At 34.2% G+C, this 101,172-nt stretch overlaps 2 protein-coding genes across 3 annotated transcripts; one reads left to right on the top strand and one right to left on the bottom strand.

Moving 5' to 3' along the window:
• Window positions 1–52,688: 52,688 nt before the first annotated feature.
• LOC106142111 (homeobox protein unc-4) lies at window positions 52,689–99,532 on the bottom strand. Of its 2 annotated transcripts, none has more exons than XM_013343739.2 (4): window positions 99,028–99,532; window positions 66,280–66,452; window positions 55,859–55,998; window positions 52,689–55,405 (listed from the first exon to the last, which is right to left on the bottom strand). In XM_013343739.2, exons 1-4 carry the CDS (start codon window positions 99,239–99,241, stop codon window positions 54,889–54,891), a joined length of 1,044 nt encoding a protein of 347 aa, XP_013199193.1. In that variant the 5' UTR covers window positions 99,242–99,532; the 3' UTR covers window positions 52,689–54,888. The 2 variants fall into 2 exon arrangements, with proteins under 2 accessions (XP_013199193.1, XP_060802840.1); XM_060946857.1 differs by having other exon boundaries at window positions 52,689–55,396.
• Window positions 69,801–75,761, top strand: LOC106137743 (uncharacterized). The gene has a single exon (XM_013338647.2). It carries the CDS (start codon window positions 70,335–70,337, stop codon window positions 75,657–75,659), a length of 5,325 nt encoding a protein of 1,774 aa, XP_013194101.2. The 5' UTR covers window positions 69,801–70,334; the 3' UTR covers window positions 75,660–75,761.
• Window positions 99,533–101,172: the final 1,640 nt, after the last annotated feature.

Below are 101,172 nucleotides of genomic sequence, written 5' to 3'. Positions count from 1 at the left end.
TTTGGTTGCTAGCTAGCGGCGTCGGCGGACTATTATTAGTGTCGCGAGTGAATCGCGCCAGGCGGGGCGTTTAACTTAATTTGAAGTAATACCCCGGACAGATACTTACTCTGATCGATGCTAATAGCTTTTATTGATATAGGGTATGTGTTATTAGTTTACTAGCCGATCTAGCGGCAGTTAGAGATCATAAATTTCGCTAATAACTCCATTTGATGCGGTCGTGATGCCGTCAAATTGCTGGCTGTTCGTTGTTTTGAGTTATTAGACGTATTATACTATGATTGGATTGTCTTTTATATTTTGAGTTGCGTTACCATAGGTGTCTCCTATTTCTCCTTTTTGCACAAAGATTAGCAAAACATTGAAGAGAGAGAGATAAGAGAGCGCGACTAAATGAAAAGGCATTCATTTTGTGCAGCTTTAACCAAGATTCATTTTAACTAGTATGGCTTGGTTCCCGTGTAATAGTTGCAGAGTTTACATGGGACAGGAGAGATGAAAAAATTCTGTCTTAACCAATGCAGGATCATGGTCATTAAGTATATGAGTTGTGATTTGATTAATGGGGATGATGTCTTTTTTTTTCATTTTAGATAAGTAGATCTGGCGGATAAGGAAGGACTATGGACAACTCATTACCTTGATGGAACAAAGTAATAATGACAGTTGTGCTAAATGGACTCCATTACATACTAAATGGACTACACTAGATGATACATGTATCCTGCTTAATCTCTGTGTTGCTGTTGTTTTATTTAGCCATAGCGACGACATGCCACTATGTCAGCTGCCATGAAAAATGGTGCGCTACCGCAATTAACTATAATTTCTTGAAAATTTATGGACTTCCAAGGTGTTGCTGTGACAAAGGTCGTTTAGACACAATAAGTATAAGAATTACGTTCATAAATTTACGAATTGTTTGGTATATAACAATAACGTAATTAAGTACAGATGTTAAAAGTTAACTTACTTAGGTACTTACAAGACAACTCAAGTATATATTGATATAAAATAAGTATCGTTTTGCACGTATTCCTAAGTAGGTATACCTACGTGCAAAACCTATGGCGATCTTAAAATGATTATTTTCCACCTTCCACCAGGGATCTTGTGAATTATAGGCAAGACTCTACAGCTATACCAGATAAGCCATCACATAACAAAAATAAGGTTTCTACTTAGAAAACTTATTGAGTAAAACGGAATATAGGTTACTCGCATTAATCAAGTGACCGGAGAACACATAACGCGGTATGTTCCCGGTATTTAATATGTAATTAAAGCTTTTCAAGCATCACTTCGGGGCTAATTACCAGTCTAATTTCGATTACGCTGAGAAACATAAGTTGGCCCGCGGAGGCGTCAATCCGCCCCTGAGGAGGACCGTTTACACTACTTGCACACATAAGTTGTTAGTTCACGTGCAAGTTCTAGCAATTTTTGAAATTTAGCCCGTGTTAGTTGATAGATGACGTGCAAGTTCTAGCAATTTTTGAGATAACCCGTAGGTTTACAGTTTACCATACATTCTATTTATAACGTTATTTTAAATGCCTACTAGCTACCACGAGCGCTTTTGTCTATGTTGTATAAGATGGGCATTTCTTCTTTACCTGTCGAATTGAACAGTTCGTTTCGCCTAAACAAGGACTGAAGTTAAGCTGCGAAGATCTATGCAATGCAAATTAAACACGTAAGAAGATGGTAAGTAAATTAAATTTTAATCGTGTACTTATTGGTTTTACATTTAAGGTATAAAGTTTAAGTTATTTTACATATAACTTAAGGTTTTCTGATACGAAAATGGGCCGTGTTATAGCCAAACTTTATGAACACATGACGGGTCACTTGCATGATTTAAATTGAATAGTTGAGCATGCTATTGGATTTAGGAATAACATTAGCGATAAAAGTTACTTTCCATGTATCTTACACTTAGCTTAATTCAAACGCAGCATCATTTAAAACTATGTATTCATACATATAATTATTAACAGCATGACACCTATAATTAAAACATAGTTAGACCGCAGACGCCTCCGAAGTTCAAAGTAATAGAAAAGTACCATTACACATGAATAGCATTATACATTAAAGCACGAATGTTATCACGTTTTTACGTTGAAACGTGATTGATGTTACATAGATTAAGACCTCATTTCACTGGAACGAGCGCCAGTAAATTAAGCTATAGGGCTATTAGCAGACATGTTAATTTTTAATTTGTACATCATGGTTACAAGTGGAAATTGGAAAGTTTTCAGTATCACGAGGATTATTATAGTATACTATAAGTGGTTTTCAGATTTACAAAATTAATTATCTGATGTTCAGATTAAGAAAAATGAGAAAATAAAATATTATCCCTTTTTAACGTTCGTGAATAAACTCACATTATCGAGCACCATCCTGGATATAAGGACTCAATATTGGCAAAAAACGCAAACAAAGTTACCTGCCTAGTTTTCTTCTTACACAACTTAGAAACTACAGTCAATTTGAAGTAGATAATAGAGTAGGACTGTCCATTCCGCCCCTATAAAAATTTTATACCTATAATTGTATTTTCCTAATTAAACTCACACTGCGCAAGTTACACTTCAGTTCCAATACGTGTCAAAATACAGTATCGATTTAATAAACACCTTGAGAACGCGCACTTTTGTCCGGTGAAGAATGCAAGTCACACAATAAGTAGTATACAGAAACGTGTTAACACAAACGCCTATAAACACACCACAGACAGAGGCGGGGCGTTATTAAGATGTCATGTCGCTTCGAAAGAGATAGCAAATACGTTTTTTGTTAGGACTGTACTGACTTTCACATTGGACAAGCGAACAGGAAGCCAGTGCTGTAGCCAGTGTGCAAGCTTACTACTTTGAGTTTGGGTTAGCGGGTTACTTGTCTATTTGTTCAATGTGTGCTTTAGCAGTTGGAATCCTCTGCTTTAGGGGTCCGCTCATGACCTATGTTCCTTAAGGGCATTCCCTTAAGGATATTTCAAGTTATTATACGAAGTGACTTCAGTGTGATGAGGAAAAATGGGGAAAATAGTGAGAAAAGCCCGGAGAATTAAATAACTTTCAAAGATATAGTAAAATCAAATACAGTAGTATTATCTCTTTTACTGTAATATGGATAATCAACTGCGAAGATTATGAATAAAAATAATTGATTGAGTGTTCTTCTATATTAGGCTAAGCTTTGCCGAATCAAAAAACTCTGTTAATTTTATTTATCGCGGGTATTTTAGGAAAGCCTCCGTGCTTTCTTAAACTATATATGGAAACTATTTGACAAAATTCAAATCTCTCGATCCAGTGGTTAGGGCAGTGGACTGTCTGGCCAGCGATACTTTCTCAATGTAAACAGTATGGCAATAAGATGGAAAAAAAGGAGAGATGCCTCTCTATGCGCGTGAGCACACTATTGTTTTGCTAAATGTTAACACGTCTACGGTATGGGTGGAGAACACAACGATTTGTTTATGGATTGTCCAAAACTACTGTAGCTACTGGAGGGTGTTTTGTGGTTGTAAATATTGTATAGTATAATGTATGAATGTATGATGTGTTGTTGTATCCTTAAGCCTTATTAGATTTTCCACTTTAGAAATCTTCAACAGTCTTGGTTACATCGTTACTACTCTGGAGAAGATACTGGATGGGTGAGTCAGGTTTCTACATGAAGTGACTTCCATCTGACCTCCACAACTACTTACATACATTTTATTCCACAAAAAAATGGTACCTAGTATGAAAGTGTACCTCATATACCTAGCTAGCAACTGGGAATGTCATTGGGATCATGATAAAAGAGGCAGAAAATAGATAATATAAATGTTATGGACTCTTCTTGTTCCTTCTGGCGTTAGTTCCGGTTACATCCTCACCTCTCTGGTAAAGAATACTTAACGGGGCAACCGTTACAAACCAACTAGTTACAAAAAAAAGAAACGTTTCTATTTTGTCATACAACATAAAAGTAAATCATTACAAGTCGTTCAACGTCTCAATTTCAGTCATTATTGTTCTGTGTAATGTAAGTACAGTCGGACCGACAAATCGTTGCACATTACGGTCTGTCAGAGGCGACAGAACTCACAAATTAATATGGGAACGACCCGGCGATTGACATTCGAGGAATATAATGTAGGGACACCAAGTGTAGTGTGTCACTGAGGATATTATTTAAAAAAAAAAAACAATCTTTTTGAGTCCGTTGAAAAAGTTAATAATAAAAAAACGGTGTCTTAGACAAGCGTACTGCCGTTGCGCCACAGAGGCCGTTAATTTGATTAAAGAATTAAAAAAAAGACATTCTCGGTAAAAAAATTGCTAATCCTGATTAGTACATACCACGATTAATACTTTATGTTTGATCAAGTCTATTGCCACAAATGTTAGCTTCTCTGTGTACAAATCAACGCAAAAATTCTCCTACAATAGAGTCAAATTTCGCTAAACATGATTTGGAATATTTTGCAAAGTTTTAACTCTGAAAATCGAGGATACAGAGATTATGAACGTCGACTATAGATAGGTTGGTATTTTGCGCCATTTAAGAAAAACTTCGGGTAGGTACGAGTATTATAAACGGACTAGGTATGACATTTTCCGCATATTTCAAGCAACTTGGCAACCCTAGCGTTCATCGTGAGTGAACGAATGAGTGAACCAATGAGAGTTCTCACGAAGACCATACAAATAGCTTTAATTCAACTTTAATGAGCTGTTCGCGTGAATGAAATTGATTTGACGGCTGTGTTGTGACTTTCTTAACTTCTACGAGATTATATTGTTACGTTAATAGAGACGAGGCGGCGTCTCAAAGTTCATTTGAATATGAAACGTGCATGTAATTCGCATGTTAACAATACATACTCACATACATATATTTAATCAAGTCTTTATCCCTTACGAGATACACAAAGCCAATATTTATATGGCTTAATAATAGAACAAAAGTGCGGGAAACCAAACGGCATAATAGCTGCCAATAGACTTATTTTATAAGCCGCGGCGTGAACTTTTGGTTAAGTAAGTACTTACCTTCTTAACCAGTAAGTATGTTATTATAGGGACCTAGTGGAATAATCAAGGTTACAATCGAACCAATCCAAAAAGTTAGTAGGTACAGCTGTAAACTAAGGCTGAGAACAAATAAGTTGACATATTTTCTCGAGAATGTCGTTGTCGTTCGTCGTCATCGCCGAACAGACTTGCATTCAAGATGATATAATTAAACTTATGCTCAAAACTTTATCGACTATGCGCTACTACGCGAAAAACTACCTTATGTGACGACACATTGCCCAGTTAAGCTATTCTTAACAACGATAAACATCGTCACCCTCGCTTGGCCAAAAAACCCTATTTGCTAAATAGGGGTCATTTGCTCAAACGGCTCGATTTATTTACCTAAAAACAGTCATTAAGTTCAAAATGACTCAATCTTGGGCAGGTGTTGATCGCTCGTCGGCATTTAAGTGAATAAGGCCTTATGCACACTTACAGGACTAGCTCATTGATGAAGGGCTATGTATGTAACCGGATTTTTGTTGGTAAAACCTAAAGGGTCCCCGAGTTATAGAGAGAGTAGTAATCTAGGCACTTGTTTGAACAAATAATACATACAAATGGTCACGTCTATATCCCTTGCGGGGTAGACAGAGCCAACAGTCTTGAAAAGACTGAATGGCCACGTTCAGCTATTTGGCTTAATGATAGAATTGAGATTCAAATAGTGACAGGTTGCTAGCCCATCGTCTAAAAAAGAATCCCAAGTTTGTAAGCTTATCCCTTAGTCGCCTTTTACGACATCCATGGGAAAGAGATGGAGTGGTTTAGAGACTGTTGACCGTGTATTCCACATAAGGAATAAATATGCAATTATACGTAATGTAAGCTCAAAACTCCTAGACGAAGAAGTGCTAGCCAGGTAGGTTAGACCGGGACTGAGACCAGGAGGACAATGCTGAAGTTATAAGTATAAAAAATAATAAAATGTTCCCTTATGTGTAGCTTGCGCCTAAGGAGGTCAGTGATTAAAAATGCATTACTGCCGTAGGACGGAGTGGTAAGTGTAAGTAAGTGTTACACAATGATATTCTTGTGATATTAAAAGGAAGTCCATTTGGTAACGAATCTGCGCCTGCGCCTGATTTCTTCATTAATTCATTTGACTTGTTCCCAAAGGTATTACTATCAATATTCGGGACATTTTTGTAAATTATACCTTTTTATAATAAATTTATGTGAAAGTTTAGCATTCTTTAAACAAACGGTAAGTACTATACCTACTGTAAGTATGTACCTACAGAACAGATTAGGATGAAACTTTAAAATTACTTAACATATTTTATGCTTACCTACTTACATTGGAATAACACACAGGCTTTATTGTTATGTAAGAAGTTGATGGCCTATTTACGTGGCTATAAATACCACAGCAATAGCGGTAGTAATTCGTGAAAAACGAACGAAACGAAGAGTAAAACAGAGTAAAAATCATAAAAATTGGAATATTAGTCCTATAATATTCTAATTTCTATGGTAAAAACCTGCTTCTTGGTTAACAAACTATGCTATGTTTTTACTATGATGAGGAAATGAGTTAATCCCATGATGCCAATGCAAAGCGTCAAGTGATTAAAAATGCATCAAGTGCAGTGTTGTAGGCGTTGTAGGTTGTAGTCTATTATACTTGAACGTTGTAAAAGCTGTATTGTCTTCTCTCTCTTTTTAACTCTAATTTAGTAAATTATTAAGTTAGAGAGAAAGAAATATAAAATAAGACATTATTATGCCTTATCAATGTTCATGAATACACCCTTGCATTGACTGTGCTCTGTGGTTTGACAGAAATTGTTGAACTTTCTTGCTTGGGATTTTACAAATAAATATGTACAAATATTGTCAAATTAGGTAAAGAAGGTATGTAACTTACTTTAAAATGTTTTATTATTAAATGTCATGTAGGTATTCACTCTTAAATGAAACAACCTGTTAATAAAATTAGGATAGGATCATTGATTCAAACGAACGCGACTACGAACGAGAGATACCAATTTTCAAATTTGGAACGCGGTTGCTATATTCCAAATTGCCGCCATAAACGAGTTAATTGGATTAGCTCATTCTCATTGGCCAGTAGCTAACTGAAACCAATTTTTAATGGCCTTTTATTATGTTGATTTTAAGTGATGAATAGATTCCGCATCGTGGTTTAATTAAAACATTTTTCTTTACATATTAATAGATGAATAGACTTAAATGGTCAATTTAAACTGTTTTTGATTAATGAAGTAATATGCATTGACGCCTTTGCCTTACATAATCTTGTTACGGTTAGTTGTTACCAATTAGCGAACTAGCTCACAATTTAAAAAAATAGTTTGTTAAATTATTGCACGTTTTTTAAAGTGTTTAATGGTTGATTAAGCCATAAAGTAGGTAGGTAGTGGTAGAGCAATTACATACTTTAAAATCCACATAGGCACTACACAGGGCAATCAAAATCGCTATTAGATTTCAATGAGATTTTTCTTTCTATGTGACACAGTCCTGATTTACTATCACTGCTTTTCATTTAAACTACTAAATACGCAGTGATTTGGTTCATATAAGTTTACTAATTGTTTAAAAGGCGCTATGAATGCATCATAATTAATATGTAAAAAATTCTACAGAATATTATTATGAGTCTAAAATCTATTTTTATTTATAGCGACAATAAATTATAATACTTGCTGCGAGCGAGCTCATTCTACACGATGTGAAGGCAAAAGGTTCTAAAAAATGAAGCGTTCGAAATTTAATTTATTCAAAATTGAAACGTCACGAGGCACAAAGGAGCGCGGAGCACAATGGAGTCCGCGCGCGGCGAGTGTTAACACGAAAATTAAATGCTGATATCATAATTAATCAAGGGCCATATTAATAATTGGCTATTCACTACGCTGTGAGGTGTCAAATTATATTGCTCAATTAACCGTTCATAGAATAGGGCATGTTTGGCCCTGTTTATAAATACACGGGTTGTTTTTCATTGTATTGTAAGTTAATAGGAAAACTGTTTTTGTTGGATGTGCAAAGGAGATTTTTTTTATTTATACAGTCAGAAATTTAAGAATATTCGTGGTTGATTGTGGTTTTTGAGTTTCGGTATAGGTTTTTACGAATTTTATCAATCAAAGAGTTTTATTCAAACAGAGGTAAGCTTGATTTTTTTGTTTCATTTGTTTTATTTAGTTTCGTTCCACATGGTACAGGCTAAGGTCAAAGACCATACTGCCTCTTCATGAGTTTTTTTTTTTATTTAAGGGGCTCATCATCGGAAATACTGCACCGATCATGGACATTATTTGACAGTTAAACGCAGGTTCAAGGCTATATATATGTACCATGATAAAAGCGTGCCGAGATTCTAGGTAGTTATTGATAACTTCATTGGTTTACACAAGTAATCTTAACCAAAAATAAGAAATCTTGTTGCGGGAATCTTAGAAGCATACATACATACATATGATCACGTCTATATCCCTTGCGGGGTAGACAGAGCCAACAGTCTTGAAAAGACTGAATGGCCACGTTCAGCTTTTTGGCTTAATGATAGAACCGAGATTCAAATAGTGACAGGTTGCTAGCCCATCGCCTAAAAGAGGAATCCTAAGTTTATAAGCCTATCCCTTAGTCGCCTTTTACGACATCCATGGGAAAGAGATGGAGTGGTCCTATTCTTTTTTGTAATAGTGCCGGGAACCACACGGCATTCTTAGAAGCATACATGCGATAAACATTTGTCACACATCTTTACAAATATTAATAAAGTATAGCTCTTCTCAGCATTCTTTAAAATATTTAAGGATTACAGAAGGTCGTAAGTATCGGATAAAATCAGGAAAACGGTTCAACATAAAAACAGTTTAACAGCTCAGCACTACGAGAATGCGTGTCGCCGACCACAAAAAAAAGAGTATTTTAATAACGACTAATGTGTTATTAACCGATATATATTTTAATCTACACAAATGTCTTCATATCCAATCAGACGTTACCGTTTATAAGCCGTAGTGATGGGAATCATTCGACATGTATCGAGTTGAGGGTTAAGGAGGCGATCTACGTTCGAAAACCGTTCCGTGCCAAATTATTTGTAATGTGTAAATTTAATAATAAAAAAAATACAACATTAAGTGTAGATGTGGTGGGTTCAAGAGATAGCTGTGCCATCTCGCCTAATTGGTGTATGAGAGGTGGCCCAGGTATCTCGTGAGTCGTGTTAAGGTGTAAGTACCTAAACACGGCTCAGAAGATGCCTACCTAGTCTTAAAAAGAATATTTTACTAATAAGACTAGATTTGTACTCTTAATTACAAATGAGAATTAATAATAATAGATATGAGTAGGTAATCTCTAATGTGAAGTAATATCCGCTTTCCACTATGGGTTTTGAATTTCTGATATTCGACATCTTGATGATATTTTTTTTTTCTGGAGTATGGTCAGTATTAATGCTAGATAATTATTATTATACTTTATTGCGAAAGTATACTTTATGGTTCTATTAATTTAAAAAAAAGACTATATATCGACACTTTAAAATTTCACTTCACTATAATAGGGTTTGGACAGGCGGCAATACTGGTGAATTATTTATGGTCGATATATTTTTTGGATTACTGAGAAAATTATTTCATGTGAAGATGGGTCCGGCTGGCCTTGGTCCGCACTAAGCTGATCATCATAAAGATGACATGGTTTTTATTTTTTTAAGGACGCTACCGTTGTTGTATTACAATCTCTTTTGTCGTTTTGGAATTCAATTTACTAAATACTTACACAAAAACTCAAATGAGTTGAGATTATTTGATTTTGACTTTTTGCAATTTGTTTCATTTTATATTGCAAAAAGTTTTGAGGTATAAGATATTATACCGAAAGCCAAAACCGTTATTTAAGTAAATAGGTACTTATTTATCCGAATCTTAAAACTATTCATGGTAATACAGTTTTTTCGGAGATATAGTTTTTTTCAAGCTTCTCAAATCTCTGAAAAAATGAAGATACACCTCAAAATTTAATTGTTAAATCAGCTGATAAAATACTTTTAGGACCCTCTCTCACTTCACCTGCTCTTAGTTGCCCCTTTAACTGTTATGCTTCGAGTCCGTTTCCCGCCATTTCTTTAACGAAATGGCTGTATGGGCTAGTGCCCTTTGCCTATTCTCGTAGATATACATTACCAAAAAAGGTCTCCGAAATTTAGGCTAGCGGCTAGTTAACTTATCTAACCGGCATAAATCTGGTATTTTTCCAACCATAGATAATTTTTGATCCATCTTATCATACATGTGCGTACAATATTTCTTACCAATATCAAATGAATCGGGTACAAGTCCATTTAGAGACATGTAAAGGGAACATCTTACGCAATTAAGATAAGATATCTAGCTTCACGGAAGCGGCCCGTGTCTCCTCTAAGATTTTTATGGTCTTAACCAGCGCTAGAATTTGCTTTATAGTCTGTTCGCGTGTCTAATTATCGTTAGACATTTAACGCGTTCATTTTCGATGTTCGGTTAAGGCTCGTTTTGGTTAAAACTACTATTTATTATTAGCCGTGTCCGTATTGCTATGTGTTATGCCGTGTGACTCCCGGCACTTTTAAACAGAAACACTTTTCCCATTGATGTCGTAATAGGCGACTAAGGGATAGGCCTATAAATTTGGGATTCCTCTTTTAAACGTTGGCTAGCAACCTTTTACTTTTTGAATCTAAATTTTATCATAAAGCCATACAGCTGAACGTCGCCTTTCGCAGTCTTTTCAAAACTGCTTACTCTATCTATCCCGCAAGGGATATAGACGTGACTATGTGTATGCATGTATCTGAATGGCGTCTAGCAGTATAAAAAAGTGTGAATTGTTATGCGATTTTTTACTTCTTCCATTCGTGTTTTGCCATGTTATGTAGTTTTTATTTTGCCTTTCTATGCCTTGGTAATTTTATAAAAAAAATATAACTAATTATTTCTTAATAAAGACTGTTTGTTAAATTGACACATTGATTTGTTTTGTCGTGTGGTTCCCGGCACTTACAGACTGGTCTAATGTGCTGGAAAAATCACACAAATAGAACTAGTCCCAAAAAGTGAATCTGACTCACAGAGCATATTGCCAACTAATTCTACAGTATTATATATAAAATTAATCAATTTCATAAGCTACACCAGTCGTGATAAATGTATAATTTTAAAATAAATCCTACGTGACGAATGAAAACGTACCTTAAACTGGGAATTACGTTGTTCGAATGTTGCTATTTAAATTTTTCAATTAAATCAACATAAAGTTTTAATTGGTAGAGTAGCCTGATTGTTTATTGGCATCGAACATTTTAATTTTAAATTCATCTCCGATTTATAACGTGTCTCACGGGAAAATAACCAATTCTAACAGTTCTTGATGAGAAAGATGGCTTCTTGAGTTGAGTAATTTTTGTTTGATTGAAATGCGATTTATGTGATGGCGAAATCTTTTAGGACTCTGCAAGTGTTTAGAATTTTATGTTTTTACAAATACCACCTTTTGCCCGCGACTTCGCCCGCAAAGTTTCTTTTTTCGCTTTTGTTCTTCCACAGTGTCAACTCTATCTCTGTACCAAATTTCATCAAAATCAGTTAAGTTGTTTAGGCTTTGAAGCGTAACAGACAGGCAGATAGACATATTTACTTTCGCATTTAGAATATTTTTAGGGAAGTAGTTTCATTTTCATTTGCGAATGAAATATAAGATTCTGATAAAAACTTTAAACATTGTAAATGCCACCTCCTTCTAAATTCAACCAAGGAAAATCTTATAAACTTGGTGTATTTAGGTGATAAGCTAGCTTCTTGACACTATCTGAATCTAAAATCCATCGTTAAGCCATACAACTGAACGTGTCCATCCAAGCTTTTCGAGATTATTGGCTCTGTCTTCACCGTAATTATGTATTATAATGCATGCAAAAAACATACACGCATAATAACAAAATTGTAAAAGTCTAACGTAACCCTTCGCTACATGCTTCAATTTAAAATGGCGTCGTTGTAAGCTATCGATAGCATTAATTAATTGAATATTCGACCTCATTATGAATTTTAACGTGGCCTGTAATGAGCGCCATATCGATTTGTCTTCGTTACGCCGTTTAGATACCGATATTTAATTAAAACTGAATAATTTACGTGTGATTTAATGGTAATTACGCGGGAAAACATTTCGAGAGTATTTTGTATTAAATAGCGGATCCACTTCGTATGAGAAGTTTATCATACTTATACATAAATACATATTTAATTATACATATAGTCACGTCTATATAGGCATAGGCTTATTATCTTGGGATTTTTCTTGTAGACGATGGCAACCTTTTTATATCTCAATTCCATCATTAAGCCACTAACCGTGGCCTTTCAGTCTTTTCAAGACTGTTGGCTCGGTCTACACGGAGAGGGATATAGATGTCATTGTATGTATCTTCGGAAGTACTGAGTTTATCACGAATTTTTTTCTCTGTTATAAAGGTATTCTGACGACGGGCGAATACGTTCATTGTTTTATATTTTTTAAATTGACCTTTGTAAGTATGACCTGTATGTTAACTTCAAAAATCATTTTAAAAATTATACGCTACATCATCATATGAAAACTCAACGGCCATTCTATGATTTCTGACCACTTGACCTCGAATTCAAATAGATACATTTTTTTGAATACACATTTAAAATAACGTAATCCAAAGCACGCCCCTGACTTATATAAATGGTTCTGTATGTCCTCTTAAATTTTCCACTTAGAGCAAAAACATGTTTTCTGTTTTATTTATTGTTGTAAAATACAAATAATATTATGATAACCTCGTTAAATGTTGTATGTGCACTTTGAGTGTGCTACTTCTGTACCCGCGCAGATTGTCAAAGTCAATACGAACGACTTATACATTTGAGATTATTTTTATATACGAGTGAGCAAGCTGTTAGTATCTCTAAATTTGAACTCCATTCTGAGGCCATTCAGCTTCTGGGCTTCGAATCTTGTGACTCTTGGTTTCGCTCTATCCATACATACAGACATATAATCACGTCCATATTCCTTGCGGGGTAGACAGAGCCAACAGTCTTAAAAAGACTGATAGGCCACGTTCAGCTGTTTGGCTTAATGATAGAATTGAGATTCAAATAGTGACAGGTTGCTAGTCTGCCGCCTAAAAGAAGAATCCCAAGTTTATAAGCCTATCCCTTAGTCGCCTTTTACGACATCCATGGGAAAGAGATGGAGTGGTCCTATTCTTTCTTTTCTAATGGTATCGGGAACCACACGGCACAATCACACTCAATCAATATAAGGAATAAAGTCGTTAAATAGTTAGTGTGAAGTTTTATTATTAATGGTTATTGATATTAGTTTTCTGAAAAGGACCTGTATAGTATAATATTAGTCAACATTTATTCATTTATCGCTTGATTTAACAACATATTCGTATCTTACTACAGTTTTGATAAGGACCATTGCTAGTGGATATTCTGTAAACAAAATTTTGTTAGTTATTTCAGTAAGGAACCCCGAAAACGTGGTCTAAATCACCTCAAGGTGTGACCACCTCCTCAATTATAAACACAATCGCGTGTATTCAATAGCATTCATATTGAAAGTGATATATTAATAATCCCGACCGACACAAGTTTTTTTTATTAGGTTTCTATATTAAAGCTAGCGTTTTCAACTGGTGTTGCTTGTCACATTTTTTGGAGATTTGCTTTTGTTTAGATAAATGGAATTAAATTGTTTACATTTAAGATTTTCACTTCATAATACGAAGCTTTATAGGTAGGTACATCAATAATTTAAAATACTAGATTCGATAGTCTGTATATACTCGTATGTGCCTAACACCTTCATAGTTACTTAAATCTTTAGACCGATTTTGATGAAATTTTGTATAAATATCATTTATTATCCGAGATCAATCATTTTCTCTGCGTTCTGGAAGCTCCCATGGAAAGCGAAGCCTAGATCAAGCACCAATTATTTAAAGAAGAACTCTTTCGTTATTGAATGACTGACTGACAGACAACATACAGCTGAAACCCATTGGTGTAGGAAGATAACATTTGCCATGAATGTGTAAACGCACTAAGAGGTCTCTTGAAATTCCTGATATTTCCATAGGAACTACAAATAATGACTATGAATACTATACATTCTGCTTACAGTTAAAATTTGCTAGATTCGAAGTTAAAAAGCAGCTACCCAGATTATTCATTTCTTTAATTTCATAAAACATTTTCTTTAAGTCTTAGCATGATATATTTTCGTGTCTGAATAGGCACTATAAAAATATTAATACGTCCGGCCGATTTAAAAAGGCATTCAGACTATGGACCCATAAATCTTATAGCGCCTTATATTTGAATATGCTTACAATAATTCATGTTTTTTGAAGCTTTTTAGTGATCACTGACATAATTATTACAGTTAATAGATGTGTGATGTTTAAATTAAATTTGAATAAACAAAATTAAGTCCTAAACGCTTAATCCAATTGACTTAGTATAGCTAGATTCCAAGTGATTCAGTTTAAATACTATTTCTCTCATCTGAATTCATACGCGCGTAGGCCTATATATTTTTATACCTACATTAAAAAGCCACGGTTTTCAACTGTAATCAACTGGGAACAGGATAAGATGAGAAAGAGAGAGAGAGAGAGAAATATTAGAATTTCTGTCTGTACAGTGTCGTGCCTCGCTACGGTCTGAAATGACCCTTAAACGCGTAGCAGATGCGCAAGAGACCATCGTAACTCAGGAAAAGGCTGTAAAAAAGCTTCGAAAAGCCGCGTCAGGGCCGCTCGCATTAAATTATTATGATTTATCTGTTTGGTGGCGAGCCTCCTTCATTATAATTATACGTAGGTTTAACAATGCCGATGGCTGCTTTAGGATCGATCCTACCATAGTTACTTCTGTTTTTAAGAAAAATGTTTACTAATAAAATAAACTAAAACTAAATACTTACCTAATCATCCAAAGAACGAAGTATATATAATAGTCCATAGAAGCTAGATGCCACATTTCAGTTAACCTAAGAGGAGTATTCGTTGTTTGAAAATGTGATATAATTTTCACGTTAAGATTTTAAGTCGAAGATTTAAAGTTGTAGGTATTAGAATCATCAGTACTGAATTTATCTTAAAGGATATTTTAATCAGTGCAACAAAAAGCTGCCAAATTAATAGGAGACAAGCGCAGACATCTAATATATAATTACTATTTTTTTAATATAATTTCAGCATTCTATTCGCTTATACCTACCACGAAGGCCACAGGCGAATTCTAATCCATTTGTTATTATAAAACATATCAGCTTTTCCACACCTTACGCAATTTCCGGCTCAGAGTGATCCACACACGGACAAATTACATCACATTATTATATGTAAATGCATGTACTCTAAGTAAAATGTGATAATAATAACCTTCTAAGCTGTCAATCTAATTCGCCACAGCGCAACGTGGAAATACTGAATAGACTACACGATTTATTGACCTTTATTAAGACAATGCAAATTAAGTTTTGAAACATGGTCCATAAAATTGAAATTCGTTTGTAGGTTTTAGCACATTCTGCATAGGGAAAGAAACCTAATAGTTTTCGTTTTAAAGTTTAAAATAGTTTATGGGTTAGAAATGCAGGTAAGATAGAAATCTCTCGGAGTAAGCAAGCGACCGCATGTTATAATGACTATGGCGGGAAAGAAGTCATTATTCATTTTTTTAATACAGTGTTTTGTACAAACGACATTTTCACTGGCGTAATCATGGCGCGAGCAATATATCAGGTGCAAAGACACTGATGGTTTCAATTTGATTCATGGGCACTAAAACATCCCTCATTATCATCTTCGTCTCGGTGTTGGTCCCAGTAACGTCCTCATCTGATTTTCGGTACCTTCAAGTCTGGGGTGCTCCTATGACCACGATTTTGAAGTGGGTAAATAATTTTTTTTTACACGAAGATGTCACTTCGTGTAAAAAAAAAATATTTCGTCGACGCCTGACTATCTACCCTAACTCTGAATTATAGTTACATATCTACCGAATTAGCTATGAAGGGATAGCTATGAAAGGATTAGTTATGGTGAGATTTTAATATAGCTGCACCATGGCTGCCCCCGACCACATATAAAAATTATAAGTGCAAGTAAAAGTATATTAAAAAAATTTGTAACCATTGGTTTAAACTCGTATGTTTGGCGCAAATCAATACTGATCTGGTAAAAATCTGTCTAGGGTAAGGTTAATAAACTTCTTTAAGACGATGGGCTAGCCTACCTATGTTACTATTTGAATATCAATTCCATCATTCCATACAGCTGAACATACCTTTGGTTTTTCAGTCTTTTTGAGAAGTAGGTATGTAGGTATACAGGGTGCGATGGCGCGAACCTTTAAGTACCTACCCAAAAAGTTCGTAAACAAAATAAATCGCATAACAACGTGAATAGAACAAAAACTGAGTCGTAACTCAAAATACAATGTACGTTGCAACCGCAACTAATAACAGCCTTCGACTTTACGCGGGTTACGACGCGTTTCAAAATAGGGATGGGATTTTACAGGTATTTTGTTTAGTCGGTGGATACTATGAATAAGACGGTGCATTTTTAATAGAAGCATTCTATGGAGTGGGTGTCGAACCTTGCACAGTTTGGTGAAATAGTTCTTATTGTTGAAACTGCCTCGTTGTTCGATGAAAACCGCCAAACCTACATATCTAGTTTTTCTCAAAGTATTGAAATGAGCGTTACGAATCGGTGTGCCGATCTTTAGCATTAAATTTAGAACTTAAGTTCAAAGGAACAACCCTACTTCTCCTAAATAAAAATCTCATAGATACTCACATGGATTTTAGTCTTTATCTCTTAAGAATAAAGAGCATTTTCCTTAAATCCAATAAAGTGGTAAAAGTTGAGTTATAACTAAAGTGACCATACGTCCCGCTTTCGGCGGGATTGTCCCGCTTTCGGCGGGATTGTCCCGCTTTCAGGCTGTCTGTACCGCTGTCCCCAGCGAGAGCAAAAATGTCCCGCTTTTGCAAACAAACCAAATTTTTATACTTATTTTATATCAACATTGCACTCAAATCTCGCTGACGAGAACAGTCAGTCAAAAATACTAAATGTACAGACAAAATATTTTTACTGTTATTATATGTATAGATAATTATTTATAATTGACTTATATATTATATTATATATTTTTTTTATTTACTTATATACAAAATTCCGTAAGTGTCCCGCTCTGACGCAAAAAAGAAATGGTCACGTTAGTTATAACCAGCAGAAATGGTGCGAGTGATGAGTCAATCAATGCGAGCGATGTCGGGAGGCAAGGCTAGTCTAAACAATTTGTTATGGTGTCGGGAAGATGCCATATTTAGAATCATGCAAAGTTGAGCGGCTTTTTGTATTAAAAAGTTGAGAATATCATGATTTCTACATTATTTCATTCCAAGTGAGGATGAATGAACTAATTTCATAGCGAAATGACAATCTTTTAAGCGGTGGGCCACTGAGCACCAAACTGTCACTGTATAAATCCCAATTTTTTCATACAACCATACGACAGAATGTGGCCTTTTAGTATTATCAAGATTTAAAAAAAATTGCATTTCAACGCTTATAATTTTCTTTCTCAAATTACATGTGTACATTTATATAATCCAATGTAATGTAGCAGAGCCAACAGTCTTGAAAAGACTGAAAGGCACCGTTCAGCTTTAGATATGGCTTAATGATGGAATAAGAATCAAACAGTGACATGTTGCTAGCCCATCGCATAAAAGAAGAAATCCCAGTTAATAAAACAAGAATCAAATTAGCTTTTCTTAAATAATTAGGTTGGTCATAAAAGTTTTATAGTTGATTGTCGAGCGTTTTTTAAATAAGTGAAAAAATAAGATGCGAAAATAATCTTACACTTCGCTTTAATGTCGGCGATTTAAATCCCTTGCATGTTTTTACTGTAGTTTATACCGAGGTGGAGTGGATAGTCTGTGAAGTGATTATAGTTAATAGAGCGGTCGAGAATAGTTGAGACGTCTTACTTTAGCAGGGTAGGCGGCACTTTTGTTGACCCTGGGACCGGTATTTCATTTTCGCAATTTTCTTTAGTATTTTGGTAAAAATTTAATTACTATCTTAAGAAATTCTTAAAATATGTCTCAATCTCATCACAGAATAATCAGCTCAATGTATCGAAAACATAGCTAACGACTACATCGCTTATGGGGTATACAGAGCCAACAAAAGACTGAAATGACGTTCAATAGAACGACTGAATTGACTGGATGGCAGGTTACTAGCACAACGCTCAAAAAACGAATTCGAAATTTGTTATCCTTTTAAAAACTCACAAAAATGAGTACGTTTCACATTATTATTGTTTTGTTTTAAAAACCAAAAACATATTGGCCAAACGAATTTACGCTGAAGATAACGCGAATTATAAATGTCAACATTTGCACGCAGTGCGTGACGTTAAATCGCAAAATGAAGTTATGCGCTCATTTAAACCTTATTATTCATGACATACAAAATTGTGCAAATTGTTAAGGGGGTTAATCATGTATTTAAGAATTCACTAGCCGGGCATTGAAAAAGATTATTTTAGTGCCAAGATATTTATCATAATGTTTTAGTTTAAGGGCTACCAGTATTACTGTTTTTATAGAGCTTTATGATTCAGTAATAAAAATACAGATTTACTTAGAGAATCTTAGACGTGTAATTCCAAAGTGACAGAATATACTTGATGGTTTTTGAGCGAGCTATGATTGGTAATACCTTACTACTAACATTGCATAGAAATCAGATTTCTTTATTTCTCCTTCAATCAGTATCATTAAAAAACTAAAAATACAAATTACAAAAAATGATTCGAATAAAACATCCACCTCGAGGCACTCAACAATAGTTCATTTTTTAGCTTTAAAAACATAGATCACAGGTGTATCACTGGATCGTTTACCCTGCTCGCAGCAGGACAGCGCCTCTCCGCGGGGCGCCTCGTTATTAGCACCTCGGAGCTCAAAGCACACCGCCGTATGCGAGGTTTCTAAACGCACATATTGCACATTGGCAAAGCTACTGGCCGAGGCGACGGGACAGCGTGTTAAGCCAGCGTATACGTACTCACAAGCTTTTGCGTGGGGCTTCGCACCCGTGGGAAATTCCAGTGAAAATATAGTCTATGTAACTTTCTATACTATTTTATGTCTGTCCCACATTTTATTAAAATTATACAAATATTTTCTCTTTATTGATAGTGTGGAAACGACTATCGTCCTCAAGCTGAAAAGCAACTAAGTTTTGTCAATTTCTAGTATGAAATTTGATCTAAGGTAATCACAGGAGTGAATGCAGATGAGCCTTAATATACATATAGGCAGGGACGACAGTACAGTCCACCGTCATTTTGGTTGAACTTATATGGAGCTTGCACACGAAAGCGACGTACAGGAGCGGACATATAAAATAGGGTCTTAAGTTTTCTAATAAAATCACCTGCCTCTATGGCGTATTGACGTCGCTGTGTCTCTGAAACACAATCATATTTTAAATTCTCAGTTATCAGATACATGTTTTATATGAAGAATAACTGTATTAGACAGATCTGAGTCTTAGATATTAAAATGTATCTTTCTCTCTCTCTCATCAAATTTACTAAGGTTAAGTGTAACATAAGGAAATTGATCATAGGATCGGTTTTTGATTTGCCTAATGTATGAGGTATTTTTTTATTTTATAATATCCCATCTTCCTGGCCCAATGTATACAGCGCCCTTATCAAACGAAGGACTGTCGGGCTGTCTGTCCACTAGAATTAACTAAGTGTTTTTAAAATATAAAATTGAAAGTTCTTTAAGTTGATGCCAGTATTTCTCTTCATGTTTCCTTACATGTCAGATGTCATAATTTTCGGCCTATAAATACATTTTATTTTTATGTATGAGTTATGTTAAAAGTTATTAAAACAAACGACAAATAAAATGAAAACCCAATTGGGTTTGAATTAGAAAATTCTTTGGCACGATGCTCACTAAACCATTCAAGTCAGAAAAATTAAATAATTTATGCTATGAATAATAATAGTTTTAAGATTGTCTTACTATACATGTATAACATGTTCATGTACATATACATGTATGTATATACATATAATCAATTCTATCTTCCTTGCTGGGTAGACAGAGCCAACAGTTTTGGAAAGACTAAAAGGCTACGTTCAGTGGTTTGGCTTAGTGATAGAATTGAGATTCAAATAGTGACAGGTTGCTAGCTCGTCGCCTTAAAGAAAAATCCCAAGTTAATAAGCCTAACCCTTAGTCGCCTTTTACGACATTCACGGGAAAGAGATGTCCTATTCTTTCTTAATTCTTTATTTCATACTTAAACGTATGAGATGTTAATAAAAAAATAAAGTACTTACCTTAGTAGGTACTACCTACTTATAATGATTGCACTAAGACAGCTGCAGTAATAAAATTAAATTCTCATCTGTATTGCGAGTGAGCTATATTTTCTACTTACAAGTGACAATCATTGAACATGCATAATTAATTTTACGAGTTACATTATGGGGTTTCCGAGAACTTTGGAATTTAATAAAAAATAACTTTGCTAATTGAATAAAGACTGAGTATAAAATAAGAAAAGAGAAATGATATTAAGTAATATATTTTTTAAGTTTATTGTTGAGTTTATAGTATATAGTAATAGTTTTCTTTTTTTTCCTTTAGTTTTTATGTAGTGTGCCCGTGTGTCTTAGTATGTGTGCGAAAGAATAAATTTACATATTGTGCGTTGATTTTTCGCACAGATTTTTGTTAGGTAGGACAATTTCTTTAACTGTATTTCAGTTTCTTTTATTGAATAAATCTCAAAATAATCCCTAAAACGACTGTTTTTTTAACGACTTGCGCTAACGAAGAAATAACGAGACATACAATAATAGCAGACACAATATTGCTCTTAATACAGTTAACAAATACAGATTCAATAATTTTTATGTTGATTTATGATGTAAGTAAGTATATTTAATTTACTTCAGTTTTACTAAGACAAATGCAATCTATCATTTGCAAACCTACTCATAAATCTGCAAACGTTTCATATTTATTGCATAATGCATCTCATCAAACCCACTACGCCACGCATTATAAACTATTTCCTCATTACCGGTAGAATACGGCCCTGGAGAATGCGCGCGCGCCGATTGGCTGCGCTCGTCCGCCCAACGGGCCGGGCGTAAACAATGACTGTTCAATGCTTCTAATATTATTATAAAATATTTTAATTAAGATTGGATCGGTAACCCGATATCCAAAAAGTGATTCTAACTTTCTGATAGAGCTGCCTGATTCAACGTTATATAATTTGATATATTTTTTATATTATAATCCATAACAGATGTTTTGACTTAAGTTAAATTCAATACAAAATTTATTTGATTGATAAATGAAAAAATACTGTTTATTCTTTCTGAACGAGGAGTAGAAACATAAGAAATTTTTTTATGAAGTAGTATAAAATCGACAGAAAAAGTACGTACTATTTTAAAAAATGTTCATGAATAATATTTTTACTTAGCATGTTAAAACAGGGAATAAGGAAAGGCCTTTGGCGTTGTTTTGATAATTATATGAAATACTTATTACATAAATAAATTCGATACTATGTAAAGTAAAACCAGCATCAATGGATCTCTGTTATTAAATTTTTAATAACTTTAAATTATCAATTGAAATCTTAATTAAACAAGTTTTCTCGTTATAATTTTAAACTCATGGTTTATGTTTTTTTCCTGAGCATTTAACATTAAACATTAAAATACAAATTATAAATGTACAATTACATAACAAAGGAAACGAGCTATTTAAATGTCATCCATAATAGCTAATAGCTGCACAATAAATGTTTGACATCGGGGCAACCCTAATCCCCACACACACAACTAAACAAGTTATTAACACAAGAGTACAGTCAACAACAGAAGTGTTCGGTCAAATTAGTTTTTAAGTTAGAGTATTGGGGTTGAATATTGTGAAATGTAGCGTGCCTTATGCTGTCGACTGTACCAACGGGACTCTGGAAATGATTATTTAGTTGGTTAATAATGGAGTCATCATTTCGCCGTGACAGCTTCACACCTTGAGTCTCGACGGGCGGAATTGACTCTCTTTATTATGCTCGCGGCTGTTTCGTGTTTTTATTTTCACGTTCGAGTTTACGAGCGGCTTTGGAGCGGCCGCCTGGTTAATCGTGAGGTGTTAAACAGACCACGATGTACGAAGATAATTTTTGCTATTCTCTCCTTCGATTATTTCGAAATAATTAGCAAAAAATTTCAACTGTGCGAGTGATAATGACGTGTTGGTATTTCTTTACGAAACTAAATTTACTTAATCCAACTTGCAAACGATGTATGAGTTGCGTAACGACTTGTTCCATTCAAGTTATGTGTTATGTCACAGATTATACAAATTTTGTTTAGTCAATTTTATTCACAACACAGAAATAGTTTTATTCAATCTTTCCATATTATTCACTACAGTTAAAATTGATTTGGGCAAGCATTTTTAGTTAGTATTTTTTTTAAGTAATAACATTTGGTGCTAAATCTTGACACCACAAAAGGTTGCAGTCAAAAAAGAGAAATTATATATTTATCATATTCATTTTAAATCTTTAAAAAAAATTACACATCACATCCAAACATCACGGAGCATCAACTGAAAGCCGGCTAATCGGCCGATTGTCCGAATCAATAAGGCACTGTAAGTATCTCTCCAATCATTACATCTCATTGTTGGGCCGCCGACCCGACCAGCGTTTCTTTATCAATATTTTATTAATCATTCTATTCTGATCAGCTATCAACTTTGTGAAACCGATTTCTTAACGCTGATATAGCTGTTACTAAATTACAATAGACCTGTTAACGGGTAACTTATTTTATATTGGAAGTTTTAAAATAGTTTAAAAATGTAGAGAAAATGCTTTTAATTTACATTTGTTTTATCTATATAATTAAATCAAGATAATTTTTGCTGAAAATTAAAACATATATCTTTAAAATATTACATCTTGTAAAATTTTGATAAGAGTTAAAAAAATGTCTTCAAACAACATTCGTGTTTTTTCGGTTATAATGAAGGTAAAAAGATGATTTGTTGAGGTCTCAACATAAACTTTACCGAAGCTAAAAGGCTTTTTGATAAAACGCGAAACTCAGAAATTAATTTCAATGGCTGCGAAAATAATTTTATTACATTGCGTGAAATTGCATGTTGCACGACTATACAATAATTATATGATTGTAGCTTGTCAAAACGTTTGCTAAGCTCGGCATAGCAGTATTAATTATATAACTGAATAATTTGACATTTCAGAAATGTATATGCCATGAAGCATTAAAATACGGTAAGCCTGTGACAAACACACCAAATAAATAAAAACTTGTCATTTGCATACAACGACTAGCTCACAAGCCGACAAAGGACAAACTAATTAGCAATAAATTTAATATTCAATTACTAGTTAAAGCTAATTAAGTTGTGAGCAAAGGTAATTCAATTATAAATGCCAGTCCCTACGCACGTACTGCACACAATGTTGCTAACATTGTCCGGTGCGCGTTTTTGCGGTGAAGACAATTCTGGACGTAGGAAAAGTCGTAAATAATTCTGCTCTTTTTTATTTCACATACGCAATGGTCAATTTTCCAAGTTGAGTTAACTATTGTGCTAAAAGTTAACGCTCGTGACCAGAAGCGAATGGTCATTGTGACGGTAACTTGTGACTTTTTGTCGCAAAAAGTATTTTGCGCGACGTAGTTGTCAACTGTGAATATGTCTAGATCATTGACGTTAGTTTATATATTAAGAAGTTTTCTTTGGAATCTTTTTTTTGTGGAGTCAATCTTATAAGTGTATAGGTATATTTTTGATATAGTAATACAATTAAATAAATTTTCAATGTTTATTCTGACATTTCAAAGTTTAAAAATGTAAGTAAATATAAACAAAATTTCGGGTTAAATAAATATTACCTTTTATTAATATACTCCTTGAAGTGACAATCTTATATTATATCATATCATATGCTATTATAAAAATGAATTCGAATTTTGTGATTTCGTAGACAATTTCTATGATTATTATTAGTAGTTATTATCAAAGACTGTTCCAAATTTGTATCGACTTAAGTCTACTTAATTCAAATGGAAGATAAATATAAATTATATTTAGCTACAAATTTCTTTTCAGATTAAAAACATTTAACACAAGTATAACATTTCCACAAACATAATTAGTATAATCTGAGCATCTCAAAAGCGTTTGTGAATTAATGCGGGTAATAACTCTGATTATTTTAAAGCCGGGAGAGGTGAGCGTTTAATTAATAACAGAAATACTAATTATTGTAAAAAATGACGTATTGTAATTGTACGGGGCGGCCGACGGCGGCGCGGCACGTTCGATGGCAATCGTAAAAACTCACACCGCTCCCCGCCCCCCGCCCCCCGGCCCCGCAGAAACCATACCAGCATTTGCATGGACGGGATTAGGGTAATATGTAAATAAATAAATATATACGGGACAAATTACACAGATTGAGTAAGCCTCGAAGTAAGATATAGACTAATGTTATGAAATTTTTTTATAGACAGCAAGATGTTTCTCGTCAAATGGCTACAAAAAATTCTTAAGCAATATTATTTTATAAAGGTAAGGTAAAATGCCTCTAATTGTTATTATAAGGATGAAAATTAATATTTTCATCCTTATAATATATAATAAAAAGTATCAGCGAAAGGTCAGGTCAAGTGTACCGAGGAGCTTGTAGGAGGAGAGTTATGAATGTGTATTTTTTCAAAATGTATTTATTCATTTAAAAACTAAATATAAATAATAAATAAATTTAGTGTAGTCCTGCCGCCGGCCCTGGCGAGCGGCTTTGGCCAATTACACAAAGCGTTACGTTCGCCGCTTCAAGTGTTATATTACCAGAGGTGACCTGCAACCCGTGGTTTAAAAATATGTATGACAAAGGATTGGTGCTCACGAATGTAATTTTATCCATATTTATTTACAAACTCAAAGTACTTAAACAGAAAACTTAAAGAAAATTGAGCTATGAAAGCGTGAAAAATAGATAGACTTTCGAATTTATAACGTTAACTAGAGTACACCCGCGCTCCGTCCACGAGGGAATTTCTAGAAATCCTAGATCACTTGGTGTACGTTATTACGTCAATCATTATATGTCAATATCTTATATATAAAATTCTCGTGTCACAATGTTTGTCTCCGTACTCCTCCGAAACGGCTTTACCGATTTTAACCAAATTTTGCATGCATATTCAGTATGTCTGAGAATCGGCTAACATCTATTTTTCATACCCCTAAATTACTTAAAAATTATTTATATGGCAAAACAACGTTTGCCGAGACAGCTAGTCTTTTATATAAAAAAGGCTGAAACAACCGCAGATAACCTTTATACAAAAAAAAAAAACAAAAAAATCAAAGTTACAAATTTAACCCTTCATAGACATGTATAGGCAACGTACCTTGATCAAATTAAGGACGTCGTGGCAAAAGGTCAGGGCAAGAGTACCCGAAAACGCCCAGATTGTATTAAGAGATTTAGTATGAATGTGGCTGGAGCGAAGAAAGTATGCAGAGATCATGGCAGTGGAAAGATGTTGTAGTCTCTTCCTACCCCTCCGGAAAAATGCGTGATTTTATGTATTTATGTAGGTATATGCATACTATTAAGTCATTAAAGTTCCCAAAATTCAGGTAGCGTTCAAATAAATTATAATTATACTATCGTGAACTGAATATCTCATATATTAATTGTATGTTAGTAGTTCGTATTTGTATAATTGCAGACTTCTTATTCTTATCTTGCCATGATTCCATCTTAAGTCATTGTTTCCAACTTATTGTTAGGTACACAGTATCATTTTGTGTTTTATGATTAAATTTTACGGAATTAAGCAATTAAATATTAGGCAATTTTGTAATTCTTTTGTTGGTTAATCATACATCTTGCTCTCTAGCTGTTATATAAAAAAAATGAAACAAGTATGTACTAGCGAAGATTTTTATGCAAAGTTTGCCCCATGGGATTTTCCATCAATAATTTTATTTCTTAAAGTCTAAACTTATCTCTGTACATACATATATACAAAGATACAATACGTTAATATTTCTTGCGAGGTAAATAGACCCAACAGTATTGAAAAGACTGATATTCAAATAGTGACAGGTTGCTAGATCATCGCGTACAAAAGAAATGCCAAGATTTTTAAACCTATCTCTGTGCCAAATTTATTAAATATTAGAGGCCGCCCGCAACTTCGTCCGCATGGAAACCCTATCAATCCCGCGGGAACTCCGGGATAAAAAGTAGCCTATATGTTATTCTGGGCTTTCAGCTAGCTACATACCAAATTTCATCGTAATCGGTTCAGTAGTTTTTGCGTGAAAGAGTAACAAACATCCATACTGACATACTTATACTAGAAATATTTTTGAGTTTAATATGTGTTTATTCAACAAATAAGTTGCCTCCAACTATATACCAGCATTAACGAAATACAAGATAGTTTAATTATAAAAATGTAAATCTGTGTTAAAAATAGGTTTCTGAATGAAAAATTAATATTGTTTAATTTTTTAATCAAGACGTTACAAATATTCACGCTATAGAGCTCAAAGTCAATCAAATAGATAACTGGACAATCAACCCACAAGATAATGCTCGGATTACATGTTCAGTGTGATAATCCTGCTGGCTACCATAGACAATTATTGTGTAATCCATCATTACAACATTACGTAGTTTCATTATACCAAAGATAACATATAATATAGAGACGAGGAAATTTCGATGTGGGCCACTTAATTTTATATTGTTATGGCATGTGCGCCATACAAATATTGCTGTTGCCCGCAACTTCATCCGCCTAAAATCTTTATATATTTTTACTTTTTTAATTAATATTTCAATGTCAAGGCTATTTTACTGCAAAGTTTCATCAGGACATCAAGACTGTGACTTATGTACCTATGTATGTTCCATGAAAATCCGTTGTATAGTTTTTGGGTGACAGAGTAATAAACATACATACATAAACGTCATGATATGTCGTATTTCTCTTATCTCTCTTTAACTAATCGTAGTTTTCATGAAAAGTAACTTGCACTTGCTAAGGTTGCTAGGAACAGATTACGTGTTGTGATAACAACCTTTATTTTGTTATATTCCAATCACTTAGCCAACTGAAGAAATAAAAATATATTTATTTTATTATATATGACGTTAACAAATATTTTTAAGTAAGTACATATTGTATTTAAATTTGAATGGTAATTATATCGAACACCTTCGTCAGCGCCAACAGACTACAGACCATTCTTTCATCAATTAATCATGGAAAATTTATTGTTTCATTCATTCACAATTATCCATCTGTTGGAATGGATGGAACTGGATGGGCAGTTGTGTTCTCTACTTATTAGGTTGTCTATGGTTTTCTGCTGGCAGCGATAGATTGCAGGCGGGGACTGCATTTTGATCTGTTTAAAGATAATGGGCCCTTGTTCTTAAGTATCACTTAGCTCAACTATGCATGTGCACCTACCTATGCGTAATTTAATACTCACGCAATTTATTTCAGTCCTTTTTATTTTAATCGCCTTGTTAAATGGTTTAACTAGATGTTTTGCATCTCGGCAAAATAATGTGGTGTTATTCGATCTCACATTTGAATTTAGAACTGAAGTTAGATTTTTTTTTCATTCTGCTGTACAACTGACTTTTGAATACAAACTTTTAATAAACTTTTGATTCTTAAATTGAAATGAATGATTCCTAGCAGATAATAAAACCACTCCTTCTTTTCCTATGGACATCGGCGACCAAATGAAAAAATCTTTATCAAGTAGTTTAAAAGATAATCTTCAAAATTTCTATAACGGACTCCTGAATTCTTCACAATATGCACTTTCACAGTAAATCACTAGTATTAGAGATTTTTATCCAATAATTTAATATCAGAATGTAACGAAAAAATGCGAGTGAGATCAGGTAAGTGCAATAAAAATATTGTGAGAGTTTTATAAAACAAAGAAAAATATATCTATTATTTTTCAAAAGATCGCAGTAATACATACGCAAGTACCAAGCGAAAAACCGCTCGAAGAAAGTTTTATCAGTGGAGTTTATCAACACAATAGCTTTAAGTGGAACATTTAATAGTTTGTTAAGCGCTGTAACGTCACAATAATAAGCGCGGCAAACAAAATGGCCGCCATAACAATAACAATGAAAAATAATAAGCCAGATAGCGCCCCGGTCTCTTTATAAAAAGTAGAAATCTTTTGAACTGTAACAGGATAATTGTTCAGTTGAAAGAAACAGGTAAAGTTAGTCTAGGCGGGTTGTAGTAGGCGAATGATCTAAAAAGGCTTGAATTTAAATATGTTATACAAAGATCACTTTATCATGAAGAGAGTTATGAATGAGGATGAAGCGAAAGAAGTTTGCAGATATGTAGATTTAGTCTCTGCGTACCCTTCCGGGAAATGTGATTTATGTATGTATGTTTGCCGAACTTACCCGATCCCTTTTTTGTTTCATCTAGGTTTTTCATTTATTAACGATTCCATGCTGAAAAAACAAGTGTGTGCCAGCTGCTTCTCTTGCCGTGCAGATCGTAAAAGTCGATCAAGGAAAAGGCTTGGGATTCTTCCTTTAGGCGTTAAACTAGCAACCGCGTACTACTCGTACCTGAGTCTTGATTTCATCATTAAGCCGTACAGCTGAACGTGGCTTTTCAGCTTTTTCGAGACTGTTGGCTGACTACTCCGTAAGGGGTTAAAACGTGACATGTGTTTAGATATTTTAACGTTTCTCTTCCTAATATATAGTGTACAATAATTCAATGGAAGAACATCTGAAAGAGAAAGTATATACTTATAGTTGAGCACGACATTCTCAGTGACCCAGACTAAAGTCAAGCCCCAGCTCCTGTTTTTCAAACCGTCAATATTTTACTTTTTTATACTTACCGTTCTTTATTTAAAAATTTAAAAGGAGTATTCAATTCTTCGTTACAGTATGTAAGCCATGCGTGGACCAAAGATGTGTATACCACCAAGATATCGAGCTGTAATATTAATTTTAATTTATCTCACTAAACAATAGTTAAGGCCGGCACGGCGCACAAGGCAGACTAATGTAGGGGCGTAAGAGGAGCCGATCAGAGATAGCTCTGTGCTGGCTCTTGATCGGGGTCATAACACTTATTCTCTTTAGTATTTAATCATACTACCTCATATATTACAGGATAAAAGATTTTTGGTTCTATAGAATAAGCTTAAAGACAATTTTGGTGCCCTTTGCCATAGACATAAGTGGACTTAACCTTTAGAAGGATAACAATTCTTAGACATTTTGCATCTCAAAATATGGAACATGTAATTAACATTGAAGAGCAGTTCATTCATGATAAAGTATTTTAACGATTCAAATTTCAAATTTCTGAATCTTGAGGTTTTGCTTCTATGAAATTCCCAAAAAGCCTGTACCTACTTATTAAAATACTCAGAAGGTATCATTTTTCAAAATTTTGGTATTTACATCAATCACGAGTGAATAGCAGCTTTACAGAAAACTTTACTAGGCAAATTTTAGAAATGACTGTAAGTACCTACAAGCAAAACGAAATAATTTGGGTCTCATACGCTTTCGCATTTCTTAATACTATCTCTCATCTTCAACCGGTTACTATACGTAGCACTGATTGATAATAAAATAATCGAGTTGGTCTATCTCTGGTCGAATAAATCATTCGATTACTGCCGCCCGAGGGGTATTTACCTCTCAATAAAGTTGCATAATTTATAACAACCAATAACAATGTATGCGGTATCTGAGGGGTAATTTCTCAAAGGCACACCTCGCCTTTAGCGGAGGCCATCAAATTAAATGTTGGTACCTTGGTTTAAGGATTATTTACACGAGTCGTGAGTGCCGTGTGGTTCCTGGCAGCATTAAAAAAGAATAGCACCACTCCATCTCTTTCACATAGATGTCTTAAAAACTAAGGGACATAGTATTTTCACTCCGTTTTAGTTCATGAAAGACAACAAGATTAGTGTGAGTTCCAAAGGTATATCTTCGATTATACATTGCCATGTCGGACTAGCAACTCACGACATACATACACACATACATATAATCACGTCTATATGCCTTGCGGGAAGAGCCAACAGTCTTAAAAAGACTGGTTGCTGGCCCATCGCCTAAAAAAAGAATACCAAGTTTATAAGCCTATCCCTAAGTCGCCTTTTACGACATCTATGGGAAAGAGATGGAGTGGTCCTATTCTTTTTTGTACTGGTGCCGGGAACCACACGGCACTGCACAATACTTAGGTATCTTAATTTTTTTTCCGGTCTGCAGGTACATAAACTTATATATTCTTGTGTTTTCATTATGAATTATTTTTATTTGAAACTCATATGTTTATTACACGAATCGTTATAATCCTTCATCATACTACATTAACTGTCCATTACAATAAACGGTAAAAGTAATGTAATAAATTTCCATTAAAGTAGGTACTTACTGACTTTTGCAGTCTCCGTGTAAATAGTCCATTACAAACTTAGCGCAGCACTGGATCTTCTCTTATTAAATGATAAACTCTATAGGAACACACCTTCTTAATATACCTAACTACCGACATATGCAGTTCTTTTACTGTTGTTATATCTAGGTTTCACGTTTCTAAAAAATATTTATACGAAAATTCTGACAGAATCAGGCAAGCTATAGTTTTTGTTATCTTAAAATGTGCCCAGTTTACACCCACATCGTTTTAATTTTGTTATCTGGGGTCCGTTTTTGGTCGATTTTTATTTTATTTAACTACTAGAGGCCGCCCGCGACTTCGTCCGCATGGAAACCCTACCAATCCCGCGGGAACTCCGGAATAAAAAGTAGCCTATATGTTATTCTGGGTATTCAGCTACCTACATACCAAATTCATCATCATCATCATCGTAATCGGTTCAGTAGTTATTGCGTGAAAGAGAGACATACTCACAAACTTTCGCATTTATAACATTAGTAGGATATACGTATTTATGTACATTAATGAAAAACATTAAGAATAGAAATTAAAGAGAAAATAAGTACAAGGGCACTACTTATTTCTAAAGAAATTTCTTCCAGCAGGAAAATTTTCTCTCCACATTTTTCACCACAGTGAGTATTATTGTCTTACCTCATTTTAAATACGCCCCACTCTGTAAGTAATTTTTCATTTTGTCGATTGACGTTGGATTCGAGTCTTTGGATAATAAGTAGGTATATTTTGGATGAGAATTAGTCATCTTGAAAAAGATTCAGCTCTTTTAGATTTGATAGGACATTTTTTTTTTCATTGCAAGAGTTGCTTGTTTTGCCGATTTATAATGACTCTGGAATGAGCTCTGGAAATATGTAGAGGATGGAAGAAGAGTTCTAGATAATGACCATAGCTATTCACGATAGGTGAGTCAGTGTAAAGAAAGTATAGTATGTAAAATTATAAAGGGTAGCAGTGAATAAATCGTAACTAACATATGGTCAATTAACTTTACCTAAACATAAAGTGGAATGTGTACGAAAAAAAACTAAATACTTAGATATTTTCAATGTTTTGAAGATCATTTCAAAACGCAGACTTAATTATATTTAAGCACCTGCGAGAAATTAAGACGCAACGTTTAAATCCGTGCCCGGAGTGATAATTAAAAACAAGATTACAACGACCGAAATCAATTAGTAACGAAACTCTGAGAACAAAACGCTATTAAGATGCTCACACGGCGAACAAATGTCAAAAAGGTATTAAAGAAAAAGGTTAAACATAAAAAGGTAAGGCGAATACCTGGCCCGGACAGCACCTCCTGGCAAATTGAAAAGGACGCGCTTGCTCTCCAAGGTAATAATAAATTCTCAAATAATAATAATTCATAAATAATAATCGTGGAGGAAACAAAATAAAAATATTATACACGTCGAAATAATAAAGGATTCGCCCCCGAGCGCGGTACACACGGGGGGATTTTGAAATGTACTTATACTGATTTTACCTATTTTTGGTGGATGTTCTGTATAATTTAAAAATAAAATAATCACAAAAAAAAAAAACTAAGACAGTATACTAACAGAAGGGACAGCATTTTTAGGTGGGAGATTAAGAAACTGTATATTTGATTAAGGAATAATAGGTAAGTCTTTCACAAATGCTTACTTACAATTGTGTTACTTTTTCACATTAGTCTACACTTTAAGATTTTGCAATTTAATTAAATTAAAAAGGCTTAATGCATTCATTAAGTAAAACAATACATAAAAGATACAAATCAATATTGAAATTGATAATCATTATTATTGTCCTCTTTTATTTATCATCACAATTATTGCATCAAGTTATTCATTAATTTAATCATCGACAATTTTATTATATTTTGATTGATATCATTTATATAAACACGAACAAAGCAAAATTAATTGTATGTGATGCAATAGGATCCGTGTTATAATTATTTTACGAGCGGTCAACAAAAATATGATAATGTAGCAATGAAATTTTTATGAGCATTTTATCTTGCCATGGTCAAGGATGAAGGTCGAATTGAAATTGCCCAATCGTTAAGTGTTAATTAATAAGAAAAATAGTGCGTATTGTAAGTATGTATATAGAACTCTACTCACTTAGAAATCTTACATTGTTTGATAATAATAATCCTTAGGTTTTACAAACATGATGCCAAATGGATCAAGAATATTTTAACATTATACCTACGGTAGCGCTCGTGCACCTTGACGTTTATATCAAAACCCACGGCAATAGTACTTTTTAGCTTTTCCAACTGGTGAAAATCGATCTTCATCGGCGAGGCGAGGGACATCGTGGAAACCGGCACGTTCAGGAAACTGGAAGTGTGTTAGTTTCCCTAAGCTAGGATCATGTCAAAAGGCGCAAGCTGGGTTCCTCTACAGAGAGGTAAGGATGTGACCTGGACTAATACCAGGAGGAAGAAGATATGCTTGAATATATCAGAATCATGACCTCAGCCTTAAAGGATGCTAATAAAAAAGTCACTCTGTATAGAAAGCAAGATGTTCCCAAAATCGCCCCGTGTGCTACACCGGCCGTCGGACATAAAATTGTTTTTTGGAGCAACAGCTATAATTATGCGATACGTTACGTTTTTGTTTGGCCCACATTTCCCGATCCTCTAATTTTTGTGTTTTTTGCCGCTCCTTTTGTAGTCGTTAATATGATTACACCGTTGGGATGATGGCTTCATACGTGTTTTAGGTTATAACTTAATTTGTTCGGGTTACTTATTTGTTTTTTTATTGTGGCCGACTTCCTGAGCGCGTCTGTCGTAAGTTTTTTGCGGGCGGTCGTTAGGCCGAGCTGATTGAATGAGATGGCTGATCGTGGTTTGTGGCGTCAGTGCTCTCGTCACGTACTCGCCTCGATTTCAAATCAATCCTTATGTTGATTTTGGGTTTCCCGTCTTAGGGTCTATTCACGAACGTTGTCAAGACATATGCTATCATCGTCTTTGTTTTTAAATTTTTACAAGTCTCAATGTTAGATAGAGAGAACTTTTGATATCTTGTCAAAGACCGTCAATATTTGTCATTTTTAAACAGTTTTATTAAGCTCACTTCGATGTCCCGTGGTCAAATATTGCATTTGAAATGTGACGAATGAAGTCAATATGACTATAGTCACTGTGTGACTCTCTCCGCCTTCTTTTATAGAATGCTATTTTCAGTAACGTATAAGGAAAAATGGAGACGGTCTATTTATCTGCCTTACCTCAAGGCCAAGAAAAAAACGTTAACGATATCATTTAAGAAAACGGGTAAAAAAAGTCGTAAATTAATTTGCAATTTGGCCGGCGTGTTTGCTACGACGTCTTAATAGCCAGGGCCGGTTGACAGGGAAATTGTGAAGAGCAGACGTGCAAATTACCTGAGCCCGGCCCTGGCGGGAAGTAACACGCGAGGAGTGTAGGATTTAGCGGGTGATATCGTGTTTTTAATTAAACATCGGCTACAAATCGCACGAAATCAATTTTTTTTAACTAGAATTTTGCTTTGTGTTCCGCGCTCGTGAGACTTTTTTAAGCATAAATTGGCTTTGTTATTTTTGGAGTTCTATGTCTGTGCTAGTTTCGACATATAGGACCCGCATACATACATACCCCTTTCATTTTTTTCAAGACTGTTGGCTCTGTCTACCCTGCAAAGGCTATAGACGTGCTTATAGTGCATGTATCTTTGAAGAAAATTCGTCTTCACTGCGGATTGGCTTAGATAATATTGAGATATATATCCAATACACTCTCTTTACCTTTGCATGTTCTCTATTGCATAATTTGAGATTTCCTTTTCCATTGTGTTTGATCTGCAACGCCTTCCGGTTTAAGGATATCTTCTGTGATAAGTACTAACTAATATAAGAACTTACTTTCGTATTCATAAAATTGGGAAAATCAACTAAAGCTTTCGTTAGCTCCGCTTCGAACTATATAAGATTTACAACGAAATATTAAACTCACATCGTAGGTGTAACAATTACATGTATTTTGCTCTCAATATCTAAATCAATTTTATTGGCCGCCGCATCACCAAGGCTTGTTAAATAATTACCATTAAACCATTCTACATTGACCTTCCAATCCTCTCAATAACATACGAAATAAAGGTGATTCGTTCAAAAAAGAGGTCAGGTTACATTGGTCGATACAAGTTCTGTATGATAATTTTTAAATCGGGTCGGGGAATGAAAAATTGATTTCGACTGATACGCTTTTGATTATATAGCGGGGTGTTGTTAGATACAATTATTTGGAAACGGACCCTCGAAATTGTTTCAAACAATCGAGTTATTGACTGACTGACGATAAAGCAATCAAGTTTTTATCTTGGACTTTTTATGAGGGACGGTGTAGAAAATTATTATGTGTACAAATCCTTTATTATGTTATAGGATAGTGTTCTGATTTTAAACAAACATGAACCCGTTTGATAAAGATATTATAAGGCACCAACTTTTTTTTTAATGACTACATTATTTGAAAGGTAGACTTTACATATAGAACATTAAGTACTATAGTAAGTAACTATTACTAAGCACTTTTATTTTTCAGAGGTCAAACGGGAATCGCTTTACGTAATTTCTTAACTTACCCAATATCTAGTGGGATTGGGCGAACTTCCTCCTACATAAGTTTTAAAGGAAGATGATTACTTTTAATATTGAACAATTTATATCTCCAAAAAAAAGGATAAAACACTCAGGATTCTTTTATACAATGAGCTTGACACCTTTAATTTGAATCCTAGTCCAGTTAGCGGATAGCTATGTGGCCTTTCAGTCTTTGGAGACTGTTGATCCTGTCTACCTCGTTAGGGATAAAACATGGTGTTTTTATCCTTAACGGGGTGTTTATACATGTATGTTTGTTCTTATATGTTGAATCCAATAAATATTTCAGCGTAAAATTTGCGCTAACAACTACGTTTTCCAGCAACATCATGCAGTGATCTCGAACAGCAATTGCCTCAATAGTTCCCTCAGCAAACGGCCGGTAATAAATAGTAATAAATAATAATAAATATTAAGGGCCTCGCCACGGAATCAGATCGAGGTGCCTTGCACGCCCACTTAGTTACGTTCCAGACAAGTGTGGGAGAAATTTTGCAAACGGTTTAAATCATAGAAATCGGAATAATATAAGACAATAGAAATGCCATATTGTAGCGCGGTGGTCATCAAACGGTAATCAATAAAAATGCTTAGGAATAAAATAACACAATAGAAATGTCATGTTGTGTGGGACCATCGGTGGTGGAACCGTAAAGGTGCCCGAATTAAACAATTGATAATCTGGTTTCTATTCACCTTCAGCTATGAATCAACAAACATTTTCTGAGTTATGCACATTCTTTTGTGTGATAAAGATAATGCTAATCGATGCAATGCTCTAAGAGTGACGGAAACCATTGTTGATCATTGGTCATGATTCAATATGGGATTGCTTTAAAAGGTCATGAAGGTCAATGTCGAGTCACTTAGTGTGACTTACTCAATGCAAGATCATGGTCAAAGGCGCAACTCGGACTTTTTCTTGAGAATAAGATAAAAGTCATTTTCTTAATGATAATTAATCAGTTGTTAACCATCCAATTAAATCCAGATTTGAGATGCAATATGATATGATGGATATTACCATATAGTCAATAACACATTTATCAGTACTAACGAATTCTACAGTCTTATAATGTTCAAAATTCTATGGTAAAAGGTTATCGTACACAAACATTTTTAAATCTAATAGATTCTCGAAGGAAATACGTACATTGCAGACTTAACAGATACTTATATCATAGACAGAGCAAATTAAAAAGACTTTCAGGTTAGGTTAGTGATAGGTTGCTAGCCCATCGCCTTAAAGAAGGTCCAGGTTTTATAAACTGAAAAGAAGCTGGCAGTATTGGCACAGAATATCTTTTTAGACCAGCATGGAATCTCGCACTAAATAAATGCCTTTATGACATACATGAGCAAGAGTGAGAGCGTAGCTTGGATAGACCCCTAAGTTAGCCTAGTCTAGGGTCAAACTATCGCTGTCCGGTTTCAAGGCCTAATAAAAAACGAAACAGCAATAGTTTCTGCGCGATTAAAATGGCGTCGCGCGTGCCATGCTACGAGTATTCGTCTAGATTCGTCTCAAAAAAAAAATTAAATAAATAAATAACCAGCCAAAACAAGAACTTCATTAATGAACTGGCGGTAGTCGTGATTTCATTATGTTTAACATAATTTCCATTATCGTGCACATTGGTGGCGAGTGAAAAGCACCCGGTGGTGTGAAGTGACGTAATCACTTCATTATAACTACACCGGCACTACTGACCTCGAGATTGGGGTGACCATGGTATAGGTATAAATAATAATATTTATTATCTAACTTTTTTTTAATTTGCATGGCAGTGGTGAGATAAATGTAGGACAGCGAATACCAAGCCAAGAGGTGCAGAAGCAATTGCTTTTAAAATGCTTCTTCTTCCTCTTGGTGTAAATCCTCTAGGAAAGAGTCCGGTGTGTGCCGTTCGACCATAATAACCTAGTCTATATTCAATCATGGTAAAAGGTGCACTAAATCAATATGCCTATTCCTTTAGTCGCCCTAAAATGCGACATCCATGGGAAAGAGCTGAGTGATCACAGCTTCTGCTTATATAGCTCTTGAATTTGTTGAATTGTTTAATTGAATTATATGTAATCCGTCATTTTATAAAATTTTTAGGGAATATATATAATGCTTTGTATGACAATGTGTACTTACAATTCCGAATGAGCAGCCGGCAATGACGGCCTCTGTGGCGCAGCGGTAGTACGCTTGTCTGTGACATCGGAGGTCCCGGGTTCGAATCCCGGCCAGGGCATGATGAGAAAAGAACTTTTTCTGATTGGCCTGGTTCTTGGATGTTTATATATATAAGTATTTATAATAAAATTTAGTATCGTTGAGTTAGAATCTCGTAACACAAGTCTCAAACTTACTTCGAGGCTAACTCAATCAGTGTAATTTGTCCGGTATATAAAAAAAAAAAAAAAAAATGTGTTAATTCGACGAGAGTGGGGAAAAGAAACGCTTTACCTTAATTTTATTTTGACTTATGTTCCTACCTCATATTGCTTAAAGCAGATTGTGTGGTCACAAGGTAACCTATTAAACATAGACGAAGGATAAAAAATATACAATAAATTAACTTAAATGAGAAATAAATAATTCTATAAAATTTTCTTTAATAGGTCATCTGTTACTTAGTCACCCTAATAGAAACAAGTGAGGCAGTAAAAATAAAGGAAAATCGTGAAAAATTGCAGGTCGTTAAGTGTGAGGGTGATCGTAGCGGCGATATACAGGAATTTCAGACGCTAATAATTTTGAATATAGGTTGTTAAGTAAGTTAATACATACTCAAATAAAACTAGATATGTTTAAAAAAGACGCGCTTATTTTAGATAGCTAAGTCATAACATTTAAAAAAAAAGAAAATCGTCATTAAGACTTTACAATCGTGACAAAGGGAAAAAGCAGAATAAATTGATTTTCTTTCAAAATATTACAATTACTTTGAGTCAGTTCCTATTAAAGAAACAAAACTATTAGAATTTTTTAACATTTATTTAAACATAGGAATTATTTAGTTAATAAGGGTTAAGAATTTAATATTGATTTATAAATTCATTAGGTAGGTAGGTATATCAATGAAAAATACAACAAGAACTTAGATTAAAGAAAAACCTAGAAGTTAATACAATTTCACATTTTGCATCGAAAAAGTAAATTCAATTAACACTCTAGCTAGCATCGTATATTTGAAAATAGTTTAGAACTATAATTTGTTAGCTAGCAATATTTCAGATTTTTCAATCGTATGCTAGTCCTAGCGTGCCAGACGCGACTTCAGACGGCGACACGCAAACAAAATGTTTCACGACTTTATTTAATTACACTTATTTGAATAAAAAAAAAGGTTTAAGTACCAACTTGTTGGATAGATCCTATTGGTTGTTACAAATTCCTATCTTCAGCGAGTCTATAGTCTCTCGATTTGATTTTTTAATCAACGTCAATAAGTAGAAAAGGTCTTTAATTCGACTGAGTAATTAATTTTTGTAATTTTTCTTGGTTGAAGAAATACATCTAGGCATGAAATAAATCAAGAATATAATACAATTTTATTAATCGAATAACCCTAAAAATTAAAGTAGGCAAAGTGATTGTTTATTTTATTCTCACACAGACTATGCAGGCATTTACATATATGTGGTATACTTTTTATATATACTTAAATTTAATTAAAAAATAATTTACTTTTTGACCCATATCTGATATCATCTAATATTTAATCTTAAATCTCATAATCATAAATCTGAATTCCGAAAAAAAAGGTCCAAATTATACAGCAAACGGTTTGATTGCTCATCTCTGTTAATATTGTAGATATTGCACGTTTTACAGTGTGATAAATATTCAGTGAGTACTTACTTCATTCTGAAAACCACTTCTTTTGCATATATATTATTTATAAATTGATTGATATTCTATACAAACCTCTATGCAACAGCTTCGTTAACGTAATTGCAACTTTCTATTACAAAGGGCTGGGTTTTATCGAAGAATAATAATGTAGATTTTTCTTTACATAATACATACATAACATCACGGCTATTTCCCGGAGGGCTAGCCAGATACTTAATCTCTTTACTAGATCCCACGATTCTTGCATATTTTCCCACTTCATCCACAATCATCACACTCTTCAAGTAAGTATGTCTTTTTAAGGCACTGTTAATGTAAACTTGTGCCCGACCATCTTTGTTTAATATACGTAAAGTATATTTTTAGTAAAGTAAGTAGTTTTAAAAAGTGAATCTTTCAATTCCATATAGTGAAAACTCAAAGTTATATCGATCAACACTGGCAGGAATTAAAACAAAAAAAGTGCTATTACATAATAGAGTCATCAACTTCGTCATTAAAACATAACGTTTCGTTTCCCCTAATGTGCGCTCCGTGGTTTCAAAATCAGATAAGGCTAGATCACAGTGCGATGGAGAGTCGAAGGGCCGATCCTGCAATTATAAAGGAATTAGCCCAAAAACTGCGCCTTCAATGGGCACAAATTGATATAATAAAATGCGGTTAACGCAACGCCAGAGTTACAGGGTTGCCTTAAAAATATAAATGAGAGGCCATGTTATTTGAACAGGCATAAAACATTTTAAAAACTGCCGTGTATTTGTATGAGTTGGTTGATTTGTTATCCTTTTTGCGTGGTCATAATCAAACTTCTTAGTGTGCTTTTTTCCAGTGTCGAGTTTAAGTCAGTTCTCGTTATGTATAAATACAGTATAAATGATCGAGCAATAGCTGTGGGTGCTTTACTTTTTCCTTTCTCGGGACTTTTTGGATATCAATAATTTCGTTTTTGTAACACTGTCCAGCACTCATGTCACATCATACTTATTGAACTTAATAATTAATAACATCGTACTTAATAATAAATTATCCACCCAATTAGTCAAACAAAAAAAAGAGAACAAAACTTTTTCAATAATCATTACATATAATTTCTTAAAAACTAAACGAGGTAGGTTTAGTGTTATCATAATCGGCAGACATTCACAAATAACCTATAATTAAATTTATACTTACTGCTTTTAAGCCTGTTTTCGCTAACAAATTCAATTAAAAATCTTTTTTGTCGGCTAAAAAGAACGGCGTACTAGTAGCAGCCCTAAGCAAGTAGGGCCTTAAGGTGTCGCCCAATAATTAAGTGATTACGTTAGGAACGCGTGGCGGCGCGATTTGTATCACTGTTCATTGCTGGAAACCGACATATATATGTTGCTGGATGAATTAATATAATACAAACATATAATAATGGAATTGAGATTCATACTGGAGCTCAGGGTACGCCTTTGAATATGATACATACATATAATCACATCTATATCCCTTGTGGGGTAGACAGAACCAATAGTCTTAAAAAGTGTGATAGGCCACGTTCAGCTGTTTGGCTTAATGATTCAAATAGTGACAGGTTGCTAGCCTGTCGCCTAAAAGAAGAATCCCAAGTTTATTAGCCTATCCCTTAGTCGCCTATTACGACATCCATGGAAAAGAGACGGAGTGGTCATATTATTTTTTCTAATGGTGCCGGGAACCACACGGCACTTGAATATGATCCTGGATTGCATTAGTTAGGATTTTATTTAAAGTGACACAGGATAATATTGGATCATAATTAAATGGTATCACAACTATAGGTGATTCTATAGTTATAACTGCTATATCCAGCGAATATAAAATAGAAGTCAATGCAACCGAACATTATCTCACTTGTGAAATTGCTGTCGACTAGTCATTTGAGAAATACTAAGTAAGAAATCATTTAGAATCCATATTCATACAAGAATAATATACAAAAGTTAGTTCGCCTTTTCACTGCTAATTGCTGGACCGATCTTGCAGTTTTACTAGTTTGTATGAAACAGAACATCAATCACATAAAGCTGTAACGTTGTACAAAAATTCGAGAATATAAATATTTATATATAATACTTAGTGACAAATTATTCGAGGCTTGTGTTAAATCTTCATAATACTAATATAAACAAAATAACTAGGTAAATAGAAACATATTATTTATCAATTAACAACCCCTTTTCCCGAAGGATGGCAGGAAACTACATCTAAATTCTTCTTTAAAAAATAAATATAAATATTTATATATATTAACTTAGTGACAAAATATTCGATACTTGTGTTAAGGGATCAAACTCCATAATACTAATATAAACAAAGTAACTAGGTAAATAGAAACATATTATCAATTAACGCCTTTTTCCGAAGGATGACAGGAAATGACATCTTAATTCTTCCTTATCTTATTACAGTATTGTCACTTAAAATTAATCAAATTACAATCTTAATTAAGACGTCAATTTAATATGGACAAAATCAATATTAATTATTCCCAATCTCGATATTACAAAAGACATTAATTTAAGATGACTGAGTCGTTACTTTATATTTAAATAAAGTTGTGTACGGACGTATATTAATGGCATTCCAAGTTGGAAAGGTATAACGATAAAGTGACTAAATGAAAACCGGTGATTTAAGAGTAACAATAAAAAATAGAGTTCACAGAGTTGGTGTAAATTTTATAAAAACACCCATAGTAACTGAAATTTGCCTTATGACCGTATAAAATTTCCGGTATACTACAGTAAAAATAAGTAACAAAATTTTGATAAAAATTATACAACAAGGTTGCAATATGAATATTTGTGACTTTAATATTTTTAATGACTTCCACCTCAGCGCAATAAAAAAATGCGAATAACGCAAATACAATTTATGTAGTTGTTACCAAAAATGTAACATTAGCTTGATATTACATTATTCTACTATTGAATTTCACCTGAAAATGTTTTCATACTTTATGAATAACAGCAACTGCTGCGGAATGTTACTAAAAATAAAATATATTCAATTCAACCGCTCATTATTTTTTGGCTGCTCTACTACACAAATAAATCCTCACTCTATTGAGGCAAGAATTGAATAATTTGGAAATGAATGATCTCATTTGCATACACCATAATTATTAGGTAATTCATGCTTTTGAGGGCATGAATCGTCGAAAAGTGTAGTCTTGCCTTCATTTTATTACCAAACTTCTGGCCGGGGTTAACTCTCATTTGACTCAAACATAAAATTAGGTCAGAATTTGTAATAGGTATAAGAAACTCTCTGAACACGACACATCAAATTGAAATGCAAGCAAACTGCTCAGCTACTGCGCTCCAGTGTAAGTGACGACTTTGAGGAGTTCCATGTTACAAATTGGTGCTGGTCAGCTTTCAAACTGCGCTTCTTCTGACCTACTTTTGTACTTGGGGATATATTTTTGCCTGAAAATTGAATCATTGTTTAAAATTTTACTACACTATACTAAAAAACTGAAAACCAAGGGATATACCTAATTTAAATCATCTTTACTTATTAGTCGGAAATTCAAAAATTAAATCTTCAATCATTAAAAAATTAGATCTTACATTTTTGAAATAATTTAAGCCCCAAACAACAGTTGATTTGGCAACAATAACTTTGGCATCAAATTCATAATCGAAGTATTGTGCATAAATTTCTCTCATAGACTGACCAGGATAATATTTATGAAAATATTGGGTAAAAGAGAATAAGATAGGAAGTACCTGGCCAATGAATTTTATAATAAATAAATAAATATATATGTACGGGACAAATAAAACAGATTGAAATAGCCTCGAAGTAAGTTTGAAACTTGTGTTACGAGTACTCACTCAACGATACTATATTTAATATTGAATACTTATTAGGTAAACATCCAAGACCCAGGTCAACTTGAAAAAGTTCGTTTGTCATTATGTCCTGGTCGGGATTTGAACCCGGAGCCTCCGGAGTCACAGACAAGCGTACTACCGCTGCGCCACAGAGGCCATAATCACTCATAGTCGGGCTGTCACTCATGTCGACAAAAATTCTCTAAATTTTAATCAGAATAATTGAGACGTATACTTTTGTATGAGCTAAAATCATCTAAAAATATCGATTAAAAAACCATGTTTTCAATAATTGCTTAGATGATAAGAAATGTTTCAATATCACATAGGTACTTCTTTTTTTATATACCTACTCAAATCGTCTCTCGTTAGCACTATAAAACATTCATACGAGTACCAACATTTTATTTCTATTTAATTTTTTTTACTGGATTTCAAAACAGACCAGGTTTATCACATGTAGAAAAAAAAAAAGAAAAAATATGCTTACTTATTATCTTTTACTCTACAAAATCGAGTTGTGATTGATTTAACAAGTCTAAATAATTTCGATCATAGAAAAATGGACAAGCACTTGGGGGTAACACGTGGGCCCTGCAGTCCTTTTTGTACTGTCCCCAGTTATCTTTATATTTCCGCATATCTTCAGTCTTAAGCCCTTTATACGGTTTAACAGTTACATCGTAATATTCATAGTAATCAAAAATTGCAATAACTTTATAAAACATCGCGACGAACAACACTAAAAAAAATACAAAATTTCCTGACATCTTGGAAGGTGACAAGTGATTTTAAATAATTACACGAATGAATAAAATGTTAAGTGAAACTGATGATGGATTTGTTGAACTTTGGAGTTGCGATTTTAAAATCATGCTTGAAAGTATGGTTCAATTATAAAATCATGTTTTTAATTTTTCTTTACTAATTAAGTGTAGCAATGAGAATTGGTTTTGTTAATTAATCTGCTTTATTTGTCGTGCGGAAAAGTCGATGTCTTAACTACCCAACATGGAAGCCGGTAAATCTCAGTTAATGAACCAATATTTGGATTTTAGTCTGTGGCATGCCTTGTAGCAGAAGACTGTGTCAAAATTAGGATTGCTTTTGGAAGTCCATATAACTCACCCTTGAGATAATAAAGTAAGCGAATGTTTGAAGTCAATTAATAAAATCGTTTTGGAGTTCACAATTACAAATAAAAAAATGAAAATACCAGAGAAAATTAAATATATTATATGGAGTACATAATGACAAAAATATGGTACATTTATTAACATTTAATTCAAATCATAATAATAGTAGGAAAATAACGGTATCACATGGGTATAATTTCTATCTAAATCAATCAATGGTATCCTTTTGGAGTTGACAATTACAAATAATAGAACGGCAATAGCTGAGAACAAAATCTTGGCAGTCATTGCAGAAGATGGATTTACATTGAGTATCCTTGCAATATTCTTAAAAAAAAATTAAACAAAAATTAATAAGTATTTCCCTTTGTATAGAGAATATGGATAATTCTTTAGGTTCTATATCTAGGTCAGAATCTGTCTTTCCACTTAGTAGCTTATTTTTTAAAATCTACGAACAATTAATCTTACTCACCTTCTGTTCTTATGATACAAGTTACCAAATTTAATTTATTATTTGTAAAATTGTTTTTCATGTAATTTTTTTTAGTAAAAACTACGTATTTTAAGTTGGTTTCTCAATTCTCTGATCTTTCAATAATATAGTGTTTGTCCGATACTGTTTGACTGGCGTGAAATAGGCAATTTCGATTTGGTAAAAATACATCAACTAATTTCAAAACTTTGTTGCCAATATAGAGAAACATGCTGATTATTTCATTTCCATTTTCATATATGGTATTGCATAACGCAAGCGCGTATTTTTTGTTCATTTAGAAAAAAATACACAAAAATCTCATTTACAAAAGTGACCATCCACTTCTTAATGAGTAAAATTAAAAGGAAAAAGATGACATGTGTTAAATTACATTATTTTAAACTATTATACAAAAACTTCATACTTATTATACGAAACAATAGTTCAATAGTAATCATTTAACAAATAACGATACAGAATAAGTGGACAGGCGCTTTTTGGCAATATATTTTTAATGCAGTCCTGATGGTAATTTCCTTCATTTTCCAATTTATATTTTTCTAGTACTGAATGAGGCAGTCCCTTGAAGGATGGATATTTTGCTGGTTCATCGATGGGGGTTACTTTAACAAGTTTAAATAAGTCGAGCCCATTTAAATAATCGTAACCAACCATTGCACTTGACCTAGAGAAATCGTCGTAATCAAATTCAATGCGTGTACTTGCTTCGGTAAACACAAAAGTGAAACAAAAGATGCACGATAAACATTTGGATGTCATCGCAGAAACTGGCAACTCAATTTTACAAATTTTTTTTACAGCAAGAACTATGCAAAACGCGACGTACTTTAAAAAAAAACTATAATGTATTGAATGATATTTGATAAAGCAAACTGAATATTTTGTTTCGATATTTTATCAGTTACGGTTCTGGAACAATGTTTGCTGTACGAAATATTTTTTACCCATCTAATTTATTCATGGTAAAATCTGTCTCTTGATTCTTTGACGCCTCTTGCTTTTCTTGGTGTATTGGTTATACTGGTCAGTCAGAAATTATTATAATAATTCAGCATTGAACAAATAAATTATATGGTTAAAATAACTTGTTTTGATTTGTAACTTTACCGTAAATTGCGTGTTAAATCCATGCATATCATACATTAATTGAAAAATACCAACACTTATTTATTACATCCGAAAAGTGCTTTCGAAAATAAGTTTTTATATTTGTCCTAAAATATCAATAGGCATATGTGAGATATTGTTGACTGAATGATTTAATATTTGTAGTCTAAAGAAAATACATATATGTTAATGAAAATACTGTTTGGTTGTGAATATAAATATTTCTCAGTAGGTAATTTCGCATGTAATCAACTAAATTTTTCATTTATTGTTGGAACTGATTGAAAAACGCTTTGGAATAAATAATTTTATTGCAAATTCCTTTGGAACTATACAACTGTTAACTACACTACCTGTTTTACTTTTTTAAATAGTGGTGTTTTGAATCGAGAACATCTTTTACATTTTTTCTGAATCGTGTCTCCGGAGAATGTTTTCTTCAACGATATAAGGCCAGCCATATGTAAATAATCTAATCCAATCATTGAATTTAACCTATTAGAATCGAAGTAATCAACGACTGGAGACGATTTGGCGAAGTCAAATGTAAATAACATGATGTAAGTAAATAATAAATACTTGGATGTCATCGCAGAAAGTAGTAAGTGAGAATTCTCAATCATTTGCTGATCTTTTGTTTTTGTAGTTAATTTAATGTCTTCTTTAGCACTACCAGCACCACTGTATTGAGAATATACTTTTCGTAGGGTTTAGAACATCAGAGTTAGATCAATAAAATTTTTACTTTCAATTAAAAGCGAGTTCGTAATTAATTATATTGTAAAAGAAAATGCTATCCTTAATGTATTTCACGTTGTGCTATTTGGATTATTTATACATATTAATCGGTATGTTATGTCAGTAGCCGTTGTAATAATATAATTGATTTGAAAGAAACATTTTCAACTTTTTTATTGATAATGTTTAATACTTGTTTCCATTATTTTTTTCATTAATGTACTCGATAAATGTACCTATGCATGAAATGAAAAGTCAGAACGTGTAATGTGTTTATAATATGTAATAAATAGCTTGTTATTCTTTTATAACTGACTGGACTCTAATAATGAAAGTATTTATTGAAATGTATGTTTTAAAAAAGGGCATACCTACTTATACGAGTATTTATCAAAGATTGACAGATAAGTGTCATTCACTTATTTATCAATCTTTTCTAGGACAAAATAAATATATATATCTTTACAAAATTAACATATTTATTAATACCTAATGCTAATAATCAGGGTTATAAAAAAACAAAATCGACTCTTCTTAAAATAAAATAAGAAGATCGTGTTTAAATAATAATAATAATAGAAAGCATAGGAGATGAATATACAAATACAATATACAATACAATACAACTTAACTGAGCCATTTCTTCTTATAGGTAAAGCGAGGCTTATTTCAACTAATTTACTGTGTAGTGAATAAGCCCTTTACGACAATTCACTTTATTCACAATACAATCACGGTAGTATTTCATATGTGTATTATATTTATACTTCGATTTTAATTATTTATTAGATTTATTAGAAGGTATTTTAAATCCGGGATTCATCTTTGTTAATGATATTAATCCACTCATATAATCAAAACTGACGTCATCCGCCCGTAACAGAGATTCTTCGGTGAAAACACACATAATCATTGACCAGATATAGGTTACCAATAAATACTTTGATGACATGACCAAAGGTTCCTATAAAAAAAAAGGTTTGTTAAGGTATAGTTACCTAACTATTCGAATATATATTTATATAGTACCCGCCACGACTTCGCTATGTTAAAATATTTATTTATTTATTATTTAATAAGAATATAAATAATATCTTATTTACAATGTCCATGAGGATGTCTTATAAGACGATTAAAGAAGAAGTGAATTGATTATACATTGTATAGTGAAATTTCAAATTTTCTTAAGGTTGGCTACAAATAATGTGTCATTGCAGCCAGCAACTAAGATTACATTCAAGAGAATCAAGCAACAGTAAGATATACGTATAGAGAAAAACAATAATTACCTTGAAAAAAAATTACGCAATAAATAGCAAATATTTTTTTGGTAGTTGAAGTGCTGTTTGAACTACATTATTATTTTGTGCTAAATAACGTGTTCTTATATTTTTATTTATTTCTGTTGGACAATGTAAACTTTCTAGCCGTTCGTAATCAGAGAAACGGGTAAAAGCTATAACCGGTTTATCAGACCAATTGTAGTTTTATAATTAAACATATACCGATAGTTAGTTATTAGAAAAAAATTACATGATTTGAAAATTTTCTTTTGTTTTGCATATCTACAACGCAAAACCGCATTAAGGCAGTGTAAGTATGAGGACTCACGTGATTTTTGTTTTCAAAAGAAGAAAATAAATATTTTTTTGTCAATTATGTAGGTAGTACAAATTCTTAATAAAAAATAATATAGTCCAGTACTATGATAACCGACAAACTTAATTAAACAAAAAAAAAACATAAATAATAAAATATTTAATCTTTCACAATTTCTTTAAACCAAATTTGTGGACATGCACTTTTCGGCAATGTACTCGTAAGACAATCGATATAATATTGTTCAACGGATTCTTCTTTGTGTTTTTTTAATATTATGTGCGGCATCCCTTTTATTTCAGAATTCTTAACACCAGTGTCCAAAATTGGTTTTGTCATTGAGAGTGTCTTAATGTCCAAATAGTCTAATCCAATTCGACTAGATGTCATTCCTATAGGATCGTAATTATCGTACTCAAAAAACTGAGTGGCTGTGGTGAAAACCAAAGCAAATAATGTTATAAAAACGAAGAAAAAAAAATTCGATACCATTGTAGAAAGTAGTAACTAATTATTCTGGCAATCAGTTCTGTTGTTCTTATGTTATTTTGTCTTCTGAAAGTCGTTGCCGATTTTTTTGCGGTTTCTTCCAACTTGATAAATAATTTGTTTAGTTTCACACGCATTAGAAGACTTTATTTTTGGACAATTTCTATTCTCACTTCAGTTTTAGTTATTATCAGTTCAGTTTTCGGTAACCGTGTACAGAGTATATTTGCTGCGTTCTCATGGAAGCCGTGTAATGTAATATCAATTTATTTTTGTACGAATTTACAAAAAATAATTTCAAAATCTTGTGTTCAATTATGATTTATGCTTAGAAAATGAATGTATATTTTTTATGTACATATTACACAAATTACATTTCCTGCGAGTTATTTATAATTGTCAAGGTAGATATCAAAATCAGATGCAAACCAACTTATAGGCTCTCCGGACTGATGTATGTGAGTAAAATATTCGTAGGTAATTTCTTCAGGATCATTAGGTTTACTTGATGGTTCGAATATTTCAATACTATCCTCATAATCATAATCCCGCATGTCATACGAGGGAAGTGATTTTAAAAAAACTACTCTAAAGGACAAAGCGATGGCGGTATATTTTAAAAACTTACAAGACATTGTTGATTCTAAAAAAATATTATTGTTGTACAAAAGTTGGTATTGTTTCACTTTTAAAAATACCTTTAACTAATTTATTTATTCGTTGTATCGTGGTCGCTGGTGTTAGTATACTTTATTTAAGGTATTAAATAAATAAAAGTATTCGCTTATATTGAGTGTTTCGTGTAAATACTTTCATGGTAGTAATTTTCTTATTTTATAGTTATATTGTAACAAATAATTTTTAGTCAATGACATCATTCTTGGCGAAGTACCTAGTAGTAAATGGTTATTTGCTTTCATTTGAAAAATTTAAACAAAATAATAATAGTTTCATCAGATAATTAGAGATAAGATGTGGTGGATAAGACCACTAAGTAAAGTGAACTTTGTTTCCTCAGACATAAGTCTCATATTAAATGTTATTTTATTTAATTCTTATACCGTAACTCAATTATATATTAGAACTCATGAAGATTTAGGTACTTCCAATACAACTTTAATACAAAAACTAACAAGTTTTGCCATGTAAATAATAATTACATTGTGTTTTTTTTTACAGCCTGCCAGTAACTAAGCTTATTATCGGCGAAGCAGTTAGTGTGTAATCGATAGAAATAGAAAGACGTTTATCAAAGTCCTGCCCTGAAATATATAAAGAAAATTCAGTTGCCACTTTCTGCGATGACACCGAAATTTTTACTGTACACTGCCGCTCTTCTACTAGCAATTCACCATACGAAAGCATTTCCTATTATTGATTTAGAATCTTACAACTGTAGTGAATTAATGGAAATTGTCGATTATATATTTGAACTGTTAGATAAAAAAAAGCTCGAAGAAGTGATGGTAGTAACAATCGAGTCTTGAAGAACAGAATTACGCCCTGCGGTGAAATGCATGGTTTATTTGACGGAGAAAAAGAAGACACAGAAAGAAAATAAAATAGGCCTACTAATAAATACGAGGACGATCATTTTGTAAAGTGACATGCGATTAGTATTAGTAAAAATATTTAAACTTCTTGGTCAACAGTTTACAAGCAACCCCTCTTAAACACAAAAGAAAGAGCTTATGTTTAAACTTCATTTGTATCCCCTAAATTTGTCCTGATATATCTGCTTCGCCTGATAATATGTGTGTTATTACATTATCATGCCTATACCTTACGAGATAGGCAGATCCAACAGTCTCGCAAAAATTGAAAGGCCACGTTCAGCTGTATTTTAAAATGACTCGCTAGCAACCTGTCCTTATTGGATGGCGAGTTGCTAGCCCATCGTTTAAAAGTAGAATCCAAGTTTATAAGTCTATCCTTTAGTCGCCTTTTACGACATTCATGGAAGAAAAAGTGTGAGAGTGGTCTTATTCTTAAAGTGCCGTGGAAATACACGGCAAATTGTGTTTATTATTTTAAGTACAAGTTTATGACGACTCACATGAGCATTTTGAGCATTCATTACGGATTCGTGGCGAATGTCACGCACTAACCGGATCCGAAGCAAAGGCGTGTCAAAACGCCACTCATTATTCGGATATCGGATATCAAAGTCGGCGTATTGTGCCGTAACATTGCCGGAAAATTTTTCGAGTAATCAAAATTTATTTACGTATTTTATGACTCAATTTTGCAACAGTCCCAATGCAATGTTACTTGAAAACACAGAGCGGAAGACGCGTGGCTTTATTTTTTTTATTTTAATATTTATTATTATGTAGTACTTACATCAAGGGAAAAAGCAACTTGATCTTAGACTAAAGACAAATTTAGTTAAAGGGCACTAATTATTTCTAAAGAAGTTTATTTGCTTTGTGGTTTAATATTACCTATGAGTATCATAATCATGTTTCAACAGAGTCAGTGAGGTCGGCAAAGTGGTCGATTCAAATGTGTGATGCGCATGGAGGCATAGGTTCAAATCCCACCTCGGCCATGTAACAATGACTCCTTTCATAGTTATGAACATTAGTTTGAGTGCTAATCGAAAATGAGTGCTGTGTGGTTCCCGGCACCATTGAAAAAAAAGAATAGGACCACTCCATCTCTTTCCCATGGATGTCGTAAAAGGCGACTAAGGGGTAGGCTTACAAACTTGGGATTCTTCTTTAGGCGATGGGCTAGCAACCTGTCACTATTTGAATATCAATTCTTTCATTAAGCCAAATAGCTGAACGTGGCCATTCAGTCTTTTCAAGATTGTTGGCTCTGTCTACCCCGCAAGGGATATAAACGTGACCATATGTATGTATGTATGTAAGTATGTTATAATGAGGGATAAATAACGTGAAACCTGCTCATTCCGGCAACTGAACAGGTCATCACAGTGAATCAACAGCCGTCTCAATATCACAGGAATCCATCAAAAATTAGTTTGATACGTGGAGCATAGTCTGTCTGTTGAATAAGTTAGTTAAAATAGATCTGTAATTAAGAAATTCTTCTTTTAGTACTAGTACTAATAATCTATCCATTATCCATCAACCTCAACTATCCCTAAACCTAAGTTTTATCATTACGCCAAACATCTGTAGGTATTTATTTTTATAATCTATATTTTTTTAGTATATTATTATATTGTTGCTAAAAACACAGTGACTTGCCGCTTTTTACTGAATTATCTAGTTCCTTTATTGTTTGCCGGTTGACTGGAAGAGATCCCTTCATGGGATAAGTCCGATATTGCAAGTGATTTGTTTTTTTATAACTATGTACTTACTATTTTCTTGTTACTGTGTAAATATCTATGCAATAAAGATATTACAAACAAACAAACAAACAGACATAAATATATACAATACGTCTTTATATCCCTTACGGGTGCGAGACCGAGAAGATTGAAAGGCCACTTGATATGCGTTCGTTCAAATAGTGAGAGATTGTGCTAGCACATCGCCTAAAAGAAGAATCCTAAGTTTAGTAATCTTTCCCTTGATTGACTTTTACATTCTGAGTAGGAAGAAGCAGCTGACACACGTTTTGTTTTTTCTTTCCTATCAGACCAGCTAGCATTTGCATATCCAGTTGCCAGAATGTGCAGGTTTTCTCACGTAAGTCTATCGAGATTTAGGTATATTTTTTTATGAATTACCTGCGTAATGTGCATTTCCAAAACATATTTTCAAAAATCTAAAACATGGAGCCATCATATTTCCAACGGGATTCATCACAGTTTTTGACAAGATATATATCTTATCTTCCTTCTCACTCTCTCCAATTTTGACCTCAGAGTTGCAGAGAGTGATAAAATAAGACGTATGTGTTGTCTCAGTTTATAAAAGACGGGCATTACGGGTTTATTAGACACGGGAAAATAATGGTCAGTGTTGTGTTTAATTGTGTTATATTTTGATTCAATAAATTACTCACATAACATACCTTTTTACAACTTACACAATGTGATTATCAATTTACAAAAAAAAAACTCTCCTCCGTTCATATAAATTAACTTAATTAACTTTGTACCTATATAACTTCAGCCTATATTATTTTACAAATAAGTAGTTTTGATGCGAACATAAAAGAAGGAAATTTATCATAGTTCATAATTGATTATTAAAAAGAAGGTTGTAATGAAGGCGTCTGCCCGCAGGCTCCGCTATTCTGTGAATTGAAGCTTATGTGTTAAAAAGTATACAGAGATCGTGGCAAGTGGCAAGATGTAGTCTCTGCCTACCCCTCTGGGAAAAGGCGTGACTTTATGCATGTATGTAGGTATGTGTTATTGTGATTATTATTTTGTTGAAACGTTTCATTCAAATTTGATTGCATTAAATTTTTTTACTAAGAATTTTTTGTAGTAAAACAAATATAATGAATTAATTGATTAAATTTTCTCCCATCCAAAACTACACAATATAAAATTTTCCACGTAAAGTAATTTAATACAAAGTACATGTAACTTTGACCTCTCAAAACTATAGTTTATATCGAGTTACTGTCTGGTTGAAAATAAAATATATTTTTATTACAAGTTGAATCAACGATTAACTATATAACAACAGTGATTATTTTAGTCATGAAATTGGTCGAATTTTGCTAAATGCACCTACAATAGAAATATCATATTTCTAAGTTTAATTTTTTATGAATACGTCTACATACTCCGTATACAATGTTCAATTCAAATAAGAAGGAGAAAAATTGCTTTTTGAAGACTAGATACGTATTTTAGATAATTGATATTTTGATAGACGGTGAAAAAACAACGGTTAACAGGCAAAGGAAAAAGAAATATCTGCAAAGATATTCTTGGTCTTTGTTTTCAAAGAGTTTAATAAAACTATTAAAAAATGAATGCATGTCATGGTGCTCTGTTACCACAATATTAATTTTATTTATAAAAACAAGTAAAATGGCTGCGTAATACGATTATTGCTATTGGCAAAAGAAACACAATCTCTGCTCGTAAAATAACAACAATTAATGGATGTATAACGCGAAGCGATAAGTCAGCCAATTAGTACTAACTATATGGTGGGTTATTGCTTTTTTATTTACTCCGGTTACGTCCCGAACGCAAATGCGATTGGACATGGAATTGTGGGTATGATAATGGAAATATTTTTTTAATTTACAATTTTTTTTTAGGTAAACTATGACGAAGAATATAATACGCATATCTTATGAAAACAATAAAAAAGAATGTTATGAAATAACCCGCTACGAAGAACGTTGAATTTTTTGGTAATTTGTCTGAATTATTTATTATCATTGATATTATGAGTACATAATGATTATTCTTATCAGTTTGCTATTTTCTGAAGGGTGACTATGATTGAAAAATTAAGCAAGCAAATATTGCATAGTGTCATGTTAAGCTGCTGAAAATAGGCATTTAGACGAAGTTAAAAATCCGAGTAAATAAACAATTTCAGGCCACGTCGTAATTCACGTTTTATACATCAAATCTAATTGAGAAGTGAATGTATGAACTTCGCCCAATTTCAATCTCGACAAAGATTCCACGAGTTATATAAATAAAATAAAAAAAAAGAAAAATAATACTTTTCAATAAAGATATCTCAGTCCACAAAAACATATTTAATAGGTGTCATCAAAATTGTTTTTTTTTCTTTGATTATTTTTATAGCCATATAGTAATTGAACGTTGTAAAAACACTGATTATGATATCTTTATGGATGTACGTACATATTTCAATATGGAGGTTGCACAAAACAAGATAAATAGCTAAAAATAATTCGATCAATGAATCCATGAACGTAAAAATCGCAAGTGACCCTGCGATATTTGTGTTCGTCTCGTAATTTGGTAAATCTCAATTGAAATAAGTAACAATAAAATTTGAAAGTCACAAAAATAAAATACCACATCATCAACAATAAAACTATACATTATTGCCCCAATTAAAAATAACATTAAAAATAAATATGACGGCTATATACACTACTATCTATATAATACAATCTAATTTACTATACACACTGGATATGTTACGGTATAAGTCTTTTACTGAAGCCAATTACCTAATGATAAGGTTAGACGTAAAACAAAGGAACATTTCAGGGAATATTCACGTCACTGGTATAGTTTACTCTAAGCCTCTAGGCGGTCACTTTCACGTGTTAAGCAAGGACTCTATACTGAATGGATTATGTTTCCTTGCCCCTCCATTCTTTGACAGGTCCTGTTCAGTAGCCGTGCCTCCTCCACTGAGATCTAAAGATACAGCTCTGCTGGGATCAAATTCGAATTTTTCAAAATGGCTGCCGGCACCGAAATGTTTGAAAAAAGAATGTTGCGGGTCGGGAATTGGACTGAAATTCCGACCGGAGTGTGCGTCTGAGGTCGAGCTGTCAGAATTATTGATGCCGTCTGCGCCTGAAGGAGCTCGGAGGCGGCCTGATAGGGAGAAGTCTTCTGGGCCGGAGTCATGACAGGAATCCCCACCTACGACGTCGATCATGCACTCTTCTCCCTCCGCGTCTCCATCAGAGTCTGAGTAAAGCCCACTGTTCCTGTGTTGGGCCAGGTATTCGGCCTTTAAAGCCTCCAGGTCCACAGCGATCCCTTTCGCCCGCAGCTTCCTCGCCTGCCGGTCTAACGCTTTTGCCAGCTTCTTTCTTCTTCTCGCCCTGTTGATAAATCAATAGGGCACAATTAGTATAGAACCTTATAGCATGCTATTTGAAAGAGATGGCAAACTAATAATATTTTTTTGAACTGCATTCAGTGTCATCAACCCGAACAAAGGCGAGTATATGAGCAACTCTACTCATAGTGTCTAAAGTATTTAAAGTATAACTTATAAAGTTTTATTCTTTTGCGGGCCTGACTTTTGGGACCAACAGCTGAAAATTTAAGTGGCCCATAAGTACATGTTTTATTATCTTCAGCGTATATTAAAATGGTGTTTATGGGACGTGTGTTGGTTGGAGGTCAGATAAGAATCAGTTCATTCAAAAAACCTGAACTGCAATCCAGGAAATGGTCACACAGAGACTCGTAACGGGACTAACGCCAGAAGGAAGACGGGTGTTGGATAGAGGTTCCCACTATTCCAAAGGTTTGGTTTGTAAGTTCCTCACCTCTCGCGCGCCCTGAGCTCGTGAGGCGGTATGGGCTCCCCGGAGCAGGACTGCGGGTGGGCGTTGTGTGCCGGCCGGCCAGGGCCTTTCTTCGTGTGCTCCTTCTTGCGCCATTTAGCTCGTCGGTTTTGGAACCATACCTGTTGACACGAGATATAGATTAATGATGCAATTTTTACAGTTCATTAGTGGGTTATACTGCCATAATCTGACGGACACGGAGAGAAAACTATGGTATGTATGACAAAAGATATAATGTAATTTTTGTGTGGAGATGGAGAAGCCCAGGAATGAATTCGCCTTTATAATGGTCCATTCATATAGTTCTTCATTCATCATGGCAAAGTAGCCAACAGTTTTAAAGAAACTGATAGGCCACTTTCAGCTGTTTGGCTTTATGATAGAACTGAGATTCAATTAGTGACAGGTTGCTAGCCCATCGCCTAAAATAAGAATCCCAACAATCCCAAGTTTATAAGCCTATAATGTAATATAATGATCCAAGAGTGAGACTTTTTTATGATTTCCGTGACTCTGTTGAAAGGGGAATTTATCCTAACTACGATCATGGCTCTTGGGCAAAGTAAAGTTCGTGTGTTTGATTGGTGTTTTTATGTGAAAATTTTTTCTAGAATTTAACTCAAAAAATACATACAAAATATTTCGCAAACTTCAGACACCTCTCAATCGCACTTTTCAATTGTAAATCTTTAACGATTTTTCTCAGAACGATCGATTAAACACTTACTGTCGATAAAACGCGGGGTGCAAAAAGACGTGTAAAGCGCCCACTGACATGGAAATAGTTAGACCCCGCAAGTGAATGTGAGACTAGCCGTTCCTAATTTTGTAACAAAGGAATGTCAAATGGACCTCTTTTAAAAATTGTTTGATTTGGTATTGAAATTAATTATCGTGTTTTATGGAGCTACATCAGTAAGTAAATCTACAAAATAACTAATCTTGGTACGATTACGAAGAGATGGGTTAGTTGGCGGGTTATTCTCAAACATAGACAAGCATTTTATTAATTTTCCCCTCTCTCTTTTACTCTAAGCAAATATAAAAGTACGATATAATTTATGCCTGGTCAACAATCAGGTGGTCATATATAAAATGATGCCTTTATCCCAGAGGGGTAAGCAACGACAACACTTGCCACGATCTCTGCATACTCGTACTTCTTTCGCTTCATCCACATTCATAACTTTCTTCATGCAAGCTGCGGTTTCAGGTACTCCGCCTGTCTACATTTGCGAATAACTCCGCTGGCAGTATCTAGCTAAAGTTATGTCTGTGGAAGTGCCAGACAGACAGCCATGTTGGATTGAGACATTAAATTTCAATGCTTTCGTATGCATGTATGCAAATGTAGAGGGCGTGCGGACGCATTCGTCGCGCGGGCATCTTGCGTTTGCGCATGCATGAAAAAAGACTAAGAAATATTGTTGAGCTTCATCAAGAAAACAGGTATTATTTTGACTGGACACGCTCTTACAAAAATAAAACAATAATCAATAAAAGTCGAACTTTGAGAAGTGACTTATGAATGTGGATGATGGATAAGAAGTATTCAGAGATCTGTCCCTTCCCCTCCGGGTGTGAAAAAAGAAGCATGATTAATATGTAATGAGTGACTGAAGGATATAAAACCAGCCGAAACTAATAAAGGGAAACTGAATGTTTTAATGTTGGTATCTTCTTTTAATGTTGAGAAGTATAGAGATCACTATAAAATAATTTCCCTAAATTCTGTCGAGATCTCGATATATACATACTTACATATAATGTCTTTATCCCTTGCGGGGTAGACAGGGCAAACAGTTTTGTTTACAAATTCTAATGGAAGAATGACGTCAAGGGTGGCCTAATATGTTAGTAATAAAAAAATCATAGAAATTAGCACCATAAGGTTTAATTTTAGATTCACAAAAACTGTAGCCGTCTCTCTCACTCAGCATTAGGTTAAAAAGGGACAGATATCTTGACATTTGGCTAACAAATAAATTGAACGCAGGTATCCAGGGTCACTTTAACGATCCCCATCATCTTTTACGGCCAAAAATATATTTAGCCCGGATTAATTTGGATTAATTTAATAAATGAATTTTATACCTTCACTCCATCAGTGTTATGCCCATCTGTTTTATCACTAACAATTTTATATATAATATTATGTTTTTTTTTGTTCTCAAAACTTGCGCTGTCTTTATTTCAACATGAGTCCAGTTAGCTATTTAAAACAAATATTACACACATACATAGGTACATTATATCACGTCTATATCCCTTGAGGGGTAGACAGAGCCAATAGTCTTGAAAAGACTGAAAGGCAACGTTCAGATGTTTAGCTAAAGATAGAATTGACATTCAAATAGTGACTGGCCGCTAGCCCATCGCCTAAAAGATAAATCTCAAGTTTTAAAGACTATCCCTTAACAAAAATCTAATGTTTTAATGTTCTCGTATTATTTTATAAGAAAGGTACATACATTTTCTATCCATGATTATTTTGCCCTTAAACTCAACTAAAGCATCTCCATCTTATGTGAAAATGTGATTTGTAAATTAAAGACATAATGCAAAAAATCTAAATAATACCTAACTTAAGGACCTTATCATGTCTAAAAAAGTTACCAATTAATTTAATTTCTTCATTTTGAAATGCACTCGCAAGCGAAGCGAGCGAGCAAGCGAGCGAAGCCGCAGGTAAAAATAGTATATTTAGTAACTAGCTGTGCCCGCGACTTCGTCCGCGTGGAGTAGTTATTTGGGCATCATTGAAGACCTCAAGGATAAATAATTTACCGCGTTTTTTTTTTCACATTTTCCATTATTTCTTCGTTCCTGCAGCGTAATGTTATATAGCCTAAAGCCTTCCTCGATAAATGGTCTATTCAACACAAAAAGAAAGATTAGCGCGTTCAAACAAACAAACAAACTCTTCAGCTTTATGATAGAATAGAATAGAATAGAATAGATTTATTTTCAAAATTGGATACAAGGTATCACTTATTGACGTCACATTACTTAAATCTAATCATAACTACTACCGCTTCCAAAGCGCATGTGTAGAAGAAGCGGCGGAACAAACTACACTGCAGCATTTTCATAGGACGTCAATTTACAAATATAGATCTCTTAAATCTAAATCGTGGACGAATGCACATTGTCTACATTAAAAAAACATGTATGAATGTAGAACTGATTATGTCAATACGAATATTTCGTCAAATAAAATAAATATAAAATAAAATATGTACATACTGTACAAATTATGTCCAGATCATGTCAAAAATACACAAGCATTTAAGAGGCCATTATGTCCAGCTCGGGCCACACATGTTTATCATTAATATAATCATCCGTGCTGTAATAGGCTTTCCTACAAAGCTCAACTTTAATATACTGTTTGAATTTTCTATCATTCATTTCAAGAACACTTTTTGGTAATTTATTATAAAATCTTATACAATTAATAAGAAATGATTTCCCTACCTTAGCCAGCCGATGTGCTGGGATCGACAACTTGTAATTGTTCCGCAGTGATCTACTAGTACATTCACCTACTTTTTTGAAAGAGTCTAAGTTTTTCCTAACATGCATGATGTTATCGAATATGTATTGGGAGGGCAAAGTTAAAATATTTAGGTTTTTGAAAAAATCTCTAAGGGAATCTCTTTGTTTAAGACCGTAGATATATCGAATTGCCCTTTTTTGTAAAATGAAAATAGTTTGTATGTCTGCTGCTGATCCCCAAAGCAGTAGACCATATGACATTAAACTATGAAAATAACTAAAATATACTAGCTTAGCAGTTGCCACATCCGTCAAATGCCTAATACGACGAATAGCGTATGCTTAGTAGATATAGATGTGTGCACGTTCCAATATAGGTGCGCAGTAAATATTAAATTTCTTAAGTTCTGAAAACAATGGCAGCGTAACTAATCGACAATAAGCTTTAATTATTATATGGTTATAGCTAATTTTATTTCATGAATGAAATGGAATAAAACCGATTTGTGTGACCGTTCATTTAATTACGAAATTTCATATTTATTGTTTTGAACCAACGAAGAAATAAATGCGGGTTAGGCAAAGAGTCGAGCAAAGAGACGAACAGTCTTGAAAACACTAAAAGGCCTTCAAATATAATTTTTATGATTGATTACTCAAACATACGTCATATGGTCACGTCTATATCCCTTGTGGGGTAGACAGAGCCAACAGTCTTAGAAAAAGACTGATCGGCCACGTTCAGCTATTTGGCCTAATGATACAATTGAGATTCAAATAGTGACAGGTTGCTAGCCCATCGCTTCAAAGAAGAAGTTTTGTAAGCCTTTCCTTTAGTCGCCTTTAACAACATCCATGGCAAAGAGATGGAGTGGTCCTATTCTTTTTTGTATTGGTGCCGAACCATACGGCACTCTAATTAATTAATTGAATACGCTTTAAATATTATTTTTCTTTTAGGTGATGGATTTGCAGCCTGTCTGTTCTATATCTATAGGTATATAGTATCTAATTCCATCACTATCTCATCCTAACTGAACGTAGTCTTCATGTCCTTTTAGAATATTTGCTCTGTCCACTCCGTAAGGGATAAAGAGGTGATATAATCAAGCCGTTAAAGCTACATATCGCTCGAAACAAACACACAACGTTCCTCTTCAGCCCTAACCAAGAAAAACAATCCCACAAACACACATAAAAGTTTAACAGTACAATAAATAGAACAATTTTAATTAGACCCCGGCTGTAATCGAAATACATTGATAACGGAATAGAATCGGAATGGCCCCGAAAAACGACCGTCTGTGGGATGTTCCCGGGGCCCCGTTAATGAGGCACGTAGATCCTCCCCTCCCTGCGGTCATTAATACAACTCCTGAGGGAATGAGACCGCCATGTTTGATTGTGTTCGGGATTTTCCGTGTGCGTTTATTTGGATGGTGTAAATAGATTCTACATGAGGGATTACTGCATTCGATACTGTTGGCCCTGTCTAAGTCTATCCTGTAAAGCAGGGTTTCTCAAACTTTCGGCTCTACGAACCCCTTACTAACTAATGATCCCGCCCCCCAGAAAAAACGGAAATTTTGTCGCGATCCTTCTGCTGCCCTGCAGAGCTAACCAAAAATATCCAGGATAATTTTATTTATCGAAACAAACATTGGAAAATCCCTCCCCTGGCCTAAACGAACTGTCAAACTGCATTCATACGAATTAATTCATTATGTACTACATCAAAACATCGACCAAACCGAAAAACGTAACCCAAAAATGTTCGGGATAATGTTATTATCGAAACAAACATTGGAAAATCCCTCCCCTGGCCTAAACAAGCCGACAAACGGCATTCATACGAAAGCCATTTGTGGAAATCGGAGCCCTCAATTGACGCCTACACACCCTGAGCGTAAATAAGGGGCGATACATTTACTTCAGTTTCTTTGAAAAGCCATTTCGTTGGTAGTCGGAATTTTCTTGTCGATTTAAGGTTCTAAATGGGGAGGTAAGATTGGTAATAGTAAACAAAGTTAGATATTATGTGTCAATTTGGAGTATATCGCTTTTATGTCATCTGTAACTTTGCCTATGGTTTATAAAACTAACTAATGGATCCGTTGATGTTTTAAACTAAATATTTTTAAGTTTTATATGCCGAATATCGTCGAAATTAGCTCAGATTTTTAATATGATTAATATTAGAAACTTAGGCTTAGATAATATAAGTGAGACGTAGGTATAGATTAGGTAGATACTATTATTTTATTTTACCGTATTAACCTATCTACTAGGTATTACTTACCTATATATATGTCAACAATTATTATACTATGAAATTTTGTTATGAACTGAATAAAAATGGTCATACACAACTGTGTTTAACGTAGTAAAGTAAATGCCATTTTTTTTCTGCGCAAAAAAGTGCAATCCAATTTAAAAAGAAGGCTGACAAGATATATATTATTTTTAAATCGTTTGTCAGTTTTATAGCTGCCACAAATTGCGTAGCTTGGAGCGCTATTTTACAACGGGGGCGATTACGCTGTCTCTTTTGTTTTAGCGGACAAATTGATATCAGAAAGCTGTGCGATAGAGACAGATATAAATTTCACGCATTCACCTTATCTACCAAATCGCTAAGTTAGCATAGTTATGTAGGGTTGTCAGTTATGATAACTTTAAGGATAGTTTTTAAAAATGTCATATAATTTAGGTCTTTACTGTCCCAATATCGGGCAAAGATTCTCCAACAAGGCGCGCCATCAGATAAAAATACATACATACATACATAAAATCATGCCTCTTTCCCAGAGGGGTAGGCAGCTACCTCTTTCCACTTGCCACGATCTCTGCATACTTCCTTCGCTTCTTCCACATTTATAACTCTCTTCATGCAAGCTCGGCGGTTTCGAGTACTTTTGACCTAACCCCTTACCAGGACGCCCTTAATTTGATCAAGATACGTTCGTCTAGGTCTTCCCACTCCGACCTTATACCTCCGAGATAAAAATGCTTTAGTTCTTTTACTTAATAAATTGTATTTCCTAACAAAATAATCATGATCTTATTTATCAAGGCAGTGGAAAGTTGAAAATAGGCGTATTTCATTAAAGATCGTAATAGGCGGCTACATGATTTTCAGAACCCCTATGTCATGGGAGAATCGATTTAAGTTTTAAATAATTAGGCAAAACTAAGAAACCTATTATCGTAAAGCAGTAAAAATAAGTTAGTAATGTTTATTTTCTAAAATTATTGCCACAATGATACAGCCATTAATGTCTCATGAGTCACGGCTCCCTGACGAATATAACCGAGATCATAACTGCATTTCTCATTTTAATATGCTTGTTTCAGAGCGAGAAAATTATCCGTGCGCGAATAATTCGCCGCCCGAGGTTCAGCCCTACGAACAGGCCCATGTCTATCTTTTACCGCTAAGCCTAGGGCAGTAAAGTCGGCTCGTGTTTGATAGCACGCGCGAAACGAGACGGCGAGAGGGGGAACGCAGCAGAGGAGTAGGGATGCCAGACATTCTTAAATTTTATATTCTATCCGCATTTTGTCGCCTAAGCGTTCCATTTAGTGTTCCATATTTAAAACATCGCGTCTTTCTTTTTCTTCTCAGCCGAGCGGGGAATGTAAGGCGATTTTATATTTTTTTTTTTTACTTTTCGGGGGTGTATCCAGCCAGCGCCGGATGTGTGCAGAATACTGATGTGTGCGCCCGACCGCCGACGCCCTGTTAGGGAATGAAATTGGCATATAAATGTAAATTTTATGCTATGAATTTTAAAGTAAAGTCGATACTTCCGCGCTTACGGAGGAGCGGGTGAGCCGTGTTCGCAAGTTTTACGCCGACCGGGGATGAAATTAGATTAGAATTACACCACTTTCGGTAAAGAATGGACTTTTAACGGCTTTCGCAGTAACGTTGCTTCATAGCTACAAGAATAGGTTCCTGCGATTAAATATTAGGTATTTTCAATACCTATATGCACTTCATATGACTGAAACAGCTGAGAACGTATTAACTTTTGATTAAGCTTTCAATAATTTCAAAAGGAACCGAGGAATAGTAATAAATTTTCTTTAGTAACGGTTTTCAATGAGATTTCCAACATATCAATCAAATATTTTATATTGATACGTCATTAAAAGACACAAAAGAGCGGTGAAGCCCATTCGCCGCAATATTGTGTTCGGCCAAAGATTGAGATCTACGGCGAACGAAAATAGAGAAATCAAAGAACAGGAAAAAATCCACTTTACAGACGCAAACAAGTCACTTTAACTTTATTGAGCTGTAATCGAATTGTGACGTCCCTGTGAGCCGCGGCACGTCGAGGTCGGAGCGGCGGGATCTGTAGCCATCCTTATCTGACCCGCCCATTTAAATCTATGCTATTCAATCGTGCCGTCTCGCTCGCGTCCCAGGGGTGCCGCCGAGATTGCAATCTTTTGATTTATACCAACTATTAGGAGTGGTGCGGGATAGTCTGTCTCTCAGAACGAGATGCGGCGATAAACGTCTGATAGCATCGACGTTAGTACTCATTACATAAATGAAATTACCTATATCTTTCTTCTATTTTACCATTATTGATGGTTAATGTTTATTACTTCTGGCACGATTAGCGATGCTCAAATTAATCCAGAATTAATGGAAAAACAGAACAACATGCTCCCGCATTTTTAGTTGTGACATGAGAGTGTCGCATTGAAAGTTCTAACAGCAATATTAATATGATACCTAACCTACCTTGGTAGCCAAGAATACATTGACCAATGTTTATTCAAAATAAATATATCTATTTCCAAACAATCCAAAAATCAAAACAGCATCAATTCTTACACACTGGCGACGCGACGCGACACGAACAAGTTGCTGAAATGACAATATATTTTTTTTACGTAAGTAGGTACTTTTCTTTTGTTTATTATTTAACTTAATTAAAAAAAAAGAAGATGGTTATATTAGACCTGAGTTTATATCTTCCAGTCAGATATGCAGGTAATGTAGAAGTTCGTGGTGATGAATACTCGATTCTTTATTTCCAATCAAATCCATCATTAAGTCCGCATCACTTTTCCCCTGATTCATACAACTTGAGGATTTTCAAGGCAAAAGTAAAAAGACATTATTCTTACGAGCTTGAGAGCTTGCGTGCACCATCTTAGGTCCACCAGGCATAAAAAGTTTTAACCCACTCAAATCTATTATGAAAAAGAAACCAACTAAACGTGTCCTTTGATCAATACTGCCGTCCTCAAACTCAAGTCCAAGGTGGCGCAGTTTAAGGATAGGTAGGTCAAACTATAAACCGACTAGGCTTATAATTTGAGGACGAGAGAGTAACTCTATCAACGCCATAAGAGACACATATAACCATGATAAAGCCATGTTGGTATTTTGGTCACAGCTAATTGCTCGCAAATTTTTAGTTCTATTCTGTATTAGACATATTTGTCGCGAGTGTGCTCACAGCTTTATCGAGCTGTTTTCTTTTGCGGCTAGAAAAAGTTGCGGGCACCGGCCGGTCCCCGAAGGCCGCTTAGCCCCGGAGGCCGGGGAATGGGGAAAATCGGTCCTCATTTATATTGAAAGGGAAACCTTCGCCTGTAACGCGTATGCCCTGGTCAGTCAAACGGGATTCACATGTAAATGTGCTAAAGAGATCTTTACAGAAAAAAAACCTTTTAGTGAGTGATTGATTTATCTGAGTGATTTTTATATAAAAGCATCATCTAACCTACTAAGTGATTTTTATATAAAAACAGAAATCGTTCTAATACTATTAATCCGAAAGTTTGTTAGAATGTTTGTTAGTCTTTCACAAATTACTGGACGGATTTTGATTAAATTTGGTACACGGTAGAATATGACTTAGAATAACATAATAAGTACTTTTAATCCTGAAATTCTTACTAAAGCGAAGCTCCGATACGCAGGTAAGTAAGTAAGTAGTTATTGATAATGGCGAAAAGATGGAACTATTAATAAATTAATGCCGACGACGACATCCGTGGGAAAGAGATGCAGTGGTTATATTCTTTTTTGTAATGGTGCTGGGAACCACACGGCACCAACATGTAAATAAGGTTTCTATACGAGTGTTTACTGCCATCTGTCATTATTTCAGACCAAATTAAAACTAATTTCATGCACAATTCACAAGTCACCCCTCCTTTAATAAATGTATGCAAAGAAATTAAGACGTTATGCGTGAAAACTGTTGCCCTCGCTCGCTAAATATAATAACAAAGGAATGACTAGGTTTAACTGCCATGGAGAATTCTACCGTAATATTTTACTTATGATATACGTTTCCTGTCTTGTCGATATCTTTAGTTTAGGGTCTACAAAGTGTTACTTTTTATTATGGTTACGGACTTTACATGTCAAGGATTTGACGAGTAAATTGTCGTTGGGCATAGTGTATCTTTAAATTTTCTTTGATTTGACAAATCTATTTTTATTTATATAGATAGATCCTACTAATATTATAAATGCGAAAATTGATTGTGAGTACCTATGTCAGGATATCAGTATGGATGTTTGTTACTCTTTCACGCAAAAACTATTGAACCGATTACGATGAAATTTGGTATGTAGGTAGCTGAAGACCCAGAATAATGTATAGACTACTTTTTATCCCGCAGTCCTCGCGGAAATGATTCCACGCGGGCAAAGTCGCGGGCGGCCTCTAGTTTGTAATATTTGAGACCTATACGCTTAAGAATTTCGTTCTTATTTTCAGTTATTTAATTATAAAGAAGTTAGTCAATGTACCTGAACCCTAGATAAGGGCCCAAGGTTTGTCAATATAACTCCGGGCCTTGAAAAAAATTACATCGAAGTTAGGCTTACATATTCTTATGAAACATATAATACAATTTCTCACCGCGACTCTGCTCTCTTTGAGGTCCAGCCTCATCGCCAGGGCTTCCCTCATGAACACGTCAGGGTAGTGGGACGCCAGGAACGCCCGCTCCAGCTCCTCCAGCTGCCAGGAGTTGAAGTTGGTCCGGGAGCGCCTCCGCTTGCCGCTGTCTCCGTCGTCGTCTCCAACACCACCTGGAAATACCAAGTATTTAGAACCTTGATGTATTTATGACTCTTTTTAGGGCTATTAGCTCTGCCCCGTTAGAGATAAAGACATGATATTTTTTACGTAAATAAATTTAATTATAGTTTTACAACTATGACTGAAGGCGACTAAGGGATGGGCTTATTAACTTGGGATTCCTCTTGTAGGCGATGGGCTAGCAACCTGTCACTATTGATCAATATGACATAACAATGAATATGAATCCAAATTCCATCATTAAGCCATTGGTACAGATAATTGTGGCCTTTCAGTCTTTTCAAGAATGTTGACTCTGTTTACCTCGCAAGGGATAAAGACGTGACAACATGTAGGTATATATGACTGAATAATCACTAAAGAAAACTATAAATAGCTAGCTTACTACTTTGTTTTTGAAAATACAGAATTTCTTCAACTTTCCAGTAAACAGAAAGTGAACAATCAAACATTACCAAAGCGAAACCCGCTAAACCAAAAACAATATCTCCAAAGTATCTAATAAATCACATCCATCTAGAGAAATGTCTTCATTTTCACATGCGCGCGCGTAAACCACAGCAGTGTAAACGAAAATGGCGGGCTTAACATTTTCCAATCACTAGAACCGCGGGATTGAAATGAATAAGACATAACCATAAAAGACAGAGCGAGAGCGAAGTCAATTTAGACAATTCCTGGGCCGTTAAAACAAACCCGCAACTCGGGGCTCATAAAAAAGAGATAATCTCCAACAAAGCGTCAGAACAAGTTTTTGGAAATAGAATATAATTTCTAATTTTCTCCCTGTGATTTTAATTAAAAATGGTCCCGATCGAGACGGTCGGATGAAGCCGGGCCGGGATGGAAAGGGACGGCGATAAATTACGCGGATCCCTCAGAGGGCTAAATAAATTAGAAGTGATTAAGAGCAACGCGCTCCCGGTAACAAAACGTATTTCGGTGTAGAGCTAAAGCTGGATATTTAAACTCCACGCTAAATATGTTATTTAAAGAAAATGCTATAGCCTCCATTTTTTAAGGTCATAATTTATTTTATAGCTTTTAATGGCGACAGATTCCGCGATAAAATTTTAATACAAACTAAAATGTTAATTATACAACGGATCTAGAAAGACCTCTTTGAGTACATATCTATTTCACTAATTTCATGAATCCTTAAGCTTTTTTTTCATAAATGCACATAATTCATATTGTGTGTTTTTATTTGCGTCGTCTCATTACAGATGAGTTAGATATTATTTACATAACAAAGAAATTTGAAAATAATTTCATGTTTTAATATTATTTTGGTTGAGTGTATTACATGAAACTTTATTTCTGCACTTTTCGGTGGTTTGAGGTCCCATTGTAGCGAACATGTCGTTATTCCGGCTGTTATAATTTGGTAAAAGCGAGGTTTACTTAATTGTGACGTCAAAACATTGAGTGGGATACTTATCCCGCCTAAATTTGTGGATGCCATGAGTTTTAATCTTTAGAGATGAATTTATTTTTTACGTAACTTTAGCAGGATTTTTAGAATTTCTAAGAGAAATGTGGCAAATAGAAAACTTCAAATGCGCGCAATGTAGGTATCTAATAATATTGTAACACTAGCTGTTGCCCGCGACTTCATCCGCTATAAATTTAACTTTTTGTTATTCCAATGTCAATGCTTCTCTTGCAGAAAAATAAAACTCTACATAAAATAACCGTCCCCTTGCAGTCATCCCTGCTCTGTGTAAAAGAACTAACGAGCGACATTAGTCATCTTAGTTAATAAGAATAGATTTTAACAAGTTTATTCTGAAACTCGATGCTGTCGCCTTAAGGGAAAATGCCAAATTAGTTTTGCGCGGTTCATATTGGACGAGTTCAATCGCGAGTGAGTGAGATAGAAGACAGGAACAATCTACTAATTATGTCAAAAAAATATCACATTATATGACGATAGGTTTAAGTGAAATATGAAACGTCACCTTGAGTTAAGGCAAAGAAAGGAACAAGAAAAGTCTTTTCATAAAATCTATATCAACAGCGTGATATCAACAGCTGGACGCTGGGCTGAAAATGTAGCTTGATAGGTAACCATCGGGTAGATGTGTATGGAAAAAAGATGAAAGAGAAATGTGTGGAGACCAGAGAAAAGGGAAGTTTACTTACTAATGTCTGTGCTACTATCCCTTAACTTGATATGTTTCTTTAAGTTACCTGGTTGATTGGAAGAAATCCCTTATAAAGGATAAGTTCGCCCTTGTGCATTGTCATTTTTAATGTCTTTTTTATGTACTACTAAAAATTTGTTATATACAATAAACTATTTACAAATGAGGCAGAAAACCTCAAAAGCGCAAATATGTAGGTATCGGTAATACCTATACTTTTGGACCTTTTGGGGTGTAAACTCTGGGACCGTGGGGCCCATCTGCCGACAATTGTCGAAAAAGCTGATTGAGGTATCTCGTGACCGGAGGGCTGGAAATTATCTGGCTCAGAGAATCAGCATGGCCATTCAAATTGGCAATGCTGCCAGCCTTCTAGGCACACTCCCGCATGTTGATGTTATGCAGGGACTGTACAATTTATAAATTAAATATTAGTTTGTAGTCATGTTTTTTCTTTATTTTTATAAGTAGTTTTAGTTTTAAATTAATTAGTTTGTAAGTATCTTTTTTCTTTCTTTTTATAAGTAGTTTTAGCTTTAGTTTTAATTTGATTTAATTATAATATTTATAATATATATCATAGATATACTTTCATAAAAAAAAAATTACAAACAAACAAACCAACTGTGTCTGGGGTAGAAGGCAGAGGATGGATCACTTATCGCCCCAACAGCCTTACTCATCTTCAAAAAATTATTCAGCCTATGACCATGGATTTTATGAACTGCCGTGTGACCTCCGCAACCATTCCAAGGGAACCTAACACATTATTGGGCCATAGTTACACATCCAGTTGCCTAGATTCCTCACGACTTCCCTCTCCGTAAAAACATCCACAGCAATCTGTTGATTACTATTCGTATTGACTGTTTCATACTATTAGTTCCGAACCATTAATACAATATAGGAAGATCACTCGATCAATGCGAACTTATCATACGCCAAAGTGACAGAGACAGCCGTATGTGTCTAATGAGAGGAGTGAGGGAGACGAGTGAGGTTATTGTATTAAAACAAACGACCGCCTTGGGCCGCCAGACAACAGTTTTGGCGCGGTTTAATTTAGTCTCCTCAATGTTTTAATGTCACCGGGGATCGAGGTGGGGGGAGTATTTGCTAAGTATCTATTTGAGGGTTGTATAATGTCGTTAATAAATTCGTTCGTCTGAGATTTCTATTTGAACAATGTTGGAGCATATATACATAAATAAAGAATATTAATTTAATATTTTTACACCATTTCATAGACAATGTTTAACTTTGTAAAATTAGTTTCTGAACGACAACGCGGCGGTTGTCTATTGCATTTATATCCGTTTCCTTAATTCAAAAAAAATCACGCTAGATCTTGTGCTCGCCATAACCTCATTTCGCAAAAATATTGTCATCAAAAGAAATAAACGGAATTACACAGGCATTTGAACCAAAGGAATCATTCATTTCAAGACCCAAGCGCCAACATACGTTGTGGACCTTCGTCGCCGCATGAAGACATAGAACCAGCGAGGTTAAGACGTCGGAGGAACTGCTGCATACATTCGGTACGGCCAGCCATCCTTCCTAACCTCGTCCCTGTGAGTTCAATCTGTGCTAATACCGTGCTTTGTTCATATTTCAGTTCTTGTGCATCGCTATAGTCAGCTTTGTGCCGTTGCTAGCATCGGCTGACGCCACAGTACGAACAGGAATATTCACAAACCGTAAGTCCTTTCACAAACAACCAAAATGAGCCTAGTTAATGATGAAGCTAAGCCTAAATCTCGCGATAGGTCTCCGTACAGTAGGCCCCCTACCGCCTTCTGTGACAAAGATAGTGAGAAGTTGACTGATTTAGTAAAAGGCAGAGGCATAATCAAAGGTCGCCTCACAAGACTAACAACCTTTATTAATAGCATAACTCGAGATCAATTAAATAGTCAAAAATGCATTGATTTAAAACTGCGTATGCAAGGCGCAGCCAGCTTACTTACTGAATTTAATAATATTCAAACAATGATTGAGAAGATAGTGATAGACTCTGATTTAGATTGCCAATTAAATCAACGAGATTTATTTGAGGATAGCTATTATAGTGCCTTGTCACGAGCTGAATACTTACTTAACCGAGCCGAAGTCTCTGATGGCTCCAGTGTGTGTCATAGTAAAATAAAATCAATTAAATTACCTGTCATATCTATGCCTACATTCGATGGTTCATATGAGCATTGGCTCGAGTTTCGAGATACATTTATGTCTTTAGTTCATAATTCTAATGAAATTAGCGATATTCAAAAATTTCATTACCTAAAATCCTCATTAAAGGGCAGTGCGGAGTTGGTTATAGATTCTGTGGAGTTCTCAGCCAGCAATTATACTATAGCATGGGAATTACTTCTCAATAGATACAATAATAGCAGTATGTTAATACACAACCATGTTAAGGCCTTATTTACCATTCAGAAATTAACTAAGGAGTCGTACCACATGCTCAGGCGCCTAATTGATACAATACTTAAGAATTTAAGAGCTTTAAAAATGCTTGGTGGACCCACTGAGCACTGGGATACACTGGTCATATTCATAGTCACTTCTAAATTAGATGAAACTACTGAACGCGAGTGGGAGCAATATAAGTGTACTATTCGTAAACACAATGAAACTAAATCATCACTAAAGGTGGATGATCTACTCACCTTTCTCAGGGACCGTGCTGAGATGTTGGAAACATTGCAAGCCTCTCATAGTAAGATTAATCTTGATTCCAAAAAACAAACTACACATAAGGCTCAATGCAATGTCTCCACCAAGTCACAACAAAGTCGCACTACCTATAAGAAGCCATGTTTAATGTGTTACAATGATCATGCACTGTATTCCTGTCCAAAGTTTTTGGATGCTAATATAGACACTAAACTACACTTTATAGCTACCAACAAGTTGTGTGAGAACTGTTTACGCTCTGGACATACGTTAGAAACATGTAAGTTTGGTCCGTGTCGAAAATGTAATAGAAAACATAATACGCTAATTCATAGTGACACGTCTAATGACGCTCAAGTAATGACGCTTCATTCAAATTGCAATAATCGTGAGCCGAGAGATGTACCGACCGCGCCCGCGACCCCCGCGGTCCCCGCGGTCGACGTCCCCATGCATCGGTCTAGCACGGCACAGGTAAACAAGCCGCACATAGATAACACTCGCTATACGTTCAATAATCAATCGGTTAAAAGTATAAATTCTGTTTTATTATCGACTGCTATGATTGAAATAGCGGATAATCACAATAATTATCATATTGCACGCTGTCTTCTCGATTCAGGAAGTCAACTTTGTTTTTTGTCTAAGGATTTATGTACAAAACTTAATGTTACTTTAATACAGTCCACTTGTGAAATACGAGGAATAGGTAACTCGGTTACAAACTCAACACAGATCTGTGATGTTAAAATAAGATCGCGCACCGGTGCCTATTCTACGAGTTTAAAATGTTTTGTGTTGCCTTACATTTCATGTACATTGCCGGCGGTTGCATATGATCAAAACGAACTATTCATCCCTGAACATATACAGCTAGCCGATCCATTATTTTACGAGTCCCACAATATTGACATTTTGATTGGCGCAGAAATATTTTGGGATTTATTATGCGAAGGTAAAATAAGGTTACCAAATGGCCCAGTTTTACAAAACACAAAATTAGGTTGGATAATTTCAGGGCCTATACACAGTAATACGCACAATATTGATAGGTCTTTCCAATGTAATTTTTCGCACGCTATTGAAACACAATTACGGCAGTTTTGGGAACTAGAGGAACTGCCTAAGGCTAGTCTCACACACACGGACGACGAGCGTGCTTGCGAAGAACATTTTATTAACACTACAACGCGCACAAGTGATGGAAGGTTCTGCGTACATCTGCCGCTTCAGAAGTCACCAGCTAGCCTTGGCGAGTCGTACACTCAGGCTAAAATTCGTTTTTTAGTTTTAGAAAGACGCCTCGAACGTAATATTACTTATAAAAAATTATACACTGATTTCATACATGAATACCTTGATTTGGGTCATATGAAAAAGGTAAGTTCATATGGAACACCACATTATTTTTTACCACACCATGGTGTATATCGGGAGCATAGCTCTTCAACCCGATTGAGAGTAGTCTTTGACGGAAGTGCTGCTACTAGTAATGGAGTATCCTTAAATGACATTCAGCTTGTCGGGCCGCCACTACAAAGTGAACTATTTGATATTTTATTGCGGTTTAGACGATATAGGTTTACTGCGTGTGCAGACATACAAAAAATGTACAGGCAGTGCCTATTACATGAGTCACAACGCGACATGCAACTGATTGTCTGGCGGGATAATCCTTCTGAGCCTTTAAGTATGTACCAGCTCAACACCGTGACCTACGGCATGGCAGCGTCACCCTATCTTGCTGTTAGATGCCTCAAACAGCTGGCACTTGAGTGTACTGACCCTGATGTAAAGAGAATCATCTCTGAGGACTTTTACGTTGATGATATGATCACAGGTTGGGATGATAAACATGAATTATTATCATTTTGTAACAAGACTTCAAAGTGTTTACAGTCCGGTTGTTTTCCATTGAGAAAATGGACATTTAACTTTCAATGTGATCAGTCATCAGGTCCGTTCAGCGCAGGTAAGGAGTTAACATTAGGTGATACTGTTCAGTGCAAGACTTTGGGTTTAGGATGGTACAACACTAGTGATGAATTTTATTTTAATACGCAATTTAAGAGTGACACTAACAAGATAACAAAACGTAGTATTTTATCACACATATCTCAAATTTTTGACCCCCTTGGTTTAGTTAGTCCAATTATAATAATAGTGAAAATATTATTACAGCGACTTTGGTTATTGCAATTAGGTTGGGACGATGTGGTGCCAAGCGATGTTCTACTTACATGGACTAAGTTTGCGAACGCCCTATCGGAACTTAACACCATTCGTGTGCCTCGTCATGTTATTAACACTACTGCTACACATTCGGAGTTACACATTTTTACCGATGCATCGCAAGTAGCGTACGGCGCTTGTATTTACGTACGCTCAGTCAGCAGTGACAATAATTCATTGGTGAGACTGTTGTGCTCAAAAAGCAAGGTTGCTCCTTTGAAGCCCGTTAGTATTCCGCGGCTAGAATTATGCGGAGCTTTATTAGGTGCAAGGCTATACGACAAAGTGAATAAGGCACTTCATTTACAATTTAAAAATATTATATTTTGGACTGACTCAACAATTGTACTAGGCTGGTTACACATGCCACCTAACTTACAAAAAACTTTTGTACAAAATAGGACATCAGAAATACATGAGTTGACGAGGGAACTTCCTTGGCGTCATGTAAGTGGAAAAAATAATCCAGCTGATTTAGTGTCCCGCGGTATGTCGCTAGAAGATCTCTCAACTTCTACGTTATGGTGGGAAGGCCCGGCCTATCTTCGCCAGCCCGATTTTAGATGCGATCTGGTGCCTTCATTTATAAATGGTTTGCCTGATGAGTTACCAGAGTTAAAATCGGGCGTGACGCTTTCTGCTGTGCCTGATAAAGTTTCCGAGTCTTCCTTGTTTCCCTTCTATAGATTTTCTCAATTTAATCGCATGAGACGCGCTGTCGCATACGTAAATCGGTTTATTTATAATTCACGCAATACTAATAACCCGCGATCAGGCGTCCTATGTGTCGATGAATTGAGAGAGTCTGATATAACTTTAGCTAGGCTGTCTCAATTGGAATCTTTTCCAGTTGAATACATGTCGCTTACTAAAAATAATTGTTTAGGACATAAACACAATTTAGCAAAGCTAAGTTTATTTATTGATCACAATAAATTAATACGTGTAGGTGGTCGTATTTCCAATTCACAAATTTTCTCGTTGGATAAAAAACATCCAATACTCATATCTGGTAGCCATCCTTTTGCTACTTTGCTATTTCGGTATGAGCACACCCGTTTGTTACATGCAGCTCCACAAGCGCTTTTATACAATTTGCGAGAGACCTGGTGGCCTATTAGTGGTAGGAATCTTGCTAGGAAAGTGGTACATAATTGTATTGTTTGCAAGCGGTTAAGGGGAAAAACTCCAACTCCTTTAATGGGGAATTTACCAATGGAACGTTTGGACGCTACTTTTCCTTTTATGCGTTGTGGTGTCGATTACGCCGGGCCAATGCTCATGCTAAATCGTAGGGGTAAAGGTTCGAGGACTACAAAATGTTATATTTGTATTTTTATTTGTTTCGTGACTCGTGCCATTCACTTGGAGCTAGTCAGTGACTTGTCCACTGAAGGGTATTTACTTGCATTAAAAAGATTTATATCCAGACGTGGCAAACCTTTAGAAATATTCTCCGACAACGGTAGAAATTTTGTTGGGCTTATGAATGAATTTAAAAAGTTTATAAATAATTGCTCATCGGAGATAATAGATTACGCAATAAGTCAAAATATCAAGTTTACTTTTCTTCCTCCATATTCTCCTAATTTTGGTGGTTTGTGGGAGGCTGGAGTGAAATCCTGTAAGTATCATTTACGACGTGTCGTAGGAAATGCACACTTAACCTTTGAGGAGTTTAGCACGGTTTTGGTTCAGATTGAAGCCGTTTTGAATTCCCGTCCCCTTAGTCCTATGTCCACAGATCCGCAAGACTTCACTCCTTTGAGCCCAGCTCACTTTTTGCTTGGCCGTCCACTTACTGCGCCTGCTTGTGAAGACGTGACTGAAATTTCGACGAATCGTCTTACTCGCTATCAACGTGTGGAACAGATTCGCCAGCATTTCTGGTCCAGATGGGCTAAAGAATATGTTTCTGAACTACAAGCAAGGACCAAGAGAACAAAGGATGATACTCCGTTGAAGCCCGGAATGCTCGTCGTTATCAAGGATGATAATTTGCCGCCTTTGAAGTGGCATCTTGGACGAATCATCGACATCTTCCCAGGAAAGGATGGCGTTGCAAGAGTGGCAGACATACGGACTTCGACGGGCATTGTCAAACGATCGTACAGCAAGATATGTCCTTTGCTCGAGTAGCAGAGAACACATTGAAAGCACGAGCTTCCAAGGCCGGGGGCATGTTGGAGCATATATACATAAATAAAGAATATTAATTTAATATTTTTACACCATTTCATAGACAATGTTTAACTTTGTAAAATTAGTTTCTGAACGACAACGCGGCGGTTGTCTATTGCATTTATATCCGTTTCCTTAATTCAAAAAAAATCACGCTAGATCTTGTGCTCGCCATAACCTCATTTCGCAAAAATATTGTCATCAAAAGAAATAAACGGAATTACACAGGCATTTGAACCAAAGGAATCATTCATTTCAAGACCCAAGCGCCAACAACAATGTTGTATAGTTTGTAAATTAAAGATTTGGCAACCATATTTTTTCAGTTTTCTTAAACTTTTTGATTTGATAAAGCAACAATTCCAGCTGTCAAAATTATGTAACCACTGTTAATTGAAAATCAATTAATAAATATGACAAATTTTACGTGCAATATCAATAACTTATGTAAATACCGGCATTAAATAAATCAACAATCCATTTCAATGTTTACGTTAAATTCTAACATTCTATTGAGTCCGCCGTTCATAACAAGCATAGACAAGCAGCAATATTTTTATTTTATGCATAGACATCGACACTATCGCATCTCGACATCGCCAGCCAGCATTTAATGCTTGTATTCAATAAAGGAGTTTCTATTTACGATATTTTTATTTTTCTATTATGGCAAGGGGAATCGATGCGGCACTATAGCGGGCTTCCTACAGAATTATAGATAAATTTATTGCTCATATTCGCAAGATACCATCTTTATTATTGTGTACGATTGCAATTTTATTAACAGCGAATGAAATTGGATTCTTATGTCTTATTTACGGCTATATTATTTGGAATTGACTCTGTTCACAAATTCTGCGAAACCTTTACAAATTGACATAAATGATGGATCGATCTATCAATCAGTATTGTATTGTAAAAGGCAAATTAATTATAGGCAAATATTTCTTGGCTAGATCTAAGCAAAGACACTGAACAGCTTTTTTCTTCCATAGCGATAAGCATATAAATATTTTTATGGGTTTTGCTTGTTTTGTATGGACAGTGGAAATATACTTATTTCCATATTGACAGTTTTAAAACATACAAACGTAACATGTCACTTCTTCATCCCTTGGGGGCTAGTATCAAAAAGACAAAAATTTTAAAAATAGTTGAATTATCACATTTATTATGAACGTATTAGAGTTTGTTAATAAAATAGAATTTTATTGTTCAAAAATTATAACAGAAATACTTATCCTATACTTAAGCTAAAAATAAGTTAAAAGGCTGGTATAAACGGTGATCTCTTTTAGCTCACAAATTTAAAGGCACCGTTTATAAAAATGCAGTTACCATGCACTGAAATGTACCTACTTTATAATAAGTGAAATACTGATGCCATTAACCAATTATCGTACGCACTTTCACGTCATAAAAAAGTTACTACGCCTATTTTAATCGATTCCCAAAATCGGCACCGAATCGATAGTGTGAACAAGATGCGAAATTTTACGAAATTACACCACAAAGCGTCATTAGTGACCCGCAACGGGACATTATGTCTGAATTCACCAATTTTTCTTACAGATACGCCCAGATTTTTCAATTGATTCTCAGAATACAGCATGTATTGATTACATGTAATTTTATTACACTCTGATTCAGTCACAAAATAATGTAAGTGCAGAAGTAAACTCTTGTGTGGTTAAATGGATATCAGGATAGGCGAAATATATAAAATTATTGAAGTCTCGAAAAAAAGAAAATGTTTTGAAAGTAAATTATCATTTTACGTAGAGTAGTTTCTTTATTATTAAATAAATCTTTCTACATTTGTGTACGTACCTAATGTAATTGCATAGTTTTATGTTTGATTTTTTTTCACATAGATAATATGATGTGATACTCACTTGCCCTACAAAGATACATGTGAATTAATTTACTTTTTGCCTTGTAAACACATTACAAGCCATTAAATCAATACTTTTATTGTTCTCTCTTAGCACTGATGAAGTTATTCTGATTTTATTTATAGTGGTAACTTCAATCATTTACACTTAAATTTTATAGGTTACCAACATTAGATTGCCCGAAGCGCAAACTAGCAATATTTAATTGTACTGTTAAACAGTTATTAACCCTCATTACAAAAAGTATCATTTTATTACTCAATCCTACAGTTATTTTAAAATTTGTACCGAGGTGCGTGTTTCATTTTCTATATGGCTTTTACTTCCAACTTCTGTAGAGATATGTGTTAAAAAATAACTTCTAAATCGATTGAAAACTAAAAAAGTTAGAAATAATATATTTTAACTGAGTATGTAAGTAAAAAGAAATCAATAAAACCCCGGATGATCAGGAGGTATCTACCCTTTCAGGAACACCATTTTATGATTGATACCTTACTCAAATTTTTATTTGTGTTATCTTTTTATATGGTGTTTTTGAATAAAAACTTTTTACTTTACTTACGGCAAGTGGCGAGTTCTCGCGTAAGAAACGTGTACCAAATCATCCGAACATTTTAAAAGCAAAGAGAACATTTTTCACTGGAAAGTTGGTGTCGCCGCGCCCTCACCCGCCGTCTGTAATTTACACAGAGCAAAGAATACCGAACCGCGGTGCTGAGCTCTGTAACAATTTGCGACGATCCCCAGAAATTAATTTCAGAAATCACTGCCAATAATAAAGTTATAATTTTGAATCGCGCTACGTAGGTACTTGCTCGCGCTTGCAGACATTATATGGACCGGACTAAGGATTTTTAACTGCAAAAAAGATTAGTTTTAAGGGGTTTTCACTTCCATAGAAAATTAAGGTTTATTAGTTAAAATGGATAATATTCTAAATATTACTATTTATAACAAATAAATAATTATATACGGGACAAATTACACAGATTGAGTAATTAGCATCGAAGTTCGGAACGAGATACTCGTACTATGACAAGTTTCTCGTTACAAATTATTAAAATATTAAATTGATGTGAAATGTTATGTTCCCAGACAAACCAAACATAAAAATTTAAATCTTTTTATTGTACTTTTATGCTAAGTATCACGTAATTTGACTTCGAACTAAGAATAGCAGCTGAGAACACAGTCAGGAATTCTTCAATGTGGGAGAGAGATTAAATAATAACAACTTAACGTAATGACAACGATTCACCGAGGCAAATTCATCATAATCAATCTCACTTAAAGAATTGAATCGTAAAAACTGAAAGAAATTATATTTCAATTAACATTTACATTGTGGCTATTAAACATAATCGTTGAACTTCAGTCTAATAGTTAAAAAAAACAGTGTACTTCATTATTACCTACACGTACTAATTCTCAGGGATTCTCTTTGCAACTTTTAATCATTATTATGTCAGCCTCAATGATTTACCGTAGTAATTACTAACGAGACTTAGGTCTGAGTAAATACCGTTAAAATCATATTTATCCAATATGGTCTTCTTTTTGTTGTGAAAAGTCGCTTTGGTTAACCTTTTTAACTGGTTTTTCTCGGGACTTATTAAAATACCAAATAATGTGATAAATAATTAATGCAATTAAGTCTTGTGTAACATTTCTTAATTAGTGTATTTGTTCCTTACTATGTAAGAAGAATAAAAGAAGGTGTCGAAAGGGAAAAAAATATTATAGAAATATTCAGTAAATCCAAAAATTCAGCTTTGCAAAATATTGTAGTGTGTCACTCCACCTGCTGTCTAAAACGTTTCCCGAGTGCTTTTAACTACCTCTAACTACCAAGAGAATATAATTGGAAATACACTGTCTAATTTCTCAATTAACGCTTTCTTTGTTTTCAAAGTTCTCTGCTTAACACAATGGCTAACCGCTAGATAAATATTTTAATCTAATTTAGTCTTTTTTAACATTTTTCTCCCAAAAGTAATAAAAGCCAAAGGAATAAAAACAAAATTAACCTAAATAATTGGTAAAATGAATATTTTTTTTTTAATATGCAATGCTTGAAAACGTAGATACCTAATAGTTATATGAAAAAATATGCAATAATATTTCATGAAGAATTGAAATGTTTAAGTACCTACTTGTGATATTTTAACTGCAATTAATACTTAACAGTTGTTCCCGTTTCCGATACCCGAATGCGTGCCTGTTCATCGCCCGATGAAGACATCGGTTGCGAAAAGTGGCTTCATTAAGAAAACGGTTTACGGGCGATTCCGCGAAACGCTATGTCGGCGCGCACAACAAATTGAATTTGTATGGGTGCCGAAAATGCCACATCAGACACTCCGAGAAACGTCTGCAACGTGCGAGATAGACGGTACGTGAAATCGAAGAATTGTTTGGTATGCGGAATATTGTGGAACGTGTACTTAGTTATACGTAGGTAAGTATAATAGGTCTCACTGGGTAGCAAAGAAAAAAAGATTGTGTGCACGAGTTGCTTCTACCAAGCAAATTGTAAAAATCAATGTAAGGAAATGCTACTAAATTTTGACATTGATCGCGAACTGTCACTTTCTAAAACTAAATTTAATCAATCGTTTCGATACTGTTGGCTCTGTGTTTTCCAAGACAGACCCTATGGACTTATTTCAATGTGTGCAACCTCTTCTTCATCCTGTTCTTTAGTGCCGGTTCAATCCTTATCACTCTGGAGAGGAGCTCGGAGTATGCCTTTGAAGTGATGGGTCAAGTGTTTACACGAAGCGAATCCCATCTGACCTCCGCAATCTTTGCAGGGGAACCTCACCTTTATTGATCGATCATAGTTACCCATCCAGTTGCCCGAATTACCGTAAGAGCATCGGTTAGTATTCAAACTAATGTATGTAACTTCGAAAATAGTCATTGGTACTCGTGCATGGCCGAGGTGGTATTCGAATCACTACCGCTCGACCACATTACCTATCTATCACTATGCCAATACACCACAAATACTTAAATTATGTCTCGATAATGTTATACTTAGTTAAAAAATACTTACATCTATTATGAGTGTTATTGTTTGGGACTGTTGGAACTAGGTGATGCGTGTGAAAAGGTAAATACTATTAATTAATCTGTTCCATTCTGTATCTGTTTCATGGTAACGGTCAGTTTGAAAAGTGTCGAATTTCATTTTATTCCAGCTACAAGTTAATAGACTACTTAGCAGGCTGCTCGCTATAATTATCAGTTACCCACATAATAGCGGATTATTAGAGGAAGTTTCGAAATTATTAGCAATATACATATCATTTGGGTACATTAACGCGCAAAATATATTTTTTTAGTTTTTTGGTGCGTGCAAAGTTTATTTTTTTATTAATAGCTTAGTTAATTAACAAGATACATTACTCGTTCAAGGAATAAAGAAATAAATGTTAAATTTAGATGCAATTTTTTGCTTTATATGCTAGCTAACTAGTTTTTGTCCGCAACATCGTTTCAGTAATATATCCGAACAGTTTTTCTTAACAAACAAAATTTTAATGTTCATTCATAGGTTCATAGTCATTTCTCATAAAAATATATTAATCTGAACAATGTATTCTCTCGTCCACATTCTATTCTAAGTTTGGATATTTGTGAAGTTGACGTTGTTGAAGAAAATGCTGCAGTGCCCTGTTACCGCTTCTTCTGCACTGACGCCTTGGAAGCGGCAGTAGGTAAACTTAGTTTTTAAGCAATTTATTTGACGTCAACCAATATTGTGAAACTAAAAGTTTTGACAATTATTAAGCGATATGAAGTATCCTATAATAATGAATAAAAATTTTGAATAAGATATTTCTTGTAAATTATAACATAAAAATTTAAAAAAGTTTATTATAAGTTTGTAAGTATTTTATTATTTACTTCTTTTCCAAATATGTTACTTGAGTTTTTTAAAGAAAGCACTTATAAATTCTGGAAGATTTTCCTCAATTTTTAAGTTCTAGGATGCCTTTTACTGTTTATCAAAAAACCACGATAAATCAATACAAACATTCATAGTGTATATATTGAGAAACTCATATATTTTGAAGTCAGGCGAAAACCCATTCGAAACGAAATTATAATCACGTTTCCACGGTTAGTGAGTCACTTAATCCAAAGATAGGACCCAAGAAACCACAAATGTGCTCATCTTTACACTTTACACCAATTTACCCGAGTGAAGTACTCGTAAGTATACTACGTGCCTCTGCTTATAACTAAACGGTGTCTTATTATTACGGAGTAGGCGCAGTTATAGTCAACTTCTTTTGGTACTGAAATAAAAAAAAAACAAGTCTTTATAAGTCTTGTTGCTGAAAATAGATTTTTAAAATAATTTATGGCTGTATACCTAATAATTGACTTTTGCTATTAAATTGTGTAAAATACTATTCCGTATTTTTTATGGAAATTCGCTTTGTTAGAATGATTTCAATGAGTGATTTTTGACACACACGTACATACATATAGTCACGTCTATATCTCTTGCGGGGTAGACAGACCCAACATTCTGAAAAGACTGAAAGGCCACGTTCAGCTGTTTGGCTTCATGCTGGAATTGAGGTTTAAATAATGAAAGGTCGCTAGAACTATCTCTTTACCATGAATGTCGTGAAAGGCGACTAAGGGATAGGCATATAAACATGGGATTTTTCTTATAGGCTAGCAACCTGACATTATTTGAAGTTTAATTACATTTTAAAGCCATACAGCTGAACGTGGCTTTTCGATTTTTTCAAGACTGTTGGCTCTGTCAACCCCGTAAGGGAAATAGTAGTGGTAATATGTATTTAAGTAAAAATAAATATAGGGAGAGCTTGTCGTGCTGTCGATTGTACCGTTTTCCGTCGGCCTTTACGCAGATTGAGTCATGATATTACATTACAGCATTTTTGCGGGCATTATGAGGTGTAATAAAATTTTAATATTTTACCAAAACAATATTGATCACCTCGCCCTTGCATGCATAAACACTGGCAATTGCTTTTAATGGAAGTCTTACAAGCACAGCTTTAAAAGGAATACAAAGCGGTCAATAAAATTACTTTTGTCATGTTTTTTACACTTACATCTTTTTAATTGGCATATCATTAATTTACGCCAATAAAAAATATGTGGTCTGTTGCAATATGGATGAATATATATTATCTTTTAAAAGAATTCATCTGTGCCATATCAATTTTTTTTTGCATAAAATTCACTTACCGGCCATGTTTATTTAAACGACGATAATCTTCTATTTTCGTGCCTATTTAAAAGTCAAATTCGCTAAGTCAATTTGATTTTTAAGATTATTTAGGTTCCAATAAAATTTATGTCTCATGAAAAATATTTTTAACGACTTTTTTTAAATATTGAAAATCAAAGTAGGTACTCTTTATTAACAGTTATAATAAATTAAACCGAAGATATTTCATAGTACAACTGTAATCCTCTTAAAACATTATCTACGCCATACACTGCGCAATAATTATATGGGGATTACTCCCAAGTGGGCTTCTATCATCCGACTCTATTGTACAGCTTTAGTGACGTGCTTTATAGGTTTATCGATTTGTCTATAGTAACTACTTCATATCTATCGACCAATAGACGATATTACGAAGAACACCATTAGTATCAAAAATAAGCTTATTTTCGCTTTAGTCATTCATAATCTACCTATATATATATGTATTAAAAATAATCAATATATTAAAAAATACCACTTTATACCTTAACACTTCTTTAGGTTCATAATAATTTTTACCCATTGGTACATATGTATGTTAGATAATCCGTGTTGTTCCTCAACAAAATCGTTTCATATATTTTAAAGTATTTGTTGTTAAGTAAGTATCAGTCCCGTTGTCTTTAGCTCCCAGAGGAAACATAACTCAACTGGAAGACCTATTATGCTTGGGCATTGAAGTAGATCGGGATATGTCACTAGTTTTGATATAGTTTAAATTAAAAATTCTAATATAAATAAATTATGGCTTGCTAATTGAGAAATTTTAATTAATATTTTCTGCTAATTTCCTAGAAATTATTTTATGGTAAATATTAGTTTATGGTAGGTACCACTATAAGCAAATAGCTAAAAGCTTTTACTAATATTGATAGGTGTAATAAATAAGATGGAGTAAATATTTTTAATGAGTTTCTGTTAGCATTTTTAGTTAGACGAATCATGTTGCATGGTGATAGGTTATGTCCATGAAATTTATTTAATTACTTTGTAATACAGTTTGCTATAAATATATTTAATTAGATAAGAGTGTTAAGTTATTAAAAAAGAGATTCAACTAATTTAAGATATACTTACACCGTCGTATTCGTATCTTCACCACAATTAACACACCCCAAACAGAGTCTATCAAAGAATCGCGACCAAATCACAAGAGTTAATGAACACAAATGTTTGTTTCAGACATGTCGAGATAATCTATTGTCGACCTTATAATAAACGGGAGAAGAGTCCCACGGGAGCGATAATTCAACAAGCGCTGCGGTTGCCCGACACTACGCGACAGATGTGCAGAATTGGCTAAGTTAAGTTTTTATCCATCCACAATACTAATATTAGAAACGAAGGAGACATTTTTATTTGTTTGTGACGAATCGAAAAACTTTGGGACCGTTTTTGATGATGTTTGGCACAGAGATGATGAAAGATGAAACCTACAGAAGTATTTATCTGGAAATCCCTACAAAAGCCAAGTCTCGTGCAGATTAATAAACAAATTTTTTTCTTAGTAATTTTTAGTACAAACAACCATTTTTTAGTGGTTATTAAATATTTTCATCAATAAATCATCTAAAAATAGAGTATTTTCGTCAATGAAAGTCTTCATTTAAATAAACACGCGTTTTAAGCAAATAAAAATTTCAATTTTTATTTGCTTAAAACGCGTGTTCAAAATTTCAAAATTTCAATAAAAGCATAAGTTAGAAAGCTGACCGAATAGGTCAGCTTTCTAACTTATGCTTTTATTTTCACTACAGAAACCATTTAAACTGTTAATTAAGATATTGTATAATTTTTTCAGTCTTTTGAAATCACAACTGAATATTACCATGTGCCAGACAGTGAATGAACTATGTTTTATTTTGATTATTGTTAATTTGACTTATCAGTTGTTGTACCCGTACTCAGAGCTGCTCAGAATGAAGTCACAACGATGCCGATATTAATTATATATTTAGAATTAAAACCATCAAAAATTAATTATAGTGAAGCAAAGTAAACTTAGCGAATTATGTATGAATCTGCGATTTTGCATCTTATCGCTTATTGATAAGGTTGCATATGGAACTGTTTAGTTTATCACCGTCAAAAATTCATGGAGTTGCAGAAATATGTTAGAAGTTCAGATCGCATGACGTTTGATTAGAAATGTTTTGATTCACATCGGGTACCTATTGTTTCTATGTTATGTTTAATCGATAAAGACGTCAATGCATTTTGATCTCTTGAAGTAGGTGATGATGACTATATCATAATCTAATGACAATAGTATGAAATTATGTATCTATATGCTTGGATTTTGGGATGTGGTATGTTAATCATTAGTTATTTATACATACATACATATAGTCACGACTATATCCCTTGCAGGCTAGACAGAGCCAAAAGTCTTAAGCAGAATAGACTGATAGGCCACGTTCAGTTTTTTGGCATGACAGTTTGCTAGCCCATCGCCTAAGAAGAATCCCAAGTTAAAATTTTGAATTTGAATTTTGAATCTCCCTTAGTCGCTTTTTGACCCAAGTTTACTTATTCAGTACTATAAGGTTTTTCAATTCTGACCTGAATCATCCGCGAACTTAACCATCACACTGTGGTTCCCACAAATTATGGGACAACCTACTTTTAAAATAGCACAAAATATGAATAACTTTTGTAAAAAACCGTCTCCAATCGATATCCTCCTTTTATTAAGTCGGTAAATTTTCCTAACATTAATTGTACATTTATTTTTTACTTCCAAGAACTGTATTGCATAATGTTTACATAAACAAACAAACCTTCTCCTAAGCGTAAAAAACGCTTTGTTGAAAACCGCATCAATATCGGTTCAAGAAAATTTTAGTTCAACAAAATTACAAACAAACGAACAAACTATAATTTCGATTGTGCTATGGCATTTCTATGCTCTTAATATTTCTTCGGTCTATGCTCGTGATATTTTGAGAACAGTCGCGGCTAGCAAAGGGGACGCTATCTCGACTGCTTTGGATTTATTACCGCTATCAGAGGGCCTTTGAGGAAGTTGATCGATTGACATTGTTTACATCATATACTGAAGATGTATGAATGAAACAATAATTAACAATATACATACATACATATAATCACGTTTATATCACTTGCGGGTTAGACGGAGCCAAGTCTTAAAAAGACTGATAGGCCGCGTTCAGCTGTTTTGCTTAATGATAGAATTGAGACTGAAATAGTGACAGGTTTCTAACCTGTCGCCTAAAAAAATAATCTAAGTTTATAGTATATCTATCCAGTATATCTATATATATATATGGATAGATATATGGATAGATATATGGATAGATATACTTTAAATTTGGATTATTTTTTTAGGTGAAGTGGTCCTATTCTTTTCCTATTGGTGCCGGGAACCACAGGGCAATATAATTGTAAACAATATAATAATTACCTAGTTAGGTATATCGAGAGCAAAATAAAATGAAATAGACTATAGAACCTTAGGTTCATGAAAAGATGAATGTGAAAGAAGTATCAGAGAAACATGTGATCTTACCTACTACCTATGATTAATCTTAAAACTAGTTAAGTTTTACACACTGGATTTTGTATGTGAAGCCGCGACCACTTATGTTGCGTAAATATTAAATCCTTGAAAAAAATTAAAGTCTTTTTATAATATTTTTTTTTTGGGGTCACCCGTTTACAATCACTACGCGTCAACCCTCCGCTGATGTTTCAAGAAAATTGACCAAAACCCTGCCGCCGTCGTTTCGACCCCCGACCTAAACGCGGGGTACTTAAAACATTGGACGCACGCAGCGTGACGCGCGGGTTAATTTTATGCTACATTAATACTGAGAGGGCTGCCACTTTTTAATAGGGTTAGTTATGGGTCTCTCGGTCCCCGCATTCTCAGGATTCGCAATATGTTATGGCTCGGATTGTGTAGGATTATCGGGTGTGTATTAAAGCCAATTAATTCCAACTAAACGCTATCTGTTTGATAGTTATGCTCCTGAATAGAACGGATTAAGGGATTTGTGTGGTCGTGAGAAATGGCGAACTCATGTTTGCGTTATATTTTGACATAACAAATTGTTTATTTTTATAGATATCATTCAAATTAATATATACCTACCTACACAATTCTTCATTATGATCGCACTATTAAAAGTATAATTGACATATTTTTTTTTATTAAGTAAGGTTAGTAAAGCCAACAAAATGGCTGTGGAGTAAAATTATATACCTACTTACTATTTTATTCAGTATTTTAGATCTTATAACATTTGACAGCGAAGCTTTTTGATAACTTTATCCCAAAAACCAAACCAACTTCAAAATGCTTTCTTTATACTCAATAATTTGTAAAAAGTATATTGCGAATACCTTTTTATATTAAACAAAATTGTGTCATTAATATATACATACAATAATCACGTCTGTATGTCTTGCGGGATAGACAGAGGCAACAGCCTTAAAAAAACTGTAAAGCCACGACATTATTTTTAATTGTTTTGTCCCAGCACCATATCTTAATGTATAAAAAATTTAATATATGATATTATGTCTAAAAAATTGCAGAACAATGTCGACATTTTATTTAGCACGAGAAAAAACGGTATTATTTTAATTTATTCGCCCCGAACAAGGCGTAAAATTAGTTGTTTGTTTTTTGTCCCGAAAAAAAAACGTGGGTGGCATTTTTTTCCTTTAATCCCACGCAAAAAACGTTCTAATTTATTTACAACCTAAATCGATTAGTTACAATCTGCCAGAAAACAAAGGATTTGATTAACAAAAATGTGACCCTTCTAATCGCAATTCAAATACATTAACAATTGTATTTCATATGCATTTGTAAAGAGATTTGTCATATTTTTCACTGCTCTTAGTTAAAACCCTGTTTCTATTATGGTATGGTATTTTTTTACAAATCTAAGTAGAATAACCAACTAGGCATTTGATCAAAAATAAACATTAATTAGGCTTATTAACTGTTATTAACGAAAGTTTACATAACTTGACAAATCACAAAGCAAAATAGCTAAATTTAATGTAAGAAGGTACTTACTTCACGGTAGTAAAAGAGAAGTTCCATAACATTTATTTGAAGAGTAAGCCCTCTACTAAGGTTACAAGAAAATAGTCCCAAGGTACCAATAATTGTACCAATACCCAATAAGTAAAACTGAGGGACATATTGGCGGGAAATCTACGTCTCCCGTGGTTAGTCGGAAGGGGTCCAAACGGGACGCATCAAAAAGCAAATAGTGAAAAAAGCGTGACAAAATTGACTAATGCGTGTTTTGGGCACGCGACGGGCGATTTGACACGCGTTGCGCGTGCGCAGCTATACACGCTATTGCAGGGTTAAGATGTTTGTCATATTGAGCATTCTAAGCTACTGTAGCGGATAATATTGGTACTATGGGATTATGTTATTCTACGCATATTATTGTACGCACTACTTAACTTCACCGACAAGAGTTAGCTCTTAAATTTAAGAGGAAAGGGTTATCTCAAAAGGCTATCTCAAAGCTGAATGTAACGGTGAACAGTTTAAAAAAAAAAAACAATTATTCTTAAGATTTTTACAAACATACATACATAAAATCACGCCTCTTTCCCGGAGGGGTAGGCAGAGACTACCTCTTTCCACTTGCCACGACCTCTGCATACTTCCTTCGCTTCATTTTTATACATAGCGAACAATTAATAATAATTAATTGTTCGCTATTATTAATAACTAGCTTCCCCCCGCGACTCCGTCCGCGCAGATGTCGGTCTTCGCGTGGATGGTTTATTTCTCCATTTTGAGTAACTCTGACAATGACATCTTATAAATATCTATTGGACCCAATTACGGCTAGGCCTATAATAATTAAGGAAATCCCTCTATTGAGCTACTGCAGTTGAGTTCGCGATCTGTAGTAAGTAGTCCGGTCAATTTAGACCAAAAAATAAGAATTAAGCTACATTAATTCCCATCAAGCTGAAAATGAGTATAATTGTTTAAAACACAATCAAAAGCATTATTTCCAAATTCCCCATGATTCCGGTGTTAAAAAATTACCCAAGGTCAAAGGTAAAAAAATGGGGCTTTCACGATTTTCTTCAAAACGGCAAGTTTTATCGGAAAATTACTTCAGATATAAATTGTAAATCATAAAGTTATCTGTAAAAGGTATCAATATTTTTTTTTAAATAAAGCTACCGTTTCTGAGATATAACGATGCAAAAAGTTGCAAGCGTCATAATATGCATAAGCACGTCTCGTATATACTCTGTGTAGCAGTAATATAAGTAAAAATATTGTTCTGTCGGTAATTTTAACTTGAATTCAAAATATAAAATATACATAAGTATAATGAAACCTAGTCCCTTCATTTATACTGTAGTGAAACCTTGAGACAACATCTGTCTCTCTGTTTAATTGTGTACGTGGCTAGGGTCGTATACCTGCTTTATCTCAGAATGCTCAACACATGAAATACCGTTAGTCTTTAATAATAGTACTACTTGCGGGGATACCGTTGACGGCTATGGACACCACGGCCTCTCATGCCATAGGAGTGCCGGCCGTTTAGGGCGCCATGCCGCCCTAAATAATATAATCCTCCGTGCTCTTGCCACCATCCATGTTCCAGCCGTTCTAGAACCAAACGGTCTGGCTCGGGATGATGCCAAGAGACCGACTACGTACTGGTACGACTTTGGTACCCTGGAGATTGGGGTGGCCTTTGGTGTGGGATGCTACTTGTGTCGACACACTTGCGCCGTCTCATCTTCAGGTTACTAAATCTAATTCCGGTTCTGCTTCAAATGAGGCAAAAAACCTCAAAAGGCGCAAACATGTAGGTATCGGTAATACCTATCCTTTTGAACTTTTGGGGTAGAAACTCTGGGACCGACAATTGTCGTAAAAGCTGATTGAGGTATCTCTTGACCGGAGGGCTGGAAATTATCTGGCTCAGAGATTGCCATTCAAATTGGCAATGCTGCCAGCCTTCTGGGCACACTCCCGCATGTTGATTCTATGCAGGGACTGTACAATTTATAAATTAAATTTTAGTTTGTAGTCATCTTTTTTCTTGCTTTTTATAAGTAGTTTTAGTTTTCATTTGATTTAATTGGAATCTCTATTAGAGATTAAGATGATTTTCTTCACATAGGGTTATTCTATTTTTTTTTAATAAAAAATGCGAAAGTTAGTTTTCAGTGCCACTGCGTAGTGAAAACATTTATTCCAAAATCATTTATTGTAACCTATTTTAGACTTTAAAGTCTAATAATAAAAATGTTAAAAAAAACGCGCTAATAGTACACTACCTCAGAGGTGGCGTGGAAACGTGTGCATATTATGACGCTGCAACTTTTTGCATCGTTATATCTCAGAAACGGTAGCATTATTGAAAAAAATTATTGATACCTTTTATAGATAACTTTATGATTTACAATTTATATCTGAAGTAATTTTCCGATAAAACTTACCGTTTTAAAGAAAATTGCAAAAAACTCAATATTTTACCTTTGACCTTTTTCCTTAAACCGGAATCATGGGGAATTTTGAAATAATGCTTTTGATTGTGTTTTAAACAATTATACTCATTTTCAGCATGATGGGAATTAATGTAGCTTCGAATGTCTAGATTGACCGGACTAAATTATTTTTTCATAGTAATTAGTAGCGGCCCACGTGTGCCGCAAACGGTTCAAGCTAAATCCGACTTTCGGCGCTACAGTTACGGCGCTGAATCCACTGCCGGTAACCTAACGTGTGTTCGCGGTTCTACAGAACAACATCTATGGATAAACTGAAAAATTAAGATTTTTTTTCTTCGTATTTTTCCAGGATAAAAAGTATCCTATTTTATGCCCAGGATAATAAGGTATAATTATACCAAGTTTCATCAAAATCGAACCGTTAGTTTTCACGTGATGCCTGAACATACAGACAGACAGACAAAAAATTTTTTAATCACATATTTGTGTTTGGTATCGATCCAGTAACACCCCCTGCTATTTATTTTTTCAATATTTTCAATGTACAGAATTGACCCTTCTAGAGATTTATTATATTTATTAATAATAATTAATTGTTCGCTATGTATGTAAAAATGATTTCAGCAAGGTAAATTATAATTTACCTTGCTGAAATTAAAAATCCAATTGTAAGACAAAATAAACAGGGGAGCTTATTACAATAACAAAGTTAAATGGCTAATAAACGAGAATCGCGACTAGTCAAGAGAACATCAGTGTAGGGGCTTTTGTTGAGGGGCTCGGCGGTAACAAACCAACATAAATTGAGCAACCCCTCCCTTGGAGAATGCCGTTAGACGGTCACCTTAAAATGCAATAACTTGAAAAGGCGTCGTTAGATTTGTTTTATTTTTATTTTTAAAGTTACTTTGACGCTACTAAAGATTCTTCTTAGTAGCTGTGAAAAGTCTTTTAATAATCTTATTCGCTTTAGAGCTTCTGTGGGCGAATCGGTAAGATGCCCGGTTAAATTGCATGATGCGCAGAAAGGCACAGGTTCAAATCCCACTTTGGCCATGTACCAATAACTAGGCATACCCTGGGCTCCTCTCCTGTGTGATGAGGATGCAACCGGGACTAAAGCCAGGAGCCATACATATGGTCACGTCTATAACCCTTACGGGGTAGACAGAGCCAACAGTCTTGAAAAAACTAAATGGCCACGTTTAGCTATTTGGCTTAATGATAGAATCTAATTCGATTCTCCTTTTTTAGGCAGTGGACTTAAAGCAGCAAATTTCCTAGCAAGTCGCTATTTGATTTTTATCCCTACATCGTTTCGTGAATATTGGCTAAAGACGTGATTATAATTTATATTTATATTGAAAACAAAAATCTATGTCCGCTCAAAACACCAAGGGTGTAATTGTATGTTGTTTCGGAATTGAAAGAAATAACAAAAAAAAATGAAAAACAAGGTTAGCTAACAAAATGGAATGTCACCTATGATAAAACATATTTACACAAGTGAAGAAAGCCAAAAATGAGGATAATAAGGCCCATTAGTCAAGAGGCAAGGTGCTCCGACCGGCTGCAAGCAATTTCAAGGATCGTTTCCCTACACACCCCAACACAGCCGGTTGAAACCATAAGAGTATGAGAGTGCGCATCGCCATGTAAGAACTATGAAATGTCTATAAAAAAATTGACGTAGCTTGGAGCGTAGATAAAGTAGGAATTTCCAAAAAAAAAAAAGAAAAATTGTCTAAAGAGATAGGTTATTTCCAAATTTAAAAATCTTTTTCCTTAATAGATACCATTATGTTGTTTGCATGGTTATTGTTAAAACAGGTATATATAGTTCCCTTTTTTGTTGTTTTGACTTGTATTACTTTACTACTATGTTTTTGATAAGCAAGTTTCTTTTTTTTTTTAGATATCAATTTGCGAAAACCTTAAAAATGTGTTTGCACACTTTCTAGTTAGATATGATGAACTGTTGGTTTTCCTTTTAAAATAAAAATATGGATAGTAAGTGTCTAAAGTCCAATGCGCACTTTGTGCAAAATATCTACTCTATAGTTAAAACAAGAGATGTCTGTAGTTAGCTTCACAGCTGTTCAAGTGTTATTTTGCACCTCAATAAGGTTGCTTACTTTTTTGGCCTATCAATTTCTGTAATGTTGTTGGAACGTTTTTAATATATAATAAAGAATAGTATAATTTACATTTTGATTTATTAGAACAGGATGATACCAGGTGATTGTTATGCATTTTTAAATTATATTTTTACATCATTTCTATTTCAGTAATACTTATAGAGAATCTTTCTCTGTAAGTACGTGATTCTACTCATATAATTTAAAATTATATAGTTGACATTTAAATATCCTGTCAATACTTATCTAAATCACATTCATGTTTTTTAATGTAGACAATGTGCATTCGTCCTCGTTTAAGATTTAAGAGATCTATATTTGTAAATTGACGTCCGATGAAAGTGCTGCAGTGTAGTTTGCTCCGCCGCTTCTCCTACACATGCGATTTAGAAGCGGTAGTAGTTATAATTAGATTTAAGTTATGTGACGTCAATAAGAGACAGCCTGTATCCAATTTTGAAAATAAATCTATTCTATTCACAAGCCACCTAACTGAACATTTATTTAGTATTTTCGAGTCTGTTACACACCCGTAACAGATAAAAACGTGATTTAAATATGTCTGTAGTATCATTGATTGAAATTGACCTTTTTTGTTGTATGCAATATGCAACAGATATACGCGCTTACCTACTCATTCTACTTTAATAACAATATAACACAACAAATTGCATTGGAGGTTAATTAAATACATATATGATTGTGAAGTTAATTGAACAAGCGCCATTTTAGTGAATACCAGATAACGATTGTTTATATTTTCCAAATAAAATGTTTATTTCACACTTATTATAACTATGCGTAATACCGTATCACCGAAATGCTAATAAAATTGTTATCATTTTCAGTGTGAATGATAAATTAAGGTTAATTTAATAAGTATTATCTTTTTATTCGGAGCCAAAGCGAAACAATATTTTTATATGAATACAACCGACTTAAAAGGGGTGGTTCTCGTTTTTATATTCACCGAAGAACCTCTTTAACTTAGCCATATCTATCTGTCTGACCGGAGCCTTGTTCAGAAACCCTGTTTACTAAAAAACTTTAATAAAAAGATTCCAAAAACATAAATTTATAGAACTACTTAAAAGTTTTTAAAACACCCGGCAAAGTGTGTGAGAAATCTATTTTTATAAGATATAAGACGACCTAACCCTTATTTTATTCCGGTTGCACATGTTTCCTCACGATTTTACCTCCCACCACTCAAACTAATGTTGACAACTCAGGAAAAAGTCATAAAAAAAATCCGAGGTAGAATTTGAACCTGTTCCTCCTTGCGCATCACCCTATTCATTCTCTTCGCTATAATTCTACACTCCACATCCATTTTGTCCGGTTAAATATATTTCCGCATGTAACTTATATTACAATAAGGTCACAGAACGAGGTTTTCATTGATTAATTTGTGTGTTTACACGAGGCGGCACATCAGACCGGCCCTTGGATGCGTTAATGATAACAGTTTATTGTTATCGCCCGTTATAATTGTCGATAGTTACTTATTCGTCTATTGACTGCGTTTGCGGCTGCAAATCATTCATTTGTAATGTTACGAGTTGCTTATATTGTCATAAAATACGTAGATACAGTGCTTAAGTTGTATAAAGTCAACATACATATAGTCACGTCTATATCCCTTGCGGGGTAGACAGAGCCAACAGTCCTGAAAAGATTGATATGTTCAGCTTTGTGGCTTTCATATAGTGACAGGTTCCTTGCCTATCACCTAAAAGAAAAATCCTAAGTTTACAAGCCTATCTCTAAAATAAATTGAAATAGGTAGTAATAAATAAAAAATGATTAAATGAGACAAATCATTGAAACCCATTGGTCAGTTATTGGGCTTACTTGCAATCATCTACGATAAGTAAGAATTATACTAACATACCCGTACAGTGGTCTTTCGGCGCGGACATATTTAATTAAATAAAATTGTGTTTATCTCATAAATCACTTGTCCTACGAACTTAAAAATTGCTATATAAATTTTAAATTTCATCTAAAAAAGACATACTGTTATAAAGTTATCGCGTTACAAATATGCTATATATATATAGATATTCATGAAAAAAAACTTTCTCCCCAAGTTGAATGGAAATGGAATACTATCGAATTCGGTGAATATATATTTTTATCTTGGAAAGCCCAATTTTGTTTACCGAGCCTTCTACCGTATCAAAAACTCTTTCGCCACAACTACACTGCTTTTTTGTTATATTTTTCGAAGTAGAGCCATTTTCCCGTCGGCAGTCAACCAAAACTTCAAATGCTGTAAACAAAACGCAAGCGTAACGATGCTTAGACGTTTATTTACATTCATTATGTAAATAAAAACAATGGATCCAGCCCGAACTGTCGCTAACGGACACAAATCAATTGGTTTCTTGGTGAAAGAAGCGTTAAACTGAAAAATGCTCTGCTTGGATTCATTTCACTTACTAAATTGGACTTTAAAACAATGATCTTATAATACAGAATCACTGATTGTGATTAATTTACAATAGAAATGAATTTAAAAGTAGGTTTCAGTATCTAGTTACAATGATAAAGTTATTTTGCCAGTCGTAGAAACGCAGGAAACTGATTGTCTATGCTCGCTAACTTTAATTGTTTTTTTTTTAGATTTGATTTGGGCAATGTAAATTTATTTAGTGAAAACCTTCATATTGTTAAGACTTTCTCCTTGTTTCCGACACGGAAAATAAGTAGCTCAAAACGAAAATTAATCGAATTGGTTTTGTCGTCCGAAGTAAAAACATAGTGTACTTTTATTGCAAGCAGTTTGTAATTAAGGGATAAAAAAAAATTTAATTGTTTTATTTAAATGAAATGGATGAAATGACATCCAGCTAAACAAAGCCGTCTAAATAATGAATTACAATTACCTACACAAGTAGTATATTAATAAAATAATTATATTAAAATTGCAGGTTTTAAGTTTACTTATATAATTTTATACCGCAAAATAATTAAGTACTTTTTAGTTTACATACACAATATCTACTAACTATTTTCGAATGACTTGAAGAGTACTACGATGTTTTGTTAACATAGCAGATACAACCAATACACATAATTGTAAATCCAATTTACACATAACTCCATCATATCACACAAGTGTAAAAAAAGTCAATTGATATTTCTATTATAGTTTGAAAAAAATCCCCGTTCACAATAAGACGAAAGGTGAGACGGCGGCCATGCGTCATCTACAAAACATTTAACATCTTAATTTCGTGGGTAACACCTCAGCGCTAGTGCCGACAAAGAGTCGATAAAATCTGATACCGACATCGACATCGAGCACGCCGCGGCGCGCAGCAGGGGGCCGCGCCCTGCGACTAATAACTTACATTTGGATTATGCTCGTTAGCCTCTTCGCACCTTGCTCGAACTTTATTTTTATTAATACAAAATTTATTCAAAGTCAACCTCGAAAATATTTCGGGAATAATGCCTTAATATTATTAAAGCATAATTTATTGCCTAGAAGGATAAGTATATCGGTCGACTTAATCGAACCGTTTTATTTGTGCTTTTTAATCTTCAGTTACAGATATTAGATAGGTAAGTATTTAAGTATAAGAATTAACAGGTTGTTATCAGATGAAAAAGTAATTAACTTACTATTGTTATGAACAGAAACCTAATGAAAGAACTTGTGTTAAAATATTAATAGTTCATAGTTTATTATAAAATCTTTAAAACTTTAACAATGAAACTCTAGGAGAAGAGATCTCCAAACGTGTATTAGATTTTTCTCTGCTTTCAATGTCAGATCTCTTAATCAAGCTCCTTTGAAAACAGCACACATTAGTCAGTTCTTATTAGCTCGGTTAGGAATGCCTTTAAAAAAACCTGATGAACATAACTAAACATAAATAAAAATATCTCTCAAGAACACCTGACATAAAAGAATTCTATGGTAAGGTATAGACGAGAGATTACGTTTATTATAATTTATAAGTTCTTTTAATCACTTAAGGTCAAGACTTTCAAGTTTAAACTAATACATGATCTCTTGGCGTAGGCGTCGTCGTCTCATTTATTGGATTATTATAGTCGCCATTTTAAAAATATTAATTGGCCTTGCCGCTCGATTGCAGTTTTGTAAGCATTAAATATTGGAAGGTGTCATAAATCCATCTCATTTTGACAGCATTCGCGCGTAGCTAATTCCCTGCTGTTGAAATATTTAGCAATGCTAAGTAACAATTTTCTTACTTTTAAAATGCGTAAATATTATTTTGTCATACTCTGGAATTCGTTACTGGCGCATAAATTAAATTAAACTGGATTCTCAAATAAATTTCAATATATAGTAAAGTGTCATTTTATAATAGGAAATGAAATTAATGGTTGTAGCATAACATTTTAGTAATTTACGTCACGGTCATTGTGTTATTGACCCTCATGTCCTTCATTATTAAGGAAGTCTTATGACAAATACTCGTAAAAAATGCCTTTATCTAATATTTTTTGTAGGTTTATAAATTACTTTTTTCGTTTAAGTAAAAATTAATTAAGTATTCGTTTGTTATATAAACTTTTTATAAAAACCGTTATTTTTTATTATGTTCTATTTTCTGTTTTTCTCTAATATAAAGGACATCCATAATAAAGGACTTACTTGAGAACTTAAACAAAAAACAATTATCTTTCCATTTTATTATCTCTGTTAAAATATGAAAATATAATTAATTAGCAGTAATTTTCCTTCGCTTATCAGTTTTCTTGCCTTTTGAAGTGTAAATCTTATACACAATCAACGAGTGTTCATGACAGGACATAAAGTCACACAAGTCACATCGCCGCGTTTTATCAGCTACAAGTTGTTAACATGAGCCTGATTGCTTTACATTATGATTGTTATTTATTGAAAACTCTAACCACTTATCAATGGAGCTTTGTTCTGAATACATTAATTTGCCTTGATATAGGTATTGAATTGCAAAGTTTGATCTATTTTATATGCTGTTTACATATAATAATATTTTGTTAATTTATGCTTTATTGTAACAATTACAATTTGTAAAGTACAATAGGCGGACTTAATGTTAATAGCATTGTCTAACAATATTTATTTTATTAAAAAAAGTTTTGTTTCCTCCAATAAGATTCTATTATGAAATACTTAAATTGACTCAAATTATTAAGTAAATAGGTAGACCTGCTATTTTAAAAAAAATTGTTACATACCCTACCAAAAGTCCATAGGTATACCATTTGTATTTCTGTATTAAGGTAACATTTAATAAATCATTCTTACGTAAGGAAAAGAAATATACTACCTGAAGTAAATATAACTATGTACCTACAGATTTGAGTTACCAAAAATTATCAACATTATTTAAAAATTATTCAATTCAATTCAAAATCTTTATTGCATATCATAAAGTACCTACATCAGTTGAATTAGAGTTAGGTACGCTTATAAATGGGTATAATATGAACCCCTTTGGGCATCGCAATTTTAAATTAATAAGGAACGGCGGGCAGGTTTTTATTTGTTTATTCAATAATCATTTCAATTGCTTAAGATAAAATTATGTTAAAAAACTAGAATACTTTTGTAAGTCTAGGTAAGCATGAAGGCTGATTTCAACAAAAACTTTCTAAACATAGTTTCGCTGTTTTTTGTGGGCTAGATTTATAATCTTAGTAAGTAGGTAGTGTTAGTACCTAGTGGTAAAAACGCGTATTATACTACTTAGTTGAAAAAAAAACTTTGGATTTGTTTTCCATGGCTGTTAAAAAAAAGTTTTGCTATCTACGAAATAACCTACTCTAAAATATATCTGTAAGTACCTATGTATGCTATTATCACTAGGTGGACATAGGTAGGATTATATTTAATATGACTTCGTTTAATTAGATTACTTTAATTAGGTACTGCCTACCTATTTGTTATTAAAATAGGCATTGACTTGAACAATTTACTTATTAGTGCTCTCGTTTAACATAAGTAAGTAAAAAGTTAATGTCATTATTCAAGTTAATAAAATTAATAGGTGTTTTTTTATTTAGTAATATATTTTTATGTGTAGGTACTTAAAACTGTTAATTTTTTTAATATTGAATAGGTACACAATAATTATTAAAAAAAAATAAAACTAAATGCGTTTTATTGTACAGCATTAAATAAGTACCAATTTAATTAACTTTTAAAATTTAATTATAGGACTCAACATTTAAACAATAAGGAAAGTGTTCTCTTCATTTTTATCTTCTTTTGAATCTGACAGCTTATTTATCATTAACTATATTCTTAAGTAAAATATGTTTAACAATTATTAATTATGCAAATAATCCTATTTGACAGTTTTGAATGCAGAGCAAGACTAAAGTATGTACTTTTTTCATTGAATAATTTAATACAGGATGTAGATAAAATAAGCTTTAAATTTCATAGAGCTAAGTATTTGTTTATTTATGTAATGTTGATGAAGGAACGACCTAACTGACGAAATCTCTTAAAAATTGTTCAATGAAATAGGGTAAGTACATTTTAAGACGAAACTGAATTTCCAAGCTCTTACCTTTACTGCTACCGCCATCTTCGTTAGAATCTTCACTAGGAGGACCATGTGGGGCTCTATTAGGTAAGGGATGCGGGAGTCGCGGCCTGGCTAGAAACGGTGGGGGGACTCCGAAAAACGGCAAGAAAGGTGGCCAAGCAGGTCGCGGTGCCAGCTGCGCCGCCGCCGCCGCGTACAGTTGCAGCGGCGCCGGCAACCCGCCCTCGAGCACCATGCCGCCTGCGCCGCTGCTGCCTCGGTTCCCGCTCGATATTTTGAATATCGACAACTACCACAACACTACGCCGCTCAAAGACGGCGCGCGGCGCGCATCGCATTTTCAATTGTCATTTTTGATACAATCACAAACAAAACTGTTTTCATTAGTCACCCTTTTTTTCTAGTTTAATCACAAATCACTTTCGTTTGTTTTTATTTATTTTCGTTCGTTTTATCCGTCCGTCGGTAATTCACTTCGTACACATCCCAGCCGTGGTGGCGGTCGTGGCTGGTGCGCTCGCGTGGCTCATCAGGCCCACTGTATTGAGATGGCGCGGCGCGGCTGGGCGGAGCTACGGGCCCTCTACCCCCACCCACGCACAAATTAATTCCCCGCCTCTTTCATATTATAGATTTATTCCTCCAACCGTACGGCCGCCCGCCCGCTAAACCGTTTTAAACCTTATGCTGTATACTTACAGATCGCTATTGAATAGCGGGTAATAAATTAAGATGGGTATACATTGAATTAACGGAAACATGGTAGACAGGCGTTCGTAAGTTGAAATAAACTTCAGTCGCTGTTACATAAAGTTTGTTATCGCTCGGCGAATGGGTGTACATCGGATTTATAGGGTTGTCGTACATTTACACGGGGCTGTGGGCTGTCATAATCTTTTTTAGCTGCATGGCGCGCCGCCACAAACAGAAATGTAGAGAAAATCCTCGAGGAGTTATGATATGAAACGTAACCGCAGACGTTTACGTTGTGGTTACTCGCTTCGGTATTATTACAATGAGGTTATGTCATTTTGGAAAGGTAAACGAAATGACATTCTTAATTTGGTTTTGTATAGGTACATACTACCTACCTACTTTTAAGAATATGTGCGATTTGTTTTTCTTTAAAATTCTTTCTTTAATGAATACAAAATAAAGACATGATTCTATAATATTATAACAAAACCATAAAAATTATCAGTAAGAAATTATGAGTGATGATCACCTACTTAGTTCAAATTTTTTACCTACAATAAGTTGATGTAATTTTATGCTTTTAGAGAAAGTGCACGGTAGTCTATCAAGATCAAAGGAATAGTTAGATTAGCTTTAATTTTCACCGCAGTGCATTACATTTGACAGATGACAGACATTGCCTGATGGGCAATCAGCGGCAAAGCGCTATCAAGGAAGAGGTTCTAATAAAGGCCCTAACAATAGCGCGTTGCGTAAACTAGATTATGTCGGTCGGTATCCAATATCTCAAAGACTGACCAACTATCAATCATACAAAATTAACACGTTTCAGATTATATTTTTGACAGTGATGAATCATAAGCGACCGAAAGGCAATCAATTTCACAACCAATTCCTTATTCCATTAAACAAAAAAGTAATAACCTAATTGACATAAATAATAATAAAATATGTCAAGACAGCGTAACGACCGCTCGGACGCGACTTGACAGCTCTATCAGGAATCTTGCACTGACTGTACTTTTCTCCCCGCCTCCTCTTTGTGGAAAAGCCGCTGCGAGTGCGGATTGGTCGGCGGAGGGGGAGAGGGGGTAGGGGTGGAGCCTGCAGTAGGGGGGTGTTTGGAAAGCTTAGTGTTGCATGAATTTAATTAGTGTGAGGAGCACCTCAGGCGCATTAGGAGTCGCGATGGGCGAAGCAATAAAAGATATAAAGGAATGAGTATAAATTAAAAGTTAAATAGAGAGTGGTGTGGGAAGGAGAGAGAGGGATGTGGGGTTGCCTCTCTGTCAGGAGTGAGGATGAACCGCTCGTAATTGTTTGACGATCTTATTAGTATCAGTTAAATGTCGTGCTGTCTTTTTCTCTCGTGAATTTAATTACTTTTTAATTAAACCCCGCTTAATGAGAGTTTTCAGGATTCGCTCTGAGCATTTTTGAGTTTTAATTTTTGTGGATTGCTTTATTGTT

The sequence above is a fragment of the Amyelois transitella genome, chromosome 12, assembly GCF_032362555.1.
Source record: "Amyelois transitella isolate CPQ chromosome 12, ilAmyTran1.1, whole genome shotgun sequence".
NCBI classification, from domain to species: domain Eukaryota; kingdom Metazoa; phylum Arthropoda; class Insecta; order Lepidoptera; family Pyralidae; genus Amyelois; species Amyelois transitella.
Note: the sequence above shows the minus strand (reverse complement) of the source record. Positions and strands in the feature narration are given on the sequence as shown.

What these genes read in the sequence shown, in the direction of transcription:
- LOC106137743 (XM_013338647.2), top strand. Translation starts at nt 70,335, where the DNA reads ATGAGCCTAGTTAATGATGAAGCTAAGCCTAAATCTCGCGATAGGTCT.
- LOC106142111 (XM_013343739.2), bottom strand. Translation starts at nt 99,241, where the DNA reads ATGGTGCTCGAGGGCGGGTTGCCGGCGCCGCTGCAACTGTACGCGGCG. An exon ending in AGATGGCGGTAGCAGTAAAG is followed by an intron (nt 66,453 to 99,027) that starts GTAAGAGCTTGG and finishes TGGTATTTCCAG; the next exon opens with GTGGTGTTGGAGACGACGAC. An exon ending in GAGCTCAGGGCGCGCGAGAG is followed by an intron (nt 55,406 to 55,858) that starts GTGAGGAACTTA and finishes ATTTATCAACAG; the next exon opens with GGCGAGAAGAAGAAAGAAGC.